The sequence below is a fragment of the Ranitomeya imitator genome, chromosome 1, assembly GCF_032444005.1.
Source record: "Ranitomeya imitator isolate aRanImi1 chromosome 1, aRanImi1.pri, whole genome shotgun sequence".
Lineage (NCBI taxonomy): Eukaryota > Metazoa > Chordata > Amphibia > Anura > Dendrobatidae > Ranitomeya > Ranitomeya imitator.
Window position 1 is genome coordinate 878151585 of NC_091282.1, and position 144179 is coordinate 878295763.

The 144179-nt window shown below is 45.3% G+C and overlaps 3 protein-coding genes across 10 annotated transcripts in view; 1 reads left to right on the forward strand and 2 right to left on the reverse strand.

Annotated features, from left to right (window-relative positions):
* Positions 1-1923, reverse strand: part of HNRNPD (heterogeneous nuclear ribonucleoprotein D) — a 37226-nt gene extending 35303 nt beyond the window's left edge. For 2 of the 6 annotated variants that reach the window (XR_011315577.1, XM_069742893.1), the window contains exon 1: positions 1563-1783. Coding sequence is in view for 3 of the 6 variants with exons in the window: in XM_069742893.1 (XP_069598994.1) it covers positions 1563-1684 (122 nt within the window). In the remaining 3 variants the exon portion in view is untranslated. Of the gene's footprint in view, positions 1-1562 lie in introns of all 6 variants that reach the window. The other 4 variants (XR_011315573.1, XR_011315574.1, XM_069742863.1 and 1 more) reach the window with 4 other exon arrangements.
* A 3953-nt stretch (positions 1924-5876) lies between these two features.
* Positions 5877-12606, reverse strand: HNRNPDL (heterogeneous nuclear ribonucleoprotein D like). 2 transcript variants are annotated; one of them, XR_011315584.1, is made up of 9 exons: positions 12450-12606; positions 12022-12190; positions 11789-11950; positions 11128-11259; positions 10923-11040; positions 7175-7363; positions 6994-7084; positions 6541-6644; positions 5877-6137 (listed from the first exon to the last, which is right to left on the reverse strand). XR_011315584.1 is itself a non-coding variant. In XM_069742906.1 (8 exons), the coding sequence occupies exons 1-7, from the start codon at positions 12524-12526 to the stop codon at positions 7014-7016; spliced, it is 918 nt and encodes a 305-aa protein (XP_069599007.1). In that variant the 5' UTR covers positions 12527-12606; the 3' UTR covers positions 5877-6137; positions 6994-7013. The 2 variants fall into 2 exon arrangements, 1 of the variants encoding a protein (XP_069599007.1); XM_069742906.1 differs by lacking the exon at positions 6541-6644.
* Positions 12283-91369, forward strand: ENOPH1 (enolase-phosphatase 1). 2 transcript variants are annotated; one of them, XM_069742925.1, is made up of 6 exons: positions 12283-12352; positions 41697-41798; positions 43863-44059; positions 65917-66049; positions 88368-88491; positions 91028-91369. In XM_069742925.1, the coding sequence occupies exons 1-6, from the start codon at positions 12299-12301 to the stop codon at positions 91165-91167; spliced, it is 750 nt and encodes a 249-aa protein (XP_069599026.1). In that variant the 5' UTR covers positions 12283-12298; the 3' UTR covers positions 91168-91369. The 2 variants fall into 2 exon arrangements, with proteins under 2 accessions (XP_069599026.1, XP_069599020.1); XM_069742919.1 differs by lacking the exon at positions 12283-12352 and adding an exon at positions 12916-13090.
* The last annotated feature ends 52810 nt before the right edge of the window (positions 91370-144179 follow it).

Sequence of the window (144179 nt, forward strand, 5' to 3'; positions counted from 1 at the left end):
CACATGCAAAAACGCATGCGTCAAAAAAACGCAGCGTTAAGGCTACGTTCACACTAGCGTTCTGCTAGTGTGCGTCGCCTTAGCGTCGGGCGACGCACGCGTCATGCGCCCCTATGTTTAACATGGGGGACGCATGCGTTTTTGTGTGTTGCGCTTTGCAACACTTGCGTCTTTTTTGCCGCTAGCGTCGGACCAAGAAAACGCAACAAGTTGCATTTTTCTTGCGTCCGATTTTCGGCAAAAAACGACGCACGCGTCGCAAAACGCAGCGTTTTTGCATGCGTTTTGCCGCGTTTTTGTGTGCGTCGCCGACGCAGCGGCGCGCAACGCTAGTCTGAACGTAGCCTTACACGCGTTTACATGCGTTTTTTCACCGCAAAAACGCACCCCAAAAAACGCCAATGTGAAACCAGCCACCTGTATGAGTGTGCATGCCGAGTGCTGTCAATCACTGACCAGACCCGCCCACTGGACTCATTCATACAGACATAGTAACATAGTTAGTAAGGCTGAAAAAAGACATTTGTCCATCCAGTTCAGCCTATATTCCATCAGAATAAATCCCCAGATCTACGTCCTTCTACAGAACCTACATCAGGCATTTCAATGTTTAAAATACAAGTTTAACTCGAACCTTTTCACAAAAACTTATCAATCTAATTAGCTCATTTAAAGGGAACCTGTCACCAGATTTTTCCAATATAACCTACGGTCACCACCTTTCATTCCCATGCGACAGCTTTCTACAATGCAAAACAAACAAAAAAGACCTTCTAAAATACTCACCTGTGGGGCGGGTCCAGTGGGCATTGCTGGTCTTGGGGTGGATGCGCACCCTCCGTCATCCACACGGTGCCCCGCCGAGGGCTGATCACAGTACTGTATGTGACGGTGCGCTTTCTGGACGCAGGCGCAGAATAGTACATTGCTCCTCCCTAGTACACCTGAGCAGAAGCGCGCAGGCGGGCACTGTGGATGACGTAGGACACATCTGCCAAGCGGGAGGATGGCATCGCAAGAAGGGAGGCAAGGACCAAGATCAGCTCAGCGATGCCCATCGGACCGGACCGCCCTGTTGTCATATATGCAGCATTATAGAATGCCGTCACATGGGGCTGAAGGTTATGGTTCCCCTGAGGAATGAATGTCTGCTGGGTGAATAGTAAGGGGCTTCCACTGCTGATTACCAGGACACGGGCGATCCCTTAGGGCAGGTGAGCGACACTATGTGATGGATCGGATCTGCACAATTAGCCAGAGGTAACTATATCGGAGAATATTCAGGGAAGCCACACAGGACCACCGAAAACCGCACACCGGTAATGGCGAATATCACGGGCCTCGTCCTAGAGAAGCGCTCCGTGCGGTGCTATTGCTGTGCCCACACCACTGCGGAGCCAGGGGTCCCAGATCCCCCACTATATGTCAGGCCGTGGGGACAAGGACAGTCACCACGTCGAGGGGTTGTGTCTGGGGGCATTTGCCAGAAGGGCTGCTGGCCACCTGACGCCGTGCATGGCACCTATGACGAGGAGGACGGGCGTCCCTAGTTGGCAGCTCACCCCTCGTCTTCCTCGGTCTTGCCGGAGTTCATACTCAGCCCCTCGCCGGGCCCGCTGCCCTCTGCCTCGCTGGCGGAAGCCTCCATCATGGTCTCGTCCTGCATCTCGTCTTCCCCCGACATCTCCCGTTATCAACAACAGCGAGGAAAGAAGAGCAGCAAAAGCGAGTAATGGCGGATTCCTGTCCGTGCCACTCCTCCGCTGCTCATGGCGCCGCCTCCCCGCGCGCAGTAATGGCGGCGACACGGCTTGAAATGGCCGCCGGGTCCGTCCTGTCACAGCTGCGCGCTTTCTGCGACACTTTGTAGTGTTACCATAGAGACGGCACGACCCAGTGCACTTGTACCGGCAGACTATAGATACATTCATTTCTCTAGTCAGTCACCAGTTGTTAGCGCCGCCATGACGGGGTCTGCGCCCTCACTGTCATGGCACTGCAATGGAATAAATGATGTGGGGCCACGGCATAGATAGCAGGGGTCTCCACCTTGTGCCTCGGGGCTGCATGACGCATTAGCAGCGGTGAGGAGCCCCCCACAGAGCGGCCGTGTTTCCAGTACGTGTGGTATCCGCCATTATCAGGGACATCGTCCATAGCCGTTATACCCTATGGTGCTATGTACACAGACCTGAGCACACGGAGACATGGACCATAGCCTTATAAGACTGCCGTCACACTAGCAGTATTCGGTCAGTATTTGACCTCAGTATTTGTAGCCAAAACCAGGAGTGGGTGATAAATACAGAAGTGGTGCATATATTTCTATTATACTTTTCCTCTGAGTGTTCCACTCCTGGTTTTGTCTACAAATACTGAGGTAAAATACTGACCAAATACTGATAGTGTGACGACAGCCTGAGCCTGTGGGTCCGTAAAGAATACGGCTGGTGTCCGTGTGCTGTCCATATATAACATTGCACAGTATAGGAGAAGCGTCGTCATTTCTTCACACTGATGGTAGAACGGACACACGGAGGGAAACCGCTGATGTTATTCATGTGCGCATTTTATATGGACGTGTGAAGGCCGCTCCTCTCCTAGATGTGACCCGCCGGGTCGCTCCAGAGCGTGCTGTGGGACCAGAAACCACTGTCTCAATGTAGGGCCTTTAGACTTACATTTAGGCTAAGTTCACACAGGGTGTTTTTGCCTTTTTTTCTGCAGGAAAACCTGATCATCTTGGCAGGAAAGAAGCTGTGTCAAAAACGCCGGTTTAGGTGCGTTTGTTGCGGGTTTTTTTTCCTCTTTGTCCATGCTAACGCCCTGTGTGAACTTACCCTAAGAGGAGACCATCACCATGGGTGCACTGAAGCACCCTCATTTGAATATTACAAGTAGATTTTTTCAGCAATCGCGATATCGCTACAAATAAAAAAAAAGGTACAGGTTTTTTTTTGTTTTTAATCAAAGTCACACAACCAAGTGAAGGTGGATGGCTAAATATGGATGGTCCCTAAACATTGTCCTACCTCTCCTTGTACCAAACCAGGCCTCATCTTACTGGAGAGTGTAAAGGAAGCCGGGCATTTATGGTGGCAGAGGGTGCCACACACCCCAATGTGCACTACAAAGTCATGGCGTGTAGTATATTCGTGCACCTGTACATTCATTTATTACTACAGTGGCGCAGACCCCATTTTTTTCCATGAGACAAAGGGTGGTCGCACTAAATACATGGATTTAGATTTGCTCACTTATCTGTATATCAATTTACAAAATGAAACTATTCACTTATTTTTGTAAGCATTCTCAGTACATCAACTGGAAGAAGGAAACGGATAAAAACGAAACCTTACCGAGACCCTCCGCTCAGTCTATGGTACTTGTGGGAATGATGAAGAGTTGCTGTTTGCCTTCTCCAACATTCCCATACAATGACTAGAACAGTGGGGCACATGGATCACCACTCCATTTATAAAGGAAGTAATCACCGGAAAACGGTTTATCCTAAGGATAGTCCTCAATGTCAGATCAGGCAGGGGCTGGCACCCCCACCGATCAATTGTTATTGGTGGCAGCAACTGCCGGCAGGAAGTACTTGCTTGCGGAGCTGGTCGTCTACTTGTAGTTGCCGCCGCAAGGTACTGCACATCTGCCTCCTATACAAATCAAGAGGAAGCGTATATGCAGTACCAAGTCCCGGCCACTGCAAGTAAACGGCCAGCTCTGCAAGCAAGTACTTCCTGCTGGCAGTTGCCACCACCAATAACAGTTGGCGTGAGTGTCAGACCCTGGCTGGTCTGACATTGATGACTATCCTGGGTAGGCCATCAATGTAAAACTAGAGGCCAATCTCTAAATCAGGGTTTGATTTTTTTTAAATGTGAAAAAAAAAAAATCATCATGTGACCATCTGTATTAAAAACCCTTTCAATTCTCACTCTGGCCTCTGGGGCTTTAGACTCCGACTTTCTTTTGTTTCTGGAAATCACATGTACGTAGCCACACTAGTCAGTTCCCAGCACTATTTTTTCTATTGAAGCATCTAATGAGCCTATGCAAAAAGTCACTGACAGGAGGGAAAGTAGTAGTGATGAGCGAGTATACTCAGTACTGGAGACTTCCCGAGCATGCTCAGGTGTCCTCCGAGTATTTGTAAGTACTCGATTTAGTTTTCATCGCCGCAGCTGAAGGATTTACATGTTGGCCAGCATAAGTACATGTGGGGATTCCCTAGCAACCAGGCAACCCCCACATGTACTTATGCTGGCTAACAGATGTAAATCATTCAGCTGCGGCGCTGAAAACTAAATCTCTGAGCACTAAAAAATACGCGGAGGACCCCCGAGCGTGCTCGAGAAATCTCGAGTACAGAGTATACTCGCTCATCACTAGAAAGTAGGGTTACTTGTGACATCACCGATTGTAATTGGTGGATCCTGTGTTGTCAGCTGTGTAGAGGGGTTACTGGTCTTTGTAATTCTGCCTCTGATGAGGAGCCTGCTGAAAACGCTTCTAAAGGACAGGAATCTAAAGGGTAACATTTCTCCTTGTAGAGTGACCAGCCAGGTCTGGCATGTCAGATTGAGGAGACTAAGGCTACGAGCACACGTTGCGGATTTTTCTGCACTGTTTTTGCAAAGTTCGCAGGTAAACCACACTGCCAATTACCTGCGTTTTTTTGCAGATTTCTATTGAGGAGCAGGTATAAACCGCTGCGGAATCCGCACAAAGAATGGACATGCTGCGGAAAAAACAATGCTGCGTTCCCTTGCTGTTTTTTCCCCACAGCATGTGCACTGTGGATTGTTTTCCATACGTTTACATGGTACTGTAAACTCTTGGAAAACAGCTGCAGATCCGCAGTTTAAGATACGATGCGGATCCGCAGCAAAATCCGCAACGTGTGCACAGCCTTATACACCATGCATGCTCCTCCGGGAAATTAAATATGCAAACTGCCTATTTAGAGAGAGACGACTTGAACTGGAGACACCTATAAAAGGATAGCAAGTAGTTTAAAAGCCCCAGTGGTCAGAGTCAAAATTGAAAGAGTGTTTAGATATTCTAATCTATTTTGTTTTTATTTATTTTTTTAATAGATCATGAAAGGAAAAAAAAAATTGCCAAATTATGTATGTCTAATGAAAATAAACATAAAACTGAAGACAGTAGTTGGTTGTGCTTCCCTTTGAGCAGAGCCTTCCAAAGCCCCATTCTTGGAATGAATTGCAGATACAACACTGCAACCCCAGCAAGTTATTACTAAACCTTTCAAGACCTAGCAGGTTTGCTTCTGTCCTTCTTTCCAGAGTATTCCTCTGGCTCCTCAGCCATATAGGAGGGCTTGCCTAGTTTCACAGCTAGCTCCCTGTTGCCTATCGACGCCCCGTCAGAGCAGAGTGAATGCTGCCGCTGTGACATCAGCAGCTGAATAGCCTGCAGGAGCAGATCGGAGCCGGTCCCAGATAACCCCTTTAACTTGAATTGTAAGGCTGTGTGCACACGTTGCGGTTTTTCCCGATAAAACCGCAAAAAATATACAATAAGCATCCCATCATTTAGAATGAATTCTGCATGTTTTGTGCACATAATGCGTTTTGTTCCCGCGAAAAAAAAAAGCATCTCGGTAAAAACCGCAGCATGTTCATTAATTTTGCGTTGTTTTTTTTGCGGATTTCCCACTACAAAATGCATTGGGAAGTGTCCGGAAAAAAACGCGGCAAAAACGCATGCGGTTTTCTTGAGGATTTCTCGCAGAAAATTCCTGAGAAAAACCGGACTTTTTCTGCAAGAAATCCTCAATGTGTGCACATAGCCTAAAATGGCTTTTTCTAATAGCACAGTACTTCAAAGTTGGCACATCTCACAAGTTGGGTTTATACTTTTATTACAAAATGTCAAACACTGGAGATGTAATGCAGTGAAAGTCACAAGGTATCGGTACATTCAAACATAAAAACATTATGAACATAAAATCACTGTATACAGATGAGGAGGAATAATGGGCATAAAAACAAAAGGGGGTGCAGGTGCTATTTACAGCAAGACACTAATGTGCCTTGTACACAAGTCCTCATAAGTTTATGTAGATTTAACGCCCGCCTGGATGACCTGTGCAGCCAGTCCTTCACCTACAAGAGAAACAGTGGCATTAGACCCCTGCAATGGTGGGCACTTTACACATCTATTGACAAAGCCTTCACCCCCTCTATTTCCAAGGTGTCCGCTATGAAATGACATTACTTATGTGCATATGACCTTCCCCAATAGACACCCTCACTTTATTAAGCTCCTCTGCAGATTTCACTATTAGCTATAAAGAAAAGAAGCAAGCATTAAATCCTAAAAATCAGAACACTTTAAGGCCAAAATTATTAAGCTGTAAAAGGCATCTACTTTAGTATTAACTCCTGTAAAAAATTTAAATTGAACGTTAACAAAAAGACTTAAAAGGAGATAAAGAAGCCAAAGTCTGAAGTGGTTTTCCCCCAATTTAATCTTTACGCTGGTACATGAAGTTGGAAGAGACCATACCACAGGACAGCGGTTTCTGGTGTACGCCTTGCGCTCTGCCCACAACGTGCGACCCCAGAGATAGACGTGGTCAGGGTGACACACGGCCTGCAATGAAGTTCCCGCTGGCGGGTACAAACAAGGTATAATGTCAGAGTTAGAAGACAACATTCTTCTCTACCTTAAGTTGTACCCATTTCAGTACTTTACCTGGTATTACTTTAATAAAATTGCTTAAAATTTTATTCCATAGAGCGTCTGGCATAAAGACCAGAAAACCCCAAATTTAAATTAACGATATCTGTATAAAATTTTTTACCAGGGAAAAACATTTAAGGTCGCGTCTTTAAGTTAAAGCTCTATAAAAAAAATACATTTTTATTAAAGAGGAGGCCACACACTGTTTAAGTTATCTTTATTAAAAAGTTTAGGGTTAAAAGTCTATAGGCAGTCTAGAAATCCCGTCATACACACCTTATGTGAAGATCACAGCCCTAGTATGGCTGGTAGTTGTTCTGATGGTTGCCGCCGCCTCTTGATGCTTTGCCATACGTGCTTTGTTGTCCTGCATGTAAGTAACAGCAATTATTCTACAGCTGACCGATGCTGGGAGCGCGCGCAGTCTGTATAGTGTCCAACATGGACAGTCACTCACCACTGTAGTCTGTATACCCTTGGTTCCCGTATCCACTGTAACTCCCGTAGTTGTACCCAGAATAGTCATAGCCACCATAGTTATTGTAGCTGGCATCACTGTAGGAGCTGCTGCCACTGCTGTTGTAGCTGCCATATCCTTGATCATAGTAGTTATTACTGTACCCTTGGTTCCAACTCTGTCCTTGGCCTTGAAAGAAATCCATAGTCAGATACAGAAGGACTGGTGTTCATGTGACAGCTCGATTCAGGTATGACTTAAGACAACTCAAAAGGGGCAGCCCAGCCATGTAGCCAACCGCATGGCACCAACACTGAGCAAAGCACTGTAGGGATTAGGGAGTCTGAATTAAAGAAGCCCTCCTCCCATCAAAGAGTCCATACTCTTCACATATTGCAGTCATCATATTATATAGCACTGTACTTACTATTGCTCGTTTTCCCTTTCTACCCAGCTAATTCTTCTCTTTTCCATTGTGCCTGACAGCACGTGATTAAAAACCAACAAGATGAATCCTTCTAAGCTCTATGTAGCTAGTCTATTTTCTTACATGAGTCATAAGTCACTGCAGAACTCCCTGGCAGGGGAGGGGGGGGGGAAGGATCAGCTGGGTCAGGAGGTAACAAAGGGGGACAATTTCTGCAGGGACACAAGAGACTTCCTGTTTCTACAAAGAGCAAGAAGAATCATCTTGATAGACAGGCGAAATGAGAAACTAAGTGCACAGTGCCATACAATATAAATGATTGCTATATACTAAGAGGATAAAACCTCTGATGGGAGAAGGGATTCTTTAAAGAGAACCTGTCTGCGTATTTTTGCGCTATAAGATGCAGCCACAGCCTTTCAGGGCTTATCTACAGCATTTTAGAGTGCTGTAGATAAGTTCCCAGTCTGACCAGCAAGTGAAGAAAAATAAGTTATATTATACTCACCCGGGGGCGGTCTGGTCCGATGGGTGTCACAGGTCTGGGTCCGGAGCCTCCCATCTTATCACCGCCCTCCTGCATCTTCATCGCTCGCAGGCGTACCGATTTGCCCTGTTGAGGGCAGAGTAAAGTACTGCAGTGCGCAGGCACCGGGAAAATGTCAGAGAGGCCCAGCACCTGCGCACTGCAGTACTTTACACTGCCCTCAACAGGGCAAATCAGTACGCCTGCGCCGTAGCGCTGAAGAAGCAGGAGGGCGGTGATAAGATGGGAGGCGCCGGACCCGGAACTGTGACACCCATCAGACTGGATTGCACAGGATCACCCCAGGTGAGTATAATAAAAGTTATTTTCTTCTCTTGCAAGTCGGACCAGGGGCTTATCTATAGCATTCTAGATTGCTGCATATCAGCCCTGAAAGGCAGAGGCCGCATCTTATATATCGGCAATATCTGCTGACAGGTTCCCTTTAAAGCATTTGTTCAAGAACATCCAAAAGTATAAAATATGACCTTCCATCTTACCATAGATTGATGTAAAGCTTATCCATGTAAACCAAATCATGAGCTGAATAGAAATACCTCTTAGGCTGTGTGCACACGTTCAGGATTTTTTGCGTTTTTTTGGCAGTTTTCTGCGGAATAACGCTTAAAAAAAAATACATAAGCATCCCATCATTTTTAATGCATTCTGCAATTTTTGAGCACATGCTGCGTTTTGTTTTTTTTTCACAAAAAAAAAAAAAAAAAAACACATCGCGGTAAAAACGCAGCATGTTAATTTTGCAGATTTTTTGCCGCTATATTATTGCATTGGGAAGCTCTGGAAAAAAACGTGAAAAATCCGCAAAAAAAAAAACACGATAAAAACGCATGTGGATTTCCTGCGGAAAAAGTCCAGATATGCGCAGGAAAATTCTGCACACTTTCCTGAACGTGTGCACATAGCCTTAAAGAGGAATCATTACCTCCTGGAATACTAAAATGCTAGAGAATGAAAAAACAAATCCCATTTAATTTAATGACAGGCATAAAAGACCTCTCCCCAGTCTGGCCATTCACAGCTGTAGCAGACCTCCTGCTTTTGAGCTGAAAAATACCATGGTGTGGGGAGGGGGGACCACCTGTAAACATGAGAGGTCTGCATATATCTTGCATCAGAGTACAAGACCTACCATTTAGATTCAGATTAACCCTTAACAGACAACCAGTTGCCTTCATTGCAGAATTAAATCTCCTTTCTGCATATGAACTCCTTCAGAGACAACTTTACCCACCACCTTTATCTGGGCTGCATAATATACACAGACACTAACACTTAAAGAGAATCTGTCACCTGGTTTTTGAAACCCAATTTGAAAAAAAAAAAAAATATATATTTTTTTATCAGCTCTTGATCACTAATAGACTAGTAAACATGCTGCCATAGTCCTCCAAATTATCGAGCCCTGTATAACCCTGCCCTATCGCTCATTGGCAGCTTTCTGCCTATGCAGTGTACACAGAAAGCAGCTCATCGGTGGTGTGGGAAGGGTTATATAGTGCATAGCATTCAGAGAACTGCTAGATCTGCAGCAGATAGCAGTGATTTATCATGAATACAGCAAGCAGACCAATAACTACCATATGGCTGAAATCAGGGTCTCAGACTATCACGTTACTCTCAGATGAGGAAAATCACGAGACAGATGGCCTCTAAAGAGGTATTCCCATCTCCTATCCCAGTATGTAGTAGGTGTAATATTAGCAAATTACCTAAAATTAGTAATGTAGTGAGGTTCTCAGCTTCACTATGTCGCTTACCTCATACGTAGTGCCATGCAGTAGTTTAGGTATCCATGGTTGGAGCTGAAAAACCAAATATCACTATCAGTGGCCGCAACCATGGATACCCAAGCTACTGCAATGCCCTACATGAGGCAAGAAACAAAGTGAATCTGAAGAACTATACTACATTTCTAATTGGAGGTATTTGCCAATATTACTACTACACATGCTACGTATTGGGATAGGATCTTAGAGATAAGTATACCCCTTTCAGATTATTAAGTGTGACGTAACATTCCAGTTTCTGGCAGGGAAAGGACGAGAAGGTTATGCCAAGTCACTGCCTGTTGATGAAATTCCGCGTGTGACTCTTGAGACTTCCATTGCATTCCGTGGCTTGAGAACACAATGAATCCTGCACCTCGCCAGAATCTGTATACAATCAGCTTCCCTAGAAACCACAAAATGTTGCACTCATTTCCGTAAAGTGAAAATAGAACTCACACCCTCATACCACCGAGGGAAACCAGACTTGCTAATGACATACGAGGCAGCAAAATAATTTTGCCTTCTGTCACAACCATGTCCCCATAACCAAGTGGGTTTCATTAAATAGACCTGCATCATTTGGCTTCTACAAGCTTTGTGTCTGCGCATTCTACATTGATGTCGTCTGTGGTCATATCAGCCGAGAGGAGATCAGAAAAACAAAAAGGCGCTCTAGCATCTGCCATTACTACCTCCTGTGGTAGGACATGAGCACTTACAGTTTAAAGCACTCGGCATCAGCTTGGTATTAGTCCACCAGGTAACATGAATGCCCAAGAGCCAACCTGACAGTTCATAGCCATAGACATCCATTGCAACTGGCAACAGACACAAACTTAAAGATTAGGGCCATCCAGTAACTCAAGTGTCCGCCCGATGGATCGAGCCGCACAAAGTGGCCTCAAGACCGTTACCATTGGAGATTTCTCAAACTTCTCTGTATTTAACAAGAAGGTGCATGAAGAGCCCTTTATAATGGTACATGGCCACCACAGTACTACATACCTCCTCTGCCTCTCCCTCGGCCACCTCCGCGCCCGTTAGACGTTCCTCGCCCTCCCTTCTGTTGCTGCTGCTGCTGTTGTCTGTACAGCTCTTTGGGTTGGGCGACTTTGATCTCACACTGGAGGACATGAAGTTGCAGCAAGGGTTACTTTTGAGTAGGGCACACTAGGTAGGGTCAGAGAAGACTCGGCAGCATTACACCAACCTTTCCTGAACCAATCTGGTGGTATCTGCTCTCCAGAAGCTTCTTCACTGGCTCTTCATCTGTGTATGTAATGAAGCAAAACCCTCTCCTCTCATTCGTTTTTGTGTCCATTGGAAGTTCAATGTTTTCAATCTGAGATGTAAAATACAAGATCATCACCAACATTGGCTGCACAAGCTTACACTTAGGAGGATCCCCAATCCTAGGGATAATGCTGGACTGTCATTACTGGGGGTCCAGAGCCCCAATGGAACAAAGCAGAGCCCTGATCATCACTTATGGATCCGCTGGATGTAGTGAAGAGGCAAGCTCCGCGGTCCCTGCCAGACAGTAGTACAGGTAATCATGCATGACGCTTGCTCTAGTCAGGTGGGGCTCAGGAGAGGGACCCCCAGTGATGACCAGGTCCTTTGTACAGGCGATACCCTGCCATTGTGTCATGACCTATCACCCATGTAATGAGGGGATGTCCCAGAAGCAGTGACTTATTACTCGCCAGGGTGAGCTAACATTGGAGGATGGGGTCATGTGGTGCAACAACAGGGAATATGGGCAGGGAGACTAAGAAGGGGGCAATGCCCACGGTGAGCTGGCACGGTGTCCGACTGCTGGGACCGCCATTGGGGTGAACCACTGCAGGCTTAGCCGCTGGTGTACTTACATCTCCATACGCCCCAAAGTACTCCTTGATCTGCTCCTCGGTGGTGTCTGGGCTCAGGCCGCCAACAAACACTTTCTTGGGAGGCTCCTTGCCCTTTAAGGCCTTGGCCCTCTTCGGATCAATGAGCTTGCCATCCAGCTTGTGCTCCTTGGTCTCCAGCACCTATAGATACAAGCCATTAGCCATCGCAGCCGTGCGGCCAGCAGCAGCCGCCATGATGTGGGCGCCCTCACCTTATCCACACTCATCGCATCCCTGAAGAGCACGAAGCCGAAGCCCCTGGAGCGGCCGGTGACGGGGTCCGTCTTAATGGTGCAGTCCACCACCTCCCCGAAGCGGGCCAGGTACTCCGTCAGGTCCTTCTTACTGGTGTCCCAGCTCAGGCCGCCGATGAACATCTTCCTGTGAGACAAGGCCGGCTGTTAGGGCAGTGACGTCATCAGCGCGGCCGGACACACCCCCAGCGCTACTACTGGCCGGCGCGCCGCTGACGTCACCAGCCGTCTTCCCATGAACAGCGCCCCCTGCGGCCAGATCATGCGCAGGCTACATCGCCACTCGCCAGTAAGTATAACGGCCATCAGAACTGACGCACGGTCCCCTCGTTTCCAGGCACGCATGCATCACTCACGGAAGCCCAAGTGTCGCCGCCCAGTCTTACCCCTCGTCCTGCTGATTCTTGCTGGCGTTGATCTTCGAGCCCTCGGAATATTGGTCCATAGCTTCGAATCCACTCATGATTCCGGTGGGGGATGCCACGTACAATAATAACAGCAACCTAACCCACCGCAGTCTACAGCGGAAAAGATCCGCGCAGCTCCCGCCCTCCCTTTATATACACAGGATCGGAGCCAATGCCATCGTTCGTTCTCCGTGACGTCACGCTGCACGCCGAGGACCGATTGGCTGCTGGGAAGCGGTGGAACGCATGGCGATCGGAAGTGATCCCTGCTGGCTACTGCGCCACCTCGTGAGCAAGGCAGACAATGGCGGCGTGTGCGCGGCGTGGGGAGTGCAAAATGGCGCTGAGGCCGTGTGTAAAATCAGGAGTGTGCGTCCCTGGCCGACCTATTAAAGTGAATGCAGTCACGTAACCATCATCCCGCGCTGCCCGGTAGCGGCTCGCTGTAGTGCCGGCAGAGTGTGCGCCGTCTGCGCCCTCCGGTTATTGTCAGCCCCCCTCCCCTCTCCACAGCGGCTTCCGCTCTCACTACCGAGCACTGAGGAAACATGGTGCCGCCCTCCGTCACTGCCATCCTGCTAGATATCGAGGGTACCACCACCCCCATCACGTTCGTCAAGGTAAGGCTGGCAGGTCGTCTGCCGGCACCAGGGTGGGGAGCTGGTGACCGGAGCCCCCCTATGTCCTGGCTGCCATCCCCCGCCCGAGCTGTGCACTGCACTACGGATCTGTGGGGACCAGTGCTGGCTGCTCCGGTACCGGTCCGTCTGCTGGAAGCCCGCTGCGTTATCTACATGTACACCATGGATCTGCATCAGTGGTGCACACAGCGTCATCCCTAGTGCACGCGGAGCCATCCCTGGTGCACACAGCGTCATCCCTGGTGCACGCGGAGCCATCCCTGGTGCACACAGCGTCATCCCTGGTGCACGCGGAGCCATCCCTGGTGCACACAGCGTCATCCCTGGTGCACGCGGAGCGTCATCCCTGGTGCACGCGGAGCGTCATCCCTGGTGCACGCGGAGCGTCATCCCTGGTACACACAGCGTCATCCCTGGTGCACGCGGAGCGTCATCCCTGGTGCACACAGCGTCATCACTTGTATCCCAGAGCGTCGTCGCTGGTACACACAGAGCGTCATCACTTGTATCCCAGAGCGTCGTCGCTGGTACACACAGAGCGTCATCACTTGTATCCCAGAGCGTCGTCGCTGGTACATACAGGTCGTCGTCGCTCATATCCCAGGGCGTCATAGCTCGTATACCACGACATCATCACTCATATCCCAGGGCGTCATCACTGGTACACACAGAGCGACATCACTCATATTCCAGGGCGCCATCACTGGTACACACAGGGCGTCATCACTGGTACACACAGGGCATTGTTGCTCGTATCCCAGAGCGTCATCTCTGGTACACACAGAGCATCATCACTCAAATACCAGGGCATCATCCCTGGTACACACAGGGTGTCATCGCCTGTATTCCAGAGCGTCATCACAGGTACACACAGAGCGTCATCACTCGTATCCCAGGGCGTCATCACTGTTACACACAGAGCGTCATCACTCGTATCCCAGGGTGCCATCACTCATACTGACTGTGTATCCCAGTGCTTCATCACATATGCTGACTGTAATATAATAAATTTTTTTTATATAGCGCCAACATATTCCGCAGCACTTTACAATTAGACGGGGACATGTACAAACAATAAATTCGGTACAAGTTAAGACAATCTAAACAGTGACATTAGGAGTGAGGTCCCTGCTCGCAAGCTTACAATCTACAAGACTGTATGTCCTAGATCTTCACACACACTATATATCCCAGATCGTCATAAGTCCTTATAGGAGATAGCTATAGTGCTTCTCGAATAGCTGCATCGGGAACCTGGATCCCTGGAGCGCTCCTGCTAATCAGCTGTTCGGCACCGCAGCTGCATGTGTCACGGCTGTGTGACTGTTACAACACATGCATGGATAGCCTGTGTGTTGTGCTATCCATGGATGTGTTGTGACGGTCACACAGCCGTGACACATGCAGCTGCGGTGCCGAACAGCTGATTAGCAGGAGCGCTCCAGGTTCCCGAGGCAGCTATTCGGATAAGGACTTATGCAAAGCTATTCGCTCATCCCTATTCATAACTCGTATCCCACATCTTCATCATTCACACACCATGTACTTCCCAGATTTTTATCGCACATGCACCCTGTGCATCCAATATCTTCGTGACCAATACAGTCATGTCCAAAAGTGTTGACATTGTTCCAGAAAATGAAGTATTTCTCTCAGAAAATAAATTGCAATTACTTGCTTTGTAATACACGTTTATTTCCTCTCTGTGTATTGCAACAAAACAAAAAAACAGGATAAAAGGCAAATTGGACAAAATTTCACACAAAACCCCCAAAATGGGCCAAAATTGTGACACCTTTCCAAAATTCTGAGTAAACCACAGTGTTTCAAACATGTGATGCTCGTTTAAACTAATCTGTGGCAAGTAACAGGTGTGGGCAATATGAAAATCACACGTGAAACCAGATAAAAAAGAGAGAAAACTCAATCTTTGCATCACGTGTCTGCATGTGCCACACTAAGGGCTCATTTCCACTTGCGAGTTAAACGGACGAGTGTAATCCGATAAAAAATCGGATTGCACTCGGACCAATGTTATTCAATAGGTGTCTTTTCATTTGCGATTTTTTTTTTCTCAGCCGAAATCGGACTGAGAAAAAAATCGCAGCATGCTGCGAGTCTCGGACGAGACTCGCCAATGCACGTCAATGGGTGCGATAAAAAAAACGCATGGCATACGGAACATCCATATTCCATCCGTTTTTTACGGATACCTTACCATTCTGTGTCATAGAACACTGTAAATAGTCCTGTAAATGACTGTATAAAAATAGTTGCAGAGAAAAAAAACGGATTCCATACGGATGTAAAACGGATGGTGCGATTAAAAAATCGCATTGAACTCGCATCACAAACGCATGACAAATGCATACTTTTCATCCCTTTTTTCGGTACAGATTACGGACCGATTTGTCTATCACAAGTGGAAATGAGCCCTTAGTATAGTTAACAGACAAAGAAGAGATTTGTCTGAGGACTTGAGAACCAAAATTGTTGAAAGATATCAAGTCTCAAGGTTACAAGTTCATCTTCAGAGATGTTGATGTTCCTTTGTTCACATAGCGCAAAATAATCAAGAAGTCATGTCATTGAAGCTAATCTCCCTGGCAGAGAAAAATTGATAAAAGGTTGCAACGCAGGATAGTCCGGATGGTGGATAAGCAGCCCCAATGAAGTTCCAAAGAAATTCAAGCTGTCCTGCAGGCTCAGTGTGCATCAGTGCAGAGCAAGCTATCAGTCAACATGTGACTAAAATGAAATTCTATGGTAGGAGACCAGGAGGACCCAACTTCTGCCACGGAGACATATAAAAGGTAGACTGCAGATTGCCCAAATGTATGTGAGTAAGCCAAAATTCTTCTGTGAATGCATCTTGTGGACAGATGAGAAGAAAAATTGATCTTTTTGGTAAACCGCATGATTCTATTGTTTAACGAAAATTGAATGAGGCCTACACAGAAAAGAACAATACCAACAGTCAAATATGTTGGAGGTTCAAAGTAGTTTTAGGGTTGTTTTGCTGCCTCTGGTACTGGGTGCCTTAAGTGTGTGCAAGGCATCATGAAATCTAATGATTACTAAAGGATTTTGGGTTACAGTGTAGTCCCCAATGTCAGAAAGCTCGATGTACATCCTAGGTCATGGGTCTTCCAGGAGGACAGTAACCCCAAACATATTTCAAGAATCACTCAGAAATGGATGGAAACAAAGCGCTGGAGAGTTCTGAAATGGCCAGCAATATGTCCGGATCTAAATCCTATTGAACACCTTCGGAGAGATCTTAAAATTGCTGTTGGGAGAAGGCACCATTCAAATCTGAGCGACCTGGAGCAGTTTGCAAAGAAAGAGTTGTTCAAAATTCTCCTGTGAGAGGTGTAAGCAATGTTGATGATTATAGAAAGTGATTGCAGTTTTTTACTGCAAAGGGTGTGCAACCAAATATTAAGCTGAGGGTGTTGCTGTACATCCAAGATCTTTTTCTCACATACTATATATCCCAAATAATCACCACACACACACCCTGTACTTCCCAGATCTTTATCACACATACTCGTTGTAAATCCCAGATCTTCATCACTCATATATCCCTGAGCTTCCTAACGCATGCTTGCTGTAGATCCCACATCTTTCATACCTACTCGTACGTTCCAGATTTTCACTCGTACATCACAAGCTTCACACATTTCTTCCAGATGTTCATCGCACACCCACTTGTACATCCTCATATTTATCACAGACATAATGAAGATCTTATGTATATTTGCTGTACATTCCAGATCTTCACCAGATGTACAACCCAAACCTGTATCACTCACTTCTACATCCCAGATCTTAGTCACGCATATTCACTGTACATTCCAGATCTTCATCACGCATACATCCCAGATTTTCACACATACTTGTACATCCAGTGGCCTTCACGCTAAAGGTACCGTTACACTAAACGACTTACCAAAGATCACAACCAGCGATACGACCTGGCCATGATTGTTGGTAAGTCGTTGTGTGGTCGCTGGGGAGCTGTCACACAGACAGCTCTCTCCAGCGACCAACGATCCGGGGAACGACTTCGGCATCGTTGAAACTGTCTTAAATGATGCCGAAGTCCCCGGGTAACCAGGGTAAACATCGGGTTACTAAGCGCAGGGTTGTGCTTAGTAACCCGATATTTACCCTGGTTACCATTGTAAAAAAAAAAAAAACACTGCATACTCACATTCCGATGTCTGTCATGTTTTTCAGGAGCCCAATGTTCAGCTTTGCTTCCACCTTGCAAGCATAAATAATACAAGGTGTTAGGCTGCCAATGGAAGATGTATGTGAAAACAGAAAACATTTTTGGGGCAATTTCATCAAATTATTTAGGAGGAAAAGTTTTTTTTCCTTTTGTCTATTAGGTATGGCATTATTTTAACACATTTAGTTCACTAATTCAATGACACTGCTCGGAGGGGGGAGAAACAAAAAATTGTCTTACATATATTTTATATATTACATGCAAATTACATTGCAATAAAACAAATGCGAACATTCATGCTCATGTGAAGAGATTATGGTTCAGGTCATGAGATTTATGGTTGTGAAAAACTCAAAACATAAATTGGTATCACATCCGGCTGTTCCTGCATTTTTTCCAGCAAAAATGCTTCAAAAACTGATGGCAACATTTCTGCACTTATTGCTTTTATTGGTGAAAACTCACAGAAGTGACATGCTGCAGTTTTCACAAACTCCAAAGTTTTCCAGTTGAGTCAGGTAAAAAACAAGTGCGTGCATGAGATTTGACATTTCATAGCTTTTGCTGGTTCTGGAAAAAGCAGCTTTTAATTTGTATAAAAAGTCACAGCAAAAGAAATTGCACAAATGCAAACACATCCAAACCATGTTGTGCTTTGAAAAAAAGCATTAAGCTACTTACTGGTAGCGGCATTTCTCGGAGGCCCATGACAGCACGACGAGAGAGGGGATCCGCCCATTAGGAACAGGAAACCTACAGATACAAAAAGGGCGGCACCTCTCCCTTGCCTCAGTTGTATTTCAGAGTCTTGAGAGGACTACCGCGGTTAGTGGCACAAAAAATATACACTATATACAGATTATATACAAAATTTCAGCCATATATTTGGAACTGGGTATCATATGTGAGATATATACATCTATAGGAAGTGCAACCCCCAGTGAATAGGGAGGGAACTAAGGGTGCTGTCATGGGCCTCCGAGAAATGCCTCTACCAGTAAGTAGCTTAATGCTTTACTCGGACTCCCATGACAGCACGACGAGAGAATTACAGAGATGTAAGGTACCTTAGGGAGGGACTATGGCTTGTAGCACCCTTAACCCGAATGTGAGATCAGAGGAAGCCCCCAAATCCAACCTATAGTGTTTAAAGAAGGTGGACGGGGATGACCATGTGGCCGCCTTACATATCTGGTCGATTGATACTCCAGATTTTTCCGCCCAGGATGTAGCCATGGCCCTGGTGGAATGCGCCCTCAGATTCTGCGGAGCCGGACCCCCACCTGCAGTATAAGCCAAAGAGATAGCCTCCCTAATCCACTTTACTAGCGTGTACTTTGATACCCTAAGTCCCTTTCTAGGATTTTGGAAAGATAAAAATAACGCATCATCTTTCTTCCATGTGTCAGTAACAGAGATGTATTCTAGCAGGCACCTCCTAACGTCTAATGTATGGAGTAGTTCTTCCTTAGGGTTAGCAGGATTGGGGAGGAAGGATGGTAATATTATCTCTTGTGACCTGTGAAACCGTGATGATACTTTTGGTAAAAAGGCCGGGTCCGGTCTGAGGATTACTCTGTCTGGTAGAAACTCTGTATAAGGGGAAACCCTGGAGAGAGCTTGTATGTCTCCTACTCTACGGGCAGATGTAATTGCTACCAGAAATGCTGTCTTAAGGGATAAGGCCTTAATTGAAGCTGATTGTAAAGGTTCAAACGGCTCTTTAGTCAATGCTGATAGGACTAAGTTGCAGGAATTCTAAGATTTGTTTTATAGGTATTCCTTCTTCTAAATTGAAATCAGAAGAGGCCAGAAACTTTCGCCAGGTCCTAGCGTAGATTGTTGTGGTTATTTGCTTCTTACTTTTCATAAGGGTTTCAATTAAACTCGGGGAGAACCCTTTGTTTTCTAGTAATGCCCTTTCAAAATCCATGCCGTTAAATGAAGGTTCTTTACTTGCGGATGACTGATCGGACCCTGGTAGAGCAAATCTGGAATCTCCGGAAGCACCCAGGGATCCTCCACTGACATGATCCTGAGCCAAGTGAACCAGGCCCTTCTGGGCCAGAATGGGGCAATCAATATAACTCTGGCTCGATCTTCTCTTATCTTCCTGACTACTAAGGGTAACAGGCCTAGTGGAGGAAATGCATAAGCCAGCTGAAAATCCCAATTGATCAGAAAGGCGTCTACCGCCAGAGGATTCTCCCTGGGATTTAGGGAACAGAATTTTATTGTCTTCCGGTTGTCCCTGGTAGCAAATAAATCTACTTCTGGATGTCCCCATTTGTGGACAATCTGATCGAACACGCAATTGTTTAGGGACCACTCCCCTTGCCTCAAGGTGTTGCGGCTTAGAAAGTCCGCTTTGACATTTTCTTTTCCTCTTATGTGTAGAGCGGTTAGGGATAAGAAGTGATTTTCCGCTGTCTGGATCAGACGATCCGCCACTCTCATCAGTGACTCGGAATGAGTTCCACCCTGATGATTTATGTATGCGACCGCCACCTGGTTGTCCGATAGGATCCTGACATGATGACCCTGCAGATATGAGGAATTTTTTCACTGAAAGCTCTACTGCCATTAACTCTTTCTGGTTGGAGGAGGCTGATGTTAGGGGAGGGGACCATAGACCCTGAACCATCATGTCATCCATGTGTGCTCCCCAACCCGAAGGGCTAGCATCTGTTGTTATAACACGTGTTACCTGTGACACCCAGGGAACTCCCGCCGATAAGTTTTCACTGTCTAGCCACCACCTAAGAGATGTGAGTGCTTTTGGACCTAAGGTAATCTGACTCTGCAGAGACCCCTGTAAGATTCTATCATTAACCAGCACCTCGGATTGTAACGGTCTGGTGTGGAATTGGGCCCAACGGACAGCGGGAATGCAAGAGGTTAAAGAACCCAATAGTGACATAGCCTGTCTAAGGGTCATGGATGGTTTATCAATTGCCTTAGACACCTGTTGCTGGATATGTAATAATTTGTTTGGTGGAAGACAACACTGTTGGGATTCTGAGTTTAATAACAGTCCTAAGAACCTTTGTATCTTTTGAGGCTGTAAACGAGATTTCTCATAATTTATGATCCACCCCAGACGCTCAAGTTTGGATGTGGCTGTTTCTAGCTGGGACAGGCAATGGTCTGCTGAGCTCCCTACTATAAGGAAGTCATCCAAGTCGGGAATGATCAGGATGTCGGACTCTCGTAAGTGCGCCATGACCTCGGCCACTAGTTTTGTAAACACCCTAGGAGCCGCTGATAAGCCAAAGGGGAGAGCTCTGAACTGGAAATGGCGAATGCGACCCCCCACTGACACAGCTACTCTCAGGAACCTCTGGAAATCTTCATGTATCGGAACATGATAGTATGCGTCTTTAAGATCTACAACTACCATAAAACAGTGATTAAACAACATTTTTATTGCCGAATTAATTGTCTCCATTTTGAAGGATTCATTAACCAGGAACTCATTAAGACATTTTAGATTTATGATCGTTCTAAAAGATCTATCTGGCTTTTTGATCAGAAAAAGAGGAGACTAAAATCCCCTTCCTCTTTCTGATTCTGGAATTTCCATCAATACATTTTTAGAGCATAAGTTCGTGACCTCTGCTTCTAGAGCTGCTTGCTCAAGGGGGGAGGAACGTAAAGGGGTTAATTTAAATTTTTCTCGAGGCCAGTGATTGAAGTCCAGCCTTAGACCTTTAGTAATAATGCCTCTGACCCATTTACTGTTCGTAATGTCAAGCCACGCTGAGGAGAATGCTGACAGTCTACCCCCTACAGGGATCACTAGTCATTGGTCCGTTTTTTTCTGATCCTTTGCGGAACGGCGAAACATGTAGCCCGTACCTCTACCGCGTCTGTCTTCCCATCTGAAACTTTCTCTAGAGGGAGAGGACCCGCGTTTCTTCCCGCGACCAAACCTTCTTCGATTAAAGGGTCGGCGGTAGGATGCCGAGTACAGACTGGGAAACTTCTTTTTGTCATCGCCTGCCTTTTCCAGCAATTCATCCAGCATTAGACCAAAGAGATATTGTCCCTCGCACGGAATGGCGCAGAGTTTAGTTCTGGACTGAATGTCACCTGACCAGCACTTTAACCATAAGGCTCTGCGAGCCGCGTTAGATAGTCCTGCCGCTCTACTCTATAGTCTTGTTGCCGAAGATACACAAGGACGAGAAGAAACCACCAGGAAGGCCGATTGTTTCTAGCATCGGCAGCATTTGTGAGCGGGCAAGTGAGTATTTGGACTTCTTCTTCCAGCCAATAGTCACGGCTTTGCCCTCCTTTATCAGAGACTCTGCCCATTTTATTGAGGTCTGTGGACAGATAGAGCTGCCAGAAGAATTTTATCTAGTGACTTGTGATGTGGAGTCTTTGTACTCCAACATCAAACATAGTGATGGTCTTAATGCAGTGACTTTTTTTCTGGACAGGCTTTCACATTCGGATCGGGGACATGATTCTTTTTTGTTGGATCTGCTTAGGTTTGTTCTCCACCATAACTTCTTTCTGTTTGATAGAACGTTTTATCTACAGACGGCAGGAGTGGCAATGGGGGCAAAATGTGCACCGACCTATGCAAATATTTTCTTAGGTTGGTGGGAGGAGGTGTGCGTATATCAATCCCTGGCGTTTCAACATCAGGTCCGGAATTGGCATCGATTTATCGATGATGTATTTTTTATCTGGGTGGGTACCAGGGAGGGCTGTGTTGATTTCATCAATGGTCTTAACTCTAACCCCCACAACATCTTTTTAACCTATTCCATCTCCAACAGCTCGATTAGTTTCTTGGATTTGAAAGTCTTTGTGCAAGGGAATCGGCTGGCGACAGATCTCTTCCGGAAGCCCACCGCTACCAACGCCCTTCTGGAGTTCAACAGCTTCCACCCCTGGCACACGAAGGTGGGCGTCCCAACGGGACAATTTTTACGCATTAGACGTAATTGTACCAGGGATCAAGACTTTCTCATACAAGCTCGTGATTTAACGGATCGTTTCAGACAGAGGAGCTATCCCAAACGGGTGGTGGCCACTGCCTTTCAGCGAGCAAGACAACATGATCAGGCTTCACTTTTAATCCCTGTGGGACGTGCCCGAGAATCGCAGTTGAGATTTATCACGGACTATAATGACAATTGGGGGCAGGTAAGACATATTCTTACCAGACATTGGCCGATATTGCAAACAGATATGCAAACCACTCAAATCATTAGTAGTAGGCCGCTTCTTACGTCCAGAAGAGCTCCCAATCTGAGGCAGTTGTTGACCAGGAGTCATTTCTCTAGACCTACGGTTAAGCTAAATAGGGGTTTGGTTCTTAAGGGGTCATTCCCCTGTGGGGAATGTAATGTTTGCCCCTTTATGAAGCCTATTCGGGACATATTTGTACACCCCACTAATTCCAGCAGACATGCGTTAAAGACCTACATCAATTGTAGGACTAGAAATGTCATATATGCACTCATTTGTCCGTGTGATATGATTTATGTAGGGCAAACATCCCAGGAATTACGCAAGAGGCTCCAAAAACATATGTCAACGATACGCCTGGCAGCCACGGACCAAGACAAAGGTAAAATCCTGACTCCTGTGGCAGCGCATTTTCTGCTGAAACACAGGGGTTCTCCCACTAACCTTCAGATTGTGGGGTTACAGAGGGTGTTCTGTGGTGAAAGAGGTGGTAACATGTCTAACCATCTTCTGCGTGCGGAGTCCACGTGGATCTTTGATCTTCAGGCAGTTACACCTATGGGCCTAAATGAGGAACTGCTATTTACGGGGTTCCTGGGTTAGATGGCATATGGACATACTGGTTTAGGTCCTATTTCCGGGGTATCGGGTGAGGCTTCCCTCCACCTTTACCCCCCTAATGCTGTATTTGTTCTCATTTAGGTTGGTCGAGGACGTAATAATATAGGGGGGAGATTTATCACTTGGCATTTCGACATGGAAATTAAAGGATCATCGTGTGGATCAATTGGGACGTACATTGTCGTGGTATATCGGACAATGGAGTGGACCCTGGAGGGTGGATGTGTGGAGTGTCATTTTTCGTGAATAGGAGGACATTTTATGTGCAAGAAACTCTTTCTTTACCATCACAGAGCGGTGTCTGTGACCAATCTCAACTATGGACTGTAGGCGGAGATACTGCTGACGACTTGGATGGGAGTCCCGTTATGAAGAGTCTGTCCACGAATATGGATCTGGATGGTGCCACCTCACCCACTATGGGGCTATATGTTAGGAATGATGCATATCCTCAGCTGCACCTAAAGAATATTCTTATATATGTTCATGGACTTAATTGATATCCGCCTGCATATGTTCATGTGTGCGCTCCGCTCTATATTGTTCTGTATTACATCTAGTTACTATGTTGATATTAATGTGCACTTATTGTGGTGCACAGACCGATTTTAATAACTGCCTTTCCATCCCTTTAGGTGACCTTGATGGCCCTATTTGGCTTTATAGTCGTTTGGGGCACTTTTCTGCTAAAACACTAGCCTAATTATGCCTGTGTTATATCCTGGTACCGCGGATTTATATTCTTTGCCTCCCTGGTTCTTGCCTGTTCCCTCTGATGCTCTCCGCCGCCTTGAACTATGATTCGGCTTTTTCATGTGCAATTCCGCCCCCTCAATCCCTCACTGTGTATTGTCGCCGAGTCCCCTATGATGTGTACACTATGCCGGCTGATACTGCGCATGCGCAACGCGGTCCTATTGGATACCGCGGTTTGCGCATGCGCGTATGACCCATTGGACGCGGCACTACTTCCGCCCCTCATACTGTTGCGGCTATGGCGTGACTGGCGTCTCCTTGCCTCCATCTCCGTTTGCCCGTGTTTCACATCGGTATGTAATTTCTTCCTGATTGGATTTGCTATTTATAACGCTCCATTGTACCTTTGTTTCACTTCCCCTGACGAAGCTGCTGCGGCAGCGATACGCGTGGGGTGCGCTCCCACCATACCCTCTCTGCATCTTTGGGCGATTTAGGCTCTCTTATATTCCACACTCTGGCCTTATGGGGTTTTAACCCCTGCGGTATAGCCTATGCCACTGGACTTTGCTGCATCATTACGGACCTGACATGACTTAGGACCGGTTGTATTTACGGCCATGCTTCAGTATACCGCTTTATTTGGGCTCTAGGGTTTTGTATAACATGGATGCCTGACTCTGGGTTACCAGCGGTATATATTCATAGATTGAGGTCAGGTTCTTGCGGCTCACATGGGCTTTATATACAGGTTAATGTATTAGATTAGATGCATTTAGGGCAATATACTTATTGTATATACTTATTGTATCATGGGATTGTCATTTATGTAGGATATGGTGGTGATGTGCATTTTTGATGTTTGATTTTACATGTTTTTAATATGTATGTCTTTTGAGGTGTTCAATAAAGGTGCTTTTTTATGGAGCCATATATTGTCTTTATAGCAGGGGTTGTGCATAACATCTTCAGTCTACTCTTTTCCTTTTCTTGGTCAAGTCCTGCCGCTCTAGCCGCCATTCTGACAGAGTCCACAGATGCGTCCGTCGGTAGCGCTTTCAGAATAGAATCTCTGGATGCACCGTCCTTAAGCTGAGACTCTAATTGATCTAGCCAGACCATTAATGACCTGGCTGTGCATGTTGCGGCCATGGCTGGTCTGAGGGATCCTGCCGCCATCTCTCAGGTACCTTTAAGGAAGATATCCGCTTTCCTGTCTAGAGGATCTTTGAGGGACCCCATATCCTCAAAGGGTAATGAGGCTTTCTTTGACGCTTTTGCTACTGCCACGTCCAACTTAGGGGCTTTATCCCACGTATCCACAACCGGATCATCAAAGTAATACCTGCGTTTTAAAGCTGGCGGTAAGGCCCCCTTTTTTTCCGTTTTTTTCCATTCTCGGAGGATCAATTCTTGGATCTTCTCGTTTACCGGAAAAGATCTATGTTTTTTACGATCTAATCCACTAAACATCAACTCCTGTTTTGAGGGCTGTGATTTGGGTTCCTCTATACCCATCGTGCCTCTAACTGATTTGACCACCCTGTCAATCTTATCCAAGGGTAGACAAAATCGTCCAGACTCCTCATCTGATGAAGAGGAGAAAGGACTAGAGAGATAGGTACTTTCTTCTCTTTCCTCTTCTGAAGAATTAGAGTCCAGAGGGGTCCTATGTTTCGAGCCTTCCGCTTGGGATAGGGATCGTAATGACTCCCTTACTTCTAGCCGGATCATTTCCTTTAGGTTTGCCGTACTCACGGACTCTTCTGCTACCTAGGGGAGGACAATATAGGTGATAACCACTATCTGACCTAAGTCACTTCCACCCAACCACTCCTGTAGACCTCACCGTCTGTTGTATACAGGGGGCACATAACTTTTTCGAACAAGAGTCAGGTAAGGGGACTTCACAGAGGGCACACTCCTTATGTTTTGACTTGTCCGTACTCTTCTTCCCCTGGAAAGATAAAGTATAAGGGGCCCGCGTCACAGAGTGAACTTTCACGTAGATCACTTACCCGTGCGCCAAAGTCAAGTACCGGAATCCGAGGGGGTTCTTTCCTAGTCAAAGCTCTGGATCCCTGCTCGGATGAGCTTTTACGACTGGGCTGGTCACCTCTATCTTTCTTGGGCTTCTGACGCACCTCGTCTGACAGCTGCTGCTGCTGCTCACCACCACTCTCCATGACGAATTGCGACCAAAAGCAGGGTTCTGACATTGTAACCCGCTTATATCCCCCTTGGATCCGGTCAGCAGATGGGCCAGCGCTATCCCTATTGGCTCCGGACACAGCAGGGAGGGCTGGCGGACGAACCGGCGTCCAGATGCGATGGGCGCCGCCATCTTGGACCGACCGCGCATGCGCAGACGTCCGGTGACCCGGAAGCGGCTACCAAACTCCGCCCCCCCACGTCACTGCACCCGGAAACGCTCCAGCGCACGCTGAGAGCGGTGCAGGACGCCGGGGATGGATCGGCAGCGCTCCGGAGCTCACCCACACATCTGAGCCCGGCACCCGCAGCCGCACCGCTGCGCCACCAATGGGAAATACTTACCTGCGCCGACGCTGATGGAGGCAGGAAATCCTCCGGACTCCGCTCCCTGCTGCGAACGCCACCGACGTGCAATCCAGCAAGGACCACCATGGCGTCTCCAGGGATCTCAGCACCGGCCGAGGTAGGAGACCCCCCCCCCCCCCGCTACCGTAATCGGCCGGCCTGGGCTCCTTCTGTAGGCACCCGTCCCCTCAGGAACAGGAAACCAACTGAGGCAAAGGAGAGGTGCCGCCCTTTTTGTATCTGTAGGTTTCCTGTTCCTAATGGGCGGATCCCCTCTCTCGTCGTGCTGTCATGGGAGTCCGAGTAAAAACACTCTTTTCAAAGGGCATTGGTTTTACCATATAACGTACTGGAAAACTGGGGGGAAAAATCAAAGTGCGGTGAAATTGCAAAAAAAAAGTGCAATTCCACAATTATTTTTGTTTTTTTTACAATGTTCACTAAATGCTAAAACTGACCTGCCATTCTGATTCTCCAGGTCTTTATGAGTTTGTAGATACCAAACGTATAGGTTCTTTCTTTTATTTAAGTGGTGAAAAAAAATCCAAAGTTTTTGTTAAAAAAAACAAAAAAATTGCATCATTTTGTGAGACCTGTAGCGTCTCCATTTTTAGGATCTGAAGCTGGTTGAGGGCTTATTTTTTGCGTGCCGAGCTATCATTTTTATTGATAACATTTTTTTGTAGATACTATCTTTTGATCGCCTGTTATTGCATATAAGTGTAATATTGTGGCAACCCAAAAAAACGTAATTCTGGCGTTTTTAACTTTTTTTTTCTTTTTCCCCGTTTACCGATTGGATTAATTATTATATATTGATTGGGTGATTCTGAACACAGCAATACCAATTTTTTTTTGTTTGCTTGTTTTATTTTGATTGGGGGTGATTTTAAATTTTGTATTTTTAATCTTTTTAAAAACTTTTTTTTTTTTTTACCTGCTTCAATAGTCTCAATGGGAGACTAGAAGCTGCGATCATCCGCCCTGCTCTGTGTAGCAGAAATACTCGCTTGCTATCCATACCACAACCACAGGGTTTTCTTGCAGACCCCGGGTTGTCATGCCAACCCATCGGCGACCCGTAGTCATGTGACATGGGTGCTGATGGGTGGGATTAGTGACGCGCTTCCGGTGCGATCATATTAAAAGCTGCTATCAGAGATTGACAGTGGCATTTAACATGTTGACAGCCATGGTTGGATCACGATTCCACCCGCGAATGTTAGGGGCACATGTCAGCTGTTGAAGTCAACTGACATCTGCTGGAGAAGATGTGGGCTCAGTGCTGGAGCCCACATCTAAGGTCGGAGTCGCACTAGAGCGTGATACGGACGAGTGCTATGCAATAAAAAATCACATAGCACTCGGACCAGTATTCTGCTATGGGGCAACTCACATGACCGTTTTTTTTCCTCGGCCGTTTTCAGTGTGCGAGTGAAATCGCAGCTTGTTGCGATTGTTACCAACACTCGGCCGAGTCTCTGCTCACTCGCACCCATATAAGCCTATGGATGCGAGTGAGACAGCGCACACCACTCGGATATCACCCGAGTGATGTGCGTTATAAGCGGACCCCAGCAATGGAGGAAATGGAGAAATTCATTTCTCCGCCTCCTCCGCAGCTGTGCTCTGATCCGCTCTGTGCGAGAGGCTTGGAGCGCAGACGCATGACCTTCGGTCCCACTCGCAGCAGAGCAGGAGCGGAGTATCATTAGCATATCGCATCCAATGCTATACGCTAGTGTGACCCCGGCCTCAGAAGGAGACCCGACATGCACCATACATGGCGCTTGTTGTGAAGGGGTTAAAATAATGAAGTCCTAAAATAAATCGCTACGTAAAGTGGAGGACTCCCCTATATGGGTGCAGCCAGATGTATAAGGCTCCTTTCAAACATCAGTTTTTTGCTATCAGTCACAATCTGGCAAATTTTGAAAAAAAAACAGATCCGGCGACTGTTTCTTAATAAGATTATTAAGAAGGCAAGTTCTGCTGTCGGCTGTAATCTGGACTCTTTTGGGGAGGTAGTGGAGAAAAGAACTCTGAAAAAGTGTATGGCAATTATGAACAATAATGCACATCCACTATATGAGCTATTCATGAGACAGAAGAGCACCTTCAGCAACCGGCTAATACTTCTGAGGTGTAAGAAGGAAAAATATAGGAAATCATTTGTGCCAACTGCCATGGGAATGTACAACAACAACATTAGGGTTAAACCACCAAGGTGAATGTCTACTTATTTCTCTACATTTCAGTTCACTTGTTGTGTATGTCCTATTCTAATGTATAATGTTCTTCTGTCAACAAACTGTCATGTCAACTATGTCATGCTGCTGTGATACCATAATTTCCCACGAGATCAATAAAGTGTATCGTATCGTATCGTTTCCACTGGATCCTTTTTTTCTCACAGATTTGTATTAGCGACAGATGGCCTCACGTTTCATCCGTCATTCGCCGGATCCGTAGAAAATTGTTTATCCGGCGGCCGGAGAAAATGGACATAGTAAAGTTTTTTTGTGTCCGTCCGTCGCTAGCTAGAATGGAAGCCTATGGCGCTGGATCTGTCGGATGATGGAATCCGGTGACGGATTCCTTTTTTTTTAACTGAGCATGCTCCAATTTTTTTTTTTTTTTTAAGAATCCAGTTAGCTGGATCAGCTAATCGGATCCGGTGAAAAAAGCGATCTGTCGCATCAGTTTTTCACAATCTATGACGGATCCGTTTTTTTCAACATTCGAAGGATTGTGACTGATGGCAAAAAACTGATATGTGAAAGCAGCCCAGACGATCACTTCGCAATCCTTGGAGTGGCCGGCGTCGAGACAGCATGTATTTCTATGCAGCTGTCACATTCCGGTCAGGAGAGCCAACGGCCAGTCTCAGGATTGCGATATGATTGCCGTCTGTCTGCGTCCTCTTATATAGGAGGAGGCCATTTTGGAGACAAGCACCCAGAGGAGTGCCTCAGTCGCTTGGTAGCATCAGCTGTCCCTGAATATTGCTGAAGGTCACTTGGTGCCCTGACTATAATTATCTGGCAGACTGGTGCTGTGCAATCTAATACCCAGAAGTAGAGGAAGTGACCCTTTATTTCTGCAGGAGGGGAGTAGAGGTTTCTGCTGAAATTCCCAGTCCTCTGCCTGATTACACGATTCTCCTAGTGTCTACAAACACAAGGCCCATAATTGTTATATTAGACTGTCATTTCCATTCCCTTAGGATCCGTGTAAATTGGCATGTACGGCTTGTAGAATAATATGGTTTGGGCAGGCGGATGGGTTCTCATGTCGATGCTCTTTTCCTGGCAATTCCCCTGTTACTTTCTCTGTAACCTTGTGATGCAGCGGTGACAAAAGAAAGAGCATATGGCTCCTCTACATGTCTCAAACAGCCCGTAGCCTTTGTATCAGAATCAATGGAAAGTCTGCGTGTCCACACCCTCAGTCCTCGCCATAATCCGCTTGTGAGTATAGCCACTGATCAGATCACCCTCCTAGATTGTATATGAGTAATCCGGCCATACACACTTGGTTCACCCTGCCAGTATTGCAGCAAATGTGCACACGACAATGAATGTAAGAGGCAAACCAAAATGGTTGTAGGGAAAACTATACGCCTTGTGTCATTTTACCTTCTACGTGGAGGTAGCACGCCGGGCAGTACAGTTACCAAGGCAACCGAGTAACCTTGTGCTCCGCTCCTATTCTTATTACCGTGCACAAGACATCTGGGGCCTCGCACATCACTACTCTCATGAGAATTGTAATCTGTGTAATTGAAGATCTCCCGAAAGTCCCATCATGAGAAACAGAGGATTACGGAGTGATTGCAGCAATGGGTCTTGAAAGAGCTGTCTTATGTAGGGCATATGGATGTCATAGAGTCCTCTCACCATCCGTGATCTAGAATAGAAAGCAGCCCCTTCTCGAAGGGCTTGACTACCAATCTGAAATGTGGCCATGCAATACTGTATTTACCCTGCATAGATTCCCATATAAAAAAGGATGACTGATTGGGAAATCCTATTTTGTTCCAGATATCAGCTCAAACCTGTGGTTTAATCTGGAAGCAAGTGCTCCATTCCCCTGGCCACACTACTTCAGAAGAAACAAAGCACTACTCAATGTACGGTGCAATTGCTTGGCTGCCTGTAATTTATAAAAACAAAACAAAAAAAAACACCTATATATCCTAAATAGTAGCCATTGGATAAATAAATATACCTATTGCAAAAGGCTCCACACAAAAGTATTGATAAAAAATATATTTTATTATACAAAAAAATAAAATAGGACCAAAGAATGGTCATAAAATTCAATACAAATAACAGGTGAGGGCCACATAAACAAGAAAGAAGTGGATACGCCTGGGCAAAATATATATTGACAATCTAAATACAAAAGTTTGTACCAGGTAGTGAATGTTGGTAATTCATTCGCTTTATAGTGCAAGAATAACTCCTCAATAGAACAATGCACACCCATCTAGTACGCCTAAGCATGCATAATAAAATCATTTAAGCATACAAATACATAAAAATATGTGCATATAAAGGCCGATGGGGGAGTCCTACATAATGTATCTAGACAAGAGATAAAGTACACGCGAAATAGTTAAGTACGATAAACATTCATTACCAATTGGAGTGAGGGGCCAGGCATCCACCACACCCGACGCGCATTTCGCAATGAACTGCTTCGTCCAAAAAATATAGTTTTTATCAATACTTTTGTGTGGAGCCTTTTTCAATTGGTGTATTTATTTGCCTGTAATTTATGTAGATGCCAGGGCCAGTAATTGGCTAAACTGGACAACTACTTTAAGTTGGTGTGACATGCAGAAGTAGTGCTGAGTGCTGTTGCTTCAAATGCATCCAGCAACTAGAGGGGTTAACACAGTCACATGAGACAGGGTGGGGATTTTGGGGAACTTGTTTACTTTTATGGCAGAAGCTGAAGGGATGAGTGGTCTGTGATCTGTCTCTCACAAAAGTTCAGGCAAGTGAACCATAGGGACACAGGATTCCATTAAAGATTGAAGCTGGGCTAAACTCTGTACTGCTAGATGAGAAAGTCTGTCATGAGCAGGAAGATAAGGACAGGAGGGAATTGTGTCACAGGGATCATCTCCCTCAGCAAACCCTCCCCCCTCCTCCCTCTCACTGTGCTAGAAGGAATTCTGTGAACTGCTGTATCTTTATAAACAGTCTTCATCTGTGCTGAACTGTGCTATCAAACGAGACTGTTAGTCAATTTACCTTTAAGAAGCAGCTGTACTGTTTATGAAGCCTGTGCATAAGAGACTTGGATTGCACTGGATGTGCTGTGATATTAAACTACACTGTTCATCTGTTCATGTCAGTTGTATCTGTGTGAGCAAGTGGATCCAACTTATGTCTTGTGTCTGCAGTGCATGGTCGCCCTGAGTAATGGTTCCCCCAGAGTTCCAAAGAATTCATGAGACCTGTCCCTCCCCTATCTCAGCCTAGCGGTCTGCAAATAACAATGGCCATTCATTTTAATTTCTTTACCCAGTTACACTTGTTGGATGCACAGTACAGACCAAAAATTTGGACACACCTTCTCATTTAAAGATTTTTCTGTATTTTCATGACTATGAAAATTGTAAATTCACACTGAAGGCATCAAAACTATGAATTAACACGTGTGGAATTATATACTTAACAAAAAAGTGTGAAACAACTGAAAATATGTCTCACATTCTAGGTTCTTCAAAGTATCCACCTTTTTCTTTGATGACTGCTTTGCACACTCTTGGCATTCTCTTGATGAGCTTCAAGAAGTAGTCACCAGGAATGGTTTTCACTTCACAGGTGTGCCCTGTCAGGCTTAATAAGTGGGATATCTTGCCTTATAAATGGGGTTGGGACCATTAGTTGTGTTGTGCAGAAGTCTGGTGGATACACAGCTGATAGTCCTACTGAATAGACTGTTAGAATTTGTATTATGGCAAGAAAAAGCAGCTAAGTAAAGAAAAATGAATGGCCATCATTACTTTAAGAAATGAAGGTCAGTCAGTCCGAAAAATTGGGCAAACTTTGAAAGTGTCCCCAAGTGCAATGGCAAAAACCATCAAGCGCTACAAAGAAATTGGATCACAAAGAAAGCCCCAGGAAAGGAAGACCAAGAGTCACCTCTGCTTCTGAGGATAGGTTTATCCGAGTCACCAGCCTCAGAAATCGCAGGCTAACAGCAGCTCAGATTAGAGACCAGGTCAATGCCACACAGAGTTCTAGCAGCAGACACATCTCTACAACAACTGTTAAGAGGAGACTTTGTGCAGCAGGCTTTCATGGTAAAATAGCTGCTAGGAAACCACTGCTAAGGACAGGCAACAAGCAGAAAATACTTGCTTGGGCTAAAGAACACAAGGAATGGACATTGGACCAGTGGAAATCTGTGCTTTGGTCTGATGAGTCCAAATTTGAGATCTTTGGTTCCAACCACAGTGTCTTTGTATGATGCAGAAAAGGTGAACGGATGAACTCTACATGCCTGGTTCCCTGTTGTGAATTCTGTTGTTGAACTCCCTCCTGTGGTCGTGAACGGTACTTCGGCGAGTTCTGTCTATGGGCTCCCTCTGGTGGCTATGAGTGAAACTGCTGCTTCTGAGGTTCCTTACACAGGTGACGTGGTTTATCCTTTGGTTGGCTGCTCTATTTAACTCCTCTCAGATCGTTACTCCATGCCAGCTGTCAATGTTTTTGCATTGGTTCAGTTCGCTCCTGGATCTCTCTGGTGACCTGCCTTCTCCTGCAGAAGCTAAGTTCCTGATAGTCATTATTTGTTCTCTGTTTTCTTGTCCAGCTGGTTATCATGATTTTGTCTTGCTAGCTGGAAGCTCTGGGATGCAGAGTGGCCCCTCCGCACCGTGAGTCGGTGCGGAGGTCTTTTTTGCACACTCTGCGTGGTCTTTTGTAGGTTTTTGTGCTGATCGTAAAGTTACCTTTCCTATCCTCTGTCTATTTAGTAAGTCTGGCCTCCCTTTGCTGAAACCTGTTTCATTTCTGCGTTTGTGACTTTCATCTTTACTCACAGTCATTATATGTGGGGGGCTGCCTATTCCTTTGGGGAATTTCTCTGAGGCAAGGTAGGCTTTATTTTCTATCTCTAGGGCTAGCTAGTCCTTAGGCTGTGACGAGGCGCCTAGGGAGCGTCAGGAGCGCTCCACGGCTATTTTTAGTGTGTGCGATAGGATTAGGGCTTGCGGTCAGCAGAGCTCCCACATCCCAGAGCTTGTCCTGTATGAGTTTAACTATCAGGTCGGGTGCTCCTAACCACCAGGTCATAACAGTTCCCACCGTGAAGCATGGAGGAGGAGGTATAATGGTGTTGGGGTGCTTTGCTGGTGACACTGTGAAATTGAAGGCATACTGAACCAACATGGCTACCACAGCATCTTGCAGCGGCATGCTATTCCATCCGGTTTGCACTTAGTTAGACCATTATTTACTTTTCAACAAGACAATGACCCCAAACACACTTCCAGGCTGTGTAAGGGCTATTTGACCAAGAAGGAGAGTGATGGGGTGCTATGTCAGATGACCTGGCCTCCACAATCACCAGTTCTGAACCCAATCGAGATGGTTTGGGGTGAGCTGGACCGCAGAGTGAAGGCAAAAGGGCCAACAAGTGCTAAGCATCTCTGGGAACTCCTTCAAGATTGTTGGAAGACCATTCCCGGTGACTACCTCTTGAAGCTCATTAAGAGAATGCCAAGAGTGTGCAAAGCAGTCATCAAAGCAAAAGGTGGATATTTTGAAGAACCTAGAAAACCTAGAATGTAAGGCCACATTCACACGTTGCGTCCTGTCCTGCGGGTTCTCCCGCAGCGGATTTGATAAATCTGCAGGGCAAACCCGCTGCGGTTATCCCTGCAGATTTATCGCAGTTTGTCCTGAGGGTTCCGCTGCGGGATTTTACCCGTACTATTGATGCTGCATATGCAGCAATATGCAGCATCAATAGTAATGTTAAAAATAATAAAATAATTATATACTCACCCTCTGACGTCCCGATCTCCTCGGCGCTGCAGGCGGCGGTCCGGTTCCAAAGATGCTGTGCGACCAGGACCTTCGTAACGTCACGGTCATGTGACCGCGACGTCACCGCAGGTCCTGGTCGCATAGCAAACCTGAGACCGGACGGCCGCGTGCAGCGCTGAGACTTCAGAGATGAGTATATCATGATTTTTTTATTTTAATTATTTTTTTTTTTACTCAAATATGGTTCCCGGGGCCTGGAGGAGAGTCTCCTCTCCTCCACCCCGGGTATAACCCGCACATTATCCGCTTAATTCCCGCATGGTGTGCACAGCCCCATGCGGGAAGTAAGCGGATCGATGCATTTCTATGGGTGCAGAATCGCTGCGATTCTGCACAAAGAAGTGACATGGTCCTTCTTTTTTTCCGCAGCAATTCAGCGCGGTTTTTTTCGGGATTTTCCGCAATGTGGGCACAGCGGTTTTTGTTTTCCATAGGGTAACATTGTACTGTACCCTGAATGGAAAACAGCTGCGGACCCGCAGCGGCAAAATCGCGGCGGTTCCGCAGTAAAAACCGCATAGTGTGAACATACCCTTAGACATATTTTCAGTTGTTTCACACTCTTTTGTTAAGTATATAATTCCACATGTGTTAATTCATAGTTTTGATGCCTTCAGTGTGAATGTACAATTTTCATAGTCATGAAAATACAGAAAAATCTTTAAATGAGATGGTGTGTCCAAACTTTTGATCTGTACTGTATGTCTTCTTTCATCCGTACGAACTACAGTTGTAATGAAAATTATTCAACCCCCAGTTGAAATTGGGTTTATTAGCAAAATGTGTAAACTTTCTGCTATTTGCAATAAACCAACGAAACAAGAATAATTTCAATAGCTCATCAAAACAACTAATATAACAAGTGATTTCTTCCAATTCAACACAAAATGCCATTTTTACTGACTACTGCAGTCTCAGAAATAGTCACCCGCTTCATGACCAGTGCCTTAGTACTTAGTAGAGCTCCATTGGTTGGATTGACCTGCAAACGTGATGCATAGACAGACACCAGCTGCTGGCAGTGTTTCTTTAGATTCTTATTCCATTTCTCAAGTACAGTGGCCTCCAGTGTGATAATATTCTTATGTTGTCGAGACAGTAGTCCAAAAAATTAAGATATAATTACCTGCACAAACAAGGATACAAAAAGAGACAAAGGCATTTAATGTTCCTAGAGATGCATCAGGAAGCAGAATTCACAGTTCAAAGGTAAAGGAACACTGACACTATATGGACCACCGACTATCACTAGATATCTGAGGAGGCAGGTGATCAAAAACTGACAAGTGACTGCAAAAGACCTACAGCAGCAGGCACTAAGGTTTCAGTGTGCCAAGTAATTCTCATAAATGCTGAAGGTCTCTATGTCCAGACCCTATGACATACATCTCTATTGACCCAAAAGCACAAGAGAAATCTGTTCCAATGTGCGCAATCAATATAATAGAACCACATAAGTTTTCTGATTCTGTTTTGAGGAGTGATGTTAACAAAACTGGAACTTTTCGGTGCCTTAGATCTACAATATGTTGTGGGGAGGAAAAATAAAGTGAGTGCTGGTAAAGAGATCCTCTCTACAGTGAAGCATGGTGGTGGCTCAAAGATACTCTCCTGCTCTGCTTCCTCTGATCTTAGAAACCTGCAGCATATGGATGACAAGATGGATTCAATCAAGTTTTCTTGAACTCCTAGGAGAAAACCTCGTGCGTTCTGTGTAACTTGGGTGTCATCAGACCTTCCAACAAGACAGCGATCAAAACCTTACAACTAAGGTTTAGTTACAGAAGAAGTCGTGGAAGATTAAGTGGCCGTCACAGAGGCATTGCGTATACTTAAAACAAAATTAAATGGAGGCTATTGCCCTTGAGGAATGGGCAAAAATTCCTTAGGAATGCCACCAATATCTGGTTTCTGTCTATGCATCACATTTGCAGCAGGTCATTACAGCTAAAGGGGCTGTACTATGTAATTTAATTCTCCAGCAGGACTTGGCACCTGTACACACTGCCAAAAGTCCCTATACCTGGTTTAAAAACAACAGTATCATTGTGCTTGATTGTCCAGCAAACTTGCCTGACCTTAACCTCATAGAGAATCTATGGAGTATTGTCAAGAGGAAGATGAGACACCAGACCCAACAATGCAGATGAGCTGAAGGCTGCTATCAAAGCAACCTGGGCTTCCATAACACCTCAGCAGTGCCACAGGCTGATCGCCAAGATTGCCACACCACATTGATACAGTAATTGATGTAAAGCCCCAACTACGTATTGAGTGCATTTGCTGAACATACATTTCCAGATCGTCCCTCATGACAGCACCACAGGAGGTTGCTCTTCATATCCTTGATAGGGACAGGAACACAGAAGAGGTTAAATAGCCCCTCCCCACCTCCACCCCTCAGTGTTTTCCTGTCCCTATCAGGGACAGACGCAGGAGAGAGTTCTCCAGAAGATTAGGTTTTTTTCTTTACCTGATCCGAGGTCAGGTCTTGGAGCAGGAGCTCCGGAGAGCGGTCCATCCTCCTGGAGGGGGCTCTGGCCGCGAGAGTCTGGCGACTCCTGAAGTCGCACGATACCGCTGGAGGTCCCTCTGCGATTAGGTCGAGCTGTCTGCTCCCATGCGCTGTCTCATCCCCTCATCAAAGGGGGCTCTGAGGCAGCAGCTGCGGCGGCGGTGTCCGGCGCTCCCTCAGGCTCCACGTGCGGCCGGTGCTGGCGTCGCTCCCCTAACTTCCGGTCCGGCGCTCCAGCCGGAGGTGACGACTTCCGGGGGGCGTGGCCGGATTCCGGGGGTCGGCGGCGCCAATTGTTTCCGGGGCGCCTGGGAGCTGCAGGGGGAGATCAGAGCGCAATGGCTGAAGACTATGCGCCGGTATCCAGGTCCCAGGCTGGTCTGCATGTGTTCCAGATGACGCATGCGCAGTACAGCTGGGAGCCTGAAATCACCGTGGAGGCCAGCAGCTGAGCTCGGAAGGAGGATGAATCAGATGTCTTGAAGCTGGGTAAGATTGCTACTTAATGACCGACATCTGACAGCACACTTGACCCAGTAACATGGAAGGTGCTACTCGCCCAGACGTCCAATCCTTAGAGCTGCACACGGACCATGTGAGTAGTACGTGGTACGGGATGCATTACAAAAAGTTAGTTCTGTACCTACAGGGATCTCCTTTACATTTCAGGATAAGGACATTCCCGAGAGGTCAACTACTAAAAAAAGGACTATTAGATGCCCATTGTGCACCACCAAACTCCCAGAGGGCTATAAGAAGAAATTATGCGAAAAATGCATCGCTAAACTTCTTAAAGACGAACAGGCTTCGCTCTTAGATAATATTAAATTTATGATTAGAGACGAAGTCCAAGCTACAGTGTCTACTATGGTGCCACCCCAATCTCCGCGGCCTAAAAGGCCTAGATGGGATATGGATGTGAGTTCCGAGGAAGGAGAGGTCTCAGGTTATTCCGATCCGGGCTCGGACGAAGAGGACAATACATTAACTGTGCTTCCGGAAGAACGGAAGAAATACTTGTTCTCATCCGAAAATACGGATATACTGCTAAAAGCAGTAAGAAGCACTATGAAAATAGAAGACTCGTCTGAGCCTTTATCAGTTCAAGACGAGATGTTTGGGGGCCTGAGAACTCGCAGGAATAGAGTTTTTCCGGTCAACAATCACATAACTGCAATGATAATGGAAGAGTGGGAAGATGTGGGAAAAAAATTAGTAGTCCCGAGAGACTTCAAATACCGTCTTCCCTTTGACCCAGAAGAAACTAAAGTCTGGGAGTTGGTTCCAAAGATCGACATTCCCGTGGCCAAAGTCACAAGGAAAACGGCTATTCCCTTTGAGGACTCGTCAGGGTTAAAAGACCCAATGGATAAGAGGTCAGAAGATCTTCTTAAGAAAGCCTGGGAATCATCAGCCGCCATTATGAAGACGAATATAGCGGCTACCTCTGTAGCAAGGTCCATGAGTCTTTGGGTGGACGAGCTGGAGAGTCATATTAAAAACAGAACTCCAAGGGAAGAAATCCTTAAATCCTTTTCAGTTTTAAAGATGGCGACTGATTTCATGGCAGATGCTTCAGCGGAATCCGTACGCTTTGCTGCCCGGAATAATGCTCTGTCAAACGCAGCAAGAAGGGCCTTATGGCTGAGATCGTGGACGGGAGATACCCAATCCAAGAACAAGCGGTGTTCGATTCCATTCTCAGGTTCTCACGTCTTTGGTCCAGTCCTTGACGAGCTACTTGAAAAAGCGTCTGATAAGAAGAAAGGCTTCCCTGAGGAGAAGCCATAGAAACCGCAATTCTTCCGAAAAACTCGCTCCCACCCAAGACAGGACTACAGAGGCAAAGGGAAGTCCGGTAGGTGGAGCTACCCTAAAGGAGGCAGAGGAAGAGGTTCCTTTCGAGACCAATCAACAGGACCCAGCAAACAATGACGCCAACAATATAGGAGGGAGACTACAATACTTCCAAGAAGGATGGCAGAACATAACTCAGAATCAGTGGATTCTACAGTGGCACAGGGTTATAAGATAGAGTTTACTCATCTACCCCCCAAGAGATTCTGCTTAACACAGACAGAGTCATCAGCAGTACATCAAAGGCTGATAACAGACATACAGGAACTCTTAGAATTAAACGTCATAATACCGGTACCCCATCATCAACATTTTCAGGGGCATTACTCCAGTCTGTTCTCCATAAGAAAACCAAACGGAGATTACCGAACAATAATAAACTTAAAACCATTAAACAAATGGGTGGCGTACAAACGCTTCAAGATGGAATCTCTCAAATCAATTACACCGCTAATAAAAAAGAACTCTGTAATGTGCACGCTAGATCTCAAACATGCTTACTATCATGTTCCCATCCATCCCTCAGATCAAAAATTCCTCAGGTTCGCAATAAGAAACCACAAGAAAATACTTCATTTCCAGTTTCAGTGCCTACCATTTGGTCTCTCCTCTGCCCCAAGGATATTTACGAAGCTCATGACGTAGGTCATGGCCTACTTAAGAGAGAAGGAAGTTCTCATCGCACCATATCTGGATGATCTGTTGCTGATCGCAGATTCATCCCAACAGATGGAAGAATCCATTAGAAATTACCACGTCACTCCTGAAACGTCTGGGGTGGGTAATAACTACAAAAAAATCGAGTCTCGAACCAGAGACGCAGAAGATATTTCTAGGGGTACTACGAAACGATGGGAGGGGGCTTAGTCAAAATCTTGCACTCTGATTTTCTGATGGTGTTATAATAGTTTACACTTTTAAGTTCATATTGCCTCAAGCTTGGTGTTTTATAGCTACCATGGCTGCCTTTCTGCCCAAGATTTCCAATTTCAACTTGAAGTGTGATTTTTCTTCTTATGGGCTCATGACTCTGGAAAATTTTCAATTCTCCATTTTACCTTTGAACTAGCAAGCTATTTCTCCCAAACCCCTTCCTCCAAACACTCATGTGTTCTCTATATTCCAGCAATTCGCTGCCAGGCTTGTTTAAATGATCAGGTATTTAAACTTATTCTTTAGGACTTTCTGACTTTAAGGCCTATCATTCTGCATTGCTTCTTAAGGTACCTTCACACATAACGATTTCGTTAACGATATCGTTGCAACGTCACACTTTTTGTGACATAGCAACGATCCCGCTAACGATCTCGTTATGCGTGGCAGCGACCAACGATCAGGCCCCTCCTGGGAGATCGTTGGTCGCTGGGAATGATAAGGACCTTTTTTTGGTCGCTGATCACCCGCTGTCATCGCTGGATCGGCGTGTGTGACGCCGATCCAGCGATGTGTTCACTTGTAACCAGGGTAAATATCTGGTTACTAAGTGCAGGGCCGCGCTTAGTAACCCGATATTTATCCTGGTTACCATTGTAAAAGTAAAAAAAAAAAAACACTACATACTCACATTCCGATGTCTGTCACGTCCCCCGCCGTCAGCTTCCCTGCACTGACTGTGTCAGCGCCGGCCGTAAAGCAGAGCACAGCGGTCTCCTCTAAATTCTCTATCAGTATGCAGTGTGGAAAAAAACGGAGCATCCAGGGGAAACCCACACCAGCATGGGGAGAACATGCAATATCGCTGTGGATGTTGTCTTTAGTGGGATGTAAGCCCAAGCAAGTTCAAACGAATACTTCTCTCACCACGCGTCAGCTTTGAAAAACCATGCACCTCAATTGGTCATCAGGTCCTTCTAGATTTTGTGTGTTCTGCTGAATTTTTTACATTGTGTTTCAGGGGCCTTTATCAACTTGCAGTTGAAGAGATATTCCCTAAATATTAAGCTACACCTAGCCACTGATCCTTTCCATCTCTATGACCATCCAGGATCCTAAGTTTCAAGCTGTGGAACCCTGCACACTGTATCTCCTCTCCATTCATTCCGAACTACTGTATCTGCTATGGATAGGGAATGTCTTAATATTTTATGAATAACCATGTAAAAGGAAAACCGCTTCACAATGCTGGTCAGATTAATTTACTCTCTCCTTTCCTACACTGTATTTTTACAATGTGAATTTTGTACCTATGTAGCTTTTTGTTTGTTTGTTTTTCTATTTTCCACCATTGTAGGACAAATGGGTCAAAACTAGTGATGAGCGAATGTACTCGTTGCTCGGGTTTTCCCGAGTATGCTCGGGTGATCTCCGAGTATTTTTTAGTGCTTGGAGGTTTAGTTTTTATCACGGCAGTTGAATGATTTACAGCTACTAGCCGGGCTGAGTACATGTGGGGGTTGCCTGGTTGCTAAGGAATCCCCAGATGTGTTCAAGCTGTCTAGTAGCTGTAAATCATTCAGCTGAGGTGATGAAAACTAGATCTCCGAGTAGTCATAAATACTCGGAGGTCACCCGAGCGTGCTCGGGAAAACCCGAGCAACGAGTACACTCACTCATCACTAGTCAAAACACTAACTATGAAAATGAACATAATAGATGAGTAAAAACATGGGTATGAAAAAGGGTACTATTTTTCTGATGGGGTGTTTCGTATTTTTAACTATGTGTTCACCATTCCTGTCAATTATTTGTGCACCCGGTCTGATGCATCGTTGGAACACACATAATGGATGCACCAATGACAGTGTTGGCAGATTCTCCATGAAAATGCTGCTTTTAGAGAAGTGACCTGAATGTATGGACTAAAACCTCACTTTGTCTCTTTAGGACATCTTGTTCCCTTATATACAAGACAATGTTGAAGAATATTTGCAGAACCACTGGCACGAGGAGGAATGTCAGGAAGACGTTCGACAACTAAGATTACAGGTTGTCAATATTCTTTGCATGCCTGAAGTCTAACTTTACAACTGTGAAATGTATATAAGTCCATACTTTTTAGAAACCCCAAATTTTTGTTAGAAGGATTCACTATTGTGAGAGCAAATTAATATTATATAGGTCACCAGAATAAAAACTTCAATTTGTAAAAATAGCTAAATGATTAGGATCAATTTTAAGTTTGTGTTTTCTTATACAGCTAATAGACAGAGTTAAAATTAGTTTTTTTCTGTTCTCCTTCCTAAATGCAGCAAAAAAATGATAATACAAAGCCACAATTGGTTTGCATAAATTAATATATTAGTATAGAAATTTTAATCAAGTGACATCTATATCTTTAGCTCCCCGTATTTGGCAATAACTGGCATGGCCACACTTATATACAATATAACACCAATACACGAAAAAAGCATAGCCACAAACGATGGAGGCTACAATTCACATTAAAATCTCAATATTTATTAAGGATAGCCCATTTTATGAATACACATCAGTAGGCGACAAACCGCAGGAGGAGATAGAGTATAGCAAAAAATTATTTGTATAGATATATCTCATATGAAACTGGTTACTGTAATAAAGTGCATAGTGCATCAAATATGGGAAATATAGATCAGTAAGTATATCAATATAACAAGTATGTCCCTATATGACGTGCATCATATGCCCTAGGAAAAGTACAGCAGTACATATGTTCAGGCCACATAAACTGACCTCTTGTTTTGAAATATAGTCTCACATCAACCCATATATAAGTCCATATGCATTATTAAAGTGCACAAACTGGCATCACATGTACAGATCTGATGGCATGGTGCCACAAGCACCCCGACGTGCGTTTTGGCATCTGCCTTTGTCAGGGGGCTTTTTTTTGTTTTTGTTAAATCGTTTCAAACTTCTTCATTACTGTCTGTGGTTTACGATGATGAAGTTTGAACTTCAAAAAGTGTTGACCACATTCCTGAATATTGTTCTCTTTTTCCATTCTACTATACCAGCTATGCAGAGTAACCCTTACGTTCCTTTTACCTTTTCCGAGCTGTGGGTCTCCAGCAGCCTTGAGCTTTTCAATGGTTGTGGATACACAATCTTACCAGGTGAATACCATAGCCTTTGGTCTCCCCACTGTCTCGGATAAGACCCTATTTGCGCATTAATATTGTTCCATTTTTTTCCAAATTCCTTTATATGGTTGGCAGTTTTAATAGAGAAGTATGGCTGCCAGACTGCTCTATGGAGGATTGGACTACCACTCTTGTCCTACATGTTTTCTACCCAAAATCGCCTGTCATATCTGCCAATTCCTATAGACCGTCCATGTTATCTAGCAGTTCAGGCTGCCAGAACCACGGGCAGCATGAATCAGACTCTGGCTGAATGTGTTTACCGTGTATGATTTACTCAGTAACGCTGTGGCATACTTTGAAAAGTTGTCCAGGTAAGACACTTCTCGGATGTCTAGTCCGAGGCTATTTGCCGGCAGCTTCTACTCACCCCAGTTCACTTGACTAACACGTCTCTACCTATACACACCTATAGAGTGAGGCCAACGGGCACCTGCCTCGAATTAGTCATCCATGACACTGCAACGTTTTTGAGTAAGACATACACTGTGCAATCAAGTAGCCAGTGTCTGATTCATGCTATGAATGAAATATACAGTATGTAAAATAGGGGGGCAGGTCACTGCGAGATCGGTGACCTATCAAAAGCAATAAACTTGTATACCTAATCAGAGCACCACATGAAGACCTCCCACAGGTCCGCCCCGGAGCACGAGAATCTCATTAACTGAAAACTACAAATACAGATTAAACAACAACCATAAGACAGATTTCATCAACTAAGGTATCATTTGAATCAGTATAACGGTGCCAACCTGACACTACCCGTAGGTTACTGTGCAGAATCCTGCTGACAGGATCCCTTTAAATAGTTGTATTTTGTTTTCCACACACTATAAAGATTTTGCATGGTTATTTTTCACAAATAATTGGAAATTAACAATATACGTTTTGTATGTTTGTTTGATTTTGTTTTTATACTTCAAAGGCAGAAAAAGACAGGGGACTGAAAGGATTTGTGCCCATCCCCAGCAATGCAGAACATGAGGCGGAGTTACTGGTTATCAAGGGTGTGGTTGATAATGTTTGCTGGCAAATGTCACTGGATAGGAAGACAACAGCTCTCAAACAGCTGCAGGGTCATATGTGGAGATCTGCGTACGCTACTGGCAAAGTGAAGGGAGAGTAAGTGGTTTTGTATGTGTTTTTAAATGCACACCCAAACAGTGTGTGAGTGGGGTGCCAAGGGCCCACCAGTAACCAACTCCAGGGCCCCACTTCTCAGCTACATGCAAATGTGACGTTATCATCAATCGCAAATGTATATAACAATGATCTGGGTAGATTGCTAAATGAATAAGATGCTGCCTTTGTACATAGTGATTCAAGTATATTGTGCCAAGGACTGCTCAAATGAGAGTGGTAGCCCACTGTTACCCACCGGAGGATTCTCCTGTGGGCCAGTCCAACCCTGCAGCCAAACTTGGTGAGCAGATGATATCACTGGGAGAAGTTACCGATGGCCACACAGAGGATAAATTGTATTATACAGCCCCCATTTCAGTGAAAAGTCCTCCCTGTAGTAAGTACGCAATTCATCTAGCTGACCTCCACTACTCCTCTAAGCGAGTCACGAGCAGGTAACCCCTGTGCTAAGATGTTCATATGGCCAAGCACATGCACAAGGTTAGGACTCTAAACAGAAATATCATTTAAAGAGTTGTTCCACTATTTTTGTATTGATGACATTCACCTGGGATAGCCAATCAATATCAGATTGGTGAGAGTCTGACACCGATCAACTGTTCTCAGTTCTATCCGTGCCAGATATTGGCACAGCCCTAGTGTAGAGGCCATTGCTGGGTTCTGCAGATGAACTTCTACTCATTTGAATATGGCCATATCATTTATGTTCTAGAATGCAAATATTTTTAATTCATTTCTAATTAATTGGAATAAAGATAGCAAATGCATTTTCATGTTAAAAATTAATCTGCTGGTAAATAACATTTCAAAGCGCAGTTTTATTTATTCTGGCAACCTCTGGCTTTGAGTCACAGAGGTGTGTCAACGCGGCTTTAATCACCACTCAGTACACAGAGTGTCCGCTGTAAGCACACCATGTAACATGGAATGACACCAGCTCAGCACATGGTTCTTCATGCTACAGCTGGATTTGCCTGTGGCAGTAAGGCTATGTGTGGTTTGGCCAATTATCAGCCATGTCTCAGCTGACAGCATTGCCTCTGGCCACACTATCTGCCAATCATAATTGTAGAAAGATAACTCCATTCTTGATAATGGAAAGTTTAGTCGAAGCAGGTGTCAAAAGATAAGACACACAAAAGTTAGGCATTTACACTAAAGGTACCTTCACACTCAGCAACTTTACGACGAGAACGACAACGATCCGTGACGTTGCAGCATCCTGGATAGCGATCTCGTTGTGTTTGACACGCAGCAGCAATCTGGATCCCGCTGTGCCATCGCTGGTCGGAGCTAGAAGTCCAGAACTTTATTTAGTCGTCAGGTCGGAGTGTATCGTCATGTTTGACAGCAAAAGCAACAATGCCAGCAACGTTTTACATGGAGCTAACAACCAGCGAGAACGATAAGTGAGTCGCCGTTACGTCACTGGATCGCTCCTGCATCGTTCTGGAGTTGCTGTGTTTGACGTCTCTACAGCGACCTAAACAGCGATGCTGCAGTGATCGGCTCGTTGTCTATATCGCTGCAGCGTCGCTGAGTGTGACGGTACCTTTAGTTGACTGCGGCCTTTAAATGTTAACTAGTCTGTTTATACAGGATCAATGCAGTTTCACATGCACAGAACAATGGTCACTACAATAAGACTGTGCACCATCGAATATCCTTCATCTGCACAGTACAAGACTTGTTTACCCTGGATGATGTGCTGCTCATTTCACCCAAACATTGTCTATTTTGCTTGTGCGACGGGTGATTGACATCTTTTTTTTTAGCTAGGGTGATCATTGAGAAATGATAGTTGTTAGGAACAGTCATTACCGATCATCAGCCAGTATACATGCAAGTTAACTTAAAGGGGTATTCCCAAAATCACAATGTTTGCTCAAATTGTGTGTAGAGAGCAAAGAAATATAGCACCACAAGCTGCAGTAAAACAATCCAGCATATATGCTCGGATAGCGGTTAGCAGGGGTGAAGAAAACTGGAGGAAGGCCTGAAAACACACGCTGTAGCACAAAACGGCCTTCGTTCAGTCCCCCCGCACACCAGCACTAACTGCTCCGAGCACATATGCAGGATTAAAGTATTGTTTTACGGCAGCTCGTGGTGAGTGCTATTTTTTTCTTCATTCTCTATGCACATTTCAAGCGATGTCTAATGTGTAGCATCTCCAATGTTTGCTGCAAGAGGCTATTGACTGCTTTTAAGCTCTGCATGCTCGGTCATCATCCTCTGCGCTGGCCGAGCATGAGCAGCTCCTTCTGTAGCCTCTCCACACTTACTGCTGCTTTTACTCTCTGCATGCGCCATCACCATCCTCTGCGCTGGCCAAACAAGCACAACTCCTATTTTCTAACCTCTCACTTGCTGCCAAGAAACTTTTTAGATTTGTCTGAGTATGAGCATGTGCTTTCCCCTTATTCCACCACTTTCATTTATCTTGGGGGGTATAAAAAATTCTGTATTTATAGCTGAAAAGTTGCCCAACACTATAGATCTCCCACACGTCCTAGAGATAGGGATCTCTCTCTCTCTCTCTCTCTCCCTCTCTCCCTCCCTCCCTCCGTCCCTGAACAGAAAAGCTGGTGTTACACATTTCAAATCGCTACAGCGCACAAGCGACAAGATGACGATAGGCGCCCCTAAGACCTATGTCATCACTCTGCCCACGCTCCTTCATTGGCTGAAAAAATGGCGCCAAGCGCGTCATACGAAACGCGACTTTGGTGCGAAAGTCGAGTACCGCATGGTCGACCCCACACAGGGATCGGGTCGGGTTTCATGAAACCCGACTTTGCCAAAAGTCGGCGACTTTTGAAAATGAACGATCCGTTTCGCTCAACCCTATTGATGATTATGGCTTATAGCCAATGAAAACTCCAAAGTTATTATCTCAGTAAATTAGAATACTTTATAACACCAGCTTAAAAAATGATTTTAAAAGCTGAAATGTTGGCCTACAGAAATGTGTGTTCAGGAAATGCACTCAATATTTGATTGGGGCTCCTTTTGCATCAATTACTGCATCAATGCAGCTGAGGTGTTATGGAAGCCCAGGTTGCTTTGATAGGAGTCTTCAGCTCTTGACAATACCCCATAGATTCTCTATGGGGTTACAGTCAGGCAAGTTTGCTGGCCAATCAAGCACAGTGATAATGTTGTTTTTAAACCAGGTATTGGTACTTTTGGCAGTGTGGACAGGTGCCAAGTCCTGCTGGAGAATAACATTTCTATCTTCATAAAGCTTGTCTGCAGAGGGAAGCATGAAGTGCTCTAAAATTTCCTGGTAGATGGCTGCGCTGACTTTGGTCTTGATAAAACAAAGTGGACCTACACCAGCAGATGACATGGCTCCACAAACCATCACTGATTGTGGAAACTTCACACTAGACCTCGAGTAGCTTGGATTGTTGCCTCTCCATTCTTCCTCCAGACTCTGGGACCTTGATTTCCAAATGAAATGCAAAATTTACTTTAATCTTAAAACAACACCTTGAACCACCAAGCAACAGTCCAGTTCTTTTTCTCCTTGGCCCAGGTAAGACGCTTCTGGCTTGTCTATTGGTCATGAGTGGCTTGACACAAGGCTTGACACAAGGAATGCAACACTTATAGACCATGTCCTGGATACCTCTGTGTGTGGTAGCTCTTGAAGCAATGACTCCAGCAGCAGTCCACTCCTTGTGAATATCCCACACATTTTTTAATGGCCTTTTCTTAACATTCTTTTTCAAGGCTACAGTTATCCCAGTTGCTTTTGCACATTTTTCTACCACACTTTTTCCTTCCACTCAATTTTCCATTAATATGCTTGGATACAGCACTCTGTGAACAGCCAGCTTCTTTAGCAATGACCTTTTGTGGCTTACCCTACTGGTGGAGTGTGTCAGTGACTGCCTTCTGGACATCTATCAGGTCAGCAGTCTTCCCCATGATTGTGGAGCCTACTGAAACAGACTAAGGCTACTTTCACACATCATTTTTTTGCCGTCAGGCAGAGGGTGAGTTTTTGGATCAGTTGCAAATTGTGAAGAACTGATGCAACGGATTCAGGTTTTTTTTTTTTTGCTGGATCCGTTTTGTTTTTTTTAATTAACCCGGGGATAAAGTTTGTACTTCCTGCTACGGGGAGGAGACAGAGAGAGAAAATATGAATAGCCGGATCAGTCTCTGGGCGTTTTTTCGCTGGAAAGAAAAAAACGTTACTCTGTACGTTTTCTCCGTCCGCCAGAAACAGCTTTTTTGACGGATCCAGCAAAAAACGGATGAAACGTCTGGCCCTCAGGTGCAATCCGACGCTAATACAATTCTATAAGGAAAAAAACGGATGCGGCGTTAAAAAAAAAAAAAAAAACGGATCCTTTTTTTTCAAAACTCACCAGATGTGAAAAACTTGATGTGTGAAAGTAGCCTAAGGGACCTTTTTAAATGCTTAGGAAGCCTTTGCAGGTTTCTTTTGTTAATTATTCTAATTTACTGAGATAATGACTTTTTGGTTTTCATTGGCTGCAAGCCATAATCCTCAACATTAACAGAAATAAACACTTGAAATAGATCACTCTGTTTGTAATGACTCAATAATACAATATATGAGTTTCACTTTTTGAATTGAAGAACTGAAATTAACTTCTTGATGATATTCTAATTAAGTGAGAAGCATGTGTAGATGCAAACTGCATTTATAATGTGTGTGATTATCATCTCTACTGTAGTGATCCTTTTAATGTTACAGTTCTTCCAGTGAACTCTGCCTATGTAGTATACAGCACAGAGCCACGCAGTACGTAACACAGCCCACGTAGTATACAGCAGTGTGGGCACCATATCCCTGTTAAAAAAATAATTAAAATAAAAAAATAGTTATATACTCACCTCCAGGGATCCAGCGGAGCTCCGGCGATAGGCGCGCGGCTGCCGCCATCTTCCGTTCCCAGGATGCATTGCGAAATTACCCAGATGACTTAGCGGTCTCGCAAGACTGCTAAGTCTTCTGGGTAATTTCGCAATGCATCGCTTGGAGCGGAAAATGGCGGCCAGCGCGAGCGGCTCAGCGGACAACGGAGGGCGAGTATAGCAGGTTTTTTGTTTTTTTATTATTTTTAACTTTACATTTTTTTACTATTCATGTCGCATAGGCCGCTCCTTATATATATTCGAGTATAAGCCGAGATTTTCAGCCCATTTTTGGGGGCTGAAAGTCCCTCTCTCGGCTTATACTCGAGTCATACCCGGGGGTCGGCAGGTGAGGCGGGGCGGGGGCTATCCAATTATATTTACCTACTCCTGGTGTGGTCCCTGCGCATTACTGCTTCTTCCAGCGCTGCATATTCTTCCTGAACTGAGCGGTCACATGGTACCTCTCATTACAGTAATGAATATGCGGCTCCACCTCCCATAGAGGTGGAGCTGCATATTCATTACTGTAATGAGTGGTAGCGGTGACCGTTCAGTACAGGAAGAATATGCGGCGCCGGGGAAGCAGGTAACGCACTCCGTTACCGCCGCTATTAACCCTGTGTGTCCCCAACTTTTTACTATTGATGCTGCCTATGTAATGTTAAAAATAATAATAAAATATACTATACTCACCCTCCGTAGTCGCTCGCGCCAGCCGCCATCTTCCGTTGCAGGTTCCGGTGGCAAAGACGGTATGGGAGAAGCATGTAAAGAAGCTGCGGAGACACCATCACGTGTTTCTCGACGCAAGCAGTGAATAGCCAGGCCTTTCCCCGGGAAGGAACAACCACGGGAAGGGCAGCATCCTATGAAGGAAAGCCACCTATGCCAAGCATGGTATCCATCCACAGACAGCTGTTTCGGGGTTTTTGCCCCTCATCAGTGTGGAGTAGGAATCTGGCTATTAGGAGCAGTGCCTAGTAAAAAGGCTATAAAGGCACAGATGATTGGCCTCGGGGAGACCAAAACATCCAACACCGCGGAGACACCATCACATGTTTCTCAACGCAGTGATTCCAGAACACTGCCCCCATCCCTTATGGGAAATATGCAGATGCATGTAAAGAAGCTGCGGAGACACCATCACGTGTTTCTCGACGCAAGCAGTGAATAGCCAGGCCTTTCCCCGGGAAGGAACAACCACGGGAAGGGCAGCATCCTATGAAGGAAAGCCACCTATGCCAAGCATGGTATCCATCCACAGACAGATTCCTACTCCACACTGATGAGGGGCAAAAACCCCGAAACAGCTGTCTGTGGATGGATACCATGCTTGGCATAGGTGGCTTTCCTTCATAGGATGCTGCCCTTCCCGTGGTTGTTCCTTCCCGGGGAAAGGCCTGGCTATTCACTGCTTGCGTCGAGAAACACGTGATGGTGTCTCCGCAGCTTCTTTACATGCATCTGCATATTTCCCATAAGGGATGGGGGCAGTGTTCTGGAATCACTGCGTTGAGAAACACGTGATGGTGTCTCCGCGGTGTTGGATGTTTTGGTCTCCCCGAGGCCAATCATCTGTGCCTTTATAGCCTTTTTACTAGGCACTGCTCCTAATAGCCAGATTCCTACTCCACACTGATGAGGGGCAAAAACCCCGAAACAGCTGTCTGTGGATGGATACCATGCTTGGCATAAGTGGCTTTCCTTCATAGGATGCTGCCCTTCCCGTGGTTGTTCCTTCCCGGGGAAAGGCCTGGCTATTCACTGCTTGCGTCGAGAAACACGTGATGGTGTCTCCGCAGCTTCTTTATATGCATCTGCATATTTCCCATAAGGGATGGGGGCAGTGTTCTGGAATCACTGCGTTGAGAAACACGTGATGGTGTCTCCGCGGTGTTGGATGTTTTGGTCTCCCCGAGGCCAATCATCTGTGCCTTTATAGCCTTTTTACTAGGCACTGCTCCTAATAGCCAGATTCCTACTCCACACTGATGAGGGGCAAAAACCCCGAAACAGCTGTCTGTGGATGGATACCATGCTTGGCATAGGTGGCTTTCCTTCATAGGATGCTGCCCTTCCCGTGGTTGTTCCTTCCCGGGGAAAGGCCTGGCTATTCACTGCTTGCGTCGAGAAACACGTGATGGTGTCTCCGCAGCTTCTTTACATGCATCTGCATATTTCCCATAAGGGATGGGGGCAGTATTCTGGAATCACTGCGTTGAGAAACACGGTATGGGAGAAGGACCTGCCATGACGGCACGGTCATGTGACCGCGACATCATCACTGGCCCTGCGCGCCAGCGCTAGAAAGACCTGCCATGACGTCACGGTCATGTGACTGCGACGTCATCACAGGTCCTACGCTCATACCAACCCTGGGACCGGAAGCTGCCGTGGACTCCAAGGGGCCCACGGAAAGGTGAGTATATGTTTATTTTTTTATTTTTTAACCTGTGACAAACCTGGCTGGGCAATATACTACGTAGCAGGGCAATATACTACGTGACTGGCCAATATACTACGTGGCTCTGTGCTGTATACTACTTCGCTGTGCAATATACTATGTGGTTCTGTGCTGTATACTACATCACTGGGCAATATACTACGTAACTGGGCAATATACTACGTAACTGGCCAATATACTACGTAACTGGCCAATATATTACGTGGCTCTGTGCTGTATACTACGTCACTGGGCAATATACTACTTTACTGGGCAATATACTACGTGGCTCTGTGCTGTATACTACGTCACTGGGCAATATACTACGTGCCTGCGCAATATACTACGTCACTAGGCAATATACTACGTCACTGGGCAATATACTACGTGGATGGACAATATACTACGTGGATGGGCAATATACTACATGGCTGTGCAATATACTACGTGGACATGCATATTCTAGAATACCCGATGCGTTAGAATCGGGCTACCATCTAGTATATATGTATATATATATATATATATATATATATATATATATATATATATATATATATATATATATATATATATATATACTCGAGTATAAGCCGAGATTTTAAGCCCATTTTTGGGGGTTGAAAGTCCCCTTCTCGGCTTATATTCGAGTCATACCCGGGGGTCGGCAGGTGAGGGGGGCGGGGGCTATCTAATTATACTTACCTACCCCTGGTGCGGTCCCTGCGCGTCCCTGCTTCTTCCAGCACTGCATATTCTTCCTGAACTGAGCGGTCACATGGTACCGCTCATTACAGTAATGAATATGCGGCTCCACCTCCCATAGAGGTGGAGCCGCATATTCATTACTGTAATGAGTGGTAGCGGTGACCGTTCAGTACAGGAAGAATATGCGGCGCCGGGGAAGCAGGGACTGCACCGTGCCATGAGCAGGTAGGTATACGGGGAGGGGGAGCGCAGCGCTGCGCGATATTTACCACTTTTCGTTCCAGTGCGGCTCCGTCATCAGCGTCCTCTGGCTGTGACACTCAGGTCAGAGGGCGCGATGACGTTGTCAGTGCGCGCCCTCTGCTGAACGTCAGTGCTGAGGACGGAGCCACACTTGAACGAGGAGCAGGTGAAAGTGCCGGGGTCCTGAGCGACGGAGAGGTGAGTATATGATTTTCTCCTTCGCCACATTGGGGGACACAGGACCATGGGTTATGCTGCTGTCACTAGGAGGCTGACACTAAGCTGAGACAAAAAAAGGTTAGCTCCTCCCCTGCAGTATACACCCTCATGCTGGCTTCCAGAGACCCAGTTCAAGCTTAGTGTCCGTAGGAGGCACACTGATTTTTATTCTTTCTATCCGGACGAAGGGGGCGACGGATTCTTTCATGTTCCGATCTCCCCCGAACCAACAACAGGCGAGCACGGGAGTTTCACCTCTCCGTATCCTCTCCTGCGACGTGGGAGCCACTGCCTGAGCTGACCCTTTTGGGCGACGGGCCCTTTCCCGGGCACCGATCTCCCCACCAAGTTCAGACGAGCACTGGTGTTTTACCTCCAGTATCCTCTTCTGCAGCCAGGCCTTTTTATTGCCAGACATCTGCCCTGCCCACCAGGTTTCACCCTCGGTTGTACAGAGGCACTATTCCCTGTGGCGTACGTGCAGCCCACACTGCATCACCACTGTTTATGCGGCTGATTCAGGTGGTGGACGGTTCCTCTCCACCCCCCTTTCTGGGGTTGGTGGATGGAGGCTTCCCAACCCCTGCACCGTCCTTTTTTCACCCCAGGCACACTCACCTAGGCCCATTGTGCAGCAGCTGCTCCATCGGGGTGTCTCGGGGGGGGGGGGGGGGGGGAAATCGCCGGTTCTGCGGTCCGGAGGGCTCCCTCTTAGCAGTGGCACACTTTGCTCTGGGCCCCACATATTCCGGTCCTCAGCGGCCGCGCTCTGGGCCGAAGCCGCAAATTTAGTCCCCGGCTTCGGCCTAGCCGCAGGCCGCATCCCGATAGGCTCCTCCCCTTTTTCGCGTCATCTTGCGGCACCGCCCCCCGGTCCTGGCGCTTCTCGATCTCTCTCCCTGATCTCGGCGGCCATCTTGGATTTTTTTTTTTTTTTCACTGCACGCCGCAGCTCCAGCTCTCTCAGCCGCAGCTTCCCCCACGTGCAGCGCTGTGATCGCCGGCCGTCGCCTACGTCTTCCTTCTTCTGCGGGACACAGGACCTCGGGTAAGGAGACTACGTCAGCCTCTCCTCTGCAGTGCCGCCCTCGCTTCTGTAGTTTATAGACCCTGTGGTCTATTTTGCATTAGGTACACCATGTCCCAGTCAAGGTCTAAAAAATCCTCTAAGGTGCATACGACCTTTTTTTCTGCGTGTACCACCTGCCAGGCTCCACTTCCTCGGCCTCAAAGTTCCCCCCTCTGATCAGCCTGCGATGCCCCATGTGCCCCGGAGCCCTCCACCGACTCCGGCGTATCTAGTCCCCCCGCGTGGGTCGCTTCACTTTCGCAGTCCGTGGATTTTTTAGCCAATGCCATCAAATCTATTCAGAACCCTCCTGGGGAACGGGGCAATCCGTTACAGGTGTTAAGAGATCCCTCCGTAACAGGGGAATTGTCGGCCAGCAGGGGCCGCTCTCTCCGGAAAGAGGCACGGTCATCCAGAAAACGGATCCGCACTACCTCTCCTGAGCGCTCTCCACACCAGTCAGCTTCTGGCAGTTCCACCTCTCGCTCACCCTCTTTGGGGGCTCGTAGCGTTCACAACTCTGAATATGAGTCTGATGTATCCTTAGACCCGGATGCTCCGGAGTTTAGATCTACTGTTGACTCCCTCATTGAGGCAGTCAATCACGCTCTTAAGGTGGATGATGACTCTAATTCTGCTCCGGACCACTCAGTCTCCTTTACTAGAACCAAGCGTTCTCACAAAACTTTCGCCTCTCACCCAGATTTTCTGGATATAGTCAAGCGACACAGGGAGCGTCCGGATAAGCGTTTCACGGGAAAAAAGGACCTGGTATCGAAGTATCCTTTTTCGGCAGATCTCGTGAAAGACTGGACGGATTCTCCACTAGTAGATCCTCCAGTTTCGCGCCTTGCTTCCAAAACACTCCTATCCGTTCCGGATGGCGCTTCGATTAAGAATCCCACAGAACGCCAGCTAGATTCCCTAGCTCGCTCAGTGTACGAAGCCTCAAGTTCTTCCCTATCTCCCTCCTTCGCCGCGGCTTGGGTGGCCAAGGCAATGGTTTCCTGGGCAGATGCTCTAGCGAAATCCTTTCATGAACAGGATCTCCCATCTGAGATGGCGGACCTTGCTAAACAGATTGCCATGGCTGGTGATTACGTGATGTACGCATCTCTCGATGCAGCGAATTGCGCAGCATCGGTGGCCTCAAACGCCATCACTATCAGAAGGGCTATTTGGCTCAGAGAGTGGCGCGCAGATTCCTCCTCTAAAAAATCTCTGATTTCTCTCCCGTTTCAGAGCGGGCGTCTTTTTGGACAAAAGCTAGACCAGCTGATTTCCGACGCCACAGGGGGAAAGAGCAAGTTCCTTCCCCAACAGAGGCCCAAGGCGGCGCCAGCCATATTTTCGTTTTCGGCCCTTTCGTACCAGTCCAGTCTGGTCCAACCCTGCCGGTTTTTCCAGATCAGACAGCCCCGCTCGCTCAGATAGACGTTCGTCCCTCTTTCAGGCCGAATCCATCCTGGCGAGGAAAGCCTAGGCAGCCCAGGACCAGAGGTTTCAGGCCCCCCAGATTCCCTTCACAATGACTCGGGAACGGCGCCAGTCGTTACCACCAGAGTAGGCGGACGTCTACTTCTTTTTCAGCAAGCCTGGCTTTCCGTCGTTCACGACGAATGGGTCAGGGATCTGGTGTCGTCTGGCTACAAAATAGAGTTCTCTGCTCCTCCTCCAACTCGTTTTTTTCCCCCTCGTCTCCCCAGTTCGGGAGCTCAGTCTCGCGCCCTTCTTTGCGCCATCCACGCCCTCCGCCAGAGCGGGGTCATTGTTCCAGTTCCGGAACACGAGAGGTTCAAAGGTTTCTACTCAAACCTCTTCGTCGTGCCAAAGAAGGACGGGAAAGTGCGCCCCATTTTGGATCTGAAGCTCCTGAACAAGTGCGTAAAAGTACGACACTTCAGGATGGAATCGCTCCGGTCGGTCATCTCCTCGATGGAGAGAGGGGAATTCTTGGCATCGATAGACATCAAGGATGCCTATCTTCACATTCCAATATTCCCGCCACATCAAAGGTTCCTCCGCTTTGCTATTCTAGAGGACTACTTCCAATTTACGGCCTACCCTTCGGTCTTGCCACGCCACCCAGGGTATTCACGAAGGTCATGGCGGCCGTCATGGCCATTCTTCATTCGCGAGGAGTGGTCGTGTTACCTTACTTGGACGACCTCCTCATAAAGGGTCCGTCTTATCAGGCCTTCGAGGCAAGCGTCCACATTACCTTGAATTCCCTTTCGCGCCTGGGCTGGTTGATCAACTTGAGCAAGTCCTCTCCCGTTCCTGCCCGACGCATCTCCTTTCTGGGAATGATCCTGGACACCTCAAGGGGTCTGGTCTTGCTTCCTCGGTCCAAGGCCCAAGTGCTTCAGCTAGGAGCCCGGACTCTCTGCCATCCTCCCCCGCGATCCATTCGGTTCGCTATGAAGATCCTGGGCAAAATGGTTGCAGCAATCGAAGCGGTGCCTTTCACTCAACTCCATCTCCGTCCCTTGCAGCAGGCTCTGCTGGACAATTGGGACAGGAGTCTCTCATCTCTCGACCGTCCTTGCCCGTTGTCTCCGCGGGTCAGACAATCTCTTGCATGGTGGACCCTGGGTCCATCTCTTCTCCAGGGGAAGTCCTTTCTCCCGATCCGCTGGTTAGTGCTAACTACCGACGCCAGTCTCCTCGGCTGGGGTGCGGTGTTTCTTCACCACTCTGCTCAGGGCCGTTGGACTGTTCGGGAGTCGAAGCTCCCAATCAACATTCTGGAGATTCGTGCGATCAGGCTTGCCCTGAGTCGCTTTCACGCCCTGCTTGCGGGTCACCCGATACGAGTCCAATCGGACAACGTCACAGCGGTGGCTTACATAAACCACCAGGGGGGTACCCGCAGCAGGGCGGCGATGCAGGAGGTCTCCCACATTCTTCGTTGGGCAGAAACCAACCACTCCACCATTTCCGCGGTGCACATTCCGGGAGTCGAAAACTGGGCGGCAGACTTTCTGAGCCGTCAGGGCCTTGCCTCGGGGGAGTGGGAACTCCATCCAGAGGTCTTTCGACAGATCTGCCTTCGCTGGGGTACCCCGGACGTGGATCTGATGGCCTCCAGATTGAACGCCAAGGTTCACAACTTCATTGCCCGTTCTCGGGATCCTCAGGCTATCGGAGCGGACGCGCTGATATTCCCGTGGCATCAGTTCCAACTCCCATACGTGTTTCCTCCACTTCCCTTACTGCCGAAGGTGATCCGATAGATCAAGACTGAGGGGGTTCCGGTCATTCTGGTCGCCCCAGATTGGCCACGTCGCGCTTGGTACGCGGAGCTCGTTCAGCTCGTAGCCGACGTCCCCTGGCGGTTACCAGACCGCCCAGACCTGCTTCGCCAAGGACCGATCTGCCACCAGAGCTCAGGGGCCCTACGTTTAACGGCGTGGCTGTTGAAACCTGGATTCTAACTCGAGCTGGTTTCTCCCAGCAAGTCATTCCCACCATGATAAGCGCTCGCAAGGCGTCTTCCGCTTCCATTTACCTCCGCACCTGGAAGACCTTCTTCTCATGGTGCAGGCTCCGAGGTCACCCTCCGCTAGTCTTCTCTATCCCTTGCATCTTGGATTTCCTTCAGTCCGGTTTGGGTTCCGGTTTGGCACTGAGTTCTCTCAAAGGTCAGATCTCAGCGTTATCCGTGCTGTTCCAACGCAGGATCGCTGCCAACCTTCAAGTCAAGACTTTCATTCAGGGGGTCTCCCATGTGGTACCTCCCTACAGAATGCCGTTAGAGACCTGGGATCTCAACTTGGTCCTGGGGGTTCTTCAGGAACCTCCGTTTGAACCCCTTCAGGACGTTCCGCTCTCTGTCCTCTCCTGGAAGGTTGCCTTCCTTGTAGCCGTGACGTCTATCAGACGGGTCTCAGAATTGGCCGCTTTATCCTGCCGGGCTCCTTTTCTTGCCTTCCACCAGGACAAGGTAGTTCTACGCCCATCTCCGGCCTTTCTCCCTAAGGTGGTCTCATCTTTTCACCTTAACGAGGACATCGTTCTTCCCTCTTTTTGCCTGCAACCTAGACACAGGGTCGAAAAAGCCCTTCATACCCTGGACGTGGTACGGGCCCTTAGGAGGTACATTTCCAGAACGGCTCATTTCAGAAAATCGGACGCCCTTTTCATGCTCCCGGAGGGTCACAGAAAGGGTTTGGCTGCATCTAAAGCCACGATAGCCAGATGGATTCGATCTGCTATCCAGGAAACCTATCGGGTCAGGGGCAGTCCTATCCCGGCGGGGATTAGAGCACACTCCACTCGGTCGATGGGGGCTTCCTGGGCCATCCGGCACCAGGCAACAGCGGAGCAGGTGTGCAAGGCTGCAACGTGGTCCAGCCTGCATATTTTCACAAAGCACTACAATGTCCACATTCATTCCTCTGCGGACGTGGCCCTTGGCAGACGTATTCTGCAAACGGCCGTTGCGCATTTGTAGTCAGATGGTACACGGAGTTATTTGGTTGTATTGTTTCCCTCCCAGGGACTGCTTTGGGACGTCCCATGGTCCTGTGTCCCCCAATGTGGCGAAGGAGAAATAGGGATTTTTGTGTGTACTCACCGTAAAATCCTTTTCTCCGAGCCACTCATTGGGGGACACAGCACCCAGCCTGTTAGCCTTACGGCTCGTTACCTTTTTCAGGTTTTGACTGTTTTTTGACATGTTATACTCTGTTTCTTGATATTTTGTTGTTATTCTCCTACTGCTTTTGCACTGAACTGGGTCTCTGGAAGCCAGCATGAGGGTGTATACTGCAGGGGAGGAGCTAACCTTTTTTTGTCTCAGCTTAGTGTCAGCCTCCTAGTGACAGCAGCATAACACCCATGGTCCTGTGTCCCCCAATGAGTGGCTCGGAGAAAAGGATTTTAAGGTGAGTACACACAAAAATCCCTATTTTTTTTTTTATCGCAGCCACAGCATATGGGGCAGTGACTGTATGGAGCATCTTATTGGGCCATAACGCTTGTGCAGCATTATAAGGGGCAGTGACTGTATGGAGCATCTTATGGGGCCATAACGATTGTGCAGCACTATAAGGGGCAGTGACTGTATGGAGCATCTTATGGGGCCATAACGCTTGTGCAGCACTATAAGGGGCAAGTGACTGTATGGATCATCTTATGGGGCATAACGTTTGTGCAGCATTATATTGGGCAAATGTGTCTATGGAGCATCTTACGGGGCCCTTATTACCCTTTATGCAGGATTATATGGGGCATATTTTAATATGGAGCATTTAATGGGGCCCATCAAACTTTATGGAGCATTATATGGGGCTCCTGATTCAATATGGATATTCAAAAACACTTAACCTACTGATGTCTCAATTAATTTTACTTTTATTGGTATCTATTTTTACTTTTGACATTTACCGGTAGCTGCTGCATTTTCCATCCTAGGCTTATACTCGAGTCATTAAGTTTTCCCAGTTTTTTGTGGCAAAATTAGGGGGGTCGGCTTATATTCGGGTCGGCTTATACTCGAGTATATACGGTACATATATTGGGAACCGCACACTGGCTACCAGATAACAGGCTTAAGTGAGATGGGTATATGGAGGTAATTTCACAAATAATATAGTCATTAGTTCTGAGGAATGAGACCAGACTCTCACTAGAAAAATGACCGCATTTAAATTAAAGGCAAAGCACCCTATTATCAAATGAAGACCACTGCTAATTGCTTTCCAAAGAAACGAGGGAACATAGGCAGCGCACAGGAGAGAAAAGGGTGCCTACCGCCAGTTGGAGAGCCAGCGTGCTGTTGGGAAATGTAGTCTGCCATATACAGTTATATGAAAAAGTTTGGGCACCCCTATTAATCTTAAGCTTAATGTTTTATAAAAACTGGTTTTTGTTTTTGCAACAGCTATTTCAGTTTCATATATCTAATAACTGTTGGACACAGTAATGTTTCTGCCTTGAAATGAGGTTTATTGTACTAACAGAAAATGTGCAATCTGCATTCAAACAAAATTTGACAGGTGCATAAGTATGGGCATTTTCTTGTTTTAAATACTCCTACCTACTTTTTACTGACTTACTAAAGCACTTTTTTTGGTTTTCTAACCTCATTGAGCTTTGAACTTCATAGCCAGTTGTATGGAATGATGAGAAAAGCTACTTAAAGTGGCCACTTGCAAGTTGTTCTCCTGTTTCAATCTCCTCTGAAGAGTGGCATCATGGGCTCCTCAAAACAACTGTCTAATGATCTGAAAACAAAGATTATTCAACATAGTTGTTCAGGGGAAGGATACAAAAAGCTGTCTCAGAGATTTAACCTGTCAATTTCCACTGTGAGGAACATAGTAAGGAAATGGAAGAACACAGGTACAGTTCTTGTTAAGGCCAGAAGTAGCAGGCCAAGAAAAACATCAGAAAGGCAGAGAAGAAGAATGGTGAGATCAGTCAAGGACAATCCTCAGACCACCTCCAGAGAGCTGCAGCATCAACTTGCTGCAGATAGTGTCACTGGGCATCGGTCAACTATACAACGCACTTTGCACAAGGAAAAGCTGTATGGGAGAGTGATGCGAAAGAAGCCGTTTCTGCAAGCACACCACAAACCGAGTCGGCTGAGGTATGCAAAATCACATTTGGAGAAGCCAATTTCTTTTTGGAAGATGGTCCTGTGGACTGATGAAACCAAGATTGAGTTGTTTGGTCATACAAAAAGGCGTTATGCATGGCGGCCAATAAATACAGCATTCCAAGAAAAACACTTGCTACCCACAGAAAAATTTGGTGGAGGTTCCATCATGCTTTGGGGCTGTGTGGCCAATGCCGGCACCGGGAATCTTGTTAAAGTTGAGGGACGTATGGATTCCTCTCAGTATCAGCAGATTCTTGACAATAATGTTCATGAATCAGTGACAAAGTTGAAGTTACGCAGGGGATGGATCTTTCAGCAAGACAATGATCCAAAACACCGCTCCAAATCTACTCAGGCATTCATGCAGAGGAACAATTACACTGTTCTGGAATGGCCATCCCAGTCCCCAGACCTGAATATCATTGAACATCTGTGGGATCATTTGAAGAGGGCTGTCCATGCTCGGTGACCATCAAACTTAACTGAACTGGAATTGTTTTGTAAAGAGGAATGGTCAAAAATACCTTCATCCAGGAACTCATTAAAAGCTACAGGAAGCGACTAGAGGCTGTTATTTTTGCAAAAGGAGGATCTACTAAATATTAATGTCACTTTTCTGGTGGGGTGCCCATACTTATGCACTTGTCAAATTTTGTTTGAATGCAGATTGCACATTTTCTGTTAGTACAATAAACCTCATTTCAAGGCAGAAACATTACTGTGTCCAACAGTTATTAGATATATGAAACTGAAATAGCTGTTGCAAAAAAAACAATTTTTATAAAACATTAAGCTTAAGATTAATAGGGGTGCCCAAACTTTTTCATATAACTGTAATAAGCAGGAAAGCCCGTTCAGTTCTGGGAAGAAGGGTGCAGATAGAGACATCTGGGAAGCAAAATAGACACAAAGGGAGAAGAAAGTAAATTAATTTTGGGCTGGAGCTCTCTGTCAAATGGGCTGTCCAGCCTTAACCTACAAGTCTGTGATCACTCTGTGTGACTGCAGACTTGTAAGTCCTCACGTCACGGACACTGCATGCTGTGCAGACTCTCCGGTGCTGGCGCCAGGAGCTGCGTGTGCATGACTGCAAATATGCGATTTGCATACATGCGGTCACGTGTTGACTAGATGCGCTGGTTAGAATGACCACCCACTGCAGTCACTGGAGAACCCTCACAGCACCGTGCACGCGATGTGAGGATTCATAGTGACTGCAGACTTGTAGCTTAGGACCAGTTACCCCTTTAGCAATAGTTTTCAGAGTACTGAGTCGTTGTTTTTTTTGTTTTTTTCATACACCTGACATTTTGTAGGAATACCCCTTTAACAAAATATTTGGCTCTGTAATCCTCCAATTCAGACCAATTTCAAGAACTGTTGGATCGGTCTGATTGATGACAAGTGTGTCTGTAAGGAAACTACTGGGACTTGTGGAGAGGAGGAACATATGAAAATGCATCAGAATCTATCATTTGGATAGATATGTTAGCTCCATTTCCTGTCAGTGTATCGGGCATGACAGAGAAGGGGGCTGGCTTTGCCTCACGCACAGTACAGGTGATGTCCCACCACATAAAGCGCTACTGAATGCTGAGCACAAGCTGACAGTAGAACAGCACTGATGGATCTGAAGACCAGGGCACCTTTGCTAATAGACGTATGATTCGATAATAAAGATTGTATTAACTGCAATGTCTGTTTAGGAAATAAGAGAAGTGACAAAAAAACATTATAAAACAAGACTATCATAATAATTGCAGCTTGGGTACAACTACAATTTTGCCAAAAAGATTATAATATTTAGATGTACTTTCTGTTTCGGGTTTCCAAATGTCAAAGTGCAGCGTGAATGAACGCCGTTTCACTTTAAGGATATCTTTTCACAAGCTCGAATTGCTGCATATTTTCCATCCTGGTTTTCAGTCAGAAAATCGGCAGTAGAATACAGCATTTGCCACGTGGATGAGATTTAAATGACTCCTCTACCTGCTGCAGAAGGTGGCCTGTGGTGGTAGCTGCCTGTAGTCGTGGCGGCGGCCTCTGATGGTATCTGTGGCCCGTGATGGTAGCTGTCTGTAGTAGTGGCGGTGACCTGTAGTGGCAGCGGCCTGTGGTGATAGCTGTCTGTAGTGGTGGCGGCAGCCTGTGATGATTGTGGTCTACGGTGGTGGTGGCTTGTTGTGGTAGCGACCTGTAGTGGTGGTGTGGCAGCGGCCTCTAGTGGTTGTGGCCTGTGGTGGCAGCAGCCTGTTGTGGTAGCGACCTATAGTGGTGGCGGCGGCGGCGGCCTGTAGTGGTTGTGGCCTGTGGTGGCGGCAGCCTGTTGTGGTAGCGACCTGTAGTGGTGGCGGTTGTGGCCTGTGGTAGTGGCCTGTGGTGGCGGCAACCTGTTGTGGTAGCGACCTGCAGTGGTGGCGGCGGCGGCCTGTAGTGGTTGTGGCCTGTGGTGGCGGCAGCCTGTTGTGGTAGCGACCTGTATTGGTGGCGGCGGCGGCCTGTAGTGGTTGTGGCCTGTGGTAGTGGCCTGTGGTGGCGGCAGCCTGTTGTGGTAGCGGCCTGTAGTGGTGGTAGGGGCCTGTAGTGGTGGTGGTGGCCTGTGGTGTCAGCGGCGGCCTGTGGTGCAGGTGTGTAAGTTCACAACTTGCACATTTATGTTGCAGAACGGTCACAAAATAGTTGCAATTTTTTTCCCTATTGAGTTCAATGGGAAATTGAAAAGCTACCCTAATTAATGTGCATTTTGTGGTGAATTACCCAGAAAAAACTTTTGTTAAGAGTTAATATAAAAAGTATATACAGTAATTTCCTTCCCTGGTGCATCTGTGGCTCCCCCCGGTCTCCCGTTGGCCTATATACAGGGTGGAGCGCGGTAATTTGCTGATTTGGGAATGAAATAAAAAAATTATGATCATTAGAAAAATTTATTTTATATTTTAATTATACTGAACAGTAATGGAATTTTTAAATTACATGGTTTTAAATAGTGTATCTGGCAAATGTCGACCTTCGCTATCCACACACTGCTGCATACGTTTTCTGAAGTTTTCATGAACTCTAACAAGCATGTCCACTGGTATTCTGCCAATTTCAGCTTCAATATTGTTCCTTAGGTCTTCCAAGGTGTTGGGACGGTTGATATACACCTTAGACTTCAGGTAACCCCAAAGGAAAAAATCGCATGGGGCTAAATCTGGTGAGCGTGCTGGCCAGTTCACATCTCCCCTCAAAGAGATAAGCCGTCCAGGAAACATTTGCCTCAAACAATTCATGGTAACCCTCGCTGTGTGTGCAGTGGCACCATCCTGTTGGAACCATGTATCCTCTAGTTCCATTGCCTCAAGAGCCGGCTGAAAATAATCCTGTATCATAGACAAGTACCGTTCGGAGTTCACAGTTATGGCACGACCATTATCCTGAAAAAAGTAAGGACCAATGATGCCTACTCGTGATATGGCGCACCACACAGTGAAAATGAGGTGAAAATGTGCCTCATCAGAAAAAAACACAATTGCGTCACGGGGTATCGTTGCTAACATGTCTTCACAAGAGGTCCGCCGTGTCAAATAGTCCCATGCTGACAAATGTTGGACCACGCACATTTTATACGGGTGAAAATTCAGTTCATCATGAAGAATCCGGTGGAGAGAACGTCTTGAAATGCCAAGAGCAAATGATTGCTTCCGAGCAGAGCGTTTCGGAGATTGCAGTACTGCTGCTCTAACTCTCTAGATGTTTTGTGGTGTTGTAATCCTTCTCTCAGGTCCCCTTCGTACACATGACACATTCCCTGCTGTTCTGAATGCATTCACCCAATTTACAATTGATTGCCGTCCAGGAACACGTCCGCGTGGAGGAACTGCGAATTGTAAACGAAAAGCACGCTGCACTGCAATGATCGAGTGGGCATTTGAAAAATACGCTTCAACACAAAATGACCTCTCCTCACGTGTCCACTGCATGATGGCAACTCTAAGGCAGAGGAATACAAATCTCCCATCAGCCACTGTAAGCCACACCCACTCTCCCCTCTCTTCGACCGACAGTGCCGCCACAGCATGCAGTGCAAAAAAGCAAATTACCGCGCTCCACCCTGTACATGTGACATTACATAACTGCTGCATCCAGTGCACAGAGTATAACGCTCACATTGGAAGGGAGTCATTGCTAGGTGTATAGAGGCCATCAGGAGACCACTGAAGGAAAATCCTTTTTTTTTTCTTTTGACACTCAGCTGTTTTCCTTCTATTTTGCCAGGTGTGCCCATTCATAAGCGTCTTGCTTCCTGTCTGGTCCTCCTTCTCTAGTAAAGGGTCTATAAACTCTTTAAGATTTGGACTGAACTTCCATATGGTAAAAGGGTCTTTGTCACCACCTGGTGGTTATAATTGGAACTGCCATTTTTCAACAGATTTATGAATGTTTGGACTCTGCAGTAATCTCGCGATGACTGTAACTAGGTCTCACCATTTGTCATAGTGTATGCGATAATTTTTACAAATTACATCAATTTACAAGTTTCTCTTTGTTTACAGCCATTGACATGTCGCAGAGGTTAACAAATGAGGCGCGGATAGAAATTGTGCTGATGTCTGGTGAACGCAGTACCCGAGTCACTGCAGCAGATTTCAATGCGAGAAAACTGTCACCATTCCCATGTTATTTAGGTGAATCCATATAAATGGCCCATCCAAAAAAGTTTGCCTCATCACTGAACTTAATGTTCTATGTAAACTGAGGGTCTTGTCCCAATTTATTTTGCCCATTCTGCAAATTCAGTGCGCCTATCTGGGTCACCCTCGTTGAGATGTAGCAGCAGCTGGATTTTGTAAGGGTGCCATTTGTGAGTAGCTAATATCCACTGAAGGGATGATTGACTGATGCCAGATCGGCGCGCTGAATATGCAGAATGGGCAAAACAAAAATTGGAACAGGACCCTCAGTTTAACAGAACATTATGTTCAGTGATGAGGCAAACTTTTTGGGTGGTCCATTTATATGGATTCACCTAAATAACATGGGAATGGTGACCGTTTTCTTGCATTGAAATCTGCTGCAATGACCCGGGTACTGCGTTCACCAGACATCAGCACAATTTCTATCCGCTCCTCACGTGTTAACCTCTGCGACATGTCAATGGCTGTAAACAAAGCGAAACTTGTAAATAACTCATGAAAGAATAAAGTTACATTAAAACCAAGCACACCATTGTTTTTCTTGTGAAATTCTCAATAAGTTTGATGTGTCACATAACCCTCTTCCCATTGGAAAAAATAAAGTTGGATCCAAAATGGCTGACTTCAAAATGGCCGCCATGGTCACCACCCATCTTGAAAAGTTGTGCCACAAACAGGAAGTTGATATCCTCAACCATTCACATTTTAGTTAGGTGTATCCATATACATGACTCGCCCTGTAGTTTTAATCCAAAGTGTGGTGCAGCCACAGGAAGGCCTTTGCAACATATAATCATTTGTGTCAAACTTGCATCCCTTTGCTGTTCCTCACCAACTATTTGAAGGCATCCCACTAGTCGGGCCCCATTTATGGTGTGAGGAGCACTAGTTTACACCATCATGTGCAGGTTATAATGCTTTCAAGAGGTTTTGTATAACTGTGTAAAATAATCTTCCATTTTGTTGTAGGGTATACGATGACGTGGTACCAGCTCTGAAAAAATGGAGAGAAGCAGACCTGAAACTGTATATATTTTCCTCTGGAAGCGTCGAAGCCCAGAAACTCTTATTTGGTTACTCTATTGAAGGCGATCTGCTTGAGGTACATGTATTGCCATGTAAAACTGATATAACATTCTTAACCTGTAAAACAACTTAAAGGGGTTGTCCATCTTTGTGGACATTTTTTTCATTTTTAAATGTCTGTAATTGAGACGAAAAATCATGTTTTTTATTAAAAAATGTTGCACCATTTGCCCCCTATCGGCTTTTTTATTACTGTCTATTGCTGGCTTTGAGTTACCGAAGTCGCCTACAGTATCTTTTATCATTATTTTAGCGGATGGGCTGAGGGCATACAATGGCTGTTGGTGGCTGAACATGTGACCTGTCTGTCACCTCCAATAAAAAGCGGTTTTCTCATGTGAGGTTTCCTATTGGACAAGGCTGACGGACCGGTCTGGTCACATGTTCCTTCACTAGCAGCCATTGTACAGAGCTGTGCAGTCTGTGAGGAAAGCTGCACTAAGTGCCACAAAATCATGTCCCCAGCACATCCGATAAATTAAAGATACTGTAGCCAACCTCGGCAACTCACAGCAATAGACCATGTAACACAGCGGCTATAGGCAGCAAACGGTGCAACATTTTTAATGAAACCCAACTGTAAAAATGATTTTTAGCCCCATTCACATGTATATAAGAAAGTGGAAAAAACTGTCCCCAAAGATGGGCAACCACTGTTAACCCCTTTCTGACCTCGGACGGGATAGTACGTCCGAGGTCAGATCCCCTGCTTTGATGCAGGGCTCCGCGATGAGCCCGCATCAAAGCCGGGACATGTCAGCTGTTTTGAACAGCTGACATGTGCCCGCAATAGGTGCGGGCAGAATCGCGATCTGCCCACACCTATTAACTAGTTAAATGCCGCTGTCAATCGCAGACAGCGACATTTAACTACCGCATCCGGGCGGGGCGGCCGGAAATGACGTCATCGCCGACCCCCGTCACATGATCGGGGGTCGGCGATGCGTCTCCATTGTAACCATAGAGGTCCTTGAGACCTCTATGGTTACTGATGACCGGTGGCTGTGAGCGCCACCCTGTGGTCGGCGCTCACAGCACACCTCCATTTCTGCTACATAGCAGCGATCAGCAGATTGCTGCTATGTAGCAGAGCCGATCGAGTTGTGCCTGCTTCTAGCCTCCCATGGAGGCTATTGAAGCATGGCAAAAGTAAAAAAAAAAAGTTGAAAAAAAATGTGAAAAAAATAAAAAAAATATAAAAGTTTAAATCACCCCCCTTTCGCCCCAATCAAAATAAATCAATAAAAAAAAAATCAAATCTACACATATTTGGTATCGCCGCGCTCAGAATCGCCCGATCTATCAATTAAAAAAAAAGCATTAACCTGATCGCTAAACTGCGTAGCGAGAAAAAAATTTGAAACGACAGAATTACGTTTTTTAGGTCGCCGCGACATTGCATTATAATGCAATAACGGGCGATCAAAAGAACGTATCTGCACCAAAATGCTATCATTAAAAACGTCATCTCGGCACGCAAAAAATAAGCCCTCAACCGACCCCAGATCACGAAAAGTGGAGACGCTACGAGTATCGGAAAATGGCGCAATTTTTTTTTTTATTTTTTTTTTTAGCAAAGTTTGGAATTTTTTTTCACCACTTAGATAAAAAATAACCTAGTCATGTTAGGTGTCTATGAACTCGTACTGACCTGGAGAATCATAATGGCAGGTCAGTTTTAGCATTTAGTGAACCTAGCAAAAAAGCCAAACAAAAAACAAGTATGGGATTGCACTTTTTTTGCAATTTCACCGCACTTGGAATTTTTTTCCCGTTTTCTAGTACACGACATGCTAAAACCAATGATGTCGTTCAAAAGTACAACTCGTCCCGCAAAAAATAAGCCCTTACATGGCCAAATTGACGGAAAAATAAAAAAGTTATGGCTCTGGGAAGGAGGGGAGTGAAAAACGAACACGGAAAAATGAAAAATCCCATGGTCATGAAGGGGTTAAGGTATTGTGAAAGATTATTTTTTAACAATGGCCTGAAAGCAGGGTGGTCCAACTCTGGTGGTCCAACCAATATTAATTAGCTGAGCTGTAGTGATTACTTCCCATCTACCCTCCTGTAAATTGCAGGTAATCCCTGGGCCAAGAGAGACAAAAAAGAGAAAATATTATTAAACCAATAAATATGTATATTTACGTAAAAAGTACACAAGTTTGGTATTGCCACGTACGGAACAACCCGACCTATAAAACGGTCCCAATAGTTAACCGCTTCAGTGAACACCATTGAAGAAAAAAACAGCAAAAATCTTTTCTTTTTCATTGTATCGCCAACCAAAAAGTGGAATAAAACCTGATCAACAAGTCAAAATGGAGCTAAAAATGGTACCGATGAAATCGTGTCCTTACCCGCAAAAAACAAGCCATCATACAGCTCAATCAGTGGAAAAATAAAATATAGCTCTCAGAATAAAGCAATGCAAAAACAATTCTTTTTTTTTCTATAAAATACGATTTGTCTAAAAGCCACAAAATGTTAAAAGAAAACGATAAAAATGTGGTATTGCTGTAATCATTCTGACCTGAAGGATATAGCTGCCTTACCAATTTTACCACATTCGGAACGTTAATTAAAAAAAAATAAAACGAAAAAAACATTTCCTGAATTGCTGGTTATTGCTCATTCTACCTCCCAAAAGTCTGAATATAAAGCGATTAAAAAATGTCATGTGCCCGAAAATGGTAACAATAAAAACGTCATCTCGTCCCGCAAAAAAACAAGTCCTCACGGGACAATGTATGGAAAAATTATAGATCTCAAAATATGGTGATGCAAAAATTTGTTTTTGGAGAAAAAAAAAGCGTCTTTTAGTGTGTGACAGCAGCCAAACATAAAAACCCGCTAAAATTTTGTAAAGCCCCTGAATGTTCAAGGTACAAACCAAACATCTAGATAAATTCCTTATTGGGTGTAGTTTGCAAAATGGGGTCATTTGTGGGGGGGGGGGTTTCCACTGTTTAGGCATCTTAGGGTTTCTCAGTAGCACCTCAGGGGTTCTGTATTCCAAAACTCAAATGGCGCTGCTTCCCTTCCGAGCTCTGCCCTGCGCCCCAACAGTTTTCTCCCTCATATGGGGTATCGGCGTACTCAGGAGAAATTGTACAACAAGTTTTGGGGGCCATTTTTTTCTTTCTACCCTTGTGAAAATGAAAAATTTTTGACTGAAATAATATTTTTGCGGGACAAAAGTTAAATGTTCATTTTTCATTTCCACATTCCATTAATTCCTGTGAGCAGTTTTTAGAATGATGTCACTTTTGGGTATGTACAATAAGTCACAAAAGAACTGTCTCGGAATCACTGGGATCCATTGAAGCGTTCCAGGGTCATTACCTCTTAAAGTGACTGTGCGCAGAATTGAAAAAAATAGCCTGGTCACGAAGGTGAAAACAGGAACTGGCACAAAAGGGTTAAGTAATCTATCTAATTTGATTTTAGCCAGAGGAGATATTGCTGGGTGTTCCAAAGTGCTGGATTACACTGTAATACATGAATACAGTATCTGACTCATTGTTCCTCTGCAGTGTAATGCTATTGTCAGTACCTGGACTTTGCTGACTATAATAGTCTCAGGATAGCAAGTGGAAGGAAAGTTAAGAGGGGCAAGCTATGTATAGCGATTTTATCCATCCTGAGACTGTATAGGAGTCTAAGACTAAGGCCATCGCAATATCGTGCTGACCTTACCAAGAACTTAGTTTTTCAAGTTCTTGTATACGTTTTGATATGTCATTGTAAGGGAGATCTGATATCAAAGTTATGTGCAATAAATCCTACATTTTTAGGTTTTGAGAGAAATTTCAACCTAACAGGAAAAATTGTGTTTTCCACACTGAAATAAATATTCATGTTCATGAGGAATGTTGTAATGATAGCTGTCAACCAGGTTGATATGGCCAGATTTGGTCCTGCCATGTATTGGTGCCACCTGGAGATGATTTTTAGATGCATAATCACTTAATTGGTCAGTTCTTCTATGGAGGTCTAGACCTACGGTGAAATGTGTAACCTTGTGAAACTTCCACGTGTCTGGCTCCTTCCATCTGTTTAGACCGTTCTTCACATGTCAGCATGGGCACTGTCACTAAGAGCATTGTATACAATGCATCATCCATATCTGTCCTCTTGACTAATCCGCTTTACTACATTATGACAGGAAAGGTGACCTTGTTACCAAAATCTGCTTACATCCCCCAAAGGAGATCATGCTTTCCTGTGTCATCCATCTTTTCATTTGTAATGAATGTTACATTTTATTCCTGAAAGACCGCATTATGGGATTCTTTGCTGCCGAAGACGACATTTCGTTAAAGGGGGTTTCCAGCTGCAATGGGTGACCACTGCCAAACTGCTTTCCTTTGTCTGTCCGCTCAGAGGCACAATATGTAAACCAGGCTTTTTAGGCTATGTGCACACGTAGGAAAAGAGGTGCAGAATTTTCTGCACAAAATCCGCATCTCCTGGCAGAATCCGCAGCCACGGATTTACCGCGGTTTTTGTGCGGATTTTCAGCGTTTTTTGCCTCTGCGGAATTTTAACATGGAGGGGTTCAGAAACGCTGCAGATCCGCACAAAAGAAGTGACATGCACTTCTTTGAAATCCACAGCAATTCCGCACTGATTTTTCCGCACCATCTGCACAGCTTTTTTTTTTTTTGCCATTAAATAACATTATACTGTACATCACAGTGCGGTTCTGCAGCGTTTCTGCGTGGAAAAATCCGCTGCGGATCCGCAGCAAATCCACATCGTGTGCACATAGCCTTACAGTCTCTTACTGTATTATTGTAATTATACATTTAATGTCTTACATGATACACCATTTGAGATGTCGGCAGACAATAATAAGGACTCCCACACGGGCTGTCCTCTATCAGTGTGTGTACAAAGGAGGTGGTGGTCACTGTGTGAAATTGGAGTAAGCAGGACTCTGTGTCTCTCTTAGGAGTCCTGTGAGGACTTGGTCAGCTATTCAACCCAATAACTATCAAGCGCTGTAAATTTACGGAGCTTGCTCCTGGGCTTTAAACCCCATATCATTGTAAATGTATAGCCCTGGGTTAAAATCTAGCAGCAGGAACAGGTTGAGTCTCTGGTAGCTCGGCACCTTGAGGAGAAGACAGTTGCGGATTATTACCACTTTCGTGTTCTATTTTGCCAGCTACATTGCGCTTTATGTAGAGCGTGCCAATGCCGGCATAGTAGAGCTGCTAGGTTCTAGCAGACTTAGACCAGCTCTGTCGGTGACAAATGGCACAGCAGGGGACAGTTTGAACCTGTAACTGGATCTCATATAGATGTCTTAGTTACAGTGGAAAAAATATCTAATAAATGAAAAAAATATGTTTCCAGGAGTTTTTTTTCCTCTCTTGGGGGATAAATTATGTAAATATATATATATATATATATATATATATATATATATATATATATGCATATATAAAACATCTGAGAAAAAGATAATTAAAAAAATATTCCCCACTACACTTCAACTGTGAGAGATAGAATCTTTAAAAAAATCTAGAAAGTCACATTGTATGATTTTTACATAATTTATTTGCATTCTATTGGATGAAATAAGTATTTGATACAATAGTAAAACAGAACTTTAATATTTTGGTACAGAAACCTTTGTTTAGAATTACATAGGTATGACGTTTCCTGTAGTTCTTGATCAAGTTGGCACAAACTGCAGCAGGGATTTTGTCTCAGTCCCAAAAATCGAATGATCTGCAGAAGATCTGTATAGAGGACTGTCACTGGGCAACATTGATCTTCAGCTCCCTCCAAAGATTTTCTATTGGGTTCAGGTCTGGAGACTGGCTAGGCCACTCCAAGACCATTATATGCTCACTAGATTTTGGCCCGATTCTAGCGCATCAGGTATTCTAGAATATGTATGTAGTTTATTAATGAAGATTTCAGAATAATGCAATGAATACACAGGATTCTGCCTGCTGGGCACTACCAATTAGCGAAGCGTGGTTCAAATCCCGCCCCAATACGCGGCCGGACTGCGTCTGTCGCTGATTGGTCGCGGCCGGCACGACCAATCAGTGAAGCCAGGGCCGTCTCCAGGTTTTTGAGGGCCCCAGGCGAAAGAGTCTCACAGCCCACATAGCATGTAACAGCCTACGTAGTATATAGCACAGCTATGTAGTATATAGCACAGTTATGTAGTATATAGCATAGCTGCGTAGTATATAGCACAGCCCACGTAGTATATTGCACAGCCACGTAGTATATAGCACACCCACGTAGTATAATGCACATGCACATAGTATATAACACAGCCCACGTAGTATATAGCACAGCCCACGTAGTATATAACACAGCGACGTAGTATATAACGCAGCCCACGCAGTATATAACGCAGCCCACGTAGTATATAACACAGCCCATGTAGTATATAGCAATGTGGGCACCATATCCCTGTAAAAAAAGAATTTAAATAAAAAATAGTTATATACTCACCTTCCGGCGGCCCCCGAATCCAGCCCAGGCGTTTAGCGATGGTCCTCGCAACACTCCGTTCCCCGTAATGCCTTGCGGCAATAACCCGTGATGATGTAGCGGTCTTGTGAGACCACTATGTCATCTGGGATCATTGCCGCAATGGATTCTTGGGACTGGAGCGTCGCAAGGAGCGGGAAAGACTGCCGCGGACACCGGAAGGTGAGAATAAAATGATTTTTTTTTTATTATTATTATTTTTAACATTATATGTTTTTACTATTGATGCTGCATAGGCAGCATCAATAGTAAAAAGTTGGTCACACTTACAGGGTTAATGGCAGCGTTAACGGACTGCGTTACATCGCATCATGCAGCGGTGTAACGCAGTCCGTTTAGTGGACTGCTAAAACGCTACGTGGGTGCTGACTGGAGGAGAGTATGGAGGGGGCACTGACTGGAGGGCAGTAGGGAGGGGCCAATTCACGGCCGGACTGTGCCTGTCGCTGATTGGCCGCGCCCAGCCGGCCGCGACCAATCAGCGACGCGGGATTTCCGTGACAGACAAACAGACAGACACAGGGAAGTGGACCTTAGACAATTATATATATAGATTACAGAGCCACTCCTTAGTTGCCTTGGCTGCTGTGTGTTTCAGGTCATTATTATGGTGGAAAACCCAGCCTCGACCCATCTTCAATGATCTTACTGAGGGAAGGAGATTTTTGGACAAAATCTTGCGGTACATGAGCCCATCCATCCTCCCTTCAATACGGTGCAGTCATCCTGTCAGTTTTGCAGAAAAGCTCCCCCAAATTAATATATTTCCCTCACCATGCTCCACGGTTGGTACAGTGTTCGTGGGGTTGTACGCATCCTTCTTCCTACAAACACAGTGAGTTTAATTGATGCCAAAAAGTTCTATTTTGGTCTCATCTGACCATATGACCTTCTTCGATGCCTCCTATGGATCATCTAGATGGTCACTGGCAAACTTCAAACAGGCCTGGACATGTGCTAGCATGAGTACAGGGACCTTGCAAACCCTGCAGGCTTTTAATCCATTAGTGTGTTACTAACGGTAATGTTTGGAACTGTGGTCCCAACTCTCTTCAGGTCATTGACCCGGTCCTCCCAACAGTCATGTTGTGTTTCTTCCATTTTCTAATAATTCTGCCAACAGTTGTTGCCATCTCACCAAGCTGCTTTCCTATTGTCCTGTAACCCATCCAAGCCTTGTGCAGGTCTACAATTTTGTCCCTGGTGTCCTTAAACAGCTCTTTGGTCTTGGCCATGATGAAGAGGTTGGAGTGTGATTGAGTGTGTGGACAGGTGTCTTTTATACAGGTAACGAGTTCAAACAGGTGCAATTAATACGGGTAATGAGTGCAGACTAGAAGGGCTTCTTAGGCTACTTTCACACTAGCGTCGTACGACGCACGTCACAATGCGACGTTGCGACGTACCGACACATACTGTGAAACCGCCACACAACGGGGGCAGCGGATGCGTTGAAAAACTGAGTTGCGGGAAGGAGGGGGCGGAGTTCTGGCCGCGCATGCGCAGTCGGAAATGGCGGACACGACGCACCAAAAAACGTTACATGCAACGTTTTTTGGTTTCGACGGTCCGACGCAACACGACGCAACCGTCACACGACGGTTGCGACATGTGGCAAAGCGTCGCAATGCGTCGCTAATGTTAGTCTATGGAGAAAAAACACATCCTGCAAGCAATTTTGCAGGATGCGTTTTTTCTCCAAAACGACGCATTGCGACGTGCGTCGTACGACGCTAGTGTGAAAGTAGCCTTAAAGAAAAACGAACAGGTCTGTGAGAGTCCGAATTCTTGCTTGTTGGTAGGTGATCAAATATTTATTTCATGCAATAAAATTCAATTTAATTGAGAGAGCTTGGCTGAGTAGATTACACAAGAAGGAAAGCACACAGCAAGTCAGCAGGATCTAGGAGCAACATGGCAGATGTGACAACCTACATGGTCAGCTGCAGCATGTGCTACATGTTCACAGATCGACCAGAAGAAGAATCCAATTTCACCTGTCAGAAGTGTAGACTAGTGGCCCTTTTAGAAGAAAAGGTGCGGAGTCTGGAAGAAAGAATAGCAACTTTGAAACTCATCAAAGAGAATGAAGACTTTCTAGACAGAACAGAAGCATCTCTACTGGTCACAGAAGGTGAAAAAAGTGTCAGAGAACCTCCAAAAGCAGATGAGTGGAAGCATGTGACCAAAAGAAGCAAGAAGACCATGGAGAAATCACCAACCACGCAACTGAAGAACCGATATCAAATCTTTGTAGAGGATGAAGATGGCACACCTAAGGATGAAGCAATACCAGCAAGCAAAAAAGAAAAGGGCACACAGCAACATGTGACAACAAAAAGTACAGCCAAGAAGCAACAAAGAGTGGTGGTGGTGGTGGGAGACTCACTACTGAGAGGCACAGAAGCAGCCATCTGCAGACCGGACATAACTGCAAGAGAAGTATGCTGCCTTCCAGGTGCGATGATCAAGGATGTGACCGATAGGATACCAAAGCTCTTCAGCTCCAAGGACGTCCACCCATTTCTTCTGATACATGTTGGCACCAATGACACGGCAAGGAAGGACCTACTGACAATCTGCAAGGACTTTGAAGAGTTGGGGAAGAAAGTAAAGGAACTGGATGCACAGGTAGTTTTTTCTTCTATCCTTCCAGTAGACGGGCATGGCACCAGGAGATGGAACAGGATCCTTGATGCAAACAACTGGCTAAGACGATGGTGCAGACAACAAGGATTCGGATTCCTGGACCACGGTGTGAATTACTTGTACGATGGACTCCTCGCCAGAGACGGACTACACCTCAACAAACCAGGGAAACACACATTCGCCAGAAGACTCGCTACACTCATCAGGAGGGCGTTAAACTAGAAGAAGAGGGGACGGGAAGAAAAACATTAGACTTGAACAAAGAAGACCCAGGAAAACATACTCAGAAGGGAGGTAAGAACATTTCTAAAACAATCCACAGCGAGGAGATTGGAAGAAAACAAAATCCTCTAAACTGCATGCTCGCAAACGCCAGAAGCCTGACAAACAAGATGGAAGAACTAGAAGCAGAAATATCTACAGGTAACTTTGACATAGTGGGAATAACCGAGACATGGTTAGATGAAAGCTATGACTGGGCAGTTAACTTACAGGGTTACAGTCTGTTTAGAAAGGATCGTAAAAATCGGAGAGGAGGAGGGGTTTGTCTCTATGTAAAGTCTTGTCTAAAGTCCACTTTAAGGGAGGATATTAGCGAAGGAAATGAGGATGTCGAGTCCATATGGGTCGAAATTCATGGAGGGAAAAATGGTAACAAAATTCTCATTGGGGTCTGTTACAAACCCCCAAATATAACAGAAACCATGGAAAGTCTACTTCTAAAGCAGATAGATGAAGCTGCAACCCATAATGAGGTCCTGGTTATGGGGGACTTTAACTACCCGGATATTAACTGGGAAACAGAAACCTGTGAAACCCATAAAGGCAACAGGTTTCTGCTAATAACCAAGAAAAATTATCTTTCACAATTGGTGCAGAATCCAACCAGAGGAGCAGCACTTTTAGACCTAATACTATCTAATGGACCTGACAGAATAACAAATCTGCAGGTGGTTGGGCATCTAGGAAATCGCGACCACAATATTGTACAGTTTCACCTGTCTTTCACTAGGGGGACTTGTCAGGGAGTCACAAAAACACTGAACTTTAGGAAGGCAAAGTTTGACCAGCTTAGAGATGCCCTTAATCTGGTAGACTGGGACAATATCCTCAGAAATAAGAATACAGATAATAAATGGGAAATGTTTAAGAACATCCTAAATAGGCAGTGTAAGCGGTTTATACCTTGTGGGAATAAAAGGACTAGAAATAGTAAGTAAGACAGGCAATTAACAGTAAAAAGAAAGCATTTGCACTACTAAAGCAGGATGGCACCATTGAAGCTCTAAAAAACTATAGGGAGAAAAATACTTTATCTAAAAAACTAATTAAAGCTGCCAAAAAGGAAACAGAGAAGCACATTGCTAAGGAGAGTAAAATTAATCCCAAACTGTTCTTCAACTATATCAATAGTAAAAGAATAAAAACTGAAAATGTAGGCCCCTTAAAAAATAGTGAGGAAGGAATGGTTGTAGATGACGAGGAAAAAGCTAACATATTAAACACCTTCTTCTCCACGGTATTCACGGTGGAAAATTAAATGCTAGGTGAAATCCCAAGAAACAATGAAAACCCTATATTAAGGGTCACCAATCTAACCCAAGAAGAGGTGCGAAACCGGCTAAATAAGATTAAAATAGATAAATCTCCGGGTCCGGATGGCATACACCCACGAGTACTAAGAGAACTAAGTAATGTAATAGATAAACCATTATTTCTTATTTTTAGGGACTCTATAGCGACAGGGTCTGTTCCGCAGGACTGGCGCATAGCAAATGTGGTGCCAATATTCAAAAAGGGCTCTAAAAGTGAACCTGGAAATTATAGGCCAGTAAGTCTAACCTCTATTGTTGGTAAAATATTTGAAGGGTTTCTGAGGGATGTTATTCTGGATTATCTCAATGAGAATAACTGTTTAACTCCATATCAGCATGGGTTTATGAGAAATCGCTCCTGTCAAACCAATCTAATCAGTTTTTATGAAGAGGTAAGCTATAGGCTGGACCACGGTGAGTCATTGGACGTGGTATATCTCGATTTTTCCAAAGCCTTTGATACCGTGCCGCACAAGAGGTTGGTACACAAAATGAGAATGCTTGGTCTGGGGGAAAATGTGTGTAAATGGGTTAGTAACTGGCTTAGTGATAGAAAACAAAGGGTGGTTATAAATGGTATAGTCTCTAACTGGGTTGCTGTGACCAGTGGGGTACCGCAGGGGTCAGTATTGGGACCTGTTCTCTGCAACATATTCATTAACCCCTTTACCCCCAAGGGTGGTTTGCACGTCAATGACCAGGCCAATTTTTACAATTCTGACCACTGTCCCTTTATGAGGTTATAACTCCGAAACGCTTCAACGGATCCTGGTGATTCTGACATTGTTTTCTCGTGACATATTGTACTTCATGATAGTGGTAAAATTTCTTTGATAGTACCTGCGTTTATTTGTGAAAAAAACGGAAATTTGGCGAAAATTTTGAAAATTTCGCAATTTTCAAACTTTGAATTTTTATGCAATTAAATCACAGAGATATGTCACACAAAATACTTAATAAGTAACATTTCCCACATGTCTCCTTTACATCAGCATAATTTTGGAACCAATTTTTTTTTTTGTTAGGGAGTTATAAGGGTTAAAAGTTGACCAGCAATTTCTCATTTTTACAACACCATTTTTTTTTAGGGACCACGTCTCATTTGAAGTCATTTTGAGGGGTCTATATGATAGAAAATGCCCAAGTGTGACACCATTCTAAAAACTGCACCCCTCAAGGTGCTCAAAACCACATTCAAGAAGTTTATTAACCCTTCAGGTGTTTAATAGGAATTTTTGGAATGTTTAAATAAAAATGAACATTTAACTTTTTTACACAAAAAATTTACTTCAGCTCCAATTTGTTTTATTTTACCAAGGGTAACAGGAGAAATTGGACCCAAAAAGTTGTTGTCCAATTTGTCCTGAGTACGCTGATACCCCATATGTGGCAGTAAACCACTGTTTGGGCGCATGGGAGAGCTCGGAAGGGAAGGAGCGCTATTTGACTTTTCAATGCAAAATTGACAGGAATTGAGATGGGACGCCATGTTGCGTTTGGAGAGCCACTGATGTGCCTAAACATTGAAACCCCCCACAAGTGACACCATTTTGGAAAGTAGACCCCCTAAGGAACTTATCTAGAGGTGTGGTGAGCACTTTGACCCACCAAGTGCTTCACAGAAGTTTATAATGCAGAACCGTAAAAATAAAAAATCATATTTTTTCACAAAAATTATATTTTTGCCCCCAATTTTTTATTTTTCCAAGGGTAAGAGAAGAAATTGGACCTCAAAAGTTGTTGTCCAATTTGTCCCGAGTACGCTGATACCCCATATGTGGCAGTAAACCACTGTTTGGGCGCATGGGAGAGCTCGGAAGGGAAGGAGCGCCGTTTGACTTTTCAATGCAAAATTGACAGGAATTGAGATGGGACGCCATGTTGCGTTTGGAGAGCCACTGATGTGCCTAAACATTGAAACCCCCCACAAGTGACACCATTTTGGAAAGTAGACCCCCTAAGGAACTTATCTGGATGTATGGTGAGCACTTTGACCCACCAAGGGCTTCACAGAAGTTTATAATGCAGAGCCATAAAAATAAAACAAAATTTTTTTCCCACAAAAATTATTTTTTAGCCCCCAGTTTTGTATTTTCCCTAGGGTAACAGGAGAAATTGGACCCCAAAAGTTGTTGTCCAATTTGTCCTGAGTACGCTGATACCCCATATGTGGGGGGGAACCACCGTTTGGGCGCATGGGAGGGCTCGGAAGGGAAGGAGCGCCATTTGGAATGCAGACTTAGATGGAATGGTCTGCAGGCGTCACATTGCGTTTGCAGAGCCCCTAATGTACCTAAACAGTAGAAACCCCCCACAAGTGACACCATTTTGGAAAGTAGACCCCCTAAGGAACTCATCTTGATGTGTTGTGAGAGCTTTGAACCCCCAAGTATTTCACTACAGTTTATAACGCAGAGCCATGCAAATAAAAAATATTTTTTTTTCCACAAAAATTATATTTTAGCCCCCAGTTTTGTATTTTTCCAAGGTTAGCAGGAGAAATTGGACCCTAAATGTTGTTGTCCAATTTGTCCTGAGTACGCTGATACCCGATATGTGGGGGGGAACCACCGTTTGGGCGCATGGGAGGGCTCGGAAGGGAAGGAGCATCATTTGGAATGCAGACTTGGGTGGATTGGTCTGCAGGCGTCACATTGCGTTTGCAGAACCCCTAATGTACCTAAACAGTAGAAACCCCCCACAAGTGACCCCATATTGGAAACTAGACCCCTCAATGAACTTATCTAGATGTGTTGTGAGAACTTTGAACCCCCAAGTGTTTCACTACAGTTTATAACGCAGAGCCGTGAAAATAAAAAATCTTTTTGTTTTCCCACAAAAATTATTTTTTAGCCCCCAGTTTTGTATTTTCCCAAGGGTAACAAAAGTTGTTGTCCAATTTGTCCTGAGTACGCTGATACCCCATATGTTGGGGTGAACCCCTGTTTGGGCACACAGGAGAGCTCGGAAGGGAAGGAGCACTGTTTTACTTTTTCAACGCAGAATTGGCTGGAATTGAGATCGGACGCCATGTCGTGTTTGGAGAGCCCCTGATGTGCCGAAACAGTGGAAACCCCCCAATTATAACTGAAACCCTAATCTAAACACACCCCTAACCCTAATTCCAACGGTAACCCTAACCACACCTCTAACCCTGACACACCCCTAACCCTAATCCCAACCCTATTCCCAACTGTAAATGTAATCTAAACCCTAACCCTAACTTTAGCCCCAACCCTAACCGTAGCCCCAACCCTAACCCTAGCCCTAACCCTAACCCTAGCCCTAACCCTAGCCCTAACCCTAGCCCTAACCCTAACCCTAGCCCTAACCCTAGCCCTAACCCTAACCCTAGCCCTAACCCTAGCCCTAACCCTAGCCCTAACCCTAGCCCTAACCCTAGCCCTAACCCTAGCCCTAACCCTAGCCCTAACCCTAGCCCTAACCCTAGCCCTAATGGGAAAATGGAAATAAATACATTTTTTTTTATTTTTCCCTAACTAAGGGGGTGATGAAGGGGGGTTTGATTTACTTTCATAGCGAGTTTTTTAGCGGATTTTTATGATTGGCAGCCGTCACACACTGAAAAACCCTTTTTATTGCAAAAAATATTTTTTGCAATACCACATTTTGAGAGCTATAATTTTTCCATATTTTGGTCCACAGAGTCATGTGAGGTCTTGTTTTTTGCGGGACGAGTTGACGTTTTTATTGAAAACATTTTTGGGCACGTGACATTTTTTGATCGCTTTTTATTCCGATTTTTGTGAGGAAGAATGACCAAAAGCCAGCTATTCATGAATTTCTATTGGGGGAGGCGTTTATACCGTTCCGCATTTGGTAAAATTGATAAATCAGTTTTATTCTTCGGGTCAGTACGATTACAGCGATACCTCATTTATATCATTTTTTTTATGGTTTGGCGCTTTTATACGATAAAAACTATTTTACAGAAAAAATAATTATTTTTGCATCGCTTTATTCTCAGGACTATAACTTTTTTATTTTTTTGCTGATGATGCTGTATGGCGGCTCTTTTTTTGCGGGACAATATGACGCTTTCAGCGGTACCATGGTTATTTATATCTGTCCTTTTGATCGCGTGTTATTCCACTTTTTGTTCGGCGGTATGATAATAAAGCGTTGTTTTTTGCCTCGTTTTTTTTTTTTTTTTTCTTACGGTGTTTACTGAAGGGGTTAACTAGTGGGACAGTTTTATAGGTCGGGTCGTTACGGACGCGGCGATACTAAATATGTGTACTTTTATTGGTTTTTTTTTTTATTTAGATGAAGAAATGTATTTATGGGAATAATATTTATTTTTTTTTTTCATTATTTTGGAATATTTTTTTTAATTTTTTTTACACATTTGGAAAATTTTTTTTTTACTTTTTTACTTTGTCCCAGGGGGGACATCACAGATCAGTGATCTGACAGTTTGCACAGCACTCTGTCAGATCACTGATCTGACATGCAGCGCTGCAGGCTTCACAGTGCCTGCTCTAAGCAGGCTCTGTGAAGCCACCTCCCTCCCTGCAGGACCCGGATCCGCGGCCATCTTGGATCCGGGGCTGGAGGGAGCAGGGAGGGAGGTGAGACCCTCGCAGCAACGCGATCACATCGCGTTGCTCCGGGGGTCTCAGGGAAGCCCGCAGGGAGCCCCCTCCCTGTGCGGTGCTTCCCTGCACCGCCGGCACATCGCGATCATCTTTGATCGCGGTGTGCCAGGGGTTAATGTGCCGGGGGCGGTCCGTGACCGCTCCTGGCACATAGTGCCGGATGTCAGCTGCGATAAGCAGCTGACACCCGGCCGCGATCGGCCGCGCTCCCCCCGGGAGCGCGGCCGATCGGCTATGACGTACTATCCCGTCCAGGGTCAGATAAGCCCATGGCACCTCAACGGGATAGTACATCTAAGGTCACAGAGGGGTTAATGATCTGGTAGAAGGTTTACACAGTAAAATATCGATATTTGCAGATGATACAAAACTATGTAAAGCAGTTAATACAAGAGAAGATAGTATTCTGCTACAGATGGATCTGGATAAGTTGGAAACTTGGGCTGAAAGGTGGCAGATGAGGTTTAACAATGATAAATGTAAGGTTATACACATGGGAAGAAGGAATCAATATCACCATTACACACTGAATGGGAAACCACTGGGTAAATCTGACAGGGAGAAGGACTTGGGGATCCTAGTTAATGATAAACTTACCTGGAGCAGCCAGTGCCAGGCAGCAGCTGCCAAGGCAAACAGGATCATGGGGTGCATTAAAAGAGGTCTGGATACACATGATGAGAGCATTATACTGCCTCTGTACAAATCCCTAGTTAGACCGCACATGGAGTACTGTGTCCAGTTTTGGGCACCGGTGCTCAGGAAGGATATAATGGAACTAGAGAGAGTACAAAGGAGGTCAACAAAATTAATAAAGGGGATGGGAGAACTACAATACCCAGATAGATTAGCGAAATTAGGATTATTTAGTCTAGAAAAAAGACGACTGAGGGGCGATCTAATAACCATGTATAAGTATATAAGGGGACAATACAAATATCTCGGTGAGGATCTGTTTATACCAAGGAAGGTGACGGGCACAAGGGGGCATTCTTTGCGTCTGGAGGAGAGAAGGTTTTTCCACCAACATAGAAGAGGATTCTTTACTGTTAGGGCAGTGAGAATCTGGAATTGCTTGCCTGAGGAGGTGGTGATGGCGAACTCAGTCGAGGGGTTCAAGAGAGGCCTGGATGTCTTCCTGGAGCAGAACAATATTGTATCATACAATTATTAGGTTCTGTAGAAGGACGTAGATCTGGGGATTTATTATGATGGAATATAGGCTGAACTGGATGGACAAATGTCTTTTTTCGGCCTTACTAACTATGTTACTATGTTATTTAAAAATCATACAATGTGATTTTCTGTTTTTTATGTTTAGATTCTGTCTTTCACAGTTGAAGTGTAACTACGATAAAAATTACAGACCTCTCCATTTTTTTTAGGTGGGAAAACTTGCAAAATTGGCAGTGTATCCAATACTTATTTTCCCCGTTGTTTGAGTATGTATACATATGTGGATATAGAGAGAGAGCGAGTTATCTATATATTGTGAGGGATTGGCTCTGTGGTAGACACTGGTACACACATGGGATTTAGTTCATTGTTTCAAAACAAACAGGCGGTTTATTAAAAGTTCATAAATCGTCAGGGTTAACAAAAATAAAGCAGCCTCTTACAGGTAATCAAAAGGTATAACAGAACAAAACAGGAAAATAGCCAGTCCATTTAACACATGGGCTCAGCTGTTTAAGCATGAGTCTTTACCTCTCAGACTCCAGCCAGGTCTGAGCAGCATATGCAAGGCCTCCTCACTTTGGAAAACACACAGACAACGTGAGACAGCCCCAGCTGCCTTAAATTAGACAATCCAAGACCTGGACTGGAGGTAAGTGAGCAGCCGATCCTACCCGGCTTTCAGCTGCTTGTAAAACCCGGACCCATAATCTGTGTCCATTAAAACACCTCTTAGCACCAAGTGCGCTGGAGCCTGCTTCTCCAGGTCCTACTTCCCTGAGCCTTGGCACCTCAGGGACGCATATCTCCCATCAACGACCTGTCCAGCTTCCACCTTACACACTCCCCTCTGCCCAATGCCGGGGGGGCTCGGCACCTCCTGCCAACATACAATTGACCCTTGATAGGTCATCTGCATTCCAATGTTGTTTCCCAGGCCTTTGCTTTACCTGAAAACTTAAATCCTGTAGTGCTTGGAACCACCTAGTTGCTCGGGCATTGTTTCCCTTCTCTCGCATCCACCTTCAGTGGTGCATGGTGCGACACTAACCTGAACCTTCTACCTAACAACAGGTAATATCTGTGTCCAACTCCTGCTTGATGGCCAAACATTCTTTTTTCACTATGGAGTAGTTCTGCTCACATGTAGACAGCTTCCGACAGAGGTGCATTACAGGGTGTTCCTCTCTGTTAATTTCCTGGGACAAAACTGCTTCCAGCCAGACATCTGATGCGTCTGTCTGAACCACATACTATTTGGGGAAGTTGGGTGCCACCAAAACTGGCTGTTTACAGAGAACCAGTTTCCATTCCTAGAAGGCCGCCTCATCTTCTGGTGACCACTTGGCCATAGCCGACTTTTTCAGAAGATCTGTCAGCGAGGCTGCTATCAGGGAAAAGTTAAGGACAAATCTTTGATAGTGGCCCACGATACCTAGAAATGTCCTGACCTGCTATTTCGAGAGGGACTGTGGGCAGTTTTGTATTGCTTATTTGAGGTTTTATTTCACCTCTACCTACCACGTAGCCCAGATACTTGGCTTCCTCCATCCTCATAGCACATTTTTTTGTGTTGATGGTTAAGCCTGCCATCCTTAAAGTGTCAAGTATGGCCTGAACTTTTCCAAGATTACTTCCTTAGTCCTGGCTGAATATGACGGTCATCTAAGTAGGCCGCTGCATACTTTTTTGTGGGGTGTTAAGATCCAGGCCATGGCTCTCTGAAAAGCTGCCGGAACTCCATGCAAACCAAATTTCATCCTAACGTACTGATCACATTCATCTAACGTCGAGAAGGCCATCTTCTACTTGGCCTCTGAGGACAGGGAAATTTGCCAGTATTCTTTAGTGAGGTCCAGGGTGATAATGTACCGAGCTGGTCCTAGCCTCTCAATAAGCTCATCTACGCTCAGCATTGTGTAGGTGTCAAATTTCAAGACCTCATTGAGCTTCCTATAGTCATTACAGAACTGCCACTCCCCATCTGGTTTTGGCACCAACACTATGGGACTGTATCATCCACTCTTAGATTCTTCAATGACCCCTATATTCAGCATCCACTTCACCGCTTTCAAGATCACCTCTCTGCAGCCTCTGGAATCCAATATGGCTTTAGATTGACGCAAACATGAGGCTTTATGAGTACCTTATGCTCTAGTGAGGCATGGCAACTCAGAAAACAGGTATTTATTCCGCTGCAACAGCTCCTGACATTGCTGTTTCTGTGAGCGGGACAAGGTGTCCAATACCTTAACATCTTCCATGCTGACAGTGGACTTTGCCACCAGGCAAGGAGCTTCCATGGGTTCTCTGTCCTGCCATGGTTTAAATCAATTTAATTTAACATGATAAACCTGATAGGGCTTACTCTTCCCTGGTTGGTGGATTTTATAGTTAACTTCACCAACTTTCTCTACCACCTCATAGGGGCCCTGCCACTTGGCCAGGAACTTGCTCTCTACCATGGGTTCCAACACAAGTGCTTGATCCCCTGGGTTGAACCATCTCACCCTGGCTGACCTATTATATACTTTGGACTGTTTCCTGTGCCTTGAGGGGGTGTTCCTTCACAATGGGCATCATGTTGGCAATCCTCTCTTGCATCTGGGCAACATGCTCCACCACGCTTCTAAAGGGTGAGGTCTCCGCTTCCCAGGATTCTTTTGCCACATCCAGGAGTCCTCTAGAGTGTCGGCCATAGAGTAGTTCAAATGGAGAAAAACCTGTGGAAGCTTGGGGAACTTCCCTGATGGAGAATTAACAGGTAGGGGAACAGACAGTCCCAGTCTCGGCTGTCCTTCACTGCTTTCCTCAACATAGCCTTAAAGGTTTTGTTAAACCTCTCAGTGCAGAGTCTTGCACAATTTCCTCATGAACTTCAACGTGAAGGTGGTCCCTTGAGTCATCATTGTCTCCTTCAGCAGACTGGTTTGAGAGAAGATATCGAGCAACTCTCGTGAGATGCACTTTGCAGTGGAATTTCTTAGGGGTATCGCCTCTGGGTACCGGGTAGCATAATCCAAGACCACTAATATATATTGATGTCCTCTTGCTCACTTCAGCAGGGGCCCCACTAAGTCGATTACTATGCGTTTGAATGGAACCTCGATGATGGGCAACGGTACCAGGAGACTGTGTAAGTGGGCCACAGGGGAAGTTAACTGGCAGGTAGGACAGTAGCTCATTTCTTTGTAGCACCTAGGCCAGTAGAATCTCTGGAAAATTCGTTCCTGAGTCTTATCTGTCCCCAAGTGACCACCCAACACGTGGAATGAGCCATGTCGAACACCCTGCTTCTATAGGGCCCTGGCACTAGTAACTACTCTATCACCTCATCTCTTGGCTTAGTTAGTCTATAAAGAAAATCCCCATTCATGGCAAAATGCAGGAACCAACTGTCCTGAGGCACTCCATTTAACACTATCACATTTTCAAATGCCCCTTTTAAGAGTTGAGTCCCTGAGTTGTGCAGTTCCAAAGTTTCCCTCGGACACCTCCAGCTCAGGAATATTGTCCTCAGGGGATGCTACCTTATCCTTGTCACCGAAAAGCACACACAAGGGAAACTCGTCTTCTATGGCCTGTGGCAAGGTTTCTTTAGGAGTGATCTGGCTGTCGTCCAAGCAACCAGGCGTCCCTGCTTTCCCCACATGTCCCAGAACAATGCAAAGCGGAGTGGGCTGCTTTCTCAAGGAATCCCTGACCACCCTCCCCCCCCCCCCCCCCCCCCCGATACCTCTCAACCAGTCGCACCAGTTCATCAGCGTCTCTGGGATCTCCCTGGGCGACCCAAATCTGTATTGGCCTATTAAGGGAATGCACAAACTGGTCCTTCACCACTCGCTCTACCATCTGTGCAGGGCTAGAGGATTCTGTCTGCAACAATTTTTATACCAGATGCAGTAGGTCAAACATTTGGGAGTGGGGCATTTGTACCCGTGATAGGCCCCGATGTGCCCTGACAGTCCCCACAAATGTGTCCAAATTAGTTTTTAGCTTGTGATATTCCTTTGGCGTCTTGCAGCGCCAAGTTATAGTAGGCTTTCTGGGGCTCCCTCGTCAAGTATGGTGTCGGGACCTCAGCCCATTGCTTTGGCAGAAGGTTCTCTCTCTCTCTCTATGACCCATTCAAAGATGGTCAAAAAGGCCTCCATGTCATCACCTGGTGTCATTTTCTGCAGGGCTCTCCTTACCGCCTTGTGGATGGAAAGATCATCCAGTGACCTTGGAGTTGGAGCTGTTGCCATGCCACAAACCGCCTCTGTGAGCACATCAATCAATCTGCTGCTGCTGCTTTTATCATTGCTGGTCCAGTTGCTGCTGGATCACCCACCAGGCGGACGTGCTTCCACACAACTCCACCAGAGCTGCCCTATGGGAACTCTGCGCTTTCTCCTCTCTTCTACCTCTTTGGCATAAGTGAGGTTTTGATAAAGACCCGCTGGGGTCGAAACGTTACCCGAATTGAATAGTCCGCCACCCATTTACCTCCTAAAAAAGCACTTGGTGATGTTTATTGTTTGTGTTAATAAAGAAACTACACAGTTTGCTGAACTTTCAACCATTTGAGTGCGGCTGATTTTTCTTATACTTGGAGCTGGATCTGCTGCATAAGTAGCTTTCCTGTCTCCTGTTGCTGCTGTAGCTTATGCTGTTGGTGCTGCTGCTCATGGGCTTGCACTAGTTGTTTCCAAAGGTCCTCCATACTGTCTGACGTCACTTGCTGACTTTTGGCCGCCTTCACCCAGGACATGCGATGCCTCTGTAGGAGTCACACGTTTTTGCTGGGATGTGAAATCGGAATAAACCTTTTCTGCTTTAGGTCAATTAGGATTACCATAATTATTATTTGCTAAATGCTAGAATAATAAGAGAAAGAGATTGTTTTAAGGCATTTTTATTACTTATTGCAAAGTCAAAAGTTTACATAAATTAAGATTACTATGCCTTTAAACAATTCTGGACTGCCCATATGATGATGTCATGTGTTTGGAAGCTTCTGATGGTTTTTTTGGCAACATCTGAGTTAGAGACACACAGATTCTAATGTGTATGGGGCGCTGACAAATTGGTGATCACTTTGTTCTCCTGAAGCGAAACTTCTGCCAGAATTGTCTGTTGGCATCTTTCTCACACCGAACAAAGGAGTGCTTGGCCGAACCCTGGGAGAGACATCCATCTAATGAGTATGGCAATCTTTACTTGACTGCTTGTAGTTTTGATAATCGACTGCTGATAAAACAGTGATTTTATCACTAATGTACTAGTAAACCTGCTGCCATATAGTCATGTATATTGACGAGTTCTGAATAATTATGCCCCTACCACTGATTGGCAGTTTTCTGCCTACACACAGTGTATAAAAAAATCTGCCAATGAGTGGTGTGGGTGGGGACCTAGAGTTACAGCATTCAGCGAACTACTAGATCTGCTGCAGATAAAACAGAAATTTTATCCAAAGTGCAGCAAGCAGCCCAATGAGTGATACTTCATGGTTTCTGCCAGTACAACGTGCTGCTCTCATATGAGGTAGCAAAAACCTGGTCACAAATTCCCCTTAAAAATCATTGTACCCAATGAAAATGCATGTTGTTTGTTCGTCAGATGACAGCCAACATCTGTAGATTAGCACTCCTCCTCTAAATGGATCTTAATTCTGATACCTTCATAGCTTAAAACCTTTCAGAATACCATGAAATCTTTTTTTTTTTTTACTGACTCTATGTACAACTGCCATCAGTTAGTAACATATGTATTCAATTTTTTTCAGTTAATTAATGGACATTTTGATACTACAGTCGGATCCAAAGTGGAAAGTGAGAGCTATAGAAGAATTGCTGATAAAATTGGGTGTTCCACTGAGAATATTCTTTTCCTCACTGACATTACTATGGGTAGGTAAAATGGCTCCCTGCTTACTTACTAATATAATGAAGCAAATAGTTCTTAAGCTAATTTTCTATATAATGGTATCTCACTATTCTGTATATTGAATGCCTGGTTATACTTCTGCATAAATAAAAGTATATGTCCTACCTTAGACAACTGGTAAAATTCAGTGCTTGACCTGGTGAGATTGAATAAAGCACAGTGTGTTTTTACAGCACACTGCAGCCAGGGATTAGGGCTCTTCTGGAACCAGAAAACCACTTTAATTGGATGCAGCGACTTAATGAAGGCCTTCCTGTCTGTCTTCATTATATGTCTATTAAACTCTGTTAGATCTTGTCCTCTACAAATCTAGTGCTGTAATTGTGCACCAAGGAGTTGGTCAACTGCAGTGACACTGAAAAGAGATTGTATTACCCTAATATTGGGCTTTCACAATTTGGCTAAGTCATCCTTTTGTCAACTGAGAGCATCTAGGCATTGGGATGTCCATAATCAAAAAAGTAATGGTCTGCGTGGACTAGCCGACCTCAACAATGACCAACGAACAGCACTTAACAATGACCAAGGAGTTACTTGTTCGTTGATTGGCAGACATTTAATAGCCTGTTTAAACAGGCAGACGATGCTTCAATAGATCACTCTGCGCTGCCAAGAATGTTTTTCTGAGCAAAGCAACAAATCATTTCATCCAACGTACAAGATTTTCCTCATTCATAGGGTGTTCGACTGCCTGTTTATACTACACAGTTTTTTTTTAAACTAGTGTTCTTAGAAATGCTCGAACATGATTAATCGAGCCGTGTAATTGTACCTTGGAGGGCCAGACTTTTCTGTTTGGTTCTCCTACCAGCTTCATGACAGCCACTGACATCACATAGATGACATACGCTAACATAAGCTCTGCTTATGTCTATGATCTGTGTCTGGTTTTGAACCCAGTCCTGCAGCTGATCCATTCTGTTGGATAGTCAAAATGCCAGTAGTCAGACCTCCTCCACTCATCACCCACTCAATGACCTATGTATGGAAATTCCATGAATGTTTTGAACAGTGATAACCAACCTTTCTGAACATGAGAGCTACAGTAATCTCTGGGAGATGGCCGTGAGCCCCATTCAGTGCTCTCACACCCCACAGTATTGATACTGAGAACCTGGTATAAAGACAGCCAAAGTTCACCACCTGGAAAAGAGACCTCATGTTTCTGCATAGAGCTTAGAAGGATTCAGCTAGTCCGTTTTTAATCAATAGATGTCATAGACCCAGTGGAAAAGAGAAGAATTAGGTGGGTAAAAGGGCAAAATGAGCAATTGTAAGTACATTGTGCTACATCATATGATGGCTACAATATATTTTGATGGCAGTGCTTTTTAATGTCTCTTATTGGCCGTAATATTGGGAACAGATGTATACCATCCTTGCTTGCATTATATTATTCTAGTGTTGATGTTAATTAAGTTTATTATCCGGTGTGCCGAGACTTGCAAGTGGAAAAACAGTAGTGAGTTCGTCTAGAGTACGTATAACAAGACTGAAATAGCCGATGTGCAGGGACTAGAGTGGGGGAACAATAACAATGTCACAATAAATATGTAGATAAAATCACACGTAAAATTACTAACACCCCGGACAGTGCACAACCTAACATAAATAATGCGTGTATATATGGACTTTCAAGCGGTGCCTCAGATATATAGTGGAGATCGAGTACCTGTCATATGGTAAGCCACGGGGAGGAAGTTAGGTAAAATGGCACTAAAAGAAGTCCGCAACTTGTTGGTAGTATTGGTAGTAGTAGCAAATGAAAGCGTTGCACTTGGCTCAATTGAGCGTTATAGCGTTATAGTTAGAAGCGTTGTACTTAGCTCAATTGAGCGTTGTAGTTGTCAACAGGACTGGCGTAATGGGGACTATATCAAACAAATGTCCCGGGAGGAGACCAGATATATATTTGAACTTGATACATTAAAACCAAGGGGCCTGAATAATCCCCGTGGCTTACCATATGACAGGTACTCGATCTCCACTATATATCTGAGGCACCGCTTGAAAGTCCATATATACACGCATTATTTATGTTAGGTTGTGCACTGTCCGGGGTGTTAGTAATTTTACGTGTGATTTTATCTACATATTTATTGTGACATTGTTATTGTTCCCCCACTCTAGTCCCTGCACATCGGCTATTTCAGTCTTGTTATACGTACTCTAGACGAACTCACTACTGTTTTTCCACCTGCAAGTCCCTGCACACCGGCTACTTCAGTCCTGGTATATGTGCCCTAGACGGACTCACTACTGTTTTCCCACCCAAAAGGTAATTACCTATCGTGTTTGTGTACTATAGTTTCCTATTAGGCCAAGCGCAGGTACATATACTGTTATATACAGTTTTGTGTTTCATAGCTTCCCCCCTTCTCCTCGGTGTGGTGAGGAGCAGTACCCGCAGCTACCTCCATCCATCTCACAAGCGCCGCTAGTGCATACACTATTGTATTTATAGCTTTAAGTTTATTATCCTTTTTTTCATTTATACAGAGGCAGAGGCTGCAAGGGAAGCAGGTGTCCATGTGGCCATAGCTGTAAGGCCCGGCAATGCTGCACTGACAGATGAAGAGAAGTCTCAATTCCATCTTATATCCTCATTTCATCAGCTTAATCTTCCTTCCCCACAATGACCTCACACATCACATGTTATAATAGTACTAAACTAGTGGGTTGCCTCATTTCCATTCATTCACAGTATTTATTACAATCAAAAGTCCTACTTACGTGCATGTATGTAGACAGAAAGGTTGGATGATTACATCAGGATCACGTCTGTACTTTATCTGTTCATTAAAAGGATTATCCATCTTATTAAAAGAACCTGAAATGGTATTTAATTTTCTTTTTACTTCCGAATGCCGGCTATGCTGTAATTTCTTTGTTTTTGTCCTGTGTTCCTAGAGTTGCTAGCCGCACCCTTACTTCATGCACTGCTGCTGATAACTGTGTAGCCACACTCTACTTGAATGGAAGCAGAAACTATTGCACATGGTAACACAAAACCCATTCTTAATTAAAATAAAGACACAACCTCAAGTTGGAAATCAATGGCCGTGGTGTTTATTTAGGTTGACATGAAATAAATTAATTGAATATTACCAATAAATATCTTAATAAATAAATACCAAGAATTTCATAAATTAATTAAATAACACCAATAAATAACTGAAACAATCCACCCGATAGTTGGGCGATTTTACCCTCAAATAAACAACCACGACAAGGAAAGGAACACAACAAAATAGGGAGGGCGGGCGGGCGGGATCTTCTCTCTTCATAAACGATATGAGGAAAACTGAGGTAAACCTGCCTATTTATAGACAAGATTTTTCCCGGTCTTTTACAGCTGACCAATGAGAAGGCATAAAAAGAGCGCCAACAAAAAAACCAGAAATAACCAGCTCGTGTTACCACAGCTTTACTAATTACTCATTTAACCCTAAAAATTCATAACAGAAACCAACCAATATAACCGCAAAGTGATAATTAAACTAATAAATGAAAAATAAACTGTAGGGTCTGTGTTCCCATGAGACCTCCCCGCATACTTGGCTTCAGGGGAGGGCTTCCATTAATTCCCACTTCCAAGCTCCCCCTTTGATGGTCAGTCATTATTTCACAGTCAGTGGCCCTCAAATGCCCACTTTCTTCTCTATGTAATTGACATTAAAGCAGCTAGCAGTTTTGTGTTGAAGAAATAGATGAAAGCTTGGGAGACAGCAGATGCATGAGACAGACTAGGCAACAGTGCACACTATGCAGTCCTCAAGAAAAACACTTGTAATGATGGCAGCAGCAAGACTCTAAGGGAATCTGTCAGCAGGAGTATGCACAGTAACCTACAGAAAGTGTCAGGTCGGTGCCGTTATACTGATTATAATGATGCCTTGGTTGGTGAAATCCATCTTGTGGTTGTTGTGTAATCTTTATTTTCAGTTTTGAGTTAATTATATGCTCGTGCTTCTGGTCGGGGCTGTGGGGGGGTCTTCATGTGGTGCTCTGATTATTTATTCATCAATATGGCTTCTGACAGGTCACTGATCCCTCAGTGACCTGCCCTCTACACTATGTGCAGAATTATTAGGCAAGTTGTATTTTGATCACATGATACTTTTAATACATGTTGTCCTACTCCAAGCTGTTCAGGCTTGAGAGGCAACTACCAATTAAGTAAATCAGGTGATGTTCATCTCTGTAATGAGGAGGGGTGTTGTCTAATGACATCAAAACCCTATATAAGGTGTGTTTAATATTAGGCAACTTCCTTTCATTTGGCAAAATGGGTCAGAAGAGAGATTTGACAGGCTCTGAAAAGTCCAAAATTGTGAAATGTCTTGCAGAGGGATGCAGCAGTCTTGAAATTGCCAAACTTTTGAAGCGTGATCACCGAACAATCAAACGTTTCATGGCAAATAGCCAACAGAACTGCCCATGAATTGAGGAAAATCAAGCGTGAAGCTGCCAAGATGCCGTTTGCCACCAGTTTTGCCATATTTCAGAGCTGCAACGTTACTTGAGTAACAAAAAGCCCAAGGTGTGCAATACTAAGGGACATGGCCAAGGTAAGGAAGGCTGAAAAACCTTGAACAAGAAACATAAGATAAAATGTCAAGACTTGGCCAAGAAATATCTTAAGACTGACTTTTCAAAGGTTTTATGGACTGATGAAATGAGTGACTCTTGATGGGCCAGAGGCTGGATCAGTAAAGGGCAGAGAGTTCCACTCCGACTCAGACGCCAGCAAGGTGGAGGTGGGGTACTGGTATGGGCAGGTATCATCAAAGATGAACTTGTGGGACCTTTTCGGGTTGAGGATGGAGTGAAGCTCAACTCCAAGACCTACTGCCAGTTTCTGGAAGACCACTTCTTCAAGCAGTGGTACAGGAAGAAGTCGGTATCGTTCAAGAAAAACATGATTTTCATGCAGGACAATGCTCCATCACATGTCTCCAACTACTCCACAGTGTGGTTGGCCAGTAAAGGTCTCAAAGAAGAAAAAATAATGACATGGCCCCCAGGGCTGTGGAGTCGGAGTTTGTTTTGGTCGGAGTCGGTAGAAATGTACCGACTCCGACTCCAGCTTTAGAAAAAATGGATTAATATTTCATAATTGAACTTTCATATGAATTTTATAAATGTTACTCAAATATATATGTTCTATCAAACTATGAACAACAGTGATAAGCAGTTCTGCTGGAGATAGAGACATTTCTTACTTCTTGTGTGTCACTGTTCTCCACTGCCCTTATCTAATCTTATACTTGGTTAACCTCATGCTGCCCCAACCCCCCTACTTACAATGTATGAAATTGAAAGTGAAAATGTGTTGCAAATTCTTAGGGTACCGTCACACAGTGCCATTTTTATCGCTACGACGGTACGATTCGTGACGTTCAAGCGATATCGTTACGATATCGCTGTGTCTGACACGCAGCAGCGATCAGGGATCCTGCTGAGAATCGTACGTCGTAGCAGATCGTTTGGAACATTCTTTCGTCGCTGGATCTCCCGCTGTCATCTCTAGATCAGTGTGTGTGACACCGATCTAGCGATGCGTTCGCTTGTAACCAGGGTAAACATCGGGTTACTAAGCGCAGGACCGCGCTTAGTAACCCGATGTTTACCCTGGTTACCAGCGTAAATGTAAAAAAAAACAAACACTACATACTTACATTCCGGTGTCCGTCAGGTCCCTTGCCGTCTGCTTCCCGCACTCACTGACTGCCGGCCGTAAAGTGAAAGCAGAGCACAGCGGTCAATTTTTGGGGGTTTTGTTTTTGCATGTCAGAAATGTTTATTTCTAAATTTTGTGCAGTTATATTGGTTTACCTGGTGAAAATAAACAAGTGAGATGGGAATATATTTGGTTTTTATTAAGTTGCCTACCTAATAATTCTGCACAGTAGTAGTTACCTGCACAAACAGATATCCTCCTAAGATAGCCAAATCTAAAAAAAAAAAACACTCCAACTTCCAAAAATATTAAGCTTTGATATTTGAGTCTTTTGGGTTGATTGAGAACATAGTTGTTGATCAATACTAAAAATAATCCTCTAAAATACAACTTGCCTAATAATTCTGCACAGTGTAGTTAACATCTAATATATAATTGTCTAAGGGTCACTTCCGTCTTTCTGTCTGTCCTTGTGTCTGTCATGGATATTCATTGGTCGCGGCCTCTGTCTGTCATGGAATCCAAGTCGCTGATTGGTCTCGCCAGCTACCTGTCATGGCTGCCGCGACCAATCAGTGATGGCCACAGTCCGATTAGTCCCTCCCTACTCCCCTGCAGTCAGTGCCCGGCGCCCGCTCCATACTCCCCGCAGTCACCGCTCACACAGGGTTAATGCCAGCGGTAATGGACCGCGTTATGCCGTGGGTAACTCACTCCGTTACCGCCGCTATTAACCCTGTGTGACCAAGTTTTTTACTATTGATGCTGCCTATGCAGAATATCTGAACATCTGAGAGATATAGGCAATTTTAATATCGGCAATAAGAACATTTCAATGGTGGCTAAATATTTTGTTACCTGTCACAGAGGAGATATTTCAGCAATGACAATCCAGGGTATTGAAAGGAAAAAAATTCTAATCAGGGCGGTGATGTAAAAAGACGCCTCCTAACGAGAGAGGTGTTCTGGATTTATAATTTACAAGCCAGATTTCCTTATGGTCTGAATAAGAAAAACGAAATCATGTATCATTATTGTTAAATGTTTTATTGTTTATATAATGATTGTTAAATTCTATTTTAATGAATTTTGTGATTGATTAATCTTTTTGGCGCTGTTGGTTTTTAGGACCTTCAGAAAAATCATGTGGCTAGTAGAGGCGTTGTGATAGTATTAACTAACCTATGTATAGAACCTCAGTACCGTCAGATAGCAAGCCATGACTAAGATCTTTTCAGATCAAAACGCGTCTCTTTAATCTGCTGTTTCCACCTGTTGGCATCCAGTACTTGCAAGGATTTTTGTGTTCAATTTTAATTTAATGGATCAATAAAGACTTATCTAACTTTTAAGGAGCTGGAATACGTATGTTTTTCCTCATCTTCTGCTGGTGCACGTCTGGGTCAGGACGAAGTTCCGCGCTCTGATAGTCTATCGGTGAGCTGGCTGTGGCTCTTGTAGCCGTTCTTTCTCTTTTATATAATGTATTGATCTATTTCAAGTGTTTATTTCTGTTAATGTTGATGATTATGGCTTACAGCCAATGAAAACCCAAAAGTCATTATCTCAGTAAATTAGAATAACTAATAAAAACACCTGCAAAGGCTTCCTAAGTGTTTAAAAAGATCCCATAGTCTGTTTCAGTAGGCTTCATAATTATGGGGAAGAATGCTGACTTGACAGATGTCCAGAAGGCAGTCATTGACACACTCCACAAGGAGGGTAAGCCACAAAAGGTCCTTGCTAAAGAAGTTGGATGTTCAAAGTTCTGCATCCAAGCATATTAATGGAAAGTTGAGTGGAAGGAAAAAGTGTGGTAGAAAAAAATGCACAAGCAACCAGGATAATCGCAGTCTTGAAAAACTTTTTAAGAATAGGCCATTCAAAAACTTGGGGGAGATTCACAAGAAGTGGACTGCTGCTGGAGTAAATACTTCTTGAGCCACCACACACAGACGTATCCAGGACATGGGCTACAAGTGTCGCATTCCTTGTGTCAAGCCACTCATGACCAATAGACAGTGCCAGAAGTGTCCTACCTGAACCAAGGAGAAACAGAACTGGACTGTTGCTCTGTGGTCCAAGGTGTTGTTTTCAGATGAAAGTAAATTTTGCATTTCATTTGGAAATCAAGGTTCCAGAGTCTGGAGGAAGGGTTGAGAGTTACACAATTTAAGCTGCTTTGACGTCTAGTGTGAAGTGGCCAGCAAACTCATCTGATCTTAACCCTATAGAGAATCTATGGGGTATTGTCAAGAGGAAGATGAGACACCAGACCCAACAAGAAAGATGTATATCTTGGTACCGTGTTAGCCAGTAGATAGAAAAATATTTAGAACTAGCTGAAGAGGCCGACGTTGCCTGGGCATAGTAAATATCTGTGGATAGTTATAGCACCTCATTTCTCTTATTTTCCCATCACGCCTCTCATTTTCCCCCTCACATCTCTCATTTTCCCCCTTACACCTCTCATTTTCCCCCTCACTCCTCTTATTTTCCCCCTCACTCCTCTCATTCCCCCCCTAACACTTGTCATTTCGACCTCAAATCTGTCATTTTCCAATCACTACTATTTTCCCTCACTCCTCTCATTTTGCACTCACACCTTTTCGTTTTCACCTCACACCCCTCATTTTCACCTCACACCTCATTTTCCCCTCAGTATATACATGTTTGTCATCTCCCTTATATATAGTATACACCTGTATGCCATCTCCTGTATATAGTATATACCTGTATGTCATCTCCCCTGTAAATAGTATATACCTGCTGTATGTCATCTCCTCCTGTATATTGTATATACCTATGTGTCATCTCCTCCTGTATATAGTATATACCTGTATCATCTCTTCTGTATATACTATATACCTGTATGTCATCTCCTCCTATATATAGTATATAACTGTCATCTCCTGTATATGGTATATACCTGTATGTCATCTCCCCTGTATATAGTATATACCTGCTGTATGTCATCTCCTCTATATACCTATATGTCATCTCTTTTATATAGTATACTAGATTGTGGCCCGATTCTAACGCATCGGGTATTCTAGAATATGCATGTCCCCGTAGTATATGGACAATGATGATTCCAGAATTCGCGGCAGACTGTGCCCGTCGCTGATTGGTCGAGGCAACCTTTATGACATCATCGTCGCCATGGCAACCATTATGACATCTACATCGATACTGTGCACGTTGCTGATTGGTCGAGGTCTGGCGGCCTCGACCAATCAGAGACGTGGGATTTCCAGGACAGACAGACAGAAAGACAGACAGACAGACGGAAAAACCCTTAGACAATTATATATATATATATATAGATACTTGTGTCATCTCCTCCTGTATATAGTATATACGTGTGTAATCTCCTGTATATAGTCTATACCTGTAAGTCATCTCCTCCTGTATATACAGTCATGGTCAAAAGTATTGACACCCCTGCAATTCTGTCAGATAATACTCATTTTCTTCCTGAAAATAATTGCAAACACAAATTATTTGGTATTATTATCTTCATTTAATTTGTCTTAAATGAAAAAACACAAAAGAGAATGAAGCAAAAAGCAAAACATTGATCATTTCACACAAAACTCCAAAAATGGGCCAGACAAAAGTATTGGCACCCTCAGCCTAATACTTGGTTGCACAACCTTTAGCCAAAATAACTGTGACCAACCGCTTCCGGTAACAATGAGTTTCTTACAATGCTCTGCTGGAATTTTAGACCATTCTTCTTTGGCAAACTGCTCGATGTCCCTGATATTTGAAGGGTGCCTTTTCCAAACTGCCATTTTTAGATCTCTCCACAGGTGTTCTATGGGATTCAGGTCTGGACTCATTGCTTGCCACCTTAGAAGTCTCCAGTGCTTTCTCTCAAACCATTTTCTAGTGCTTTTTGAAGTGTGTTTTGGGTCATTGTCCTGCTGGAAGACCCATGACCTCTGAGGGAGACCCAGCTTTCTCACACTGGGCCCTACATTGTGCTGCAAAATTTGTTGGTAGTCTTCAGACTTCATAATGCCATGCACACGGTCTAGCAGTCCAGTGCCAGAGGCAGCAAAGCAACCCCAAAACATCAGGTAACCTCCACTGTTGTGAATTCTGTGGCAGAGCTCCCTCTTGTGGTCACAAGTGGTACTTCGGCTGATTCTCTCTGTGAGCTTCCGTTGGTGGAGGAAAGTGGTACTGCGGCTTCTGAGTTTCCTTCCTCAGATGATATGGTGAAGTCGTTAGGTGCTACCCTATTTAACTCCACCTAGTGCTTTGATCCTGGCTTCCAGTCTATGCTCTAGTATTGGACCTGTTTCCTCCTGGATCGTTCCTGTGGCCTGCTGCTCTGCATAGCTAAGTTCCTCTTTGCTATTTGTTTTCTGTTTTTTTTCTGTCCAGCTTGTCAATTTGTTTTTTCTGCTTGCTGGAAGCTCTGGGACGCAGAGGGTGTACCTCCGTGCCGTTAGTTCGGTACGGAGGGTCTTTTTGCCCCCTTTGCGTGGTTTTTATAGGGTTTTGTGTTGACCGCAAAGTTACCTTTCCTATCCTCGCTCTGTTCAGAAAGTTGGGCCTCATTTTGCTAAGTCTATTTCATCTCTACGTTTGTCTTTTCATCTTAACTCACAGTCATTATATGTGGGGGCTGCCTTTTCCTTTGGGGTATTTCTCTGAGGCAAGGTAGGCTTATTTTCTATCTTCAGGCTAGCCAGTTTCTCAGGCCGTGCCGAGTTGCATAGGCAGCGTTAGGCGCAATCCACGGCTGCCTCTAGTGTGGTTGGTTAGGATTAGGGATTGCGGTCAACAGAGTTCCCACGTCTCAGAGCTCGTTCTTGTATTTTGGGTTATTGCCAGGTCACTGTATGTGCACTGACCTCTATGTCCATTGTGGTACTGAATTACCTTTCATAACAGTACTGGAAGCCAAAAGTACTAATGATTCTCAATAGAGGGAAAAAAGAAGTTCTGAGACCATTTTTTTTTCTTTGCACTGTGTTTTGCCTTTTTTTTCCCCTAGACATTTGGGTAGTTCAGGACACAGGTGTGGACATGGATATTCAGGGTCTGTGCTCTTCATTGGATAATCTCGTTATAAATGTACAAAAGATTCAAGATTTGGTGGTTCAGAAGCCTATGTTAGAACCAAGAATTCCTATTCCTGATTTGTTTTATGGTGATAGAGCGAAGTTTGTGAATTTCAAAAATAATTGCAAACTGTTTCTGGCCTTGAAACCTCGCTCCTCTGGTGATCCAGTTCAACAAGTGAGAATTGTTATTTCTTTTTTGCGTGGCGATCCTCAGGACTGGGCATTTTCCCTTGCGCCAGGGGATCCTGCATTGAGTAATGTTGATGCGTTTTTTCTGGCGCTCGGATTGCTGTACGATGAGCCTAATTCAGTGGATCAGGCAGAGAAGAATTTGCTGGCTCTGTGTCAGGGTCAGGATGAGATAGGTATATTGTCAGAAATTTCGAAAGTGGTCTGTACTCACTCAGTGGAATGAAGGTGCGCTCGCAGCTATTTTCAGAAGAGGTCTCTCTGAAGCCCTTAAGGATGTCATGGTGGGATTTCCTATGCCTGCTGGTTTGAATGAGTCTATGTCTTTGGCCATTCAGATCGGTCGACGCTTGTGTGAGCGTAAATCTGTGCACCATTTGGCGGTATTACCTGAGCTTAAATCTGAGCCTATGCAGTGCGATAGGACTTGGACCAGAGTTGCACAGCAAGAACATAGACGTCTGAATGGGCTGTGTTTCTACTGTGGTGTTTCCACTCATGCTATCTCTGATTGTCCTAAGTGCACTAAGCGGTTCGCTAGGTCTGCCACCATTGGTATGGTACAGTCAAAATTTCTTCTGTCCGTTACCTTGATCTGCTCTTTGTCATCGTATTCTGTCATGGCATTTGTGGACTCAGGCGCTGCTCTGAATTTGATGGACTTGGAGTATGCTAGGCGTTGTGGGTTTTTCTTGGAGCCCTTGCAGTGTCCTATTCCATTGAGAGGAATTGATGCTACACCTTTGGCCAAGAATAAGCCTCAGTACTGGACCCAGCTGACCATGTGCATGGCTCCTGCACATCAGGAGGTTATTCGCTTTCTGGTGTTGCATAATTTGCATGATGTGGTCGTGTTGGGGTTGCCATGACTACAAGGCCATAATCCAGTATTAGATTGGAAATCCATGTCTGTGTCCAGCTGGGGTTGTCAGGGGGTACATGGTGATGTCCCATTTCTGACTATTTCGTCATCCACCCCTTCTGAGGTTCCTGAGTTCTTGTCTGATTACCGGGATATATTTGATGAGCCCAAGTCCGATACCCTACCTCCGCATAGGGATTGTGATTGTGCTATTGATTTGATTCCTGGTAGTAAATTCCCAAAAGGTCGACTGTTTAATTTATCTGTGCCTGAGCACGCCGCTATGCGGAGTTATGTGAAGGAGTCTTTGGAGAAGGGGCATATTCGCCCGTCATCGTCGCCATTAGGAGCAGGGTTCTTTTTTGTAGCCAAGAAGGATGGTTCACTGAGACCTTGTATAGATTACCGCCTTCTAAATGAGATTACTGTTAAATTTCAGTACCCTTTGCCATTATTATCTGATTTGTTTGCTCGCATTAAGGGGGCTAGTTGGTTCACCAAGATAGATCTTCGTGGTGCGTATAATCTTGTGCGTATTAAGCGAGGCGATGAGTGGAAAACTGCATTTAATACGCCCGAGGGTCATTTTGAGTATCTTGTAATGCCATTCGGACTTGCCAATGCTTCATCAGTGTTTCAGTCCTTTATGCATGACATCTTCCGAGAGTACCTGGATAAATTCCTGATTGTGTACTTAGATGACATTTTGATCTTCTCGGATGATTGGGAGTCTCATGTGAAGCAGGTCAGAACGGTGTTTCAGGTCCTGCGTGCTAATTCTTTGTTTGTGAAGGGATCAAAGTGTCTCTTTGGTGTCCAGAAGGTTTCATTTTTGGGGTTCATCTTTTCCCCTTCTACTATCGAGATGGACCCTGTTAAGGTCCAAGCCATCCATAATTGGACTCAGCCGACATCTCTGAAAAGTCTGCAAAAGTTCCTGGGCTTTGCTAATTTTTATCGTCGCTTCATCTGTAATTTTTCTAGTATTGCTAAACCATTGACCGATTTGACCAAGAAAGGTGCTGATGTGGTCAATTGGTCTTCTGCTGCTGTGGATGCTTTTCAAGAGTTGAAGCGTCGTTTTTCTTCTGCCCCTGTGTTGTGTCAACCAGATGTTTCGCTTCTGTTCCAGGTCGAGGTTGATGCTTCTGAGATTGGAGCAGGGGCCGTTTTGTCGCTGAGAAGTTCTGATTGTTCGGTGATGAAACCATGCGCCTTCTTTTCCAGGAAGTTTTCGCCTGCTGAGCGAAATTATGATGTGGGCAATCGAGAGTTGCTGGCCATGAAGTGGGCATTCGAGGAGTGGCGTCATTGGCTTGAAGGAGCTAAGCATCGCGTGGTGGTCTTGACTGATCATAAGAACTTGACTTATCTCGAATCCGCCAAGCGCTTGAATCCTAGACAAGCTCGTTGGTCGTTGTTTTTTGCCCGTTTTGACTTTGTTATTTCATATCTTCCGGGCTCTAAAAATGTGAAGGCGGATGCTCTGTCTAGGAGTTTTGTGCCCGACTCTCCGGGTGTATCTGAGCCGGTGGGTATCCTCAAAGAGGGAGTAATTGTGTCTATCTCCCCTGATTTGCGGCGGGTGCTGCAAAAATTTCAGGCTGATAAACCTGATCGTTGCCCAGTGGAGAAACTGTCCCTGATAGGTGGACGAATAAAGTTATCTCTGAGGTTCATTGTTCGGTGTTGGCTGGTCATCCTGGAATCTTTGGTACTAGAGAGTTGGTGGCTAGATCCTTTTGGTGGCCATCTCTGTCGCGGGATGTGCGTACTTTTGTGCAGTCCTGTGGGATTTGTGCTCGGGCTAAGCCCTGCTGTTCTCGTGCCAGTGGGTTGCTTTTGCCCTTGCCGGTCCCGAAGAGACCTTGGACACATATCTCTATGGATTTTATTTCAGATCTTCCCGTCTCTCAAAAGATGTCAGTCATTTGGGTGGTCTGTGATCGCTTCTCTAAGATGGTCCATTTGGTACCCTTGTCTAAATTGCCTTCCCCCTCTGATTTGGTGCCATTGTTTTTCCAGCATGTGGTTCGTTTACATGGCATTCCAGAGAATATCGTTTCTGACAGAGGTTCCCAGTTTGTTTCGAGGTTTTGGCGAGCCTTTTGTGGTAGGATGGGCATTGACTTGTCTTTTTCCTCGGCTTTCCATCCTCAGACTAATGGCCAGACCGAACGAACCAATCAGACCTTGGAAACATATCTGAGATGCTTTGTTTCTGCTGATCAGGATGACTGGGTGTCCTTTTTGCCTTTGGCTGAGTTCGCCCTTAATAATCGGGCCAGCTCGGCTACCTTGGTTTCACCATTTTTCTGCAACTCTGGGTTCCATCCTCGTTTCTCTTCAGGGCAGGTTGAGTCTTTGGACTGTCCTGGTGTGGATACTGTGGTGGACAGGTTGCAGCAGATTTGGACTCATGTAGTGGACAATTTGACCTTGTCCCAGGAGAAGGCTCAACGTTTTGCTAATCGCAGACGCTGTGTGGGTCCCCGACTTCGGGTTGGGGACTTGGTTATCTTCTCGTCATATTCCTATGAAGGTTTCCTCTCCTAAGTTTAAACCTCGTTTTATTGGTCCGTATAGGATTTCTGAGGTTCTTAATCCTGTGTCTTTTCGTCTGACCCTTCCAGATTCTTTTTCCATACATAACGTATTCCATAGGTCATTGTTGCGGAGATACGTGGCACCCGTGATTCCATCTGTTGATCCTCCTGCCCCGGTTTTGGTGGAGGGGGAGTTGGAGTATATTGTGGAGAAGATTTTGGATTCTCGTGTTTCTAGACGGAAACTCCAGTATCTGGTTAAGTGGAAGGGTTATGCTCAGGAAGATAATTCCTGGGTCTTTGCCTCTGATGTCCATGCTCCTGATCTTGTTCGTGCCTTTCATATGGCTCATCCTGGTCGTCCTGGGAGCTCTGGTGAGGGTTCAGTGACCCCTCCTCAAGGGGGGGGGTACTGTTGTGAATTCTGTGGCAGAGCTCCCTCTTGTGGTCACAAGTGGTACTTCGGCTGATTCTCTCTGTGAGCTTCCGTTGGTGGAGGAAAGTGGTACTGCGGCTTCTGAGTTTCCTTCCTCAGGTGATATGGTGAAGTCGTTAGGTGCTACCCTATTTAACTCCACCTAGTGCTTTGATCCTGGCTTCCAGTCTATGTTCTAGTATTGGACCTGTTTCCTCCTGGATCGTTCCTGTGGCCTGCTGCTCTGCATAGCTAAGTTCCTCTTTGCTATTTGTTTTCTGGTTTTTTTCTGTCCAGCTTGTCAATTTGTTTTTTCTGCTTGCTGGAAGCTCTGGGACGCAGAGGGTGTACCTCCGTGCCGTTAGTTCGGTACGGAGGGTCTTTTTGCCCCCTTTGCGTGGTTTTTGTAGGGTTTTGTGTTGACCGCAAAGTTACCTTTCCTATCCTCACTCTGTTCAGAAAGTTGGGCCTCATTTTGCTAAGTCTATTTCATCTCTACGTTTGTCTTTTCATCTTAACTCACAGTCATTATATGTGGGGGCTGCCTTTTCCTTTGGGGTATTTCTCTGAGGCAAGGTAGGCTTATTTTCTATCTTCAGGCTAGCCAGTTTCTCAGGCCGTGCCGAGTTGCATAGGCAGCGTTAGGCGCAATCCACGGCTGCCTCTAGTGTGGTTGGTTAGGATTAGGGATTGCGGTCAACAGAGTTCCCACGTCTCAGAGCTCGTTCTTGTTTTTTGGGTTATTGCCAGGTCACTGTATGTGCACTGACCTCTATGTCCATTGTGGTACTGAATTACCTTTCATAACACTCCACCATGTTTGACTGTAGGGACTATGTTCTTTTCTTTGAATGCCTCTTTTTTTCTCATGTAAACTCTGTTAATGCCTTTGCCCAAAAAGCTCTACTTTTGTCTCATCTGACCAGAGAACATTCTTCCAAAACGTTTTAGGCTTTTTTAGGTAAGTTTTGGCAAACTCCAGCCTGGCTTTTTTATGTCTCGGGGTAAGAAGTGGGGTCTTCCTGGGTCTCCTACCATACAGACGCCGACGGATAGTACAGGTTGACACTGTTGTACACTCGGACTGCAGGGCAGCTTGAACTTGTTTTAATGTTAGTCGAGGTTCTTTATCCAACATCCGCACAATCTTGCATTGAAATCTCTTGTCATTTTTTCTTTTCCATCCACATCTAGGGAGGTAAGCCACAGTGCCATGGGCTTTAAACTTCTTGATGACACTGCGCACGGTAGACACAGGAACATTCAGGTCTTTGGAGATGGACTTGTAGCCTTGAGATTGCTCATGCTTCCCCACAATTTGGTTTCTCAAGTCCTCAGACAGTTCTTTGGTCTTCTTTCTTTTCTCCATGCTCAATGTGGTACACACAAGGAGACAGGACAGAGGTTGAGTCAACTTTAATCCATGTCAACTGGCTGCAAGTGTGATTTAGTTATTGCCAACACCTGTTAGGTGCCACAGGTAAGTTACAAGTGCTGTTAATTAGAGAAGCATCACATGATTTTTCGAACAGTGCGAATACTTTTGTCCACCCCCTTTTTTATGTTTGGTGTGGAATTGTATCCAATTTGGCTTTAGGACAACTCTTTTTGGGTTTTTTCATTTAAGACAAATTAAATGAAGATAATAATACCAAATAATTTGTGTTTGCAATCATTTTCAGGAAGAAAATGAGTATTATCTGACAGAATTGCAGGGGTGTCAATACTTTTGGCCATGACTGTAGTATATACCTGTGTCATCTGCTCCTGTATATAGTATATACCTGTGTGTCATCTCTTCCTGTATATAGTATGTACCTGTATGTCATCTCCTCCTGTATATAGTATATACTTGTGTGTCATCTCCTCCTGTATATAGTATATATGTGTGTCATCTGCTCCTGCATATAGTATATATCTGTGTGTCATCTCCCCTGTATATAGTATATACCTGTGTGTCATCTCCTCCTGTATATAGTATATATCTGTCATCTCCTCCTGTATATAGTATATACCTGTGTCATCTCCTCCTGTATATAGTATATATCTGTGTCATCTCCTCCTGTTTATAGTATGTACCTGTATGTCATCTCCTGTATACAGTATATACCTGTGTGTCATCTCCTCCTGTATACAGTATATACCTGTGTGTCATCTCCTCCTGTATATAGTATATACCTGTGTCATCTCCCCTGTATATAGTATATATGTGTCATCTCCCCTGTATATAGTATATACCTGTGTGTCATCCCCTCCTGTATATAGTATATACCTGTGTCATCCCCTCCTGTATATAGTATATACCTGTGTCATCTCCTGTATATAGTACATACCTATGTCATCTCCCCTGTATATAGTATATACCTGTGTATCATCTCCCTTGTATATAGTATGTACCTGTATGTCATCTCCCCTGTATATAGCATATACCAGTGTGTCATCTCCTCCTGTATATAGTATGTACCTGTGTCATCTCATCCTGTATATACCTGTGTCATCTTCCCTGTATATAGTATATACGTGTGTCATCTCCCCTGTATATAGTATATACCTGTGTCATCTCCCCTGTATATAGTATATACCTGTGTGTCAACTCCCCTGTATATAGTATATACGTGTGTCATCTCCCCTGTATATATTATGTACCTGTATGTCATCTCCCCTGTATATAGTATATGCCAGTGTGTCATCTCCCCTGTATATAGTATATATCTGTATTTAATCTCCTCCTGTATTAGACCGCGCTCACACGTTATTTGGTCAGTATTGTCACGCTCGCGACCAGACTGGTTGGCGCGGGGGTGTGGCCCCACTGGACCACAGACCAAACTTCCCTGGAAGGGGTGTAACTAAGTAGCTTCCTAGGTGTTCACTGGAGCCTCTGATGGTGAGGACAGACTTGTGCAAAATGAAGCTACCAGGTACCACTCCAGGGTGGTGTCTGGCTGTGGCTGCTGATCCCACCAGGGAACGGAACATAGACAGGCAAGTGGGCACAGCTGGCACTCTGGCAGACAGGCGGGCATGGCTGGGACACAGGCAGACAGACAGGTACAACAGAGACACAGGCAGGCGGGCACGGCTGGCTCTCTGGTAGGCAGGCAGGTATGGCTGGCTCTCTGGCAGGACAGGCAGACAAGGCTGGTACACTGGAAGAACCGGTAGGGACCGGTCTGCAGACAGGTATGTAAAACAGAAAAGAACCTGTTCAGACAGGAGGACTTAAGAAAAGGTAGAGGAAGACCGCAAGAGCAGATGCAGAGCGAAAGCACAGGAGCTAGAGCCAATAACAGATATGCCGGAGGCAGAGCCACAAGATGGAGGCAGAGCCAAGTGCAAAAACGCATGAGGCAGAGCCAAGAGCTGGAGGCAGAGCCAAGTGCTGAAACGCAGGAGGCGGAGCCAAAAGCAGGAGAAGTAGAACCGCAAAGAGCGGAGCCAGGTAGAACTGCAAGGAGCGGAGCCGCAGAGCGAAGCCACAGAGTGCGGAGCAAGGTCAGAGTGCAGAGCAAAGTTACTGAGAGTAGAGCTAGAGCTAAGCCACAGAGTGCAGAGCTGAGTGCAGAACAGAGTCAGAGTGCAGAGCTGAGTACAGAGCAAGACGGAGTGCAGAGCAAGACACAGAGTGCAGAGCCGAGAGCAAAGCCACAGAGTGCAAAGCAAGGTAACCGAATACAGAGCAAGAAGCAAAGCAATGTCGCAGAGAGCGGAGTCGAAAGCGGAGCAAAGGAAGACACAGGGAACGTACAGCAGGGAAAGGAAATCAAGACAGGGATATAAACTAACACAGGAATAGGACTAGATTAAGACAGAGTCAGGAACGAGACAAGGCACAGAGACATGGACACAAGCCAGGGTACGACGCTCCTCTGAGTGGCAGATATAGGCCAGGGTACGAAGCCCCGCTCAGTGGCTACACAAGGACATAGGACAGGGTACAACGCCCCCCTGGGTGGTGGAACACAAGAGTCACAGAGACATGGCCTGGCACTTCAGCAGCTAAGAACTGATTGAAGGAGTAAGTTGCACAGGCCCCCACCAATGGGTGGGGATGTCTTAAATACAGGAACCCTCATGGCGATTGGCCAGGGACACGTTAGCAAGGTGCACACAGACTCTATAAGAAACAGGAGTTGCTGGTGCCAACCCTTATGCACACAGACAGCATACACAGAGCAAACAGCAGACATGAGGCACACAGCAAGGAGCTGGCAGCAGAGAGAAGTCACCACAAGCCCAGAGAAGTAAGTGAGTTTGAGTGTAATGCAGGTGGGGGATGGGAGGCCATGTAGTGATGCCAGCAGGGTTGTTACAAGTATTTTTACCTCAGTATTTGTAAGCTAAATTGGCAGCCTGATAAATCCCCAGCCAACAGGAAGCCCTCCCCCCTGGCAGTATATATTAGCTCACACATGCACATAATAGACAGGTCATGTGACTGACAGCTGCCGTATTTCCTATATGGTACATTTGTTGCTCTTGTAGTTTGTCTGCTTATTAATCAGATTTTTTAATTTTGAAGGATAATACCAGACTTGTGTGTGTTTTAGGGCGAGTTTCATGTGTCAAGTTGTGTGTGTTGAGTTGCATGTGGCGACATACATGTAGCGACTTTTGTAAGATGAGTTTTGTGTGGTGACATGCGTGTAGCAACTTTTTGTGTGTCGAGTTGCATGTGACAGGTTAGTGTAGTAAGTTGTGTGCAGCAAGTTTTGCGCATGGCGAGTTTTGCTCGTGGCGAGTTTTCTGTGGTGCGTTTTTAGTATGTGCAAGTTTTGTGTGAGATAAATAACTAAAAAGGTGACATGAGGCAGTGAAGTATAGATCATGATCTGGGCAAACAAATATTTTAATAGATAGAAAAACAAGTGTTAACAATTAATTGCCCAGTACATTTTCTGCCATGGATTCTAGGAAAATAAGACCGGTTATCAATACATAAACTTGCCAGGGGGGAAGGAAAGGACTCCAACAGATAACCAATAGTCTATAAAAATGTAAACGCTTTATTGTGCAAGGCATAGAGGTGGTGACAACAGGGTCATCACCAGACATGAGGCAAGAAAGGGCACTGAACCCACAGGTGCCATACAAGTATAAATAAAGTAACAAAGATACATACAGCCGGGTAAAGGGTATATAGTGGCACTTGTAAGTAACACACCGTATGCATATGATTAGATTACATATCACTAGATACCGTCAGAGCACCGGAGAAAGTCCGGACACATCAGAAAGGAATAAACATATGCAAAGCTAGACAAAAGAAAAAGTAGTACTTCACCCGGAGTGTATAGGCTAGTGCAGGCAGGTAGGGGCTCCAAGTGCCCGCCCCAATGCGCGTTTCGGGAAACCTTCTTCAGGGGGCACATCAGACAGTGAAAGGAGGGGGGTTTAAAAAGGCCGTGCACAGGAAGTACTCCAGGTAAATGCCCCGGAAGTGCTTCAGTGCTCCATGGCAACCATAGACACAGCAGAGTGCGCAGCATACAGGATGTGCGTACGGAGATCACATGGGGCCCCACATGATCCGCACGCAACAGAGCCATGGGCAGCGCCATCTGCCGAGAATGGTAAGTGCGCGCTTGCGTGAGGATGTAAATGGCAGCAACGGACGCCATGTAAAGTAAGGGCAAAAGTATTACAAAGTGTGTATATACCCGACGACCAGCAAGATATATGTACGATGGAAACGCCTACCAGTGATACATAAAAATCGGTCTAAGGCCATGCTTGCAGAAAGAAGAAATAGAATAATAGGTAAAATGAGAAATATCTAAAGTGTACCGACCTTATGGTAAATAGACCAACATATTACAGGTAGTTAGAAATAGGAACTAAATAAATATATTAGTATCAATCATATATTGGTCAGGGTATATAAAGACATGGAAACAAATAAACATATAGTTGGGTAGATCTTGTTCAGGGATGGAATATCCCGGCGAGTGGCAGTCCATGCTAGAAATCCTGATCCGTAGAAAGGAGCAGGGCTCCGTTACTCCAGAACTCGATATCCCAGCAGATAGCCCACAGTCCCATATGGCTAATCTCCATCCGTAAGGGCAAATAGAACTCCATTAGCGCGGCAAAAGAAAAGAAGATAGTGATCTAAAATCAGAAAACAATATATTAAAACATATTGGGCCAATGACCACAGTTGAGGAAACTGTCAAGTTTTGTGTGAGGCAACTTTTGCATGTGTTGCAACTTTTGTGTATGTGGCAATTTTTCCGCGTGTGCAAGTTTTGCGTGTGGCAAGTTTTCCATGAGGTGAGTTTTGCATGTGAGGCGAGTTTTGCGTGAGCCTAGTTTTGCATGTGGCAAGTTTTGCGCGTGGCGAGTTTTGAGCGCCGACTTTTGTGTGGCAACTTTTGTGTTTCGACTTTTATGTGGCGTGGTTGGTGTATGTATGGTGAAATATCTGCTGATAGTGGAATACTGTATGTGTTCAAGCACGTGGTAGTGTGTGGCGCATTTTGTGTGTGTGTGTTCATATCCCCGTGTGTGGTGAGTATCCCATGTCAGGGCTCCACCTTAGCAACTGTACGGTATATACTCTTTGGCGCCATCGCTCTCACTCTTTAAGTCCCCCTTGTTCACATCTGGCAGCTGTCAATTTGCCTCCAACACTTTTCTTTTCACTTTTTCCCCATTATGTAGATAGGGGCAAAATTGTTTGGGGAATTGGAACGCGCGGGGTTAAAATTTCGCCTCACAAAATAGCCTATGACGCTCTCGGGGTCCAGACAAGTGACTGCAAAATTTTGCAGCTGTAGCTGCGACGGTGCAGATGCCAATCCCGGACATACACACATACATACATACATACATACATTCAGCTTTATATATTAGATTGAGAGTCCTCAGTGGTTGATACCTTTTAATGGCAAACTGAAAAGATTGTAGCAAATTGCAAGCTTTCGAGACTACTCAGGTCTCTTTATCAGGCAAAGACTAAAAGAAATTTGGAAGAATAACATATTTATGCACAACATAGCATAGAGAAAAAAAACAAAAAAAAAAACATGGATAAGACAGGTGACATGAAGCAGAATTACCATGAGTGATAAACAGTTATGTCCATAAATATTGGACCAGTTCTTAGATAAGGAATGTTTTATTGTCCTCTGATTGGGGTCTGGTTCTGGTGTGAAGACCCCTCATAGTCTGAGAGGCAAGTTCCTTAGTTGATGTAAAAAGACATAAATCCATGTGACACATTCATTCCTCGACTAAGGCTGTCAAAGGGCGTCATCAGTTTATATTCCCATACTCTTCTGTCTCTCTTAGATTTGAAGCTACCTTTTAACACAAGCAATTTCATGTCCATAATGTTATGATTTGGGAGACAAAAATGTATTGCCACAGGTAGATCCATTCTTTTTTCTCTTATTGTGTGGCGGTGAGAATTCATTCTTGTTCTAAGCTTTTGCCCTGTCTCTCCCACACACAGACCCCCAGTTGGACATTTAGTACAAATAATTAGGTACAGCACATTAGAAGTGACGCAGCTGAAAGTACATGGTATCTTTGTAGTCCTGATGTGAATTGGGGATCTTTATCTTGTCCGTGGTCATTATAAATGTACATGTTTTACATTTTTTCTGATGGCGAGGAAAGGTATCTGCCACTGTTGGAGAGGACAGGGAGGTCTTTACAATGATGCTTCTTAGATTTGGGGGCTGCCTAAAACACAGTAGTGGGGGGTCTGGAAAAATGGACTATAAGCGGGCATCTTTTTGTAGTAAAGGTTGTAATTTCTGTTCAGCTCCCCTTAGCACCTCCAGATTTGGATTGTAGGGAACTACTAGAGGTACCCTGTTCTTTTCTTCTTTAGCTTTGTAATGTAGCAGGTGATTCCTTGATATTCTGGTGGCTCTTGTAATCTGGTTTTCAATTATTCTTGGATGGTAGCCCTGATTCAAAAAGGTCTTTCTGAGGTGGCCAAGGTGTTCATCCCTATCCATTGGTTTGGAACATATACGATTGTATCTGATGGCTTGGCTGTAGACAATGGAGTTTTTTATGTGTTTTGGATTGAAACTGTCCCATTTAAGGTATGTTGGACGGTCGATTGGCTTCTGATACAGGGATGTCTCTATTTTATTGTTCTGCAGCTTAATGATGGTGTCCAAAAAGTTAATTTCAGTACAGGATGAAATTGATTAAACTGTTCATGGAACGTCTTTATCTGTGGCTCAGACTCCGTCCAGATGATTAAAATGTCATCGATGTAGTGGTAGTACACCAGAGGCCTGATGGGACATGAGGACAAAAAGTCGCTTTCAAGCTTGGCCATGAAAAGATTTGCATACTGTGGGGCCATTTTACTCCCCATTGCTGTGCCAGTCTCCTATAGATAGATCTTCTTGTCAAATTCAAAGTAATTGTGGGTGAGGATGAATTTTATAAGTTTCACCACAGAATTTGCATCAGTCCCTGTGTTTTCCAAGAAGAATTTGCAGGCATTTAATCCATCCTGGTGTGGGATATTGGAGTACAAAGATTCCACATCCATGGTGGCCAGGATGGTTCCTTCTGGTAGAGGACCTATTGATGATAGTTTATTCAATAGGTCAGTTGTGTCCTGAATGAAGCTAGGTGTATCCTTTACCAGGGGTTTAAGAATACCCTCTACCCATCCAGATACCTGCTCAGTAAGGGTGCCCACACATGAAATAATTGGTCTTCCTGGGTTTTCAGATTTGTGGATTTTGTGAAACATGTAGAATGTCCCTGTTCTTGGACTTTCTGGTATCAGGTCATTGGCTCCTATGGATTCGTCGGGCAGACAAGATACCAATTTGTTTAGTTCCTTGTAATAGTCCTGTGTAGGAGCCAACTCCAATTTTTTGTAGTAGCGTATGTCCATAAGTTGTCTGTTTGCTTCCTTCATATAGTCTGATGTGTTCATCATGAATATTGCACCTCCCTTGTCAGCAGGTTTGATGATGATTTCTTTGTTGGTTTTCAGAGACTGTATGGCCTTTCTCTCCTGGGCACTGATGTTGGATGCTTGTCTCCTGTATCTATGATGGTGGATTTTATCAAATGACTGAAGGAGTCTATATAGTTAACCAAATGAGGGTTGCATGCAGGTGGAGGTGTCCAGTCTGACCTCTTCTTTGTTGTTAGGATCCCTTTTCCTTCAGTCCAGGTGGGTTCTGAATCTTCTGTATCATTGAAATATTCCCTCAGGCGCAGTCTCCTGAAAAAAATGTTCCATATCACTGCAGAGTTCAGTTTTATCCAGGGCCTTAGTAGGACAAAATGAGAGTCCTCTGGAAAGCATGGCCAGCTCCACTTTGTTGGGTTTATAATCTGAGAAATTAATGACACAGTTAGATACAGATCCAACAATGCAGATGAGCTGAAGGCTGCTATCAAAGCAAACTGGGCTTCCATAACACCTCAGATGTGCCACAGGCTGATCGCCTCCATGCCATGCTTCATTGATGCAGTAATTGATGCAAAAGGAGCCCGGACCAAGTATTGAATGCATTTACTGAACATACATTTCAGTAGGCCGCATTTCGGATTTTAAAATAATTTTTCAAGCTGGTGTTATAAAGTATTCTAATCTACTGAGGTAATAACTTTTGGGTTTTCATTGGCTCTGAGCCATAATCATCATTAACAGAAATAAATACATAAAGTAGGTCACTCTGCTTGTAATGACTCTCTATAATATATGAGATTCACTTGTGTGTACATATATATATATATATATATATATATACAGTGGGGCAAAAAAGTATTTAGTCAGTCAGCAATAGTGCAAGTTCCACCACTTAAAAAGATGAGAGGCGTCTGTAATTTACATCATAGGTAGACCTCAACTATGGGAGACAAACTGAGAAAAAAAAATCCAGAAAATCACATTGTCTGTTTTTTTATCATTTTTTTTGCATATTATGGTGGAAAATAAGTATTTGGTCAGAAACAAACAATCAAGATTTCTGGCTCTCACAGACCTGTAACTTCTTCTTTAAGAGTCTCCTCTTTCCTCCACTCATTACCTGTAGTAATGGCACCTGTTTAAACTTGTTATCAGTATAAAAAGACACCTGTGCACACCCTCAAACAGTCTGACTCCAAACTCCACTATGGTGAAGACCAAAGAGCTGTCAAAGGACACCAGAAACAAAATTGTAGCCCTGCACCAGGCTGGGAAGACTGAATCTGCAATAGCCAACCAGCTTGGAGTGAAGAAATCAACAGTGGGAGCAATAATTAGAAAATGGAAGACATACAAGACCACTGATAATCTCCCTCGATCTGGGGCTCCACGCAAAATCCCATCCCGTGGGGTCAGAATGATCACAAGAACTGTGAGCAAAAATCCCAGAACCACGCGGGGGGACCTAGTGAATGAACTGCAGAGAGCTGGGACCAATGTAACAAGGCCTACCATAAGTAGCACACTACAACACCATGGACTCAGATCCTGCAGTGCCAGACGTGTCCCACTGCTTAAGCCAGTGCATGTCCAGGCCCGTCTGAAGTTTGCTAGAGAGCATTTGGATGATCCAGAGGAGTTTTGGGAGAATGTCCTATGGTCTGATGAAACCAAACTGGAACTGTTTGGTAGAAACACAACTTGTTGTGTTTGGAGGAAAAAGAATACTGAGTTGCATCCATCAAACACCATACCTACTGTAAAGTATGATGGTGGAAACATCATGCTTTGGGGCTGTTTCTCTGCAAAGGGGCCAGGACGACTGATCCGGGTACATGAAAGAATGAATGGGGCCATGTATCGTGAGATTTTGAGTGCAAACCTCCTTCCATCAGCAAGGGCATTGAAGATGAAACGTGGCTGGGTCTTTCAACATGACAATGATCCAAAGCACACCGCCAGGGCAACGAAGGAGTGGCTTCGTAAGAAGCATTTCAAGGTCCTGGAGTGGCCTAGCCAATCTCCAGATCTCAACCCTATAGAAAACCTTTGGACGGAGTTGAAAGTCCGTGTTGCCAAGCGAAAAGCCAAAAACATCACTGCTCTAGAGGAGATCTGCATGGAGGAATGGGCCAACATACCAACAACAGTGTGTGGCAACCTTGTGAAGACTTACAGAAAACGTTTGACCTCTGTCATTGCCAACAAAGGATATATTACAAAGTATTGAGATGAAATTTTGTTTCTGACCAAATACTTATTTTCCACCATAATATGCAAATAAAATGTTAAAAAAACAGACAATGTGATTTTCTGGATTTTTTTTTCTCAGTTTGTCTCCCATAGTTGAGGTCTACCTATGATGTAAATTACAGACGCCTCTCATCTTTTTAAGTGGTGGAACTTGCACTATTGCTGACTGACTAAATACTTTTTTGCCCCACTGTATATGTGTGTGTGTGTGCTTTGAAGAATACTTCCTATGAAAACGAAGTGTAAATGGCTTAGAGAAATGCAGTTTGTAGAAGCTCATGTTAAAATCGCATTGCAATCGAATGCTAGATGTGAAAAATAGGATTGTACTTGCATGACGCTTGCATTACACTCCTGCAACTGTCGGTAGGGAAACTCGGACCAATTTTTCATACGTTTAGTGTGATTCCGGCCTTATTGTGAAATACTGAAGTGGTTAAAACCCCTTAACATCCAATGACGTGCAGTGTCTGTCAAAGTGTGCCTCCCCCTGTTTGATGCGGGCTCTGGCAATGAGCCCGCACCTTTTCCTGCACATGACAACTGTACTTGCACATGCAAACACGAGAAGCAATGGAATGAAACTGAAAGGGAGATGATACAGATTAGATATTAGAAAAAAATCTTTTGACAGTGAGGGTGATAAAATATTATTTATTTATATAGCACCATTAATTCCATGGTGCTGTACATTAGACGAGGTTACACAAAATACAAATATCACTTACAGTAAACAAAACTAAAAATGACAGACTGGTACAGAAGGAAGAGGACCCTGCCCTTGCGGGCTTACATTCTACAGGATTATGGGGAAGGAGACAGTAGGTCGGGGGTTGCAGTAGCTCCAATGGTGTTGAGGTGGCCGTGTGGTCATTACACGTTGTAAGCTTTTTTGAAGAGATGGGTTTTCAGGCTTTGTTTGAAGGATCCAAATGTGGTGGATAACCGGGATATTATTATTATTATATATTCGGGAGAATTCTTGGAGGCGATTGGGTGAGGAGCGAATAAGTGTGAAGGAGAGAAGGAGGTCTTGGGAGGACTGGAGATTACGTGAGAGAAGATAATTAGAGATTAGTTTGTGAGTTTAACATGTTGCCACAAGAGGTGGTAATGGTGAGTAGTGATAAGAGAACCTGCTGTGTGATACTTGGATATCACTCGAGTATCTGGGTGGTCGAATGTGCACCCAGATACCAGCATTGGCTGGTGCTCGGATTGAATGCTCAAATCCCAGCCCTGCATGTTTGATGCCTGTTACACAGCCAATAAACATCTGGGGATTGCCTGCCAGTCACTGTAATACTGTAGTCATCTTGGTAGTGGCATTACCACATCAGATCTTATAAAAGAACCGGCGTTGGCACACTGATGACATTGCACAGCCCAGGGACAGTTCTGATTGGAGGGAGAGAGTACTTGTCCAGGCCTGTGTGCATAGCACTTAGGACAGCTGCTGGAGCAGTGAAAGTGGCTGAATACAGCCTCTAGGCAGGGCTTAGGGCTTTTGCAGTCCGTTGATAAATATATAACTGCTGCTGCTGACCACAATTTTTGGGGGGGAAATGGTGAAAAAAATGACAGTAATGTCATCCATACAGTTTAACCTGCTTTGTGTGAAATTTTGGTGGTTTAGCAATCAGGTTAATCCTTTTTTTAATTGATAGATCGGGCAATTCTAAACGCGGCGATACCAAATATGTTTATGTTTGATTTTTTTATTGTTTTATTCTGAATGGGGTGAAAGGGGGGTGATTTAAACTTTTATATATAAGCTGCCACAACTTGATTGGCTCTGCTACATTGAAGCACTGCTCAGATCACCTCTATGTAGCAGAATTACTGCATTGCTATGAGTGCCGATCACAGGGTGGTGCTTATAGCAATCCGGCATCAACATCCATAGAGGTCTCAAGGAAACCTCTGGTTGTATATGCCGACGAACTGTTGACCCCCGATCACGTGACGGGGGTCAGCGATGAGCGTATTTCCGGCCCGATGGCCGGAAGCGCACATTAAATGCCGCTGTCAGAGTTTGACAGTGGCATTTAACTAGTTAATAGGCACGGGTGGATCGCGATTCTACCCATGCCTATTGCAAGCACATGTCTGCTGTTCAAAACAGCTGACATGTCCCAGCTTTGATGCAGGTTCTCCACCAGAGCCCACATCAAAGTGGGGGTACTGCCATTGGATGTACTATCCCATCCAATGGCAATAAGGGGTTAAACCTCCGCGCCATTAAAAAGCTGTCTGCGTGTTACCTCTGATTCTGGGTGACATGGCATATTGCTCCAGGCGTGCTGCTATGTCCAGCCATTTACCCTCCTTCATTGCTACTGTTCTAGGAGAGTATATAACCAAAAGAGAAAAATGAAGTACTCAGTCCAAACCTTTTTAACAAAACCGTATACAATACTTTATTAATAATTTATCAATACAGTAATAGCATAATAATACATAATTTTAACACAAAAGCAGGGTAAGGGTAGTCACAGGTAACCCGGCTGGTAATGGTTAACAATAAAGTGCATAGTGCCCATAATTTTATTGGGAAGCTCACCCCCAACACATATCAATTAAAGCATTTAGCGGTTTTCACAATGTTGCGGCATACCAGTATGCAGTTGGAATACAAGTATTCATTCAGGGAGCTTACCCATATTATTGTGCAGAGCCGGGCCCGTGTCACGCCGCCACCAGTTCTAGGAGAGGCTGATGCGCCATCTTGGATGCCAGACTCCATCAGAGCAGCCACTTGTTTCCTCTTCTTATCTTGCCTTGTCATGACAGAAGCTAAGTTACCACTCTCCGGGCACTCTCCAGACCTTCCCCCACCTGTCTTTACCAAGCAGAGCTGCCGTGCTCCCAGGTGAACAGGAGATAAGACAGGATTACTACGGAGTTGATCACAATGCATGTCCTGCTACGCGCCCAGCCAGGTCACGCCACTCATGGTTTGAAATTTTAGAAAACTGCTTTGCCTGCTACAGGTGACCAAATTATTATTTTTTATTTCAATTGATCAAGGAAACTTGGCTTCCAGAGACCTAGCAATTAGAAAATGTGTAAGGCGTGCGATAAGGGATGGAGAAGTGAAAGTGCTGATGATGGTGTACTCAGATGGTGACTGCATCTGTTGCTGGAGCACAAGCAACACGCCCATCCATGACACTTTGCAGGGAAGCACGGGACACCACTTCTGAAGTCACACCCAGGGCCGGACTGGGACTAAAATTCAGCCCTGGCATTTTAAGTTACACAGGCCCGCTTGTCACATGGTGACTGTATAATATCTTTGTAAGCTTGTAGGTAGGGCCGGTTTTAGGCAAAGTGGGGCCCTAGGCAAAGTTTAAAATGGGGCCCCAAATGCCAACATATTGCACATCACACAAAAGCATTTTGGTTGTATTTACATGCTCTGAGTTCAGGCCGCTAAATGAGTTTGATTGACAATACTGAAGTTGTTCAACACTTGTTTCCCGACCTCTTTCCACCAGCTGAGGAATAATGATGGGACAGAACGATCACTAACAGATCACCATACAGTATCATGTTATTAGCAGCACATCTACAGTTTACACCGGCGATGTGCTGCTGAGAACAAGGATTTTTGTTCCGGCAAAAACAATCTGAATATGCAGCATTTTACTTATTTAGTAAAATACACCTCATAGTCCTCCATATATTATAATGTGCACCACAGTCCTCCATCTATATATATAATTGCCTAAGGGTTTTTCCATCTGTCTGTCCTGGAAATCCTGCGTCTATGATTGGTCGAGGCCGCCAGGCCTCGACCAATCAGCGACAGGCACAGTATCAACGTAGAAATCCCGCGTCTCTGATTGGTCGAGGCCGCCAGGCCTCGACCAATCAGCGACGGGCACAGCGACGATGATGTCATAAAGGACGTAGACATCCCGCGTCTCTGAGTGGTCGAGGTCGCCAGGCCTCGACCAATCAGCAACGGGCACAGCGACGATGATGTCATAAAGGATGTAGAAATCCCACGTTTCTGATTCAGCGACGGGCACAGTATCGACGTAGATGTCATAATGGTTGCCATGGCGACGATGATGTCATAAATGTTGCATCGACCAATCAGTGACGGGCAGTCTGCCGCGAATTCTGGAATCATTATTGTCCATATACTACAGGGACATGCATATTCTAGAATACCTGATGCGTTAGAATCGGGCCACAATCTAGTATAGTATAATACACTCCCTATAGTCCTGCATATATTAAAATACACTGCTCAGTCCTCCACATAGTATATTACACTCCTCATAGTCCTTCATATAGCATAATACACTCATCATAGTGCTCCATATAGTATAATGCTCCGCCATAGTCATCCATGTAGTACAATTCACTTCCCATAGAATAATGCACCCCATAGTTCTTCATATAGTATAACATATTCCCCATAGTCCTCAATACAGTATAATGCAGCCCACATACAGTATAATGCAGCCACCACCCTAGAGTATAATGCAGCCACCCCAGTGTATAATGTAACCCCCCAAAGAATATAATGCAGCCCCCCATAGAGTATGATGCAATCACCCCTCATAGAATATAAATATAATACAGCCCCCCATAGAATATAATGTAGCCCCGAATAGAATAGAATACAGCCCACCTCCCCATAGAATATAATGTAGCCCCATCAAAGAGTATGATGCAATCATCCCTCATAAAATCTAATACAGCCCCCCATAGAATATAATGCAGCCCACCTCCCCATAATATATAATGTAGCCCCCCATAGAATATAATGCTGCCCCCATAGTATATAAGACCGCCTCCCCCATAGAATATAATATACCCCCCCATAATATATAACACAGCCTCCACATATAATAGAATATACCCCCGCAATAGTATATAACACAGCCACATAGTATATAACACGGCCTCCCCCATAGAATATAATATACCTCCCATAGTATATATCAAAGCCCGCATATAACATAGCACAACTTGCATGGTATATAGCACAGCCTGCATAATATAGCACAGCCCGCGTAGTAGTATGCAGCACAGCCCGTGTAGTAGTATACAGCACAGCCCACGTAGTAGTATATACAGCACATCCCGCGTAGTAGTATATACAGCACAGCCCGCGTAGTAGTATATACAGCACAGCCCACACAGTGGTATATACACAGCATAGCCCACACAGTGGTATATACACAGCATAGTCCACACAGTGGTATATACACAGCACAGCCCACACAGTGGTATATACACAGCACAGCCCACACAGTGGTATATACAGCACAGCCCACACAGTGGTATATACACAGCACAGAGTAAATAGAAGGAGTGGCTCACTGTTAGTATTCACAGGTGCTCTGGAAAAATATCCAATAATCTCAAGAAAAAATCCGGCACACTGTTTTCAAGTCAAACCATGAAGTTCAATTTATTGGAGATATATACACATCTTCTCTTTCAAATAAACAGTATCGCACAACATAAGGACCATTGAGATATGTCACATTGGTATCAAAATTCAACGTTTCGGCTATATTATCAGCCTTTATCAAGAGATACCCGAGGCAGTGAGTCCATTACTTGCTGAGGTCCGAAGTGCGGTGTCACTGCACTAGTCCGTACCTCCCACTCCCAACTTCAAGACTTCTCCTGTGCTGCGCCAATCCTCTGGAATGCTCCACCCCAAGATATTAGGACCATCCACAATTTGCATAGTTTTAGGTGCTCCTCAAAACACATTTGTTCAGAGCGACCTACCACGTTCACTAATCAAAGTCATTTTATGTTTGTGTGTGTAGCCCATTCACTATCTCCCCTATCCACCACCCCCTGAAGATGACTGGACCATCATTGTAAATACATCATTGTAAATACACACCTGTACTTTGCATCTCCCCCACCTCATTGTAGATTGTAAGCTCTCACGAGTATGGTCGTCTTATTTTGCTTTAATTATTGTATTGTTAATGTTGTTACTTATAACTGTTGTGTTTGAAACTGTTAATATGTTGGCGCTGTATAAATAAAGATTATTATTACAATGGCCATAACCTGGTGGTGGCTATGAAGCTTGGCAAGCTCACTCATGTACCATGGCCCACGTGCTCAACTTGATAAATGAGCAGTTTCTGAAAACCTACTCAGATTTTCCAGCTCCAACACGCCCATCAGTATTCTCTTAAGCCTCTGTATATAACAAGTGAAGCGTCGGCATGGCTGTCTCACATATGTGCAGTTCTCCAAGACTTTGAGGAATCCACAAAAAAGGTGAGCGGCGATGACGCCATAATCAGCACAACAATCCCGCTTCTGTGCCTATTTAAACAGTCGCTGCTCACAATCATGAAGCTTTGCGGGCTGACCAGGTGGAGATGAAAGAAGATATGAGAGAGATTCTACCAAGCCCAAACTCATCTGCTCCCCACGGATTGGGTAGCAATAAGGAGGTGGAGAAGGAGGAACAAGAGCTGGTTGCTAGCGCAGCAGAGGCTAGTACCCACACAAGCTTCATCCTGTCTCTCCTACATGGATGTGGAGGAGGAGATGGAGAGTTGTCATCATGGTGCATATAAGTACAGTAATGAGCAAAAGGGTTACAATGTTTTGAACTTTTGACTTTAGGGCTCCATATCTCACCATCCACTACTGCTGCAAATGTGAGAGTGTAAGCAGGTTGCGGGATGCAGTGACAAACAGAAGGCAGAGCAAGGGTTAACCAAATATAACAATTTAATGGAACAGAGTATTCACTCCTAGCAGGGAGCTAAATGGTTAATATGAATAATGAAATGAAAATAAAATAACAGTTCAGTTAAGGAACTTATCGTGTCCTTTCTGCTTCTCCTCAGCAGGTGATCCCGCAAGGGTTGTAGCATCGGGAGCATCCGGGAAGATGTCCTCAGATGGAGTCCTTTAAACGATTGTCTGTCTTCTGGCGGCAGTGGTCGATCTCCGGTACCTTCCGCTGAGCCCCTAGTCCATAAACACGCACAGTCGAAGCAAGCAAGGCCGCAACACTTCCACTGTCAAACGGGATTGGGCGCAAAGTCACTGGCAGAGAGGGCCGCACGATTCTATCTGGTGCTCGGCCTTCTTTCCTATGCTCATGCGCAGTACTCTCAGTCACTGAGCGCACGGAACCTCTCTCATCAGCAGCCCCAATGGAGAGGGCGGGGACCAACCAACGCAGGCTGTTGTGGCTCCGGTACCCAGGGGACAGAGCATGCTGCTCACTCGGCTGTGTGCTGCTGCTAGTTTGCGCCAAACTGCTGGCTGCTGCTCGCGCTTTTGCTTTTATCTTACATGGGTCATGAGGTTGGTCCGGCTCCTCATTCTTTCCCCCAGGCAGAAAGGGAGGCAGCCTCAACAGTTCCAGACCCGGATCGGGACAGGTACCCGCAGCCCGGTCTTCCTCCTTCCTCCTTACAAGACTATCATCATTTCATAGATAATCATCTTGGCTACCTCATACATAAATTTGACTTGCAACTATTTTACATATTAGTTATGCAGATTCTTGTCATGTCACTGCATTGTTACTGTTTTGTTCCTGGTTATGGAAAAATCTTTTTCTTCCTGTCTACTACAAAATACAACCTGCTCTCACATTCCCTAATAGCTCAGTGTGTTATTAGGTTGATTCCCAAGCGAAAAGTCACTGGTTTGATTTGAGGGGCAGACATGAAGATTTCACATGAAAACAGAAACAGCATCATCCAGCTCATAGACAGCGGTCTCTTGGCCAAGAAAATTGCAAAACTGTGCATGTGAGTGCCATAATGGTTGAAAGAATACAAAATGAAGTCTATCCATCCATTTAGAAGCCAAGAGGTGTACATCCCAGGAAAGTATCAGAGCCAACAAGTCAGCTCATCACAAGGTATATCAGTTAGGGTGCTACAAACACAGCAGTGGAGGTGGCTCATATGCTTTGTGATAGTGAGATCACAGATGTCTATGCAAGAACTGTGCGACGCACATTACACCAGTATTGAATGGTGGGTTGAAAAAAGGTGAAGAAGCCTCTACTTCAATATCATTAAAAGAAGCATCAGCTCGAGTTTGCTTAAAAGCACAAAAAGTGGAAAGTATAAGATTGAAGTTGATGATTTCCCAGCGCCATAACTTTTTTATTTTTTGGTCAAAATGGCCATGTGAAGGCTTATTTTTTGCGGAACAAAAAACAACATTGTTTTTAATAGGGTTGAGCGAAACGGATCGGACAAATTCAAAAATCGCCGACTTTTGGCAAAGTCGGGTTTCGTGAAACCCGAACGGTTCCTAGTGTGGGATCGGCCATGAGGTAGCCGATCTTCGCGCCAAAGTCGCATTTCGTATGATGCTTTCAGCGCAGAGTGTGGGCAGCGTGATGACATAAGTCTCGGTCCCCACCATCTTAGAGAAGGGCATGACAGTGATTGGCTTGCTTTCTGCGGCGTCACAGGGGCTATAAAGGGGCGTGCACGCCGACCGCCATCTTACTTCTGCCGATCGTAGCATAGGGAGAGGTTGCCGCAGCTGCATCAGAAGAAGGGATATAGTTAGGGAGGGAAGATTAACCCCCAAACTGCTTGTGCTGTAGCATTTTCCACTGTCCAACACCACCATTTGTTTGCAGGGACAGTGGAGTTCATATTTTTGTGCATCAGCTCTGTAGCTTATTAGGCTGCCGTATAAGGCTCCCTGATAGCTGCATTGCTGTTTGTACACCGCTGTGCAAATCAACTGCTTTTTTAAAAGCAAAAATCCTGTTGCTCCTTTCTGCACAGTTATCTTGTTTATTTGTCCACACTTTTGAGTGCAGCAGTCCTTTTCATTGCTGCCATACTTGTCCTGAGATCAATGTAGGGAGATCGAAATTGTACTACAGTCCTTGTATTTTTTCATATATCTTCCATCCACGTTCTGCCACTTACATTGTGTAGTGTTATACACTGGACCTGAGTTTTGGTACATTCTCCCCCCAAAAAAGAGAGATTCAAATTGTCACAAAGTGGATCTACGTCAGTTCTGTTAGTTTGTCGTATATCAGCCAGCCACGTTCTGCCACTTACATTGTGTAGTGTTATACACTGGGCCTGAGTTTTGGTGCAGTCTCCCCCCCCCAAAAAAGGGAGATTTAAATTGTCACAAAGTGGATCTACGTCAGTTCTGTTAGTTTGTCGTATATCTTCCAGCCATGTTCTGCCACTTACATTGTGTAGTGTTATACACTGTGCCTGAGTTTTGGTGCAGTCTCCCCCCAAAAAAGGAAGATTTAAATTGTCACAAAGTGGATCTACGTCAGTTCTGTTAGTTTGTCGTATATCTTCCAGCCACATTCTGCCACTTACATTGTGTAGTGTTATACACTGGGCCTGAGTTTTGCTGCATTCTCCCCCCCAAAAAACGGATATTCAAATTGTCACAAAGTGGATCTACGTCAGTTCTGTTAGTTTGTCGTATATCAGCCAGCCACGTTCTGCCACTTACATTGTGTAGTGTTATACACTGGGCCTGAGTTTTGGTGCAGTCTCCCCCCCAAAAAAAGGAGATTTAAATTCTCAACAAGTTTATATACACCTTCTACCTTGTTTTACAGTACCATATAACGGTGGTTATTTTGGTTAGATTTTCCCAAAAATGAGGAAGTCTGGTGGAAGAGGCCGTGGGCAGTCGTTGCCAGCTGGTAATGATGGTGGTGGTGGTGGTGGTGGAGCATCTGGTGGTAGTGGGAAAAGCAAAATAGCACCAAAGGCTCGAGGTGTTGAGCCAGCATCATCGTCTGGCTACACAAGGCCTCAAAGTCTCTCTTATCTGGGAGTAGGAAAACAGCTTTTAAAGCCGGAGCAGCAGGAAAAAGTTTTGGCTTTCCTTGCTGACTCAGCCTCTAGCTCTTACGCCTCCTCTTCAGAAAGTTCCAAATATAAAAGCAGCGAGTCATCAGTGGATGCTCCCGGTCAGGAATAAGTTGCTTCCTTGTGTCCATCACCCAAACCAAAAGTGAAGGATGCGGCAGGCGACACTACAGTTTACTCCATGGAGCTCTTTACACATACCGTGCCTGGGTTAGAAAGGGAAATTGTTAACAGCCCATTACAAGATGAATCGGACATGGAGTGCACTGATGCACAGCCACAGCTAGATTATTATGCTGTTCCATTGACTCAGATCACTACATTGCCCTCGCAGTGTACTGAGCCAGAATCTGACCCTGATGAGACTATGGTGCCCCGTCACGAACGCTATAGCACCTTACATGGTGACACAGAGGAAGGTGCACATGACATTGTAAAGGAGGTTATAGATGACCCAGTTGTTGACCCAGCTTGGCAGCCATTGGGGGAAGAGGGTGCCGCTGCCAGTAGCTCAGAAGCGGAGGAGGATGATCCGCAGCAGCCATCTACATCGCAACAGCTTTCATCTGGCAGGCCCCTCTCTGGCCAAAAATGTTTGTCAAAAACAAAAACAGTTTTAGGACAGCGTGGCCATCCGGTGAAAGTAGCACAGCATGCAATGTCTTAAAAGGTGTTCCATAGTAGGAAGAGTGTAGTGTGGCAATTTTTTCACCAAGATCCGAATGATCAGTTATCTGTAAGAAATGCTCAAAGACCTTTAGCAGAGGGAAGAATCTCCAAAATTTAAATACAACGTGCATGCGTAGACATTTAACCAGCATGCAATTGCAAGCCTGGACTAACTACCAAACGTCCCGTACTGTTAATGCACCTGCTCAGAATGAAGGTATTCAGCAACGCTACATTGCTTCCCTCACTGTAAGCCCACCGGTTAGGACACCAGCAGCAGCAAATGTGGAATCACAAGGTTCTCGGTAGGAAACACTGTATGTAGGCCAACATCGAGAAGACCATCACTAACCCTCTCTCAATCTGCCATGTCCACCACCATATGTAGCTCTCCAGTCCAGCTCACCCTACAAGAAACTCTCCTTAGGAAAAGAAAGTACTCATCCTCTCATCCGCGTACATAGGGTTTGAACGCCCACATTGCTAGACTAATCTCGTTAGAAATGATGCCCTACCGGTTGGTTGAAAGCAAAGCTTTCAAAGCCTTGATAGCCTACGCAGTACCATGCTATGACCTACCCAGTTGGCACTTCTTTGCGAGAAAAGCCATCCCAGCCCTCCACCAGCATGTCAAAGACCGCATTGTCCATGCACTGAGGCAATCAGTCAGTGGAAAGGTGCACCTCACAACAGATGCATGGACCAGTAGGCATGGCCAGGGACGTTACGTGTCCATCACGGCGCACTGGGTTAATGTGGTGGATACAGGGTCCACAGGGGACAGCCATAGTGGGACAGTTCTGCCTAGCCCATGGTCTAGGAAACAGTTGGCTGTAGGCGTTCACCACCCCTCCTCCTCTTCCAGAAGCGAAAGCTCGTCCATAGAGCGCAGTCGCACGACCACTCCATCCGCAGCTGCCAGTGTTGTACACGAGGTGTCCCATTATCGAACAGCTAGTGGTAAGCATCAGCAGGCTGTGTTAGAAATTAAGTGTTTGGGTGACAACAGACACACTGCGGAAGTACTGGCTGAGTACTCGCAGCAAGAAACTCAGTCATGGCTGGGCAGTGTACATCTTGAGGCAGGTAAGGTAGTCAGTGATAACGGAAGGAATTTTATGGCTGCCATAGCCCTTTCAGAATTGAAACACATACCTTGCCTGGCTCACACCTTGAACCTGGAAGCAGTGCTTCCTGAAAAATTATCTGAGGTTACCAGCCCTGCTCCTGAAGGTGCGAAGACTTTGCTCGCACATCCGCCGGTCGCCCGTACACTCCAGCCGTATGCTGAACCATCAGCGATTTCTGAATCTTCCCCAGCACCGCCTAATAATCGACGTTGCAACAAGGTGGAACTCCACACTGCACATGGTTCAGAGGCTGTGCGAACAGAGGCGTGCTGTAATTTATTTGTGGGAGGATACACATACACGGGTAGGCAGTTGGATGGCAGACATGGAGTTGTCTGGTGTGCAGTGGTCGAAGCTACAAGACCTCTATCAAGTCCTTCAGTGTTTTGAGGAATGCACACGGCTGGTAAGTGCAGACGATGCCATCATAAGCATGAGCATCCCACTAATGCGTCTGCTGATGCAAAGTTTGACGCACATTAAGGAACAGACGTCTGCAGCCGAAGAGGAGGGAAGCCTTGATGACAGTCAGCCATTGTCTGCTCAGGGAACTCTCCTGGATGAGGTGGCGGACGAAGAGGAGGAGGAGGAGGAGGATGAAGATGGGGATGAATATTTATCAAAGCAAAAAAAAAAGGGAAGAAGCCAGCACTGCTTATGGTCAGAACGCAATAACTGAAGTGCAATTGCACATAAATTCTAACTGTATTTCAAATATGAGACATTTAGCAAACAATTGATCAATTCTTTGAGCTACCCCGCCACTTCACGGCAATCTCATAATGGGGCAGTCCTAATCTTCGTATTTTATTTACGTTGTGCCATTATGGCTTCCTGAATGTATAAAAAAAAAAGGACCACATTAAATGCGAACTGTACCTGGAGCATTTTCAGAATCACTCCCTTGGTGCCAGGAAAGGCAAGCGCAGGTAAAGGCCGATCAGGTCCAGTGCGGACATTTCAGATCTGGCTTCCACACTGCCAAACCCGCACCAAAGATGAAGGGTGAGTCAGGCTGAGACACAGGTGCACAACTAACTTGAGCCTGAGGCGGGGCAGGGCTGCTGTGTGTGTGCACAGCAGCCTATCAATCACAGTGAACACAGAAAGAATGGCGCACATAACCCAGCGTGCGCGGCAACAGTGGTGGTCAGCCACATACCAATGCAAAGCAAAAAAAAAAGGGAAGAAGCCAGCACTGCTTATGGTCAGAACGCAATAACTGAAGTGCAATTGCACATAAATTCTAACTGTATTTCAAATATGAGACATTTAGCAAACAATTGATCAATTCTTTGAGCTACCCCGCCACTTCACGGCAATCTCATAATGGGGCAGTCCTAATCTTCGTATTTTATTTACGTTGTGCCATTATGGCTTCCTGAATGTATAAAAAAAAAGGACCACATTAAATGCGAACTGTACCTGGAGCATTTTCAGAATCACTCCCTTGGTGCCAGGAAAGGCAAGCGCAGGTAAAGGCCGATCAGGTCCAGTGCGGACATTTCAGATCTGGCTTCCACACTGCCAAACCCGCACCAAAGATGAAGGGTGAGTCAGGCTGAGACACAGGTGCACAACTAACTTGAGCCTGAGGCGGGGCAGGGCTGCTGTGTGTGTGCACAGCAGCCTATCAATCACAGTGAACACAGAAAGAATGGCGCACATAACCCAGCGTGCGCGGCAACAGTGGTGGTCAGCCACATACCAATGCAAAGCAAAAAAAAAAGGGAAGAAGCCAGCACTGCTTATGGTCAGAACGCAATAACTGAAGTGCAATTGCACATAAATTCTAACTGTATTTCAAATATGAGACATTTAGCAAACAATTGATCAATTCTTTGAGCTACCCCGCCACTTCACGGCAATCTCATAATGGGGCAGTCCTAATCTTCGTATTTTATTTACGTTGTGCCATTATGGCTTCCTGAATGTATAAAAAAAAAGGACCACATTAAATGCGAACTGTACCTGGAGCATTTTCAGAATCACTCCCTTGGTGCCAGGAAAGGCAAGCGCAGGTAAAGGCCGATCAGGTCCAGTGCGGACATTTCAGATCTGGCTTCCACACTGCCAAACCCGCACCAAAGATGAAGGGTGAGTCAGGCTGAGACACAGGTGCACAACTAACTTGAGCCTGAGGCGGGGCAGGGCTGCTGTGTGTGTGCACAGCAGCCTATCAATCACAGTGAACACAGAAAGAATGGCGCACATAACCCAGCGTGCGCGGCAACAGTGGTGGTCAGCCACATACCAATGCAAAGCAAAAAAAAAAGGGAAGAAGCCAGCACTGCTTATGGTCAGAACGCAATAACTGAAGTGCAATTGCACATAAATTCTAACTGTATTTCAAATATGAGACATTTAGCAAACAATTGATCAATTCTTTGAGCTACCCCGCCACTTCACGGCAATCTCATAATGGGGCAGTCCTAATCTTCGTATTTTATTTACGTTGTGCCATTATGGCTTCCTGAATGTATAAAAAAAAAAGGACCACATTAAATGCGAACTGTACCTGGAGCATTTTTTATACATTCAGGAAGCCATAATGGCACAACGTAAATAAAATACGAAGATTAGGACTGCCCCATTATGAGATTGCCGTGAAGTGGCGGGGTAGCTCAAAGAATTGATCAATTGTTTGCTAAATGTCTCATATTTGAAATACAGTTAGAATTTATGTGCAATTGCACTTCAGTTATTGCGTTCTGACCATAAGCAGTGCTGGCTTCTTCCCTTTTTTTTTTTGATGAATATTTATGGGAGGATGCTTCTCAGGGGGAAATAGAAACTGGTGGCGTTGCAAGGTCAGGTACAGGGTTTTTGCGGGACACTAGTGATGTTGATTTGCAAGAAAGTGCTCCTCAACCCAGCACAAGCAGTGAATTGACACCTGGAACATTGGCCCACATGGCTGAGTATGCCTTGCGTATCCTAAAAAAGGACCCCCGCATTATCAAAATGATGGCCGATGACGGTTACTGGTTGGCCTGCCTCCTGGATCCACGATATAAAGGAAAATGACAAAATATCATGCCACATGAGAAGCTGGAGCAAATATTGGCTACCAAACAAGCAACTCTTGTAGACCGTTTGGTTCAGGCATTCCCAGCAACAGCGGCGGTGATGGTTCTCACATGAGCTGTAGGGGGCAACATGGCAGAGGTGTTAGAGGTGCACAAATCCGAAGTGGCGTTGGACAGAGGGGTTTTATTACCAGGTTGTGGAGTGATTTCGCAATGACCGCAGACACGACAGGTACTGCTGCATCGATTCAAAGTGACAGGAGACAGCATTTGTCCAGTATGATTACGAACTATTTTTCCTCCCTTATCGATGTTCTCCATCACAGGTCATTCCCCTTTGATTACTGGGCATCTAAAATAGACACCTGGCCTGAATTGGCAGAATATGCATTACAGGAGCTCGCTTGCCCTGCTTCTAGTGTGCTATCAGAAAGAGTCTTAAGTGCTGCTGGTTCAATACTGACCGAAAAAAGGACACGTTTGGCTACCCGAAATGTTGACGATCTAACCTTCATTAAAATGAGTCAATCATGGATTTCAAATTATTTTGCCCCACCTTCCCCTGCTGACACGTAGCTTGCCTGAAAAATGTCTTGCTTTTGGCCTCCTATTACTGACTGCTCCAATTCCTCCATTTGCAGCTGCTGAATGTCCACCATAGGCCATTTTTATACCTCCCTAAATGGGCTGACTCCCCCCACAGGGCCGTGGTTACCAGTTGGCGCAAGCACCTGTACGAGTGCCGTTTGCCTGGACAGGTGGGTGTGCCCACTCTTGGGTGGCAGCACTGGCACAGGGTCCCTCATAGTACAATGAAGTGTCTCTGATGGTGGTGGTGCATAATCAACGTCAGACACACTGTCATAATATGAGGGACCCTGAGCCAGTACCGCCGCCCACGAGAGAGTATTCCCGCCAGCTCGAACAGTGCTCTACCACTTGCAATACTTACCTCTCCCTGCTCCACCACTGTGTAGTCTGTGCTGTTAAATCCTTCAATGGCACTGCCAATACACACTTGTTGAAATGATGAATGATAGTTAAAATATACAGGGGCCCTGGCCTCCATTTAGACCTGTTAACACTTTGCGCGTACTACCACTGTCTGCTACTCAGCAGAGGAGCCCACCCCAGTACCTAGCTATGCCACCTGTTTAGTCCTGTTACCAATTTAGAACCGCTTTTAGCCTACTTTCGTATTTTGGGCCTACTACCTGTGTCTGTGCCACTCATTACAATTGTCCTCTACTTAACAAAGCTCTGCCGTCTGTTTAGTCATGTTTCCAATTTTGAACTGCATTTAGCCTATTTTATCATTTGGGCCTACTACCTGTGTCTGGCTGTCAGCGACTCATTACAGTTGTCCTCCTGCACAGAACAAAACAATGCCACCTGTGTACTCCTGTTACCAATTTTGAACTGCATTTAGCCAACTTTATCATTTGGGCCTACTACCTGTGTCTGGCTGTCAGCAACTCATTACAGTTGTCCTCCTCCACTGAACAAAGCAATGCCGCCTGTGTACTCCTCTTACCAATTTTGAACTGCATTCAGCCTACTTTTTTATTTTGGGCCCTTCTAAGTCTGTCTGCGCCACTCATTACATTTGTCCTCCACAGAACAAAGCTATGCCGCCTGTTTAGTCCTGTTACCAATTTTGAACTGAATTTAGCCTACTTTTTTATTTTGGGCCTACTAACTGTGTCTGCGCCACTCGTTACAATTGTCCTCCACTGAACAAAGCAATGCCGCCTGTTTAGTCCTGTTACCAATTTTGAACTGCTTTTAGCCTACTTTTTATTTTGGGCCTATATCTGTGTTTCCTTCTCATCCTGCCAATTGCCCAGCCACTGCTAGATGACTCTGCTGGTACATTGACCCAGACCACTACATTCCCCTTGCACTCTACACAGCCAGAATCTGACCCTGCTGAAAGTCAGGTTCCCCTTCCCGCTTACTATACCACCCTACACGGGGACAAAGAGGAAGGTGCAGATGAAAGTGCAGGTTGCTTCATCAGGTGGGGGGGCATACTCGTTGGCAACGTCACTGGCACAGGGCCCCTCATAGTACGCAAAAGTGTCTCTGCCAGTGGGAGGCGCCACCCGCCATCAAACACACTACTGTACTATGAGGGGCCCTGTGTCAGTGCCAACTAGTGGGCCCCCCCTGCTTGCTCAGGATCACAGCACTTGCAAAGTTGAAATACTTACCTCTCCCTGCTCCACCACCGTGACGTATTTCGTGTTTCCTGGGCCCACGAAAATCTTGAGCCAGCCCTCCCTCCCCACAACTTTAGCCAAATAACCCCCTGTTTTCAATGCCTAACTATTATTATAAAGTAAATTAAGAATGACAAGCTTAAGAAATAAGAATTGATGTTTTTGGCATTAAAATGGGCACTGTAGGTGTTTTCCTTTCCTCCACTCACTGCCGACTATGATTCCCCATTGACTTGCATTGGGTTTCGTGTTTCGGTCGGCCCCCGACTTTTCAAAATAATCGGCCGATTTCACCCGACCCGACTTTTGACAAAGTCGGGTTTCGCAAAACCCGACTCGATCCTAAAAAAGATATAGAACACAGCACGCCCACAATTATTCACGGATCCACTATATCACATACCAATATTAAAAATAATAAAAAATAATAAAACAGACCACCAGGGTGCGCTGTGAAGTCCGGCAGTGGAAACCACTGCAAAAGAGAGACTAAAACCAAAGCAATAAGAAACAAAGACTTCACCAGAAAATATATGAGCATGGGAATGATTAAAATATGCCTTTATTCATAAAAGTGGCAATGATTACATAAATTAAAATAAAAAATATTTTTATAAAAATTGCACAAACGCAGGATTATATAGAAAAAATATGTATAATTCCCAGCAGAACCCCCACCAATAATAACAGGATCTTTGTTTAAGCTGTGCGTATCAAAAAGTGCCAAACAATATAAAATATATATATATATATATATATATATATATATATATATATATATATATATAAACTGTTTGTGCAAAAATATGACTACATCAAGGATAAAGTGAAAAAGGTGCAATATGCCAAACAATATATGGTTTAGGTGTATAAAAATAATAATTGCCACTTGTGTGGGTTGTAGAGTGCGTCTCATGCTACCACGAGTATGAAAGCACAACCAACATTCAAAAGTGACCAAAACATCATCCAGAAAGCATTAGTACTGAGATGTGGTCTGTGGTCCCCACCCGCAGAACCACTCCTTTATTGAATGTGTCTTGATAATTGCCAATAATTTTCTTCTGTTGTCTATTCCATTTGCACCACAGCATGTGAAATTGATTCAGTGTTGCTTCCTAAGTGGACAGTTTGATTTCACAGAAGTTTGATTTACTTGGAGTTATACAGTATTCTGTTTAAGTGTTCCCTTTATTTTTTTGAGCAGTGTACCTTGTGACATTTCTGCCACCTTGACTATAGGAGGATGGATTTCTAATCCCTGGTTTAAAGGGAACCTGTCACCCCGTTTTTTGAGATTGAGCTATAAATACTGTTAAATAGGGCCTGCGCTGTGTGTTCCTATAGTGTATGTAGTGTACCCCGATTCCCCTTGTATGCTGAGAAATAACTTACCAAAGTCGCCGTTTTCGCCTGTCAATCAGGCTGGTCAGGTCGGGAGGGCGTGGTGACATCGCTGGTTCTTCCTCAGCTTTACGTTGGTGGCGTAGTGGCGTAGTGGTGAACAAGCAGCGCGCGATCTGCGCTGTCATCCCTTTCGTCGGTGGGGGCGGCCATCTTCCTGGGGCCGCGCGTGCGCAGATCGAGTGCTTTGCTGCACGGGGCTTCAGGAAAATGGCCGCGGGATGCCGCGCGTGCGCATTAGAGATCGCGGCGGCCATTTTCCCAAAGCCGAGATGCAAACTCGGCTTTGGGAAAATGGCCGCCGTGATCTCTAATGCGCACGCGCTGCATCCCGCGGCCATTTTCCTGAAGCCCCGTGCAGCAGAGCACTCGATCTGCGCACGCGTGGCCCCAGGAAGATGGCCGCCCCCACCGACGAAAGGGATGACAGCGCAGATCGCGCGCTGCTTGTTCACCACTACGCCACTACGCCACCAACGTAAAGCTGAGGAAGAACCAGCGATGTCACCACGCCCTCCCGACCTGACCAGCCTGATTGACAGGCGAAAACGGCGACTTTGGTAAGTTATTTCTCAGCATACATGGGGAATCGGGGTACACTACATACACTATAGGAACACACAGCGCAGGCCCTATTTAACAGTATTTATAGCTCAATCTCAAAAAACGGGGTGACAGGTTCCCTTTAAGTTAAAAATAAGATGACCTAAGATACCCCTGGTGGGTGGCATAGTACAGACTTTCAGGCAAATTTTATTGTTTTCTTTATTGTTCTAGGTAGCTGTAAAAATGCTGAAACATCCGTAGTGTGTTATAGACCCCAGATAACCACTGATGACAGGGAAATTGAGTGTCCACACTGATTGTGAATGGGCAAAAGTAGGTAGGAAGCCCTCTTATGGGTACTAGACCCATGAGACAGTAGCTCATTTGTGGACACTGGATGACCCTGTAGCAAAGGCCATACCATTTACAAACCGGGGGATATTGATATATGCTTAATATTTTTCCTTTCTGTTCTACATTTTGCTCTTGTTTAACCAGCCTTATAAAATCATACATCTCAGGATTTCATACATCTTATCTCTTATGCAATGTTTTAAGATTCTGCAAAAAGCATGTTATGGGTACATGACACATAAAGTCATCATGACCTGGGTAATGGGGGGCTACATTGAGTTACAGTTTTTGTAAATGGTATAAGAGTTATATTCTCAGTATTCTCAGTGTGAATAAACAGAATCAATATGCTGACAACAAGTGTGCATTCTTTTCTCCGAGTGCTTGTTATTTGAGGGCATAATCTCTTCATTTGGCCTCACTGGTTATCTGGCAGATCTGACAGCTACAACACTTTCAAGAGTCTATGGATGAACCTTCTTATGTTTTTTTCTGATTTTCCACTCTGTAAAGAGCCTTTAGGAGAGTAGGAGCACCACAAGTACACGTTCTTAATATTTGAATGAGGCACTATAGTTGGTGCCTTCAAGGATATGTAGATGACCCTCCTGGTAATTTGTGACTGGCTTTGCACTGTGGCAAGAGCTTTCACGAGTATAGGAGTACCACAACTACACTTTGTTCACAATATTTGAATAAGGTTCTAGAGCTGTTGCCTTCAGGGGGTGTATGGATGACCATGCTTGCAATTTTTGGCAGGCTTTACAATGTGTACAGTGCTTTTTTGAGTGTAGGAGTAGCACAACTACACTTTGTTCACAATATTTGAATGAGGCACTACAGTTGATGCCTCAAAGATGTATTCATGACCCTGCTTGTAATTTTTGGCAGGATTTGCACTTAGTACATAGTCTTTATGAGTCTAGGAGTACCACTGCATGACAAATTGCACAGAATGTGTATGAGGCCCTCTTTTATGTTTAATACAGGGTGTATCTGAGTCCCTCTTCCATCTAAATTTTGACATTTCTTGCTTCCTTCATAAATTAAACTGAAATTTTCATTTTTTTAATAAAAATTTCATTTTTTTCCCTGTAAACTCCAATTTCTCAGATTTTGAATGTTTAATTGTCAGTCCTTAAAGTGGAATAAAAGTGTGATACCACTGTTCTCAGCAGTGATCTGGGAGTTAGAGATTCTTTTAGGCATATTCCCCATACTGTTCTCCTTCCATTCAACACTTTTTCTATCCATTTCAACATTTTCACTGCCCCCTAGACCTCCTTGTAGGGTCTGCTGGAAACATTCTCAAATTTCTCATTGACTCCCTTTATACTTGTTACTCGAAACGAGTATTCGAGCATTAGGAATTGCTTGGTTCAAGTAATGAGCATCGGAGCATTTTAGTGCTCACTCATCACTAGTGGTGAGATCTTTTTCAGTCAAAGTGTTCCAACAGAAACTGGACAGATACCTGTCTGAGATAGTTTAGTGAATCCTGAATTGAAAAGCGAGTTGGATACGATGACCTTGGATATCCCTTCTAACTCTAACATTCCATGATTCTATATTTTTAAGTGAAGAGAATGTGTTGCTTCCTAAGGAAAGTATGGATTAAAAGTTGTGGGTGGTGGACCTATGACACCCCAGGGTCCTGGTTGTCACAGTGGCATTGCTTTCCTCATGGGGAGAGTGATGTAATGCTTGGAAGCGAGGAAGGATCTGCTTTGTCTAGTAAAAAATAGCATGCAACATGTTCACAATCCAGGCCAGAAGGGGGAGCTCTCATCCAGCTTGTGGGTGGCTCCCCTATATATATTCTGGTCTGGAGGGAAAGTTCAGTTAGTTCCTGTCAGAGAGATAGAGGAGAAAGGAGCAGAGGGGCCGTGCAGCCGTGAGAAGTGCTGCAGCTCCTAGAAAGAGAACGGATTGTAGAGAGGGTGTAGGAGAAATGAAGCGCAGGAGAGTGAGAACTTGAGAGAATACCTGCGACTGGGCTATATCCCTACTGAACGCAGACACCGGTAGTTGGAAGACTGAGGTTGTGAGGGACTCCACGGCTCACAGCAGAAACTGGCAGTACAGCTGGATGACAAGTCACCTGTCCGCTCTGACACCTGGAGACACAGTGGCGCATAGAGCCCGGGTCGTGATAGAGACCCTGTAAAAAGGCTCGAGCCACCGGTCATACAGGTTAGTGTCATGATCCCAATGGCAGGGGAACACAAAAAGGACAAGCACACAAAAAACAGAACAAGCTCTAGGGTGATGGAAACTGAGCTGACCGCGATCCTGAACCTAATTCACAACACTAGCAGTAGCCGGGGAACGTGCCTACGATGATTCTAGACGTCTCGCGCCAGCCGAAGGACTAGCTTCCCCTATTAGAAGAAACAAAGACCTCTCTTGCCTCCAGAGAAACACCCCACAGAAATAGCAGCCCCCCACATGTAATGACGGTGAAATGAGAGGAAAGCACATACGTAGTAATGAAAACAGATTCAGCAAAATGAGGCCCGCTAAAACTAGATAGCAGAGGATACAAAAGTGAACTGCGCGGTCAGCGAAAAACCCTACAAAAAACCATCCTGAAATTACCTGAACTTATGTGCCAACTCATGGAACATGAGGAGTAATATCAGCCCACTAGAGCAACCAGCAACAAGGAATCACATAACTGCAAGCTGGACTAAAACAAAAATAAAACAAAACGTGGAACAGGAAAATCAAAAACTTAGCTTGTCCTGATGATCACAGAAGCGGAAAGCAGAGGTAACAAGACACACTGATTACATTGATCGCCGGCGAGGAAATGACAAGAAAGCCAGGTTAAATAGGAAACTCCCATATCCTGATAGAACAGGTGGACACCAGAGACCGCAGAGAACACAAGTCACCCAGTACCATCTGTAACCACCAGAGGGAGCCCAAAAACAGAATCCACAACAGGTTAGTGTCCTACGTACAAGGAGGATAGAGAGAACACGTGAGGACCTTGTGAGATGCCTAGGGCAGCAAGGAACTACACCACAGCACTAGAGAGAAAGCTTCTAACTCCACCTGGTAAAGGGGACTCCCAACTCTCTTCCAAGCCGGCTGGACTCTGCCTATACCTGTGATCTAGTGCCCTGGACTGTGGCTGCCTGAATTCATCAGTAAACCAGGTAAAGAGACTGTGTCCTCCGTTTCTTGCTACACCACCCACCATCGTCATCTATACACTGGGAGCCCTGGGGACCCAGCTTCACCTGTGGGAAGCCATACTATCTTAACTGCCATAACATCACCCCAGTGGACCCCTTTAGGCAGCATCAGTCACCCTGACTGAGAAACACAGGTGGCGTCACGAACACAAACTTTATTCATAACCCCTTTAAAGACTGTCCCTTTAACATGGGCACCCAGGGCCACGAACCGGGTCGTCGCCACCATGACACATCCCTTTAAGTGCCGAATCCGGCACCGAGTACCCCACAACCCTGGCGGGCGTTCCTGACCCACCGCAAAAATGTTTGAAAAGACGCCGGTGTTTTCCTGAAGTGGCTTCACCATAAAAATGTGTCAGGTGCATCACTGGCTGAAAGATATTGTCTGTCTATTCTCTTTCTTCACACAGCATTGGGAAAAACAGATATTTTCAAAATACCTAAAGTCCTAATAGAAAAAAAATACACCACGGCTTGCGCTGTCCTTAGGCCTCCTGGCAGCAACGTTACCTGATATGAACATGACCAAAGTATGATACAGTCTAGCATGGGAAGGAGTCTTTTTCCACTATATTGAAGATACCTATGTTTTCCAATGGACTGGGAAATTTAGTGATTTTCAAAATCTACTCTGATCTCAGACAACTTTTTTTTTCAATTAATTCAACAAAAGAAAATTGTGAATGTAACTATATTTTTATAACAATTTTAAATAATTATATTATCACTAGATGGTTGCCCGATTCTAATGCATCGGGTATTCTAGAATATGCATGTCCACGCAGCCACATAGTATATTGCCCAGTGACGTAGTATATTGCCCAGTCATGTAGTATATTGCCCAGCCACGTAGTATATTGCCCAGCGACGTAGTATATTGCCCAGCCACGTAGTATATTGCCCAGCCACGTAGTATATTGCCCACACACGTAGTATACAGCACAGAGCCACGTAGTATATTGCCCAGCCACATAGTATATTGCCCAGCCATGTAGTATATTGCCCAGCCACGTAGTATACAGCACAGAGCCACGTAGTATATTGCCCAGCCACGTATGTCTCCGGTTAAAAAATAAAAAATAAACATACTCACCTTCCGATCCGAGCGCCCCTTGTAGAAAAAGAGAGCTATCTGCGCTATTCCACGGATTATCGCGGGCGGCGGCCATCTTCCGGAGGTCGCACGTGCGCAGATGGTAGTGCTCGGCTTCCCGGGGCTTCAGGAAAATGACCGCGGGATGCCGCGCGTGCGCAGATGGAGATCGCGGCGGCCATTTTCCTGAAGCCGAGTTCCATTGCAAGTCCCAGGGCTGGTGTGAGCAGGACCTATGATGACGTCGCGGTCACATGACCGTGACATTACGGCAGATCCTTGTCGCACACCAGCCCTGGGACGGGACCGGAAGCTGCCGCTTGCAATGGAGCGGTCCCGGGAGCGTGGCGAGGAGCGAGAAAGGCGGTGGAGAGTGAGTATAGCAGGTTTTTTTTTTTTTTTATTATTTTTAACATGCATATTTTTACTATTGATGCTGCATAGGCAGCATCAATAGTAAATAGTTGGGGACACACAGGATTAATAGCAGCGGTAACGGAGCGCGTTACTCCGCGGGCCGTTACCGCTGCCATTAACCATGTGTGAGCGGTGGGGATTACGGAGCAGGCGCCGGGCAGTGAGTGCAGGGGAGTAGGGGAGGGACTAATCGGACTGTGGCCATCGCTGATTGGTCGCGGCAGCCATGACAGGCAGCTGCCGAGACCAATCAGCGAACGAATAACCGTGGCAGAAGGACAGACAGACAGACGGAAGTACCCCTTAGACAATTATGTATATAGGTTATTATTGTTATTTTATATTATTTTTTAAAACATAATATTTGATTTTTACTTTTTAACTTTTTTGTTTGATGACAAGTTTGCAATGCACATTTATGAATATTAAGGGTACAATGGGGTCAGTTTAATATGTAATGAATAAGTCCGTGACCTCATCTATATTGTCAGCCACATACCTCTGACTGATTGTGTATCTTCATCAGTTGACTTTTATTATTTATATTTTTTCCTAATAAACATAATAATAGATGTAAAAATCGAGAAAATAATTCATTCAGTATTCAAGGCCATGCAAAATACGACATGTGTGGTTTATTAAAACCAGAGAAAGGCGCTCGCACTTCATCATGTAAATGATTAGAAAGTAGGTCAATGGCTGTTCTGATCTGTAAGAAAGCCTCTCATTTCCTTATTAAGAGCAATTCAATGTGCCGCGTACAGCCCTGTGAGAACAGAGAAGAGTTGTCTTTAGGAAACAAATCACAAGCCGAGTGCTGTGCTACAGCAAAACATAATGATGTTCTGCTTTTTTGTCATCACTCACTTTTTCTAATACTATCATGACTTCTTGCCCTAACCAAAATCTCTGCTCAGAACAAATTGTCTCAGTGCAAAAAATCAAAGCTAAACCCTAATAACATACAGGAAGGAAACTAATAACATTAATCTCTTTGGTTTTCCAAGCATCATTACCGCATGTTACAAATCTGGGTGAAGTGTCACTTGATGCGCTGCTGATGAGAACTGACGACCAGATGGTTTACTTGAAAACTTTATTTTAACAGGTTTTTGAAGTAAACGCTTTTCAAGGTCAATTCGAGACCTCTTCATCAGGACTGAAACCTAATCCACAACTAAGCACTTCTGTCCGCCACGGGAACATCTGATTGGTGGGGCTGCAGGGTGTTGCACCCCCACCAATCAGATAGTCATGACCTATCCTAAGGATAGACCATTAAATTAAAAGCCTGGAGAACCCCTTTAAGCATTTTTACAATTGGATGTGTTTTAAAATAATGTTGTACAGAGACAAACCCTGCTGTACCCAGTGTAACGGCTTGTGCCCGACCATGCACAGAAACTTTAGCAGCTGCTCTTTGTACTGATCCCAAAGAAGAAAGAAGGATAAATGAATGTTCTCTACTGATGCCCCTGGCAGGGGTTATCCCATGCTCATGACCTTACTTCTCCCTACCTGTTCCTTTTATCTAAGTCGTGATGGAATGTGCTATATAGCAGAGCACCTTTGAGATCACCTCAATAAATCACACCAGTGCAGTACAAATGAGCTCAGTGACCGGAAATATAGGCTGAAAAAAACATTGTACTGCAATGGTGTCATATGTTGATATAGAAGATGTTCCCTTACCCTCCCTCCTTCAGTCATGAATTAATGCACACATCACGTGTCGACTAGCATCTAAAGTGCCTCTACATCAGCGGTTCTCAACCTGGGGGTCGCGACCCCGAGGGGGGTCGAACGACCAAAACACAGGGGTCGCCACCAGTGGCGTAGGAAGGGGGGAGAAGAAGAAAAAAAAAAAAAAAGACGCCCCTTTAAATCTTCGGGCGGCGCCGTCCGCCGCCACGACCAGGGCCAGCTCCCCCCACCCCGGGCCCCGCCCCCGCTCTAATACTCACCTCTATTGGTTCCTGCGGCGCCGGCAGCTGCAGCGTCCTCTGACTCTGCAACGTCTCAGGGCAGAGGGCGCGATGACGTCACTACTGTGCGCGCCGCTCTGCCTCTCTGTCCTTAGCGTCGCAGAGCCGGAGAGACGCTGACTGGCTGCACCGGACCTGCGCTAGGAACGAGAGAGGTGAGGATTTTACTTTTTTTTTTTTTTCTTTATGTCTGACTGTCTGGGGGCAATGCTGGACACACTGGGGCAATACTGGAGACCATGGGGCAGATTGCTGGACACACTGGGGCAATACAGGAGACCATGTGGCAGAATGCTGGACACACTGGGGCAATACAGGAGACCATGGGGCAGATTGCTGGACACACTGGGGCAATACAGGAGACTATGGGGCAGATTGCTGGACACACTGGGGCAATACAGGAGACTATGGGGCAGATTGCTGGACACACTGGGGCAATACTGGAGACCATGGGGCAGAATGCTGGACACACTGGGGCAATACAGGAGACTATGGGGCAGATTGCTGGATACACTGGGGCAATACAGGAGACCATGGGGCAGAATGCTGGACACACTGGGGCAATACAGGAGACCATGGGGCAGATTGCTGGACACACTGGGGCAATACAGGAGACTACTATGGGGCAGATTGCTGGACACACTGGGGCAATACAGGAGACCATGTGGCAGAATGCTGGACACACTGGGGCAATACAGGAGACCATGGGGCAGATTGCTGGACACACTGGGGCAATACAGGAGACTATGGGGCAGATTGCTGGACACACTGGGGCAATACTGGAGACCATGGGGCAGAATGCTGGACACACTGGGGCAATACAGGAGACCATGGGGCAGATTGCTGGACACACTGGGGCAATACAGGAGACTACTATGGGGCAGATTGCTGGACACACTGGGGCAATACTGGAGACCATGGGGCAGAATGCTGGACACACTGGGGCAATACTGGAGACCATGGGGCAGATTGCTGGACACACTGGGGCAATACAGGAGACCATGTGGCAGAATGCTGGACACACTGGGGCAATACAGGAGACCATGGGGCAGATTGCTGGACACACTGGGGCAATACAGGAGACTATGGGGCAGATTGCTGGACACACTGGGGCAATACAGGAGACTATGGGGCAGATTGCTGGACACACTGGGGCAATACTGGAGACCATGGGGCAGAATGCTGGACACACTGGAGCAATACAGGAGACCATGGGGCAGATTGCTGGACACACTGGGGCAATACAGGAGACTACTATGGGGCAGATTGCTGGACACACTGGGGCAATACAGGAGACCATGTGGCAGAATGCTGGACACACTGGGGCAATACAGGAGACCATGGGGCAGATTGCTGGACACACTGGGGCAATACAGGAGACTATGGGGCAGATTGCTGGACACACTGGGGCAATACAGGAGACTATGGGGCAGATTGCTGGACACACTGGGGCAATACTGGAGACCATGGGGCAGAATGCTGGACACACTGGGGCAATACAGGAGACTATGGGGCAGATTGCTGGATACACTGGGGCAATACAGGAGACCATGGGGCAGAATGCTGGACACACTGGGGCAATACAGGAGACCATGGGGCAGATTGCTGGACACACTGGGGCAATACAGGAGACTACTATGGGGCAGATTGCTGGACACACTGGGGCAATACAGGAGACCATGTGGCAGAATGCTGGACACACTGGGGCAATACAGGAGACCATGGGGCAGATTGCTGGACACACTGGGGCAATACAGGAGACTATGGGGCAGATTGCTGGACACACTGGGGCAATACTGGAGACCATGGGGCAGAATGCTGGACACACTGGGGCAATACAGGAGACCATGGGGCAGATTGCTGGACACACTGGGGCAATACAGGAGACTACTATGGGGCAGATTGCTGGACACACTGGGGCAATACTGGAGACCATGGGGCAGAATGCTGGACACACTGGGGCAATACTGGAGACCATGGGGCAGATTGCTGGACACACTGGGGCAATACAGGAGACCATGTGGCAGAATGCTGGACACACTGGGGCAATACAGGAGACCATGGGGCAGATTGCTGGACACACTGGGGCAATACAGGAGACTATGGGGCAGATTGCTGGACACACTGGGGCAATACAGGAGACTATGGGGCAGATTGCTGGACACACTGGGGCAATACTGGAGACCATGGGGCAGAATGCTGGACACACTGGAGCAATACAGGAGACCATGGGGCAGATTGCTGGACACACTGGGGCAATACAGGAGACTACTATGGGGCAGATTGCTGGACACACTGGGGCAATACAGGAGACCATGTGGCAGAATGCTGGACACACTGGGGCAATACAGGAGACCATGGGGCAGATTGCTGGACACACTGGGGCAATACAGGAGACTATGGGGCAGATTGCTGGACACACTGGGGCAATACAGGAGACTATGGGGCAGATTGCTGGACACACTGGGGCAATACTGGAGACCATGGGGCAGAATGCTGGACACACTGGGGCAATACAGGAGACTATGGGGCAGATTGCTGGATACACTGGGGCAATACAGGAGACCATGGGGCAGAATGCTGGACACACTGGGGCAATACAGGAGACCATGGGGCAGATTGCTGGACACACTGGGGCAATACAGGAGACTACTATGGGGCAGATTGCTGGACACACTGGGGCAATACAGGAGACCATGTGGCAGAATGCTGGACACACTGGGGCAATACAGGAGACCATGGGGCAGATTGCTGGACACACTGGGGCAATACAGGAGACTATGGGGCAGATTGCTGGACACACTGGGGCAATACTGGAGACCATGGGGCAGAATGCTGGACACACTGGGGCAATACAGGAGACCATGGGGCAGATTGCTGGACACACTGGGGCAATACAGGAGACTACTATGGGGCAGATTGCTGGACACACTGGGGCAATACTGGAGACCATGGGGCAGAATGCTGGACACACTGGGGCAATACTGGAGACCATGGGGCAGATTGCTGGACACACTGGGGCAATACAGGAGACCATGTGGCAGAATGCTGGACACACTGGGGCAATACAGGAGACCATGGGGCAGATTGCTGGACACACTGGGGCAATACAGGAGACTATGGGGCAGATTGCTGGACACACTGGGGCAATACAGGAGACTATGGGGCAGATTGCTGGACACACTGGGGCAATACTGGAGACCATGGGGCAGAATGCTGGACACACTGGAGCAATACAGGAGACCATGGGGCAGATTGCTGGACACACTGGGGCAATACAGGAGACTACTATGGGGCAGATTGCTGGACGCACTGGGGCAATACTGGAGACCATGGGGCAGAATGCTGGACACACTGGGGCAATACTGGAGACCATGGGGCAGATTGCTGGACACACTGGGGCAATACAGGAGACCATGTGACAGAATGCTGGACACACTGGGGCAATACAGGAGACCATGGGGCAGATTGCTGGACACACTGGGGCAATACAGGAGACTATGGGGCAGATTGCTGGACACACTGGGGCAATACTGGAGACCATGGGGCAGAATGCTGGACACACTGGGGCAATACAGGAGACCATGGGGCAGATTGCTGGACACACTGGGGCAATACAGGAGACTACTATGGGGCAGATTGCTGGACACACTGGGGCAATACTGGAGACCATGGGGCAGAATGCTGGACACACTGGGGCAATACAGGAGACCATGGGGCAGAATGCTGGACACACTGGGGCAATACAGGAGACCATGGGGCAGATTGCTGGACACACTGGGGCAATACAGGAGACTATGGGGCAGATTGCTGGACACACTGG

Bases quoted from the DNA above. Each gene is read 5' to 3' on its own strand.
- ENOPH1 (XM_069742919.1), top strand. From the start codon at position 13,019: ATGGTGCCGCCCTCCGTCACTGCCATCCTGCTAGATATCGAGGGTACC. The intron at 44,060-65,916 runs GTAAGTGGTTTT...ATTTTGTTGTAG, and splicing joins ACTGGCAAAGTGAAGGGAGA to GGTATACGATGACGTGGTAC. The intron at 66,050-88,367 runs GTACATGTATTG...AATTTTTTTCAG, and splicing joins TTGAAGGCGATCTGCTTGAG to TTAATTAATGGACATTTTGA.
- HNRNPDL (XM_069742906.1), bottom strand. From the start codon at position 12,526: ATGAGTGGATTCGAAGCTATGGACCAATATTCCGAGGGCTCGAAGATC. The intron at 12,191-12,449 runs GTAAGACTGGGC...CTTGTCTCACAG, and splicing joins AAGAATCAGCAGGACGAGGG to GAAGATGTTCATCGGCGGCC. The intron at 11,951-12,021 runs GTGAGGGCGCCC...TTGTATCTATAG, and splicing joins ATGCGATGAGTGTGGATAAG to GTGCTGGAGACCAAGGAGCA.